General features: G+C 39.5%; 5 protein-coding genes and 1 non-coding gene across 12 annotated transcripts; 2 read left to right on the forward strand and 4 right to left on the reverse strand.

The window, feature by feature from the left end:
• Positions 1–33,608: 33,608 nt before the first annotated feature.
• Positions 33,609–45,969, reverse strand: LOC124063868 (protein-glutamine gamma-glutamyltransferase 2-like). Of its 2 annotated transcripts, none has more exons than XM_046397950.1 (15): positions 45,866–45,969; positions 45,056–45,250; positions 43,987–44,223; positions 43,782–43,900; positions 43,283–43,411; positions 42,969–43,146; positions 41,457–41,592; positions 40,961–41,064; positions 40,508–40,747; positions 40,357–40,404; positions 39,976–40,029; positions 38,302–38,511; positions 37,293–37,453; positions 36,154–36,293; positions 33,609–34,878 (listed from the first exon to the last, which is right to left on the reverse strand). In XM_046397950.1, exons 1-15 carry the CDS (start codon positions 45,900–45,902, stop codon positions 34,722–34,724), a joined length of 2,145 nt encoding a protein of 714 aa, XP_046253906.1. In that variant the 5' UTR covers positions 45,903–45,969; the 3' UTR covers positions 33,609–34,721. The 2 variants fall into 2 exon arrangements, with proteins under 2 accessions (XP_046253906.1, XP_046253905.1); XM_046397949.1 differs by having other exon boundaries at positions 38,302–38,514.
• A 5,847-nt stretch (positions 45,970–51,816) lies between these two features.
• e2f1 (E2F transcription factor 1) lies at positions 51,817–58,386 on the reverse strand. Its single transcript, XM_046397095.1, has 7 exons — positions 56,934–58,386; positions 56,502–56,601; positions 55,404–55,623; positions 54,959–55,111; positions 54,273–54,387; positions 53,897–54,179; positions 51,817–52,863 (listed from the first exon to the last, which is right to left on the reverse strand). Exons 1-7 carry the CDS (start codon positions 57,183–57,185, stop codon positions 52,622–52,624), a joined length of 1,365 nt encoding a protein of 454 aa, XP_046253051.1. The 5' UTR covers positions 57,186–58,386; the 3' UTR covers positions 51,817–52,621.
• Positions 58,387–58,506: 120 nt separating this feature from the next.
• On the forward strand, positions 58,507–70,765 carry znf341 (zinc finger protein 341). Of its 5 annotated transcripts, none has more exons than XM_046397089.1 (16): positions 58,507–58,525; positions 59,675–59,785; positions 60,949–61,139; positions 61,513–61,662; positions 62,888–63,193; positions 63,416–63,599; positions 63,735–63,828; positions 63,943–64,033; positions 64,624–64,819; positions 64,952–65,199; positions 65,722–65,930; positions 66,622–66,718; positions 66,932–67,064; positions 67,231–67,342; positions 67,532–67,602; positions 67,811–70,765. In XM_046397089.1, exons 2-16 carry the CDS (start codon positions 59,677–59,679, stop codon positions 68,398–68,400), a joined length of 2,781 nt encoding a protein of 926 aa, XP_046253045.1. In that variant the 5' UTR covers positions 58,507–58,525; positions 59,675–59,676; the 3' UTR covers positions 68,401–70,765. The 5 variants fall into 5 exon arrangements, with proteins under 5 accessions (XP_046253045.1, XP_046253042.1, XP_046253044.1 ...); XM_046397086.1 differs by lacking the exon at positions 58,507–58,525 and adding an exon at positions 58,858–58,961; XM_046397088.1 differs by lacking the exon at positions 58,507–58,525 and adding an exon at positions 58,858–58,961 and having other exon boundaries at positions 63,738–63,828.
• itchb (itchy E3 ubiquitin protein ligase b) lies at positions 69,943–92,517 on the reverse strand. 2 transcript variants are annotated; one of them, XM_046397093.1, is made up of 25 exons: positions 92,380–92,517; positions 88,861–88,952; positions 88,214–88,355; positions 86,101–86,225; positions 84,331–84,465; positions 83,953–83,998; positions 83,663–83,844; positions 83,041–83,287; positions 82,128–82,223; positions 81,020–81,194; positions 80,569–80,638; positions 79,769–79,853; positions 79,519–79,647; positions 77,812–77,884; positions 77,207–77,278; positions 76,169–76,257; positions 75,173–75,332; positions 74,905–75,038; positions 74,587–74,727; positions 74,353–74,473; positions 74,138–74,242; positions 73,130–73,226; positions 72,909–72,981; positions 72,452–72,576; positions 69,943–71,535 (listed from the first exon to the last, which is right to left on the reverse strand). In XM_046397093.1, exons 2-24 carry the CDS (start codon positions 88,928–88,930, stop codon positions 72,477–72,479), a joined length of 2,667 nt encoding a protein of 888 aa, XP_046253049.1. In that variant the 5' UTR covers positions 88,931–88,952; positions 92,380–92,517; the 3' UTR covers positions 69,943–71,535; positions 72,452–72,476. The 2 variants fall into 2 exon arrangements, with proteins under 2 accessions (XP_046253049.1, XP_046253048.1); XM_046397092.1 differs by having other exon boundaries at positions 69,943–72,576.
• Positions 92,518–92,524: 7 nt separating this feature from the next.
• Positions 92,525–117,227, forward strand: calcrl2 (calcitonin receptor-like 2). Its single transcript, XM_046397094.1, has 14 exons — positions 92,525–92,633; positions 94,218–94,360; positions 105,173–105,230; positions 105,794–105,968; positions 108,565–108,672; positions 108,864–108,976; positions 109,752–109,843; positions 110,145–110,274; positions 110,483–110,636; positions 111,685–111,745; positions 112,115–112,181; positions 112,804–113,022; positions 113,429–113,470; positions 113,687–117,227. The coding sequence occupies exons 2-14, from the start codon at positions 94,311–94,313 to the stop codon at positions 113,966–113,968; spliced, it is 1,551 nt and encodes a 516-aa protein (XP_046253050.1). The 5' UTR covers positions 92,525–92,633; positions 94,218–94,310; the 3' UTR covers positions 113,969–117,227.
• Positions 117,228–117,422: 195 nt separating this feature from the next.
• trnaq-uug lies at positions 117,423–117,494 on the reverse strand. The gene has a single exon. It is a non-coding gene; the product is annotated as a tRNA-Gln (tRNA).
• Positions 117,495–134,999: the final 17,505 nt, after the last annotated feature.

Below are 134,999 nucleotides of genomic sequence, written 5' to 3' on the forward strand. Positions count from 1 at the left end.
CAGTGTGTTGGATGGATGGCATTCCAGAGAGAATGTCATGCTTGGAAAGATCTCCTTGTGTGATTTCAAAAGGGATATACTGCTTGACTGGCAAAAGGTCAGGCAGGCTGACACAGCAGTTAGGTGACTGAAATTGGCCTGTACAGACTCCAAGCCCAGTCACCAAGATACATTTCTGCAAACAAGGGACCTGTTAAGTTTGTACATTTCATATTTATTATATCAATATTGCAACTATATGGAACATATTCCATTCAGATTGTATGAATATGAGCTGGCTGAGGTGAGACCGAGACAAGAACATTGCTAAATGGAAGACAAGGTATTTTTAATGCAATAACCAGGTATGCCAAAACAAAACATAACATGCCAAACACTAATCATATAGTTTTATGCCTTAACTTAAGCAAACCATAAGCACAGTGCTAGCACAAAATCAGTCTTGTGTTATTTCTCTGTATATTTTGCTATCCTAATTCAAATGCTGAATCTATGGCAGGGTGCACAGAGCCCACATCCAGGATACTTAAATAATTCTGGATATACCTTACACTTAAAAATAATGTGGAGAGACTGAGAGACTGTCTTTGATGTAGTTGTCATTTATTCATTTGAGACCTGGAGCCCGTTTCAGAAAGCAGGTTTAATAAACTCTAAGTTGAAATGAGGGGAAACTCTGGGTTCCAGAAAGGAAGGTAACTCGAATCCTGGACCAAGAGGTAACTCAAGCCCATTTCAAAGGTATCTAGGTAACTTATACTCAGAGTAAGTAACTTAGTCTGTGAACATAACCTGGCCAATCTGGGCCTCAAAATTCCAAAATTCTGTCCAGAGAGTGAACATAATTTAGATTCACACGACAGAAGAGGGTATTGTGTGTTTCCTCAAGCTTGGGTCCTTTACCAGAGATAAAACCACCACAATTTCCAGCGGGTTCGCCATCACCATTTTGTCAGTCTGGATCTGAAAGTCCCACAGAATCTCAGCGTGGTCATTCTCAACCACCTTGGGAGCCATCTTCCACTTTGACCTTGGGACTTCCAGCCCATACTCACTAAAGATGTTCCTGTATACTATGCTAGCCACTTGGTTATGGCGTTCTCTATACGCTGTTCCTGCCATCATCTTACACCCTGCTCTTATGTGCTGGATTGTCTCGGGGCATCTTTGCCCAGCCTCTATTGTACTGAGTGCCTGTTCTTGTGCTGCCATGATTAGTGCTTCTGTGCTGTCCTTCAATCGAGCCTTCTCTAGCCATTGGTAGGATTCCTTAATATCAGCCACTTCTTCTATCTGTCAGTGGTACATGCCATGCAGGGGCTTGTCTCTCCATGGCAGTTCATCCTTTTCCTCCTCATCATTGCCATGTTTCTGCTGCTTGAGGTATTCACTTAGCAGTTCATTGCTGGGGGCCATCTTCCTGATGCATTCCTCAATCTTTGTTGTTTCATCCTGGACAGTGGCTGTGACACTAACTAGCCCTTGGGCTCCCTCGTTCCGTTTAGTGTACAATCTCAGGGTGCTGGATTTGGGGTGGAACCCTCCATGTGTCGTGAGAGGCTTCCATGTCTTGATGTCAATGGTCTCTATCCTCTCCTTTGACCTCGTTATTATGCCAGTGGGATATCTGATGACTGGCAGAATGTGTTGACGTCCTGGACCTTGATCTTATCATTCAGCTGACTTCTTAGGACCTGCCTCACTCTGTGTAGGTATTTGACTGCAGCTGACTTCCTTGCAGACTCCTCATGGTTTCTCTTTGCCTGCAGGATCATAAGGTATTTGTAGCTGTCCTGGACATCTGTAATGTAGCCTTCTGGTAGTTCTGCCCCCTTCCCCCACCCCCACGTTCTGATCATTTTCCCTCTCTTTGTTACCAACCAACCACACTACTCATGTACGAATGACTTGATGGTGACACTTGATGGTGACTTGTGCAGTTGGCTTTGAGTTGACCTTGAGAGTTGTCTTCCGTAGTCCCATTGAGTTCTTTATGAAGGCTCTTAGTGTCCTGCTGATCTTGTACATTTCCAGCCATTGTAGTATCCATGTGTTATCCAGTTAGCTTCTCTTGCCAGTAGACGTGGATCATGACTGGGCTTGGTGCTGTCCAGCTCTTCATACCTGGGACACTTTGTCGGATGTCCGCCATTATGATGGTTACTGGGTCTTGTTTTGGGAGATTGCTGTGGTCTGCTCTTTGGTCCACAAGACACTGAGCATTGATGTTATGCAATGCCTCCTTCTCCCATATGTTCTTTCAATACTCTTCAGTCTCAGCCCTGGGTGGATCTGGTCTCATGTTCTTGCCCTGCCATTGGGAGTACATCATCTTGCTTATTCTCTTAACTTGCCCTCTGAGGTCAGGGTTCTGGACCCAATCTCAGAGTGTGGGGATGGTGATATCTTGCCCCTGACCTCCTGTGTTGTTTTGCTGCAAAAAATGTGCCTATACTTGGGATATACCTGCATTAGGTGCACGGGCTCAAGTCAGAGTCAACCTACTCAAAGTTGATCAAACTCAGATCAGCTGTTCTGAAACCAGAAACCCTCTTGTTTAGGCTATGTACAATTTTTTCTTATTTCTTCAGATGTGTCTCTATTCTACAACCATGTACAAACATGGCAACCATCACATAAACAGCTATCACTTATGGTCACCATCTATGGTTCAAGGAAAGGAGAGGAAAAATGAGAAACATGTCAAAACTGTGCTTCGCCTACACTGTATGGAACGCTTTCTGAACTGTATGTGTGCTTTTCTGGGAGATGAATGTGTTCCAGATTACATGATTATCAGACTGAAAAAGGAGGCATCCAAATTTTGACATTCCGTCTTCCTGTTGATGAAAGCACCTTAAACACAGTTAGACTACAGGACAATAATGCAGGAACAGTAATATTATATTATTCTATTATCCAACATAGTGCCACCATTACCCACCATGTAACTCGTTAATATGCACATCACCTTTCTGCTCCTGCTTGGTGGTGACACTGCGTAGCATGAAGATACAATTACCATGCAAATAAGTCATGTAAATGACACTACTGTATAACCCGCCGTCTCCGATCACTGCTGTCCAATCTCCGCTATCCATTTGGGGGTTGGGATGATGTAATAAATTATAGTAACTGTTTTAAACTCTGTCTGAACCTTCACTTAGATTAAATTCACGATGAAAGCTGTTTTTATGAAATATAGTGAACAAAATTGATCCACCTGTTGTGGCATGAGAGCATGAAGACTTTATTTGTAAATATGTTTTCATTTTCCTCCATCCCTCCCTGTTCTCTTCCCTCCTTCCTTTACCTAGTCTATTCCATTTCTCCTTCACTTACCGTTTCCCTCTCACCTCCTCACCTCTGTAAGGTCTTCTGACCTCCATGATTCCTCCTTTCATCCTTCTTTTTCCCCTTTCCTTCCTAACTCTCTTCCCACCTCTTCATTCTCCTTCCTTCTCTTGTTATGATTCTCTCTCCCTTCCTCCCTCTGTCTCTCGCAGACCTGACTGATGGTGTGTTGAGGTGAAGCAGACGGATGGTGGGTGAGGGATTGTCCCTGCCAGCCTCTGACATTGGGCTCCATTCAGGCCGGGGAAATGATCGATGTTAAATCTAATTTTAAACACCCCCAGTTTAACTCCGTCAGACAGACGGGGAGTGGAGGCCAGCGTCTGGCAGCACAGCTGGGGCAACCTGATAAGACCTACATGTCAAGTCTACCTGCAGGTGTGTTCTTGTGCATGCATGTGTTTATGTGTGTTTACCTCTCACTTGAAACAGCTTACTTGACACAGTGGCCATCTGTCCTGTACTTAGAGGGGAGTTAGAGGGCGCTACTTTATAGACAGAGTTGAGGATTTCTGCGTGCTCAATGCTAAATCCACCGTTATTACTTTTGATGGTGGCGCAGTGTCTTCCAATATATAACTAGAAGGGCACTTAGGGAGCACATGCCTCTGCCAAGGCCACTGCTGATTCTCCCATGAAACACTTTCTCAGAGTGCTCCATAACGAAGTTTCAGCTTCTACATGTGTCAGCTACGCTGGGGCCCATGATTTCAAAATCAAATAGATCAGAATTATTCAGATTTTGTAATCCCTTCTTTTGCTATTGCAGATAAAACTCATGTTGTCCTGGTTTTTCAAAGAATTTTTCAAATAAGATTATTCTGATGCCACAAGGTCAGAATTACAGGATCTGGATTTGCATCTCCCTCTGTTGGTCAAAGTAATATCGCATTCATTAACACGGACATGAAACTGTTGGGAAGTGTAAATTGGTTTACATATTGCTTATGTTCACTTATCTGAGCCAGAATAGCAGTAGAAACAGCAAGGCATAAAAGGAAATGCAGAACAATGTGTGCTCCTCTTCATGATTATATTGTATCAAACAAACTGAGTATTACAGTCACAAACTTAAAGTGAAGGCAGCTTGGAAGGGACACACGGTATGGGGGTTTAGATTACTAAATTTTGTAGTATCAAGATCACATCTCCTGCTTTTGAAATACCCAATTTTGAGATTTAATCTTGATAATTTAGTGTGGATAATTCTTAGATGATCCTAGATTGAATGTTTTGAATACTGGGCCAGAGGATTACTTGTACGTGATTGTGAATTATGATATGGAATTATCGTATTTCTACAAACAGCTATATTTTTTATCACTACTGAACTTTACCTCCATCCACTCAATGGCATTTATTCTGCCAAGGCCAAACCCCCAATCTCAAAATGTTAACCAAAGTGAAAAATGAAGAGTGCATGCTGTACCCTTCCACAAAGTGTCATGAAAAAAATCAGGCCAGTAGTTTTAAACAAACCAGAAAACAAACTGATGTCTTGTGTGGAGGTAATAAAGACTATAGATACTTTAATGGTCCTTGAAATGTGCACTTTGTCTTGACTAGGCTCATTTATCACACGTACAAGACAGGATTTGTGTTGTAGAATATTCTAAATACAAAAGCATTTGAGCACACAGTAGCAGGCTCTTCCCCATGTGGACTGAAGAGGTCAAGCAGAGGTAAAGTGCCGAATATGAGGGCTTGGATAAGTGTCACAGGCAGACAGAGTCCTGCATGCTGTTTGCCTGCTGAGTGAGTTGTCAAGGGGTTTCAAGTCTCTCTGCAGGACTGACAAGATCTTGGCCATTGCAAGCAAGTAGGCTATAGCTGAGAGTCTAGCAGGCTGAACAAATTGCCTATAGACTGAGAGGTGTGACGTTCGGGTATATAGAGAAGTGTGGAGCAGGCTTTAGAAATATAGCTCTAGAAAAAGCATTTACAGAATTAAGTCTACCCCAAGTTAGCAGGAGTTTACAAACACCTAATAAATGGTTTAGAACACACTATGTAAAATTGTATTTATCTTTGATTTTATGTCAATTCAAATTTATCTTAAAATTATAACATATCCTATGAAACATCAATATCTGGTGCATTAACAGATGATAAATCCTTGATAATACAGTATAACATAGATGTAATAATACAAAGTGGTGTTGAAACAAATCCTTGTGTTTCAAACAAATGTCTATATATGCTTACAACAATATTATTCTCTGTTATAGTTTATAATAAATTATTAATAAGGTTATAATAAACTATAACAGAGAATAATATTACAATACAAAATACACTGCTCATCCATGGTAAAAAATGGAGTTTAAAATTAAACAATAAATTTAATTTAATAAATTAAATAAATTAAATAATTATAACAACATTACTTAGAAGCGGGCTTGTGCTTGTGGATGCATGACAAGTTAGTAGTTTTAAAATGCTCACTATAGCACCACATATCAGAGGGGAAAATCCTGAAAATCATTAGATCTCACCAGTAAAAGACAGAATGATGCTGATTATGATTATTTACACAGTGAACCATGACAGCGTAAGTGTGCCACTGTGACATCTTGCTTTGTGGACATTTTGTGAACACATGGAGTTTATTAGATGCAGTGAAGCACACACCAGTGTCAGTGACCAGAGATGCATTAAAGGAATGTATCTCATCGCCTTGCTCAGTGAGTTACCCTCCAAAATGGCCATTAGTTTGGGTTTTTAATCACAGATCACAGCTAAAATCCAGTTAGCCCATGTTGTACCATGTCAGCAAGGGTTTCATAAACTGACAAAAATGAACAAAGCCTGTAATCTCTGACACTGGAGGCCAGGAGCTGGTCCAAAGACAACAGAAGGTGGTGTGGAGTAACCAGTGGTGATGAGGCATTTTCAGATGTTTATGCTAAACTGTGCAATAGTTTGCTAAAACTATTTCTCCTCTGTTATCTTTGTTAACCATTTTTTTCTTGTAGTCACCATGAAAACATGACTGGTCACACTGTTTTCTATTTGTTCTCTGTGCAGTGCTGCTGTGTTTTGTTTTGTTTGTTTTATTTTTAATTTATCCAGTTTTATCTCTTCTTTTATTAGTTTATTTATATCTTTATTTATTAATCATCAATCAAATATTCACTTGTTGTACGTCTGGTTAACACCTGACCCAGCTCTATCATGCAGAAGGTGAGACACCATGGCTGCCGATACACATAACTACTGTTTATTGTGTTTTTGCTATTTTTGCACTTAATGTTAGCACTGATTCCCACCAGACTTCAGTTTTTTTTAGACAGAGTCCAGCCGACATTAGCCGGTATATTTACTTAAGTATTGTGCTTAGGTACAGTTTGAAGTAAATGTAGTTTCCTTGACTATTTCCATTTTCTGCTACTTTGTACACTACTCTCATACAACTCATAGGCAAATATTGTTCTTTTTACTCCACTACATTGACACCTTCACTCGTTACACTGCAGATTAAGTTTAATAATAAAAAATACAATCATAATTCCATTATTATAATCCAGTGATATATATTATTTTGAAATGTGCCGTACTTTTGCTTTTTTTTGACCCAGCTTACTTTTGTTAAAGTGAAAATTCAGATGCAGGACTTTTACTTGTAACAATATTTCTGCACTGTGGTATCACTACTTTTATTTAAGTCCAATATCTGAGTTCCTCATCCACTACTGACTGTCTCTCTTTCATGAGTCAGTGTCCAATCAATCCAATCAAAACCCAGAGCTACAACATGTAGTAACAGAGTTGTGGAGTAAAGTAGGGTCTGTTTGGACCATACAAGTAAAAACAAACACCATGTATTTATACAGTGGTTTCTTAGTTTTAAATTTAGTTTTACTTTAAGGATGATTTTATGTGCTGGATTAAAAACATACAGAGTCCTTCACTTTAATCTCACAGAGCACCACTCACCACACACTAGACCATGTAATTGTTCTCTCCTGAAAAAACATTTAAACTCAAACATAGAAGTCAGAGCAGCAAGCTTTTCCTTCAGCAACAGTGACATGATTCTTGGTGCTTGTCACTGTTTCTCCTTTAAGTTTTTGTAACTCTGCCTGATGATGATTTATGGCTGGCTGGACAAGCTGATTAAATCACTGAACAGAACGCCAGGTAGCATTACCACGGCCATCACCACTCTATGGCTGTCGCATGGCAACCTCTATCTGCCTGTCTGTCGTTTGAACTGCCTGTCTCTCACACTTCCTCTCGTTTTTTCTTGCTCGCTCTCTTTCTTGCTCTGTCTCTTTTCTTTCTCTGCACGCATAGGGTGTCTAGAGAGAGAAAATGAGAGAGCCCCAGTGAATCTAATTAATCTCCATGGATACAGCACTACAGCACTGGGTTTTCAAATTGTATATGGTTATTTTGCGCAGCTCAACAGGTAATGACATGTTGGTGTCCTATAGTGGCTTTTACATGTCTGAATTAGTCTTGCTCACTGGTCTGCTGCAAATATATCCGTGCAAGCTTCAAGTCTACAGCTGCAATCACACTGAAATGTGTAATCCTGTGGAATGTGTTCCTTGATTGTGCTGCTGTGTAGGTGTTGCATGTTGAAATGGCAGTCCTTTTTTCCTTGACCTTTCTGTCTCACCATGATGCCTTCTTAACAAATACAATTCAAAGCTGCAAATGGAATTCTGACCTACAACCAAAAAATCTTGCTTGATTGATTACAAGCATAAAGATTTAAAGAACTATAAGGGACTCTACGTTCATGTCTTAAAGCTCTGAACATGCATTTACTGCGGCACATTTGTGATACACACTAAACCTTCCTCCACTGATTGAAATCTGCTCAGGTCCCAAAAGGTAGCATGTTAGCAAACAGGAGTGAAAGTAGCACATATGCAATTGTGCAAAACACAGTGCAACGCAGTATCAAAGACATTGCTGATATGTTTGTGTTTAAAGCAAAGACTATACCTGCTGTAAATGCTCTGTCATGTCAGACACCTAATATACCGGTTAACCAGCCTCCCAGCAGCCCCAGCAGTTGATGGCCTGTAAATTGTTGATCAGTGGCTTGGCACAGGCTGGGTAAATTGATTCCAGGAGAATCCTCCAGGAGCGAGGCTGCCTTTACAAAGGCCAAATATACAGCCATGCATCCGAATGAGATGGGGGGAGAGGGGGAGAGAGAGAGAGAGAGAGGGAGAGAGGGAGAGAGAAAAGGGGGACAGGGAGAGAGAGAGAAAGAGAGAGAGAGTGGGAGAGGGAGTGGGAGAAAGACATGGCGGAAAATGTCAGTGATTCACTGTGTGTCAGAAAGGAGATATGCACATGAGACACCACGGAGGGAAGAAAGTGAAAGAATAGTGGTGAAGAACAAAAGCAATTGTGTGTGTGTGTGTGTGTGTGTGACTCAGAAGCTGAGCATACCTGAGAGACAGAAGCAGAAATACATTTATAAAGAAACAAAACATGTTGCAGCCAATAGATGAAATAAATCCTCTTTTTGATCAATCATTTATAATATAATATAATATAATATAATATAATATAATATAATATAATATAATATAATAGATTTAAAACCTTTTTTCTGAGATGAGAAAATTAATATCAGTGTCTTGTCTGTGTGTTAAGTACAGAGTTGAAGTCATGACATGGTTAACCATAAACACTGGAAACAACAGAGAAACACCTGACCTGGTGCTGGGTTCAAAATACTCCAACCAACATCTCTAAAACCTTCTAATTATTGTATCTTTTTGTGTAGTCCATACAGACAGAGAGGAAAATATATAAAAACAACCATTTGCAGTTTAAAATGCAGTTATATCATGTAACTGTTTCTTTAGAAATAACAGCCACATGCAGATAAATACACATGATACACATAAACATGAAGTTTGGTCATCGAGAGTTCCAACACAAAACTGCTATTTTTAAGTTTCTGTTAATGTTTGCTCGAGTTACAGCATGTTAATGTTGTAACTTGTTAATGTTTTGACTTTGGGTATATCCTTCCTGTTTTCTCCTCCTCTCTTTGCCAAGCTTTGCTAAGCATGTCATGAAAACACAACTCAGACATGAGCTCACTATAAAGCTTCTTATCTCACTTTGGGAAAGAAAGCAAATAAGCGCTTCTCATAAAATGTTGCACTGCTGCATTTCTAACCCAGTTTAGAAAACAGTGGTGAAATGCATCATTACCCTGCGATATATAAATCTGATCAGCAGTGTTTCTGGATGCCAGTGCCAGATGAAGGGATGAATGAAAATATAAATGAGAACTGTTCTATTGTCCTCGACAAGAAGACAGACAGACAGACGGACAAAGAGACAGAGAGAGAAAGATGGTGACCTACTATATTATAAAGCACTGTGTGTAATGCTTATATATCTGTATTTCAAATATCAAATGTATTGTTTGTAATGTACTCTTGCACTTATGAAATCTTCAGGATTCAGAAGGAAAGATTCACTGCTTCACCCAAAACAATGAGGCATAAAGCTGTTTCTCTGATGTTTCCTGTTTCCACATCATGAATATGTTAGCTGGTGTGTTGCTGTGACATTATGGAGCCTGAGGAGCCAAAGCTGGCAATACAAAGCCAATCAAGGAAGTTGTGGGAGTGATGATCCTGGTGTTGACCCTCTGCTGACTGGTTCAGAAGAATTTGAGCATCTGTGGAATTATATCACATGTGTGTTGGACATGATTGCATGCATTTTGTGTCCAACACACACTATACAGACAAAAGTATGCAGACAACACCTCTTTATGGGACTGTTTTTCAGGAATTGGGTTGAACCCCTTAATTCCAGTGAAGGGAAATCTTAATGCTTCAGCATACAAAGACATTTTTGACAATGCTATGCTTTCAACTTTGTGGCAACAGTTTGGGGAAGGTCCTTTTCGATTCCAGCATGACTGCAAGGTACATAAAGACTTGGCTGGATGAGTTTGGTGCGAGCCCTGACCTCAACCCCATCAAACACCTTTGGGATGACCTAGAACAGAAATTGTGAGCCAGGCCTTTTCATCCAACATCAGTGCCTGACCTCACAAATGCTCAACTGCATGAATGGGCAAAAATTCCCATAGAAATACTATGTCTATGTATTTAGAATGTAATGTCATTAAAGGCCCTGTTGATGTTATAGTCAGATGGCTACATTGATGTAGTGTAATTGCACAAACGTAATTCCAGCATCAAATGATACAGAACAGGCGAGATCCCAGGCGAGATCCCCATTGTCAGTTTTAGATGTACTGAACAGTGACAAAAACAAATGTCAGTTTGATGTAATGTGATACATCGTGTCCAAGTCCTGCAACCAGACATGTTAACTGTCACCGTCACACATCCAGCATGCACTTAGACTGTAAACAGGCATTTTCTGACACAAACACAACTTGATTACAATCGCATTAGGGTACAAATATGAACTGGGTACTCTTGGGTTTTGATTATCTGAATCTTAAAACATAACACAACAACAACGGTAAGGTAATACTGTATTTCATTGTCGCTTTTCTGATATTTACTCTACTTGAATTTCTTGATATGAAAAATAAGCACAGAAAAGGTAGAGAAACAGATAGACAAATAGATAGATATGAAAGAAATAAATCAATGTCAGTAACACTCTGCTACAGGCCTCAGAAAAACCAATCACGACGAAACACACCAATTAAATCGTCTGGAGTTGTGGGACTTCGCTCATTACCTTGCAAAGTTTTGGAACAAAACAAAGACCAAATTCATCAAACAAAAGTTTAGAATGTTATTTCTACCCTGCCAGTGTAATTTATCACGTTTAGGGAAGCTGTCACGAGTTAAGTGGATTGCCAGTAATTGTGGCTGGCCCACCTCTAAGCAGAACCGACTAAACCAGCTCATCAGGGACAGACTTGTGAAATGGAGGGTAGCGATGTCTTTATCCCTGGGCAGAGCATCGAAGGTGGCAGTCTCTCTTTCTCTTAACTCGCCTGTCTGTTCTGTATGTTGTTTTTTCTTTCTTCTCTGGCTCCCTGCCTCAGTGCCTCACAGCTTTCTGCCCTGGTTGTACAACAGATGTTTTGCTTTGAATTGGTTTGTTTTGAAAATGCTTATCAGAGTCATTAAATGCAGATGAATTTCTCTAAATATACAAATCCAACATGGCTTAGCTGCTCATAGTGCTGCAGCATATTTCAATATTTCCTCTTCATGCTGCTATGGATATATACACTCTACGTATTGTACATTAGAGGAAAGTAATTTTACAACTAATTGCACTGCAATAAGTAAATGAGTAAATTCTCTGAATGGTTTTGCTTTTTACTTTTTGTTGGTGCTCTGTGGATATGAGGAGAAGAACTGTGATTTCTGCCATTTCTCTGAAGTCTCCCAGCTCTTTGTTGTCTGTTCGTTTATACAGACTCAGGATGTTTGCATAATTTTGAAGGAATCTAAAGCACGTTGATCTGCTCACACAGCAGGCCCTCAGACAGGCAGCTGCAGTGCTCGATTTGCCCTGAACAAGCCCTGTGACGACGACTGTGTAGTTGGCTGTATTTAAAACAGAGATACAGCGCTTTATTTAGTTCTGCTTCGGTGGCTATTAACTTCATTCTCAACACACAGTAGTCTTATGTAATATTGTATAATCATATATAATCAAACCATCTTCAAGATTTTATCTTACAGTTTAACTGATTTTCCTTTCAGCCACTTCAGCCAAATCTTATGGCTTTACCATGGGGGGAGGGAGGTAGTGTTTGTTTCCAATAGAAGTTATAAATAGCTGTTTTCCAACCTGAAAACTAATTAACTAACTAACCAATGTCTCTGACAAGTCACGTTTTGTCATCTGTCACTTTGGCTTGGCTGATGGCTGTAAATACAATATAATACCATCAGCCTTGGGAGTTATTGCTATGGAGAAGATGCTAAGCGGAGCTCCCCAATCGGAATAGTAGGACTTTGTCAGTGCAGTTGGTAATGAAATGTGGGTTGTTGTTGGATTCTATCTAAACTGACTCAGAAGACTACAGACTCTGTTTTCTTGACAATGTAAGTTTTGGCTCCTGTCCACTGTTCAGCAGTTCACCTGACTTTGAGGGCTTTGGCTGCAAAAGACCGGCAAAGTGAGTGCCTTGTTGTTTATGCATCAACAGTGTATTTCTCTGAATCTGAATGCATGTGTGCATTCATTATCAGCAGTGTACATGAATGTTAAGCTCTGTGATTGGATGTTTCCTGCAGCAAATGCACCCTGTAAGTCATCTTTACCTTAAAACAATTTTTTTCTTTAAAAAAAACACAACAAAACAGATATTTTGTAATGCACTTGTTAATCATTTGGACTGATGATTAAAATGATTAAGTTTCATTCAAGCCACAGAAGCACCTCATGTGAGTTGTTGTCTAAGAGATGAATTAAGAGGAAATTTACTTGTAGAGCCTGGTAAGGGACTATCAGCTCCTTCAATTCCAATCTTCTTAACATTAGTAATGTTTGGATATAACCTCAACCTTCCTAACATCATGTCTACGGCCCAATCACTTCCTCTGTTATGGGAAACGGATGACCAGCTGGTGAATGACAAAGAAACACAACTGAGAAAGGGATGGGTGTTCAGTGTGACCGAGTTCTGCAAAGCATGCGCGCACACACACACACACGTGCGCACATTCGCAACCCTTGTCCCCCCTCAGATCACATCAGGACATTTCAAGCCAGGGGTCCACGATGATTTCTTAGAGCCAACTGATTTTTTAGAGCGATAGATGAACCCATGCCTTATCAGATGAACAGATGTCCCTCAGAGGACTATGGGTAATTACAGAGGGGCCACAACTCCCATCATTCCTACCTCTCCCTGTTTCTCTGTGAAAAGGAGGCTGGGGAAGAGGAAAATTGTCTCCTGTTATGTCAGATAAATCAATCCACATAATTACCTCCATATGATTTGATCATATTATCTGAAAATTCCTCTCTTTTAAAAGCTGCTCAAGAGATGTAGTCTCTGATGAGCAGCTGGGGTGGTAAAGGAATCAAATTTAATAAGGATAAAAAAAACTTAGGGTGAAGGTAACAAAAGTTATTGATACATTTTTAATGGGATTTTTGGTTTTGAAAGGTGGCTCTCTTATCACTGACGTCCTTGTGTCTCCTCACCATATCCTGTATCGGGTGTGTATCAGCGGTGCAGCAGCTGCTACATCCTGTACTTTCTCAGATGCTGTAATGTTAAACAAGAACTCCATCACTGCTTCACCTTCCCATCAAGGTGGATGAACTGCCAGAAGCTTGTACGGAGAAATAAAATCAATAATGTGTGAGGCCGATGGGCGGTAACTTCATTTGTAATATAAACTGCAGGAGGTTTTTGAATTCATTGTCAACTCTTAATAATCAAAAGATGACATAATGTGAGTGCTGCAGCACCACTATGTTTTGTATTTTGACAGGTCTCTCCAACAATGTTCACAAAGCTCTGCGCGAGCTCTAAGGTTTCCATATTAAAAACACTTCTGCAAGCAGGTCAGACCTTTTTTTTTTTAAAGGAAAGCTACAAACAGCGAGCACCTGCAGCATATTTGTTCAACTTTTCTTATTTATGTCATATGAGTTAGATTAAAATATATCAACGATTGTATGCAACTCTCCTCTCCTCCCCCTCCCCTTCCCTGTTCCTGTGTGTGGGTGTGTGTATGGGTGTGATACCTACCTGAGCCAATCCGGAGCAGAGCTGGGCGATCCTGTCCTGTCCTCCAATCATCCACTTAGCTGTTCAGCATTATCTACAATCAACCTCATTCTCTGGCTACTTAAGAACCAGCTTTTCCACTCTACCTTCACCAGATTGTACCATCAGCCAAGCGGTACAATCTGTTCTTTGTCCAGATTTTTTTGAAATTGTGGACTAACCTTGTTTTTCTGTGTTTAGGTTCTCTGCCTCACCTCTGCCTGTCCTGCTCAGCTTTGTTCTGGTTTTGTTCATTGTGTTCCACTGTTTGAAAAGTGATTGCTGTTTGGATTTTCCTTGGATTTTTTTGAATTTAACTAGTTTCTCTTCATGAGTAAAGGCATTTTCTTAATTGTCGTGAGTGTCTCCTCTTTTGCAGTTGTAGTTTTTTAGTTACAATTAACACTTTTTAAGCCCACTTCCTATAAAAAGTATGAACGATGTATATATGCAAATATTTAGAAATACTGAGCCCGTAAAACAAATTTTTACTGATTTTAGAACCACAAACAACTGTCAACGCATCAATTCTCTTCCAGGTGGAAAGAGGGGGAAAAAGAACATTTTGATTCTCTGTTGCCAGTTGGAATAGTGGAGTCTGTTGATGTGTCTTTTGGAGTTAAGATGGTACCTGACTGCAGCTCTGGAAAGTGATTTAATTCCCTGATGTCAATATGCTGGCATCGAATGCTGATTTGCTTTGTTATTGTTCAGAGAACTCTTTGTTCATCAGCCATCCCGTAGCCACTTTTAAGAGAAATCTGTTTTCCTTCAGTTTGTGTGCAACTGTGGGTGTGTGCATATATTTCTTGTTGGGGTTTATGTAAGTTGTTACTAATGAATCTGTACCACTTCCAGGTCTGAGGAAAGACAAAAAATCAGCATGACCAGCTGCAGATTTCTTTCTTTGTATCCAGGATCTGGAGAGACTTTACATTGCATTGTCTATATGTAGAAAATGCAGCTTGACTCTCAGCCACATTCATATTCAGTCATATTCCAGTATTTCTGTTGTGCCATAAAAACCAAAAGAAAGAGAGGTAAAGCTCGCAAAATGATGATAATTTAGATTTCACATAAAAATCCCATCGCACTTATACCATATAAAAATTACTCTCCACTTTAAAAAAAAAAAGTAGATATGCAATCACATATATGGACCTCTCTAGATCACACTGATAAGGAGACATGGGTTAGCTTTCAGTGGACCCAATATAGTTTGATTTACCTACGGTCGTTTTAAAAGGGGAGCCCAATATTCCCTCTAATGTGAATTGAAAAGCACTGGAGGAGAAAATCATTTCATCACTCTATCTGTGATGGTGTCAGCAGAGGGAACGAGAATTGCCTTGTGTGTGTGCGTGTGTGTCCACAGAGGATAAATGATTACCTCTGTTACAATGGAGTTTTAAACTGAAGAGACTGTGTGATTCTGCTATATTGAAGGCCCAGTGTGAATCCTATCGACCACAGTGTATCACCACCCACACAGTCTGCTTTCATATAGAACGGCAAGCTATACGGTGAATGCACAGCAATTGAGTTGTATCTCCTTTTGCACAAGTTGTGTTTTTGGTGGGTTGAAATCATCACTTTCATTCAAAGCACTGTCACAAACATTACATTATCATCTGTTTTACTCTGAAAGGAAGCATAATTCACAAAGGAGATATCTCCCCAGAGATCATCGCCTCTGTTTTGTATGACTTCCCATTTGCACCAGTCCCATCAAGTTGTAACATTGAAGTGCTTCTACAAACAGCAGCTGTGATGAAATAATAAAGTTCACCTTCACTTAGAATGCCACACAACTGTAAATGCTCTAAATAACTGGGTTAGTGGACTGTTAAAAGTTGGCTGCAATTGGAGCTATCGGTTGTAACTGCTAAAACTCACATTAAAAGTCTAACTTTTCCTGTCATGTTGTCAGCAGAGCTCCAGCAAAACTTTAATTGCAGAAAATGCATAATTTTTCTGGTGTTCTGCTTGAATGAGTGGGTGTTGCAAGAGCAGTTGATGCAAAAATGAAGACACTGTAAAACCATTAGCCTGCTAAGAATCACACAAATATCTGTAAGCCTTTGCTCTAGATACAGAATGGAGGAGACCTTATGATACATATCCTCAGTCTGTATGCTCATCATCTCAGAGAAGTACCTCAGGGGGCCATCATTTCAAAAGGGCAGTGACCAAACAAGATGCAGCATGTATCTCTCCACTGATGTTACTATAGCAACCCAGTCTTCTGCAGGGTGTGTGCATGTGCATCTCTACATTTCTGCAGTAATGTGGAGAGTGCACATGTTGTGTATGGTATATATGCATTATGAGTGTGTGTGTGTGTTCACACATACTACCTGCCACCCCTAGATAACCTAGCACCTCACTTGGGCCACCCCAGTCAGTTAAGTAGTGGTTATGGGTTAGAGTATTTCCCAGTTAAATTTATCTAAGTCTATGTGATTTCCCCAGAACTGACCTAAGTAAAAGGTTGTGTGTGTGTGTGTGTGTGTGTGTGTGTGTGTGTGTGTGTGTGTGTGTGTGTGTGAGTGAGAGAGAGAGAGAGAGAGAGAGAGAGAGAGAGAGAGAGAGAGAGAGAGAGAGAATGTGTATTCCTGTAGTTATGGGGACACTAATCTGTTTACACAGTCACATTGTGAGGACTTGCCTTACTTATGGTCTGACAACAAGAATCATTAAATATTAGGGTGAATACTTGCTTTAAGGTTAGGTTAAGGTCATTTGTTGAATTGGTATGGTAAGATGGTGGTCTCCAGGAAATGAATGTAAGTCTATGTAATGACCCCAGAAGTGATGGAGGACAGAAGGAAGACCAAAGGTAATAAGAAGTGGAAAATAAGCATATGAGATGTGAAAAGTTCTTGTCGGAAGAATTATGTTGCCCATAATTTCTTCATGAACCTTTCAAAAATCATTGAACTGACTGACTGCAACCAGACAGGCTTATATAATTCTAGTAAATGCAAAATTAGAATTAGAATTAGGCAACAGGAAACTGAGGAAGCTGTTGCAGTCTGTACACAACCTTGGGAAGAGGTCTTATCAGGCAAGTGAACACACTTTATGTGTGTGTAATGTTTGAACAATTACTTGTTTTTGAGCTGGCATAATGGTAAAATGCTACTATAAAATTAATGGCTGATCAAACAGGAAATTGTTTCATGGTGAATACACCATTAATTGTTTTAATTTCTTTCTGCAGTAACAGATTCATACAAATTCAATTAATAGTTTAGACTGTTAGATTTTGGTTTCTAAGTGGACTCCAATAAGCAGACGAAGGACACAGTTCAATGGTTAAATAAGGTCTTTAGTGAGTTAAGTAATGAGCTGAGTACAAATCCAAAATTGATAATGACCACAAGAACTGAGAACAAAACCAGCAGGAACCAGGCAGCAGATGAGTGTGTTAGTCCTAGGGTGAAGTCCACAATGAAGAATCCAAAACACAAGGGCAAACTCAAAAGGGCAGAAGAATCTGAGGTCCAATCTGGAGACAGAGCTGAGCAGGAAAGTGAACCTGAACAGAGAGATAAGGGACAGTTTCTCCAAAGCAAACAGCAGGAGACATCAAAAGTGAGCCTGACAAAATACCATGAGAGTTGACATAATCTTGCAAAGGTGGAGAGGGAGCACCCGGTCTTAAATATCCACAGGCAGTGATGAGTGATTGAAGGCAGATGAGGTGCGCAGGTAAGTGACTGAATGGACACGAGAACAGCTCCACCCAGCCAGACCAAATCACATAAAAGAGAACAAACATACAAAAACACCACAAGATACTAATCCTAACATAGACAGTGATGTTTAAACAGTTTTCGGTAAACCCTATCCCCTTATATGGAATCTGTTACTTCAGAAAGACCCATCTACCTACAATGTACAACAGTACAGCTGCAAACAACCTTTCCTGATTCCTGTTTATACACAGCATGGCTGATGTTTTGGAATTTGGAAGAGGGCATGATTTGGAGATGCTCAAAACTGCCAAGACTGAAAAGGCTTTCATTGCTTTTGCCCATTAGAACAAAGATTATCAAAATAATTTGGTTCTGAGCTGTAAAATCAAATAACCGACTTCATACTAATAACCAGAAGGTCAAAGCAGCTGATGGTATATCTATTCCTGTTATGAAGGAAAACAGTTATGACACATTAAAGAAACAGAACATCATCTTCAAAATCAAACTGCACCACAGAAAGGTTAAGATATTAACAAATGGGTTTTTAGCAACCACTTTTTTTTTTTAATTGAAAATCATCATCCTCTGTCTCCGCTTGGTCTGCTCTGGGTAAATTTCCAACCCTGCTTGCCTGCCTAATATGACCTCCTCCAGCTGCGGAAATCACTGATGGTTAAAATAACGAAAATCATGCTGGCTTGCAATAATGAACTTATTAGTTTGTTGTTTTTAAAGATTAAATAAAGTAATTGCCTGCGTTTCCTTGTCACAGAAATATGTACCTAATTTCAATTTGAGTTAATCATGTGGAATACACACATACAGTGCAGCTTGAACATTTGAAAAAGTGACTGGTTGTGGGAAACAGAGACAGAGGACGTTGGATGAAAAAGACAGAGAGGGAAGAGTTGACATTTGTGTATATATGAGAATTATCTCTGCTGTAATTGCTTTCTCACTTGTGCATGTAGAGCATGTTTCTTCCTGCTGGACTTGGTTTATAAAGTCATCCATCATTGTCCTCATGTCACCAGGCAGTTTGTGGCACATATTAAATTTTAAAGTGAGCATGTGGTGAAGATAGATGCACATTATGTTCTGGTGTCTCCTCCTTTATGTGTCAGGATGGATACCCAAGCATGTGTGTGCATGTTTCTGTCTGTCTTTCTCTCTCTGTATTTTCATTATTTGCTTGCACTATAAGCTGCATTCACACTGATATGTTGGCTCTCTTCTGTCTGTGGTCATTGATGAAGGCCCAGATGATATCAAAAGAGTGAAATGTAGCTGCAAAGTTAACAGGCTAATCATGTAACTTTGCTGCTTTGATATTGCTTTTCATATCATTGCATCATTTCTAATGAAGTGACAGCAAGTTGGAAAAGTACTAGATATAATGAAATAATAATGAAAATTGAATCAAACGTCAACAGAGCGTTTGATCCAGTAAATCTTGAACTTTTCATCACTAGACTTACTTTTGTCCTGCAGCACTGGCATCAGTGTCTTATTATTATATATTTTTTTCCACTTATGTGGATGTCCAATCAGTGCTGATGATAAATGAATAAACTGAAGCAACTCAGCGCAACTCAGTTCTCCTGCTGCAAATGATGCCAGTGATGTTTGGTGCTAACTACAGGCTATGTCAGCTGGGATTCATAGTGTCCTCCTCTTGGTAGCCAGCTAGTTTGCTGCCACTCAAAAACAAAATTGAGTTCTTCACTTGTAAACTAGCTACATTTCAGACAGCGACAATGGTATCCCGAAATATGAGTGCAGATGATTTTATGGAAGAGGACGGATTTTATTATGTTTCGGCTCAGCTTTAAAACTTTTTTTTTTTGAGTATGGAATTTGGAATCTTGCAAGAGGATACAGACAAGCATGCTAATTGCTAATTGTTTTGTTGTTGGCTACAAAAACTAGTGCAAAAGCCCTCATCTGTGTGAAGATGTCAAACTCAGTGGAACTTTAATTTTGATGAAAGTGTTTTTAGCCCTTTGGCAGAAAAAAATCCAAATGTCATCAGTGTTAAACACCCGCCATTGCTGATGAAGATCTGACACAACCAAGACATGTTCATGTTACGGTATTTATGTGTATATGTACACAGCAGCCTCAGAAAGTCATTGTGAAGTCACTGACATCATAATATTGGATCCTTAGGGCTCTGTGCATTGAGGGTGGGGCCTGCCACCTGGTGGGAGGGTGGATTTGGTTTATTCCAGTGCATCCCACATATTTTCTATTAGGTTGGGATCTGGGGAGTCTGCAGGCAGTTGTTGTGGTCCTTGAGATGATTTTAACGTGTAAATGCTACATGTTACATCTCCAAGAAATCTCAAGCCATGCCCTCTGCAGCCTGCTTACATCTGCCTTGAACATGCATCACTCGCATGGAGCAGCAGAGTGGTGACTCAGCCAATACTGTGGAACATACAAAAGATTATTAATTAATATAAAAACTAATCTGAGGATTTCATGGACATTTTGTCACACATTGTGAGGTCTTTCAAAAACACATTGTTATTTCTTTGTCTTAAGCTTAGTCAAGAATGCTCCCTTGATTTCCTTCATTTTCATTCCCTAATCAGGACATTCTCCTTTTCATCAGTGCAATAATGACATAGAGACAGTGATATTGTATGGTAGCATGTGATGTATTGTCATGTATTTTGTATCATAAGGTCCCTGTTCCACTTTCTCAGCTTTATAAATAGAAGCAGCTCTTGGCAGGTACAGCAGAGCAGGCAGGGGGCTGCTGAATTCAGACTGAGGCAGAGAATGACAGAACTGGAGAGAGCTCTGCTGCACTAAGAACCATCCAATGGCAAACCTAGGATATTAAGGAAGTTCTGAGAGAAAGAACAATTAGAGTGATGCTAAATTGTTGTTTTCCAGACTGTTACTTAAGTGGATTCAACTTGACAATACCAAACTGCTAAAAACAAACAAAAAAATCACCACAACTACATAAAAAATAACTTAATATAAATATGTACAGCTTCTTTCCTTAAAAGTCAAAGTATAAAGCTGGAAAATCTGGACTGACATACAATATGGGAACATATTCATATGCACACATGTGCGATCACACAAACACACACACAAATACAGTATATGCAATCTCCCTCATCTATCCTAATACTTACGCATACCTCTATGTTTGTGTCAATGGTGGGTGAGCTGAGGTGGAAAATGATGGCATTATGTATCAGCAGCTCGGCCCACATGATAAACGTGCTGATGTTGGAACACAAAGCTGCTGTCAAAAACACTCAGTTTTCACCACTAAAGTAAAATAACTTCTTCGTGTCTCCATATGCACCTTATACATAAAAATGGATTTTCCTGCTACCAACCAAGAATCTAAAGCTAAAACAAGACTGTGTGATCAGGCAGAGAACGATATGAATTATGAATTTTAGACAAAGACTCGTCCCCATGAGCTCCAAATGTTTCAACATGAGCAAAAAACTTGCACTTATCCTGGGAATTGGCTTCATATGAGTACAGATGACAGGAAAAAGCATAGACACTGGAGGGAAATAACAGAAACAGAAAGTTTCTCTTTCAGATCAGTCAGTGGCTGAGATGAACACACACACACACACAAGTCAAACTTCCATGTAAATTTAGGACAAACTGAATTTTCAGAAAATCTGCAAAAGAAGTGAAAGTAGGTTTCCCTCAAGCCCTGTTATGAGAATATTGTGTGCATTGAGATACTTGGTAGCACTTAGGCTTCTGATGGGTTCCATCAAAATATTGCTGCACAAGAGGGTGTAACAGGATGATGTAATTAAAAGAACACCAGGCTTTAAAAGATGTAAAACTACTGACATGTTTGTTTCATATGTTCATTTTTAGAAACATTCAGTAGATATTAAAATCATATGTGTCATGATTTATTCTCTAAGCCATTGCACTTTGTCTCATTCTCCCTTTATCAGCAATGTCTGCATGCTTTGTGTTTTGCAGATAATGTTTACCGTGTTCAAGATCTTAATTTAGTAAAAACTTAATTAGCACTAAACACAAATTACAGAGTGATGGTAGGTCCCAAAACTACTTAAAAGTTTGACTTGATGATTATTAAAACTGGCTGACCACAGAGAGTAAACCCCAAATGCACCACTCTCAGTAGAACTCACAGTCTTTAATTTCTTGCAAAAGGTTGGGTAAACAGGGGCAAGATCAAAAAGGCAAGCAGGAGATAAAAAATAAAAATAAAAAAAACAAAAATACAAATGTAAAGAATTGTTGAAACCTTCTAAACCCTTCTATGTGGAGTTTGCATGTTCTCCCTGTGCCTGCGTGGGTTTTCTCCGGGTACTCCGGCTTCCTCCCACAATACCGAAAACATGCACATTAGGTTAATTGGCTACTCTACATTGCCCCATAGGTGTGAGTGTGAGAGTGTGTGGTTGTGTTTGTGCGTTGGACCTGCGATTGACTGGCGACCAGTTCAGGGCGAACTCCGCCTCTTGCCCGTAGTCAGCTGGGATAGGCTCCAGCTCCCCCGCGACCCTGACGGATAAGCGGTATAGAAAATGGATGGATGGATGACACTACAGAACATTACAAATTGGCACAAGGGAGAGACAGAGCAGGACTTAAAGTGGAGAGTAACAAGACACAGGTGAAACTAATTAGGCAGGAAAAGAGAAAAAGAGCAATGACAAAAAGTGAGATAACAGAGGAATCGACATAACAGGGAACTGACAAACATAAATCAGGAAACACCAAAATAAAAGCATGACTATGAAGCTATAACCATACAGCCACACAGCATGGTGTATCTGTGTAGGGTGCGTCAGTGTTGGCACATCTCAGTTTGAAATAGTTTGGATTTAAACATAAATCATGATGAAATGTCAGAAAATCAGACAGCCAGCATTATCATTATGGAAAGTCTTTACACATCTCCATGTTAGCTAGTCACTCTGCAGCTCTCCAACAAATCCAACGGCCTGGTTCAGGGATGCAGGGTGATATGTGAGAAGTGGCATTATGCTGAAAGAAAACTAAGGATTTCCACCCAGCATTGGAGCTAAAGATGCCATTCAAACATCAGTACTGGATTATTTTGATCAGAGTGTTTTTTATTCCCCTGATGTTCAATATAAACAAGAATTGGAGATAAACAACAAGTGCTGTCCTCTCATTTCACTGCCCCCCCCCATTATTAAAGTTTCGTCACACAAAGAGCCTTCACAACAACAACAACAGCATCAACACAGACATTTTTTGTGTTCGCAACCTTTCTTTGATTCTGCTCCCAGAAATTAAATGAAGGAAATCAAGGGAGCATTCTTGACGAAGCTTAAGACAAACATACAACAGTGAATGAATTCAATTATTTCCAAAACGACATTCCAATTACTTCCCGTGCAATTTACATAACCTTGATATAAACCTTATCTTATTTTCACTGTCTCCCTCCTTTGTTTGGAAGTGTATCGACTTTAATTCTCTTTGGTATGGTGACTTTTGGCAGAAAATTAAACTTCATATTTTCTCCTTCTTCCTCTTTGTCTCTCTTCCTGAGCCTCTCTTTTTCCACCCTCTTGCTGGTATCGAAATGCGTGCAGCGTGAAATTAAAGCCAATGCATTTTCTGACTCAAAAATAAATTTGCCCCTCTGATGAGGTTGGAGTTGGTCCAAGGCTCTGCAATGAAAACACTTTTTACACTTATTATCCTTCATGGTGGAATTATCCACTGCTGATTATTATTACTATTATTATTATTATTATTATTGTTCAGAATACATGACTCTCTCCTCTGGGAATGGGGCAGCCATGCAGGAAAGAGCTCACTGTTTTTTGTAATTTTTCTCTTCCTGTGCAAAGTCAGTATTTCGGAGGATCCTTTTTTTTTTTGTCAATTTTCCCATGGAAGGGTAAAGAATTTGATTTGATCATTTAATTTCAAAGTCTTACATGGACATCCTGGTAAATAATCAACACATAAATTAGATAAAAGGAAGGTTTAGACAAAGTTTTATCACATCATGAAAACAGGAACCATTGTGCAGTAATGCTTAGTCCTCAGAAAAAGTTCCTGTAGTTCACAGGAGAGGAGAGGTCTAATCAGGTAAAAAAGAAAAAAAAACATGGTTGGTTTTTATTTTATTTGTCTGTCTATCTGATAACCACAATGGCATTCTGGGCAATGACAAAGCTAAAGAAAAGCACTGACTGAATTAAATTATTACAAAACAAAATTCCAATTACCTTGTCTGAATTTATTTAACAGTCTCAATATTAAAGGTTGTAATGTGTGATTTATAGAATGTGTAACTGAAGCTAACTTGCAGCCACAATCTTTGCTTAGGCTTTTGAATTAATCGAAGCAAACAAATGGATTAAATAAAATCAACAGAACACATGCAGCGTGCTGTCTGTTAAAAGTTATTCTGCTTCACTTGAACTTCTCTCACATATTTTATTATATATACAGTGTGTTATATTTTATGTCCATTCACTATAGCTCATTTCTTAATGGGGAGATGCATGCAACATTTCTGCTGCTGGGGGGAATGTAATTAATATTTTCCTCAATAATGATGTATCATTTTCACCCACCCAGAACCTATGTGCTATTAATGCTCTCAAGGCAACAGTGTCAGGCAGGAATTTTTGGCCCTACCTTCTGTGTTCCATGTACAGTGTTTTCCAGGTTTTTCTAGTCTCAATAGGGAATGCATTTACAGCTATAAAATTAGACAGTGACAGCATCTGCATTCTACACAGCTGAAAACTGACGGGATTCTGACCATTTCACTTATAAAATAGACTATTTATATATCAGTGCCTGTTGTGTTAGATAACCGAGATGACAATGAACTGACAAAGAGCAGCAAGTGTGTCTGTTGTGTTAGTAAGGTTGATTTATGTATATATACCCAAGTATATCATGCCTCAAAACTACTCTTCTGTCATAATGTAAATAAAACTAGTCGTGTTCTTTGGTGTCCCTGATGAGTATGCGTATGAGTATGAATATGAGTATTGTTGACATCCATCTTCTATACCGCTTATCCGTCAGGGTCGTGGGGGAGCTGGAGCCTATCCCAGCTGACTACGAGCGAGAGGCGGGGTTCACCCTGGACTGGTCGCCAGTCAATCGCAGGGCCAACACACAAAGACAGACAACCACACACTCTCACACTCACACCTAGGGGCAGTAGCCAATTAACCTAATGTGCATGTTTTTGGTATTGTGGGAGGAAGCCGGAGTACCCGGAGAAAACCCATACAGGCACAGGGAGAACATGCAAACTCCACATAGAAGGGCCCAGACCGGGATTCGAACATGGGACCCTCTTGCTATGAGGCGACAGTGCTAACCACTGCACCACCGTGCCACCCGTATTGTTGACATTCAGACCTAAATCTTTCCACACTATGAGGAAAGTATAACACGAAATGAGCAAATGGGGGGGGGGGGGGGGGTGGGCGGGCGGTTCCTACACTTTCCAACTGTCAGAAAGCATCTTTTCTGTTGTCAGGACACAGTATACTGCATGCTGTGTAGCTAAACAAATAACATCAGTATGACTGTATAATATTAAGAGCGCGGTTTGATGCTCAGTACTTTAGAGTGACATGATTAGAAATGAGATGGCAGACTGAAATCATTCTTTTAGCACTCGTCCTTAAATGACACCAGCTCACACAGGGGAGCAACGGATGCAATTTCAGCACCATATGCAATAACTTACTGTTTGAAAGCTATGAAAGTTGGGGCTAAAGTTCCGGTATTACATTTTAGATATTGAATTTTCAGCATTGCTGCCTCAGAGGCAACCTGAGTAATCGATCAGTTTTGATAGTCTAATAGCACCGTTTTAAAGCCTCAGCTCAATGATGATATATCCTTGTTCAAACCCGGCCAACATGGAGCTGAAAGGAAATGAAAATTACTCTGTATTTTATAAAATATTGATTATTATAACATACAATTCAGTTTTCTTGCATCTAAGGGCCACTTGGCCTTTTGAAAGCTAAATAAAGGAGTATGAATTATAGCCAGTACTTTTTTATCTATTACTTTGGTCTTTATAGCCCCCAGAGGTATCGTTATTGTTCAGTTGGCAAATAAGTGTCATTGAACTTTTTTCCATCTCCACTCATTCAGAAAAATGGCCCATGGATCATCGTCCTCAGAAGCTGAGAGCCAGGACCATATTTAAAATTTGAGTTTCCTCCTTAATCTTTGATGATTATGACTCACGCAGCTCCGCTTCAGCGCTCCGGCGGTGATTATTCATTCACCAGCCCATTTCTCTCTTGGCTGAGGTTGCTCTCAGTCCAGTTATATTAATCAACCACCGCTCTTATTGACTGATTATGTCATGTCTCCAGAAGCCAAAATGGCTGACTGACTCATTAAACTATGACACATATTCTTGTTGCAAAATGGCTGACTGTGGACCAATTTTTTGAATTTTATGACCACTCAAGATTTTTGCTCGCTCTTTTTTTTCTTCAGATTTGACATTGAGCACATAAAGAGGCAGTAAGTCACCTCACAGTTATATACTCTTGTGCAAGAAGGAACATGCTACATTTTAAAGAAATATGTAAATAATGTGAATTCCCTGGATATTAAATTTTTAAAGTCAACTGAACTAGCACATGACATGGTTATGCTATGTTTGGGTGAGGGGGTTGTTCGTTTGTTTTTTGGGTGGTTGGGGGGTGGGGTGGGGTGGGGTGGAGGGGTTAAGATAGGTTTTGCAAGAACAATTTCCACTCATGTCATGTGTTGTCCTCATGATGGCATAATAAAAATGTGAATTTTCCCAGTGTGGGACTAATAAAGGCCTATCTTATCTTAAAAAACAGCTGGTGCCAATAAACTTTGAAAGCACAACAGCCAATGGGGAAACCACTACTCGGCCAGCTGGACCAATCATCTAACTTCATCACTGAGCTACTTAGTCATGGACGGAGCATCTGTTGGGCTGGGACCTGCAGGCTAGCCAGAAAGACTTTTACAGTTTTTGTTTGTTTTTGTTTTTTTCCATTCTTTTTAAAACCCATGGCAAAATCATGGCATCATCACATCCAGCTTTTTTACTTTGTAGCACATATAATACAAAACAAATTTTGTTAAATAGCTGAACATTGTGGCTTTGTGGAACAAACCTCAAACAAATCAAATGCAATTCTTTTGCATTTGGAATTACTTTTTTCGTATCAAGCCAAGGAAAAAAATATGGAATCACCTTCAAATCAGTATGACAAAGTAATTATGCAAAAAAAATCTGTGGTTAAAAGGGCGTGCTTGCACACCATAACAAGCTGTTACACTTGTCTGATTAAAAGGAAACATGGTCCTAGTAAGAGAACTATTGATGGAAACAAAGGAAAGGATTATAAAATTCCTTCAAGAGGGAATTCCAATGCGAAGCATGGCAAAAATGTTGGTTGTTCTCAGTCAGCTGTGTCAAAAAATCTGGAGCAAGTATAAACAAAACAGGGTGTCAGGATAGAAAATTAAAAGCAATATGTCTTAAAAGTAGAAAATGCACAACCAAACACATGAAAAATAAATGGGCAGAAACATGAACAGAAATGTTTCTGATAGGGCTGTCAGAAATTGGCTAAAGGAAATGGAAACCCATATGACAAACAGCATTAACACCAAAACAGAAGAAAAAAGAAAACAAGCAAATTCTAACAGTCATTGATGATCTGGGGTTGCATGTCAGGTAAATATTCTCTTCCTTTAGGCACACCTATGCCTCAAAGTAGTCCGGCTGTCATAGAATCCAGAGGAAGTGCAACAAAGTACTAATTGTTAATTTTCTTTTATAATTTTCTTTCTTTCTGTTCTTGTTGATGATTCTTGATCCTTGAGGGATTTTTTTTTCTTTGCTTGATATGAAAAAAAATTCCAATACGCAAAAGAACTGTATTTGATTTAGGGCTAGTGATTAGTGATATTAGGGATTAAATCAAATGTGAATGAAAAGTTTTGTTAAATCAAGTGATATCCCTGCATAAGAAACAACAAGCTTAATGACACACGTTGTACTTTCTAAATCTAAACACTCAGTCACTAAGTCAAGATTTTATCTTTTCCTGCAGGCATCCAGCAACAGGACGTCTATGATTGATTTCAGGGCCAGAACTATAACTATTCCACCTCACAGGATTATGGTGATACATATATCATCAACATTTTATTACATTTCACAAGATTTCATTGAACTTCCCATTTTCTGTTCACTGCATATAAAATATGAGCAAACTCAGAATGACTTATGTAAAATTAGCAATATGTTTTCATGAGCCTTGGTCCCAGAATGAGTGTGAATTTGTCATGTGGATCCCAGACTGAAAAATAAGACCTGCATTAGGGAGAAAATGTGTTATCATTGGGCTGCCAAGTGCCTGTGTAAGAACCTGCTGGGGCCAATTCATTTATATTAGGATGCCCCATAGGCAGCAATAGCAAGAGTTTGTCTGCAGGAAAATGTAGTGACCGGGGACATCCATCTGCACTGAGCTAATGAGGCAGTGCTGGGTTACTGAGTGTTGGTCATATTAGCAGACACTTGCACACTTTCTTGCTCATGCACTTATGAACATACACACTTAAACACAAGTTTTAGAAATAGGGCAATTTTACAGTAGTCTTGAAGTACAAATGAAAAGTTTTTGTAATATTGTTGTGTTTTCTGAAATATCAGTGTATTTTTTTAAAAAGTTTTCTAAAGTCTCGATTTTTGAAATGTAACTTTTTCTGAAACGTTGTGTTTGCTTAGACTTGTTTTCTGATATGTTTCTGATTTATTTGGAAGATTCTGTTATTTGAAATGTCATTTATTTTTCTCCTGAAATGTATTTTCCTGGCATGTGTTGTGTACATAGCACTGTCGCCTCATAGCAAGAGGGTTCCAGGTTCGAATCCCGGTCTGGGCCCTTCTATGTGGAGTTTGCATGTTCTCCCTGTGCCTGCGTGGGTTTTCTCCGGGTTCTCCGGCTTCCTCCCACAATACCAAAAACATGCACATTAGGTTAACTGGCTACTCTAAATTGCCCCTAGGTGTGAGTGTGAGAGTGTGTGGTTGTCTGTCTTTGTGTGTTGGCCCTGCGATTGACTGGCGACCAGTCCAGGGTGTACCCTGCCTCTTGCCCGTAGTCAGCTGGGATAGGCTCCAGCTCCCCTGCGACCCTGACGGATAAACGGTATAGAAAATGGATGGATGGATGGATGTTGTGTACATAAAATTTTGACACATGTAAGTAGACCAAACACATGAAGAGATATGCTGTTATTCATGCACAAGTGTAATAAATGGAAACATACAAAGGCACTCATACCATGTACATAGTCACACACATACACATGCAGCCACATTGTCCCTCAGCAGTAATGAAACCCACTCTGATCAATGGTCAAGTCAAGCAGCAATTCAGCCACTACAGCAAACAAAAAGCCTGGCTGACCAGTGCACCTCTGGCAATTGTGGACTGTATCACAGAGCGTTGCTAATGAGCTATTACAGCAGTGACCTTTGGGACAAACTCATTACCAGGTGACAATAGACGGCAGACAGAGGCTAGATTCATTATCATAATTATCAGCGCCGCCTTTATTGCAGCTCGCCAGGGTAGCTGGTCAAGGTGTGTTACTGTGTATGAATGAAAGCACAATACAGAAAGCATTACAAGCAGTTATAGACCATTACAATACTGTGGAAAATTATCTCCATGCCTGTACAATAGCTAGGAGTATTTTGACTAGGATTCTGTCATATTTTAATGTAACAAGGAGGCTTGTGCTTTCAAATAATATTTGGATTGGTCTATTTTGCCCTGTAGAATCTTAAATGATTCTGTGAAATTAAAACCTTTTTTACCATCATTGGTTAAAGCTCAAGCTTTAAAACTGGTTAATAGGTCCATTACACATCCTGTCTCAGTTTGTTCAAATGAGTTTGACGATGGACGGCCACTTCAGGGTTTTGCAGCTGTGCCACCTGTTTAGTGGAATCCATCAAATGCCCATCTATCAATCTGCACACTCTCAGCCTCCTCTCTTGTCAACATGCAGCAGGAGGTTTATAAACCTCTGCTTCTCTGGCTGCAAAACGGAGGGAGGAATGGATTAGCCATTGAGTACGTCAAAATAATGTAAGGTAATATCTACTTCCACAGCAATTATGTGACTTGACAGACTACTGTCTTGGAGGCAATCAATGTGGTTCTGCTCATCTCTCTATATTGCCAAGGTATAGGGTTATTATACCTGTATCCACATCTGGATCAGTATACTGTGGTGGATTAGAAAACTAAAAGGCATGTATTGCCACTGTCAACCCAAGGCTATTTCTCATGTTACTGAATAACTGAGAGGAATCAGTGAAGTGACGGATACCTTTTGGACAGCTACATCTTCAGTCTGATATTCAGAGGGGGTGACACCCAAAGTTGTGGCTCATCATTTTGTTGGCATTTAAATTGTTAAGGAAAATGAACGGAGATGTAGGAGGAAGAGAGGGAGAGGGGTAGTATAAAGGCACTGAAGGACAGAAAGAAGACAGGAAAAAAGTGATTGATTCAAAGCACAGATGTTGCCAACCTCTCTCACGGTTTAGGACATACTGGTTTGACAGGGAAACCTTTATTTGATAGAACAGCTGTAGAGTGAGACAGAAGAAAGGGAGACAGAGAAAGAGAGACAGGAACACATGCAGCCAACGGCCATGTTTTAGAATCAAACCTGAGCCGCTGCTGAAGACTCAGCCTCTCTACATGGGGTTTTACATGGGGTCTACATTTCTTCTTGCCAGTCCAGGGGGGGAATCAAACTGGCGAGCCTCCGGGCACAAGCTGCTTCTCCAATCTCTAGGCCACAGCTGCTCCCATATCAATACGTTTACTTATAACAGAATAGACTATTTCTACTCTGTTGTATTCCTACTATTACTTAAGTGAAAGATCTGTTTGAGCACAACCTTTGTTGCTTGTTAATTTGACTGTTTGCAGGAATGATATTGCATAAGAAAGGCAGGTCTGCGTGTGGTGGGCACTGACACGTATAAAGATGAAAAATGGAAGATGATGAAAAATGGAGAAGTAAAATCCAGAAGAGAGCAGGCGACGAAAGGTTGAAGAGAGGAAAGGGGGAGAAGGTGACTCATATTCCTTCATTTCATTTCATATCTGGTTTATTTCACTGTATAATTTAAAAACATTACAACAACAACAACAATAACAATAGCAGATGGCCAACTCTTTCTTCTTCACCTCTGTTTTTCTTTTCAAAGATCATTCAAAAATACAACAACACATACATACAATCAGTAATAGTCATCTTAACATGAGTCACTGAGAGTTTATATTGACTAATTATTTTGTCTAACATTTTCATAGTAATTGTCAAGGGAATGTCAGTTTCACTCCATATAGTGAAACACACGTCTGCCTTAGTGTAGTATGTGCATAAAAACTTGATATTAAATTTCTAAAGTAGTGATTAAGGAAAAACAAAGAGGAAATAAGCAAAGGAAGGTAATAGAGAAGGGGGAAGGCAAGAAGAGAGGGAGGATGAAAAGCTAAGGAAGAAGGGGTATGCAGAAGAGGAAAAAGTGATCAAGATTAAGGAGGGGAGAGGTAATGAGGAACAGCTGGATGGGAGGGATAAAAATCAGTGAAGTCAAAAAGGAGGCAGGGAAGAGGTGGGGGGAACAGAGGGAGGAAAGACAGACATGGACTGAAGACAAAGGAGGGAGGAAGGAGGGATGAAAACAGGGGGTGATTGCAACATAGGAGGAATAAACATAAAAGGGAAGGAGAGTAAGGGAGGAGAACAAAGTAAGGAGCAAGTGCGATCAACATTGAAGAGTCAAGAGGGAGAGATGGATGAAGAACAAGATGGTTGAAAAGAGCGAGGGATGAAGAGAGGGAGGCCGTGACGGGGAGCCATTAATAATTTATGATAGCCTCAGCTTTTCAAAGCAGCCCAGCAGTCCCGCTCCCTGCTTTCCCCTGACGTTTAATTTGTCTGAAAATCAGCGAGCGTGGAGTCTGATTATCGTCCCCGTCTGCCAACGCCTCTGCCTCAATCACCCTGACACCGAGGAGAGATCACAAGCTGTTCGGTACACACATGTCAGCCTGGAATCCTATAGGTGAAAACAATCCTCGTCTCTAAGCTGGGTCCGATACAGATACAAAGTGTCTCTGTGTAAAGCATCTCTGAACTTGTGAGGGCTACCTGAAATCAAATGCCCAGTTACAGACTTCAAATCTTGGATATTATTCCGTTTATAAGCAAATTATATTGACAGGGAAAAGTGCAGGACTTGCAGTAAAGTGTCTTTGTATGAGCTCACTCAGCATAGTGTTAAAGGCTGTCTGACAGGCTTGTGTCTGAGCAGGGGAATGAATGATTTGGTCTTTTACTGTAAACAAGTTTCTTTATTGAATGCTTCCATTATGCCAAAATAACTTTTCAGCCTCTGCTGATTGTTTGTCCAACAGTCAACAGTCTTGTCAACAGTCAGCAGATTTAAGTTAACTGAAGGTAACGATTCAAGCAATGGATGAGTCACCAAAATGTTAACATGAGGTAATCATCTTAACCCAAACCACAATGTGTACCTGTGCCCTGTTTTGCATCTAAACCTGATCAAACCTTAACTATTGCGCGTTGCAATCATAAAACAGATTGATTTCTCATTTCTAAACTGTGATTTGTAAAGGCTCAGACACATTGTGCTAGTAGTGCACTCTTTGAAAGCAGTGTAAAGTTAAATGCGTTTCATTGCATTTAGCCTTGTTTTCATTATCATCAGAGGTAACAACTATGATTTCTTTCAATATGTTTTCTATAAACTACCTAACAAGTCCCAAAATGCATGCAGTGTCTTCTCCTAATATATTGTTTTCATGCTTCTTTGATGAACTGACCTTTCATCATGCATTCATTCAACTCATTCAAAGACAGAAACCTATTTCCACCTAATTTCGGTTGGGATTGATCATAAATGTTTTTCTCTTCAATTCCAACCTTCACTAATTCTTTTCTACACTTTTTCAGTCATAGCTGCATTTTTAATACATTGTGCTTTTGACAAACTACAGAAGATTGTGTCTTAACTTCAGCACTGCATATAGCAGCTGGTTTTTAGTTTAAGGGTATGTGGCATGGTGCAGGGATTGTTGAAAAGCAATATTTGTGCTTAGTTTGCCACTTCATGAGTACATAAGCAAAACATTTTTTAAATTAAACCTAAAACTAAACCTCTGAAGTCCAATATAATCACAGAGACAGGCAGAACCAAATGAAAGGTAATGAAGAGAACCACAGAAGAAACATTAAAGTACATCTTTTAATATATGTTTTCTTGTCTCAAGTTAAACAGTAGTATGATTTTCAGTTAGAAAAGCTCTAACACTGAAATACAAGGGGAAACTCCCATGCTGCCACCTAGCGGTCTTATTGAATCAGTGCGCCTCATTGCCCCTGTGAAAGGGCAATCCACCAATTTCACGCATCAAAATCAATTTTGCAAATGATGTGAAGCTGTGAAACAGTTATGTAATGTCTTTTGTGACTCTGGAGCAGCTTTATAAAGTCAGAACAATTATTCAAATGGAATTACTTGAGTGAACTCTTATTGGGTTCAGAGGATGAACAATTTCAAAAGAAGGTCTGTGCTGAAAAGTGGGAGCAGGAAGTTTGAAGTCATTTACTGGACAGGAGGGGTCTAACAACGCGTGTTACTATGGGATATGTGGGATCTAGGGTTTCTGTAGCAACTCATACAAGGTGGTAAAGTCGGGATATCTCTGGCATTTGGCCTTTTAATCCATGTCTCAAACAGTACAATAAATCACTAGAGTGGCCCTTTAATTTACAGCACACAGGTTTCTCTTTCTAGACTCCAACACATGTGCCAGGTGACCATGTTGGCAGGAAGTCAAAGTCAGCTGGGCATGTTGGAGGGTGTTGGCAAGACAAGCAAGCTGCTTCTGAGAATCTTCACAGGCAAGATAAGAAAACCTGACATACGATCTGATAATATTTTGATCATAGGTCATAAGTCCAGCCTACTGGTGTAGCTACCGTCAATCAGATAAGATACATTTAGTTCTGTGTGAAAGCTCATGCAGCTTGACAAAATATTTCTAATGCAATATTTTCCTTCCAACTTCATCTCTCTGTGCCATGGAGATGTGTGCTCATATTTTCATGATAATTACAATGTAAAAATAAAAATACAAATTTAGATGTTTAGGCTTGATTCTTTTTGTCCCAGTTTTTATTGGCATGTGTGTGAAAATGTACAAAGTATTTGTACATGCTGCTTTTGGAAGGATTTTGATATCTGATTTTGAATCAGGCTTGGAGGTGTGCAAATAGCCAGCCTCTTGTAGCCACATCTACCTATGACACACTCTATGCCTGCTTGGTTCCTCTGTACCCGATAAAAGGTCAGTTTGGGCTCACAACATGCTTTTCTTAATGAAATAAAAAGGATCTTAAAGGTAAGCAGATGACAGTGTTGCACTGTATTTTTTAATTGCCATTTTTGTGAGTAATGTCTTACAGCATTACTGCCCCACTGATGCAAATATCATAATCGTGTACAATATGTTTTTGTGTATGTACAGCCTGTATTAAATGTGTCAAAAGCAAGTATAATAAAATGCAGAAATATTATATAATCATAGGTATGTCTATTAATCGAATGAGATCGCTGAATAGAGACAGCTTCAGTATACTTAACTGAGAACTTGGCCTGAGGTGTGCACAGAAAAAATGAAAATGCAGTATCATAAGAAAAAAAATGCGCACTTTTTGCATGCCTAGATGCAAAGAATTGAATCCATACTGTTGGACCTACACCACTCAAAAGGTTAAAGAAGTTATTTCTTGCAGTTGAAGCTTTTGAGAGGATAAACTCTTCAGTGTCATCCAGACACGACAGAGACTGTGTGGAAGCTCCTGGAAACAATCCTGGGGCTGTGGCTGTGTGAGAAAGAGGCCATCAGTAGTTTAGTGCCTGGTGAAGTGGCCATGATGGTCACCTCCTTCTCTATTTTGTCACCTGGCTGCAGGAGAGTCAGTCTGGAAGAGAGAGTAGAGAGACTTAATCTTTCCAGATTTCAGCTCTCACAAAGACAGACACAGAGTATCTCCAGAGCTGAAACAGTCTGGTGGGGAGAGAGTCAGAGTGTGAGGAAGGAAGCCAGCGAACATAAATGTGACATAAATAAAACTTTAGAACATTGTCTCACCTTTAACGCTTGTGCCTGAACCACATCAAATAGCTTTAGTGTTGACATTAAACTATAAAGACAGCAACTCCCATGACACCACACCACTTATGTCTTTTGTTTTGTTTCACTGAGTCAACCCTAGCGGCCAAAACTACGTCTTATGCTTTTAAATCCATATAGTAGCTGGAGAAGAACTAAACTGAGGAAATGAGAGAGGAAGATAACATTTTAACACATCAAACAAAGAAAAATGCAAATACGGTATATAAAAAGTTATATATACTGTAAAATGTAGTGATGCTACATCAAAACAAATAGAAGAGTCATTTCCCTTCACTGACCATGAGGTGATTCATGCCTGCTACAGCCAAAAAAATGCATGTCTCTAAACCTTCCTTACTAAAGAGTTGCTTTTGGTCCATTTAAATAAATCTCAAAGCTTTTTAGCACTGACCTATGCAGATTAACAGAGGCAAAACACATGAACTTTTTACCCTGATCAAAAAATTAAAAATGCAAGAGCGTGTTACAGCTTGAGGTACAGACTTGTAGAAAGCAACAAACAGCTCATGAATCTTTACTATGTTGTACTTTTTTTCTTTTTAATTCCTTTTTTTACCTTTCATGCATGGTTTTCTTTAGCTCTCATCATTCTATCCAACTATAAAGCTACTGTATCAGTTTCCTTAATTTGCTAGTTTTCAGCAGTTTTTTTTTCTGACACTATGGCATGGCAAGTGTTTGATTAGGAGAGAAGAAGAACAGGGGTCTCAGCATTACAATGTATAAGTAAATTTAACCCCTGAGGATGTGCCTTGCTCCACCCACAAAGTTACTCAGCCACATCTGAATGTTACAACATTATGCTCCCACTGCTGCAACGACATACCTGACAACATTCCTAGACCGCATTCCTCGGACACTTACACCACAAACCATTTTTTTCTTCCCAGCTTAAAGAAGGAAGATGTGTGTGACACAATCGGAATGTGGCCATGGCACTAATTGTGACTTTTTCACGACACCTCTGCTGTCATCAGGAGCCATGCATTTAACAACCACGCATATCATTTAAGAATGATGATTTATGTATCTCTTAAAGTCCAACCATAAAAAGACTCACCTGGCCTCATGTTTGCCTTGTAACAAGCCAAACCCCTTCACAGTTAGCACAGCTCCATTCAGAGTTTTGCTGAAAGTGCTGATGAGGGACACATGGGCCGTGTGCTCCTTCTTCATCTGGATGCTGTCCCCTCCTTTGATCTGTGGATTTATTTGATTTGTTTTATTTGTTCCAAAAGATGGAATAAAGATTAACCCTAAGTATTTTTCAATGGTAGCAAAAAATATACCTTGTGGTGTTCCACAAGATAGTTGCTTGGTTTACTTTAACACCTTGCCTTATGTTGTTAGAAATGCAGACATACTTATGTATGCAGATGACTAAATTTGTTATAAACTTTACCAATATTAGTAAGGATGATAGAGAATCAAGAGTATGGAATATTGTGTTGCATACTGTACTAAATAAGTGAGAATGAACAAATTAGTCCTGAACATTACCAAGCTAAGTTTATTCTTTAAACACGCAGGATTTTTTTCCTAATACCTTCCCATTGAAATTGTCTATAGATGGTTTATCAGTTGAGAGGTTGACTTACTAGTCTTTTTTAGACTTTCATTCATATTAAGCTGAATAACCTTAGTGTGAAACTATCAGACAGTACCGTTTGCTAATTACTCATTATGGTAGTGCAAATAAACGACACTGGCCTAAAGTCAGCTGAGTATGATCCAGATGTGCCATTAGCTGAGCAGTAGAGATCAGCATATGGTGCAACATATGACTCCTTTAACAGAAGGTTACAGGTGCCACGACAGACTGTATCACCTTTACTGTATAATGGTGATGTCTTAGACTGTAAAACCCGAGTGAGAGGAGAATTAAACTGAATAAATATCATCACATATGACAAATTCTGTGCATCATTGTATGGTTTAGTGAGTGAAAAAAGTTCCAAGATTTAGGTCACCAAACAATGTTGCACAGATGAAGAGGGGATTACAGCTGAATATTTTTCCGATATGAATTTATCTCTTTGCTCCTCATTAAAAAATAATAATTTCATCTTGTCTTGTACAACTGACTGCCATGATCAAAGAGAACAAAGATGACTAGGAAAAAGAAAATAAGACAACAGTACATAATTTATTTGAAAAACTTTCTGAGTGGCAGAGTAGGGATGCAGGGTGCTGCTGTACCTCTATGATGATCTGTGGTGTGCTTAGGTTGAATTCCTGTGCAGCCAGGACTCTTTCTTTGGTCCTCACATCCTTAATCACCACTGCCATGTTCACAATGTCGTCACACGCCAGGACCGACTCATACTCAGAGGGAGAGATGGTGTGGTAGAGCTTCAAAACTGCAGAGAACATAAAGGATGGAGGAAAGTTAACATGACAGAAATGTAGCGAATCAAATGTGTAATGTATAAGGTTTTGTAAAGGTTTCATTTAACAAAAAGTAATATAATTGTCACCAAGCAGAACAAAATCACAAGTTTTACTAAACAAAATATCTCCTCCTGTTGCTCTGAGTTTAGTTGTTAGTGTCAAATTCCTCAGTTTATGGGATGATTTAGCTCTCTCACAGGCCTCTTTGACATGACTGTGTGTGTGTGTGTGTGTGTGTGCGTGTGTGTGTGTGTGTGTGTGTGGAAGAGGACCTAAACTTTGCCTTCAGCAAAACACCAGAGGGCAGAGGACAGAAGCAGTTTGTTAACCCTTTGACTGTCTGCTCAAGCATTTGGTAGAGCACATTTTGAGTCATGATATCTCAATTTGAATCTCAAATTTGAATTTAAATTGAATTTAAATCAGCCTTATTTGTTCAGTCAAGGTATGCTACGCTATGCTAATAAGAAAAAATAACAAAATAATACAAATAAAACAATAATAATAATAATAATAATAAATGCATTTTTTTCTTATTATTAGTGCCCAGTAATGTAAAAAATACAAAACAAAAAATTTACATTGTTTTTTACTTGGAGTAAACATCAAAGTGTTAATGACACCAAAATTTAGCAGCATAGTTTTTACTTTCTTTTCGTTTGGCTTAGGCACCATGAAAAAACACTTATAATGGAATAGAAAAGAATGGTTTTTAGTTCATGCATTCACATTTTGGCAAGATATTCTGTTCAATTTTATTATCAAATTCTCCAATTCTGCAAGTGTTTCCTGCACTGCAGAGTTCACAGGGCCTCACCTTCACCAGCCTGTATGCGCACTTGTTTGTGTGATTTCCAAAAGATCTCCTGTGGGCTTTGGTTGTACTTCTTCAGCTGAGCATTGAGGTGTTCCACCAGGTCCCTGGGGCTATTTGACTGGTTTGTGATTGTCACACACATGATGATGCTGTCACCCAGTGTTGTCCTCCCGTCTATGTTTAGGGACACCTCCAAACCAGGTGACATATCTGCTGGAATGAGATGTGGAGAGTATGTATGTTACTTCAGATGGCAAATGACAAACCAGTGAAAAGTAAACTACTGCTACTGGTGCAAACTGTGCTTGTTTTAGTCCATGAACAAACTGGTTTTTGATCACCCCTTCCCTTCCTGTTTACCTGGTCCTGCTTGAGAAACATGTGCTGCGTGCCCCTGGAGCAATCCACTGCAATACACCATTAAATATCATAGAGACAATGCCGGAAGTTGATTTAGATGATTTTGGATATGTTAAAGAAATATATATTAGAAGTTATTTTGCTAAAAATTAGATTTAATGAGTTACTTAAAACAAGTTTATTTACACTTATGTACGATGCAATGTTTAGTTAAAAAAACACAGATACTTAATATTTGTCTATTGATTTATTTGCTTTTTTCACCAGTAGTCATTGAGTGTGACAGTAAATGGTCAGCGTTACTACGGCTCTGTCTTCATTGGCATCGGTTTACCTTGGTGTTTAGTCAGAGTTTCCCTACGCCCTGCACGAGAACACTACAAACAGCATCTGCAGTAAAATGCAGCAAAAGCCACTCAGCTACGAAGAAGTAGGCCACAACTGTTTCACCTCCTGATCTACCAGACATAGAGATGTAGAAGCATAACACAAGCATACTATTAGAAAAATACGGGTGAGATTTTGTAAAGAAAAAGCAACGGGATCGAATCACAACAACAATTAATCAAGGTGACAAATGTTTACTGTTCAGCCACAGATCTGGCATCGACAAATAAAACCAGCGCAGTGCCACTTTAAGGTTCTGCCAAGCACAACCAGTTAAATATCTCATTTGATTTCCATCTGTCTCAGTGTAAAATATTTAACATACTGCATTATACAGTAAGGCATATTTGGTAAACACAGTGATTTTGAAGAATGTAATATTTACCGAGACACATTTTTAATTCTCAGTACAAGCTACACACATTAGAAAGTCTTTGTCTTAAACAACTTGCTTTGGTGGAACATGTAAAATATTTTGAATTGAAGTGACCATCACAGTATACATGCAAAGCATCTGCTTTGATTAAGGTATGTCAGCCAGAAATCAGTGGTGATCCATGCAAAATAAATGTTTGAAATGTCAATATATTGCTGAATGTATTGAGGGTTTAATATGTGAGAAACAGTGAATTCCTGGATAAGCGAGTTATTTCAGGCACAGTCTTTGGAAAGACGAAAGTCTAAAATAAAAGTTTTTTATTTGTGCACACTAATATTACTACTAATAACACTGATATTACTACTACTAAGCATATTACTACTTTACAGCATACACATTTTAGTAGATATGGTTCCAGTGGGAACTGAACCACTGACTATGGGTGTTAGTACTTTTCACTGGCAAACACCTTGTGGCACTGTGAAAATGAAGCCAAAATAGTGACTCTGTGTGTGTATAGTGATAGCGTGAACAGAATGGACGCTTACCTGTTCCACCCCTCATTGGACTGGACTGCAAACTACAATATGTAGAACTTGACACTGCAGTGACAGGGAGAGATTATGTCATGAAAGAAACAGCAGTATCAAATGGGAAAATGGTCAACAGTTCATCAGAAATATGAAAGGACACCTCTCTACCAAAGAACAAAAAAAGTTGTGAGCTTATTTTTAACATTAAACTTTGCACACATAAAATGGAGCTGTTACATATTCCGCAATGGGTATATGGATAACTGTGGAGAAATCCATTCATTTTCAAAGCTTTTCAGGTTGAAAACAGAAAACAAAGACCAACTATGGTATGTAGTGAATGTTTGCAGGGGGAAAGGAGGTCAAAGATGTTTTGTTATGCAGTCACGGACTCACTCTGGTGGATCTGGTTGATCATCTCCTCTTTGATGGCTATCTGACCCCCTGAAAAAGGAAAAATTGATGTGAGAAATGCAGAGAACAAAGATAGACTCTTCTTATTAGACAAATTGTCTTTTTTTTAAACAAACAGAGGAGCTTGTCTTACTTTTCTTGCTCTTATAAGTCTGTGTCAGGTTCTCTGGTCTGTCTGAGCCAATGCTCTTGGTGTAGATGAGCTGTCCTACCCACTCCTTGTCCACCGTCCTCCCCACCACTTGTCCATTTCGCACAATCAGCCGAACGATGTCAGCATCAACAGAGGCATAGATGAAGGAGGAGTCATAGGGCGTACCAAGGCAACGGTGCTTGATAGCAACCACTGGGCAGGGGCCACAGCAGTATATGCCTGCAGAGAACGATGCCTTAACCGTTAGTTTCATTCACAAATAAGTCACACAATTAGGCTTCACTTTCTGTGACATTTACTCAAGAAGGAAGCCCTTTGTTTTCATCAGGAAGGTAATTTTGTGTCCAGATTCGAAGGTTTTAAATTCATAAAGTTAAAAAAAATATTGAAATCAGAATAAATGACAGCACCATGTTGGTGCAGGGGCCCCACCTGCGCTCTTCTCCTGAGGGGTCGGATCCACTACCTGCCAGCCATCAAACTCTGCACCAAGGTCTGTTCTCCTCATCCAGCACTCCACCCACACATGGAAGTTCCTGCCAAGAGGACACACAGGTTGGAATGCACACATACATAAACGCATGAGAATGCATACATCAACAAATATGGACATGCATGCACAGAAGAACAATAAACATGATCACAGGCAAACGAATTTGCAAGACAAATGCAAGTAAAAATATGATTGAAATGCTGACATCAACCTAAACAAATGTAGACCTCTTCTCTGGATTCATATGTTCATAAAGAACAATAAATAGCTTAATGTGAAAATAGAAAACAATATACTGGATTATTAAAAAAAAAAATTACCATGGTGCTTTTTGAAAAATGTCAAAGTTTAAATGTAAATATCAAATCATCCTGATAGCAAAATGAGTAAAATGCCAACGGGCATCTTTGTAGTTTGACAGCAAGAGACACCAACCAAATGCTGTCCTTTGAGATGTGGAGCTTTTCCCCTGTGCTGGAGTAATATTCTTCAATTTTCAAGCTGGCATCACTGTCATGGGCTGCGTTAAAAACTGTCACCACCCTGGAAGGAATCCCCAGCACTCTCATCACTGCAAAAAAACACAGAGACGATCTGAAACACCAGATGGACAAGTATTTTAATATCATTGAGGAATTCAGGCCAGAAATGTTAAACATGCTTCTTAAAAATACAGAAAATTCAAGTGAGGTATTGATGATGTTGATATTTTCAAAATCAGTTCACCCAAAATGTGAGAAAAAAATAAAGCCAGCAAACAAAAATCACATATTTTCTCTCTTAATCCTATTGGTATCTATATACTCCACAGCCAAAGGCCAGCAGTGTACATGAAAATCATCAGCAGACACCAATAGAAGTGAGTGCCTACCTACACATGTATGTAAACCTACACATGTTCTCCGGCTGGATCAAAATCACTGACCAACAGCTGAAGTTAAAATCAATCCACCCCCACTAATAGAATGAATCTAGTAAAAGTGGAGCTTAAGATAACAAAAGGTTTGTTGTTAATTCAGTGAAAGCCTCAACAGGGAGAACTCTTACACCAATTTTGCACTTTCTTGCAAGAGACAGCTATAAAAAAGAACGGTCAAATTTCAGCCGCAGATGCTGAGATGTCTGTTACTAAATCCCTGATCCCCAAAAATGTTGCATCTTGCACAATACAACACAAAAATGTTTTTCATGACACCCTCACATGCTGTTAAATGTCTGTGTCCTTCAAACTCCACATATCCAGCTTGTTACACAACATTTCTGTTGACATGTTAAGTTTTGAAGCTCACATAACTTTGAGGACATCATCAAAGTTATTTTAGAATTGCCCAACATGGATGAGTAATAAATTAAAGAAAAGCAAATCCAACCTCCACAACCTCTTCCGGGCTGCTTGTCACAGATTCTCTAAGGCTCTGGTGCTTTACTGTCTGAATGAACAGCACTCATCCTGAAGATATACTCTCATTTGTTTCATTTGAATTCAAATTTGGTGACTGTGAGAACCCTAGTATAAAATTTACATAGCTTTTATAATCAAACCATCCAGTGACCCCTTGTGTCCTCTATGGAATCACCTGCATTAGTTACATTCCTGCAAAACTTTTACGTGAAAGTTTTACGTCCTAGGTTTTGCTTTTCTCTCAACTGCTGGAACAAATGAATAGTGCTTATTTGAGAGGATGAGCAACTAATAACTGGAATGAAACCTATAAATAAAATAGACAAATACAGAAGTATCACTACAGTAGTTTAAACCAAACTGTGATGGGCTAGGAACATTGTAAAAAAGTGAAGCTGTGCTAACTAGATAACTGGTAGATAACTGGACTCTATAGGCCAATTAAAATTCAGCTGCTAAGCTTTGCAGATAGTTCAGTAACACTTAAATGTCAGCCATGATTTTGGCATAAATTCACGTTTTTGAGTCTAAATTATTCAAAGTACCTGTGCAGAGAACAGATGCAAAGACCCAGCACTGCCCATAGCGCACAGGGCTGTAGTTGGACGAGGCCCATTGGAGAAGGATGTCAGCGCTGCCGCTCCACTCAGTTGGGTTGACGCCATCTTGGTAGCTTCCCTGCCACTTCCCCTCCAAAATTCCCAGGTCATCTGCACAGTTCACCTTGGACAGGAGGAGAAACATTACAGACCTTTCTTTATTTCTTTCTTCTCTGTGAAAGTGCAAGGAAAATGAATTGATAAATTCCAGTCATATTATTGATAATATTAGGAAGTAATTTGTGACTGTTGTCTCTCACCATAGCACAGATCACCTTGCTGAGGTAGACAGGGTCTGCTCGTAGAATGTAGTCTTTGCGTTTGTCGCTGAGGTGCTGTGGGCTGACTTGCAGAAGCTGCAGACATGCCTCAAGTACCCCAGGCTCATACTGCACACATGGAAACACAAACACAGCTGTGCTCAATTCTTACCTACAAAGTACTGTTACAACCCCTCCCCGTCTGTCTGCACAAGACGAACTTGTCTACTTCTGCAGGAGCTGGCAGTCAGGGAGTGTTGTTAGCCTATTTTGGTAGGATTCACACCTGCATGTTCCCTCACTACTGATGCAGTTATACACTCCACACCCAATGCTCTTTTGTAAATAGTTATGTTCACTTTTTTCTAATGACATATTTAATGTGCACTTTAACTTGGCTGGTCTCCCCTCCTTGACACATGCCTTGAGTAGTTTTGTGATGTAATTCTGTGACTCTATGTGACCCATTCACAATAGTTGCATAATAAGTGTCACATACCTGACCAAAGGACCAGGGTCGCCTACTAATGTTTAGATGGGTGCCCATGTACACCAGCCCACAATCACTTTTGATGTACTCTTGTTTTTGGACATCCAGGGGCATGTACACCTGATCATCTGAGGAGCAATGGCAGTGGAACAAAATCACTTTCGAACAAGATAATGGTGAAAACTATAAAGTACATATAAGTACATGGACTCACCTTTCAACCAAGGGTTGCACAGCAGCACAAATGTTCCCAGTGCGTAGCTCCTTCTGCTGCATATGGTCTCCATGTGCATGTGGAGGTGATACAGACCCACTGAGGACAGAACAGGGGAGCAGATGTGGATGGTGACTGACTGAGGGTGCATGTCACCTGTGTAGATTCTGGCTGACCAGCTTTGGGTGTCAAACTGCTTGTCAGAGAACTGGACGGGGATCCTCTCTGACATGTCACCTGTATGATGAAAGAAAGCACTTGCGGTTTATTTAAAGTGAGACAGCGTAACTTTTGAATGAAGAAGTTGAACTGGTGAACAATAAAAACACATGATCTGGTATGATGTATGAAGTAGCTTATGATGGCCAATGTAATGTTAGCAAAATCTAACTGCTACTGCAACACTATGTTTCATTTCCTCCCTCTCCTCTAGCTAGTTCTTGTTACAGCTGTGCACAGTATTGACCTGGAGTGATGACATGGTTAGCCTAGCATAGCATAGCACAAAAGCTATGCTAAAAAAGTAAAATAGCGAGCCTTCCACATAAAGCTTATTGAGATACTAACTTAAAATCAAACACTGACATTTCTACCTTTATTTTGTGCACAGATTGAAAAATGAGATATTAATTAGAGAGAGTTAGAGGTGACAGAATGTGTTTCTGTTCACTTTGGGCAGAGCCAGTCTAGCTGCTTCCACCTGTTTCCTTGTGTTTATCTTAACCTAGGCAAACCACATCATGGCGAGCTTTGTATTTAGCACTCAAATCTGAAATGGATGTCACTCTTTTCATCTCAGTCAGAAGCATGTAAGAGTATTTCCCAAAATGTTAAACTACTTAAAGTTGGTAAAACAAGAGTTATAGTCAGCAAAAATAATATGAGCATGTACCTATGTCTAGTTTGCTAACATCAGCTGAGATTTGCCACTAAGTTACTGATTAAGGTTGTAGAAGGGGTTCAAACAAGGGTTCTTTTCATTTGCAAAAGTAAGACTGTGTAATTTTTTCGTTCAGAAGAGACACGATCTAGCTTCAAGTGTGAGCAGACTTAATCCTATCTTTGATACCTAGCCAAACCTCCAGGACAGGGATCTCAGTGCGAGGATTCCATGAGTGGCTGCCAAACAGCAGAGTGACCTTGAACGGTTTTCCTCGTCGCAACACCAGGTGCTTTTGGCTGAGCCCCCATGTATCATGGGAAATGTGGTTTTCATGAGCCTCAAAGTTGACAAACTTCAGCTGGCAGTGGCCGCTATTAGGGCCTGAAAACAGAGTATGAACACTACATTGATTTACCACAGACATGTGAGAAGAGCAGAGCAGAAACATCAGGAGTAGGGAGCTTTGGAGATGGAGGTCATAGAAGCCACTTGTCTCATTTTGCCAGCACATGCGTTGGATGAATCACAGCATTTCTGGCCCCACCACATGAAACCACATGATATTTACTCTGGGAAAAAGTACTGGACTAAGATATCACTTTGTATCACATGCTCTGCTTTGCCACCAGGCTATCTACATTGATAACCATACAGTGTCTGTGTAGTTACTAGCACCTCAGTGGCTAAAACTCAAACACTTGAATCAACAGAGCAGAAAAGTAACCATTTTAAGTCACTCAGTTTAACTCAGTCTACCTGACTTCTGTTGAAATAATACTTGGATGTGAAATGTGATCTGGGATACACTTAACTTCTGTTACAAAGTGTCTTGTCAAGCCATAAATGAAATGAGTCTTAAATGATACATAGCAATGATTTTGCAAAATCCAAAAGTAACTCAACTCAGGCCAAGTCAAAGTAACACAAAGGCATGCACACAGCTTTCTGTAGAGAAGGTAACGCTAAAGGGTAAGCATGATTTCAGAGTGAACTCACCAGAGATGTAGTGTATTGTCTGTTGCATGCAGTCCATTGTCTGACAGCAGGCGTTACAGGTGGCTGAAGGAATGACAAGCAGACTCCACCTTCTCACTGACACGGATCTCACACTCCCTCTTTCATTTATATTGTCTGCTCACAGTGGTCAAAAGTGGCAAACCCATGCCCAAAAGCAATGATTAACCTTTTTTTTTAAAATCAATGTTGACATGTGATGGCATCTAACCATACAGTGTACTGTAACATACAACACTAGTGGTCTCATTAAGTGGAAGGATTAGTTTAGTTGCATCTATGTAAAGACACTGCAAGACATTTTATGGACTTTTAACACAACAAACCCAACAAAATGATGTGACTACGATGGGAGATAATTACCAGAACAAGCATGATGACACACCTGACAAATCTAGTGCAACAGCTAAATATTATATAATAGCTATATTTTATTACTTTTGATGCTCCTAAGGGGGATACAAATTCAAATCTATAATCATTTATGAGACTGTGGTGCTGAATTACTTTGTAAGGTGTTAAGCATGTAGCATCAAGGCTGCTTCATTTGTGCGAATTAAAGGGACAAAACATGTGATTGAAATTCATGAGCACAATGAAACTGCAAATCACAATAACCCAGTAGCACAGTGAATCTGACCTGTGAGTTTTCTGGGGTCTTGGTAATATGGCCTACTCAGTGGTTCATAATCAGGCTTATGAAATAAAAGGTTGTTATGGCAGTCACTGACTTGTCGGTCATATTTTACCAACCTTGTAATATGCCGCATCAATGCAAATAGTCTTCACTGAAATCACCTTTGAGAGGGAATTGCATCAGTTTACTGGGTTTCTCTGCCAGTTTGTGTCCCCTCTGTACCGTCATTTCAGTTGTATGAGCTTTAACTCCTTATTAGTATGTGATACACAACACTGCTGCAAAGTTACTGACCTGAACATGTATCTTTTCAAGCTGTTTCTATCAGTGTGAAAATGTCTTTTGCCCTTACAGTACAGTCTTTCAGCATAGACATATCGTTGTTTACAAGCTGCTACTGTTCCGTTGAGGGATCACCTCCAGAAAGCAAAGCTTTTAAAGAGTTCATTGCAGAAAAATACTGTGTGACTGAAAAGACCAGGGTGACTTTAACATGTACAAAAGATCAAACGTTATTAGAATTCATCAGGGGTAACTGATTGTTTGAACTGAATTTCATGGCATGGCTGAAAAACAAACCAGCAGCTCACTTGGACTCCATGCATATTTCTGAAAACTACTTGATTTAAAATATTGATATGATCCACATTCCTCCACACTTTTGCTGCAGAGGAAGCAGTTCTGTCATGAATACCACATAACTTTCACTGGAAAAGGACAAGCTCATCTTGTTTCACATCATTTACTGGAAACACACTGCTGCAGGTGTGGCAAATAACTGAAAATGTGACACATTATCACATTGTATCACATTTCAGAATAATAAGTGTTGCACAATGAGATCATGACAATATCATGCAAAGTTTAGCATGAGTATCATTTTATTTTCCTTAATGCCCACAGAGGCAGTTACTATGAGTTCTTTGTTAAATAATGTTTTTTAGAACAAGAAGTCTAATTTCACTCTCCTTGTATTTCTTACCAAAGCTATTTTATAAAGTGCAGACTCAAAGTTTCAAAATGTTCTACATCAAAATAAGCTTATGTTTAAATGTGAGCTCATTATGAGTTCAAGCCTAAATACTTTAATAAAGTATCTGAATTCAAATATCAACCCAATACAAAAGATTAAAGGAAATGAGTTTTGTAATCTCGCCCACTTTCACATGCTAACAGGTGACTAATGTAAGAATCCATCCTTAGAGCAGTCAAGCGTGTAGACTTCAGAATTTATTTTTTCTTTTATCATCATTTCATTGTCATGGCTAATGACTGTAGGTGTGTGCCCACATTCACTCCTTTCTGGAGAAAGAGTTTATTCATCTCTTTTTCTGAATTAGGCGTTGGTCCTATCTCAATCATCATTTACACTATAAGACTCATCACTAAAATCACGTCAGAGAGAACCGACACCGTTGACTGTATGTATTACGAATCACTGACTTCATCTGCTTGTTCGCTGGTCTCCTCTGCTGCCTTGGACGAACGGCTCCCTCTAGCTGTATTGGTGAGATTGTACAGACTTGTACGTGACAAATACTTTTGGAGAATGAGTTACTGACCTCCTCGTGTATTTCTTCAGTTTTTTTTCAGGCAATGTTAATCTCACAGTCAGGCCTTCATTTTCCTTATTCCTAATCATAAGAGCTGTAAGATAATGTGTAATACATTTAATGAAATACAAGAAGTACGTTGCATGATTTCATTTTTTTTCATTTTGCTGATGTCAATATACGTAGCTACAGTGGTGACGAAAGCAGCAATAGGAATGAAGTGGAACATAACAATGTACCCAATGTCAGTACGACAGACGTTTGTTCCTGCAGGCTATCAGACTGAACAGCAGGCTTACACAGTCATACACGTTTCATATGCATTTGTGACTCACTGCTTTTACCTGCAGTCAGCGGCAGGGCATAAGTTAATTTACTCAAGTTAGTTACTTGACTGTTTTCTTCTCATTCCACTTTCTACTTCTACTCAAACAACATTGAAATCTTTTACTTCACATTCATTTGATAGCTTTAGTAGCTTTACAAGTGAGAATTTTTACATACAGAAGACACAAAGAGCCGATGAAGTGTTTTGCACAGTATGAAGAAATACAGCTGAAATAATTAAGTCAACTAGCAAAAAATTAACTGTCAACCATTATGATCATGTCATTTCTCCTGCAAAAATATTTCATGGTTCCACTTTCTCAAATGGAAGGATTTACTTCTTTTTCTTTTAGTGTTATTTTGAGGTTTGGACTGCACTGTAAAGGTGGGTCACTTTGGGCTCTGGGTAACCGTGATTTCTCTCTGAATGTTTTACAAGCCAAACAGTTCACTAATAGGGAAAATAGCAAGCAGATTAATCCATAATTAAAATAATCATTTGTTACAAGCCAAAACAAAATAATTTAAAAATAAGATTTTGCATTTCAGGAAGACAGGATGTGGTACAAATAGGTCAAATCAAAATAATTAACTTTTTATTTGTGTCAAATAAAATTTGATACAAAAGGGCATATCGGGGCCCATTAATAATTCACAAGTACAAATCTGTTCCCCCCCAGTATGAAGCAACAAAATGAAATTTGTAAAACAAAAAAACAGAATGACTGTAATTGACTGTTAAGATGCTGGATAAGTTTCCCTTAAAAGCAATTTGAACAGCGAATAGATCAGGGTTAGAGTCGATTCACTCTCGATCTGTTAAACCACCAAAATTTCAAAGCATTTGTCATCAGATAGCGTCACATAATGGCGCATAAAATGACATCTTTGTATAAAACACCGACGTTTGTAGCGTTGGACAGCTTGGATCAAATGTTATTTCAGAAACATACTTGTACAGAACTTTGAACTTTTAGCTGAAGGTGATTTGACTTCAACCCTGATGCAAATGACATTTCAAACTTTTTCCAAACAAAAACCACACAAAACACCTGAAAACATTGCATTCCATCACCGTGGCTACACACCAAAAGACATCCTGATATGAACACGCATTAATAATTAACAAGGCACTGAAACTGTCCTGCAGAGAACCAAAACGTCACAAATTTCACAGACGTTGACAAGAGGATCCGCACAATTTGCAAATGATGTCGGTCAGTTCAGCTGCTGATGGGAGTTATATGATGCATTCTAAGGGCTAGATGGGTTTTAAAAGAAGCCTAACATTTTAGTGGCTTGTCAGTTGAAAACTTTTCAGATGCTGCTGAAATTATGCACTGGATTTTCAGTTTTCCACAGAATGGAAGGTAAACATTTAAGAAAACAAAACAAAACAAAAATCACTGTAGCTTTTCACACATTCACATGACAGTCTGACTGTCTGTCTACACTATAATACATGTACAACCTTAGATTAGCAATGTTGCCTGCAACATTGAAGTATCTTTAATCTAAACTGATGTGACAGAGAAGGCCTTGATTAAACAAGATATGGAGAACTAAAGGTCCAGCGTGTAGGATTCAGCAACTATTGTAGTAGCTGATGAATCGTTTCTGACTTGCTGCTTTTCTTTGTCATGATAGTAAATGAATTTTGGACTGTTTGTTAGACAAAAGAAGCAACCTGAAGGATGTGAAGACATCACTTTTGGGCTCTGGGAAACTGTGATGAATCACAAGGATTGTTATTCAATCATCTCTGTGCCTGAATCCTACACACTGGACTTTTAAGTTACACATTTGATGACAGCTGTTTTGTGAATATTTTTCTGTTGAAAAATATTTTTTGCATCATTAACCAATGCAAGGTTGCACATGCACAACGGGTAAGAGGGGGAAATATATTCTCTATGGGAGGACAAAACATGGCAAAATATAAACATTACTAATGAGATGCTAATTTACAAACAAAATACTCCTTTTCACCACTAAAGGACACATTACTCAATGCTCACTTCGCTTGGATTTACCCAACAAAAGCATGGGTGTAAAGTTGCTTTCTTGCAGAAAAAAAAATTTGTACCACTTTTTCTATTAAAACCCTTTTCTTTTAAATAAATATGAAATTGAACAAAACAAAGTATATTTTCCGCACACATGCACCAGCACACATTAAAACCCAATAGTTCAGGAAAGAAAAAAAAATGTTAGCTTACATAACTCGGAACAAGAAAAAAAAACAAAAGTTTGATGCAGACATTTTAAACTTACAACACATTACATGTAGCCGGACAGTTTTTCCATCTCATACTCTGAGTACATGATGTAAAAGCGTCTTGCTGCTTATTTCAACTGAAAGTCAGTGTGGCAGAACAAATGTAGTAGTACGTGAACACGGTCATGTGACTACTGCAGAAAAACGAGCACAAATCGATCCTTTTGGGGTTGATATAAGTTATCTTACCTCCTTTCATATGGTCATTGATTTAAGGCATGAACATTAACTTTGTGAACTGATTTTTAGTGCACATAACATAATGGGATGTCCCTGTTTTGAAACCCTCTCAGGAGTCCATCACTTCCATTTAACCCTTCCTGAAGTCATCACTGTTCTACACTGATTAGACCGGTAAAAGCAAAGATGTGCTCACTCAAATCATTCACTTAGGAATGTATGCTTTGTGAGAATCTGTTGAACTGTTTGGCAGGGGTCAGGAGCTGCTGGGAGCTTCTCCACATCACAGTTAACAGCTGAGTGATTACTGGTAGCATAAATCTACACACATCTGGTGAACTTTTTTTTCCACTTGAGCCCTTGGATGAAAGAGCTGAACGAAAAAAAAAAAACAAACCCTGATGTCAGGCATCGTCTAAACCTGTAAAAACCTGCAGTCAACCTACACAAAACAACCAAAAAAAACACATCTAAAACATTACACTCTCACACATGCTTGCATCAAAAACATTGATTTAAGACTCTGCTCCAAACACCTGAGACTATGGCTAAACGCCTAGCCAACTAAAAGAGATCAACATATTCAGTACTAGCTTTTGCTTGCTGACATAAGGGCAGCAAGCTATTCTCACCTGGTTTCCAGCACACCAACAAAACATATTTGAGCTTTCAGTTATGCTTATTTTTTTTTTTCCTTCAAAACCATATTGTGTCACACTGCAGAGTCTCCACCTCTGTCCTTTAGACATGGCTTTTCTCCAGATGACCAATGTAAAAGTATCTTTCGAAGAAATAAAAGAAATTTTTAAAATGTCACGGTAACACTTTATGTCGCCATTTATTTGAAGAAAGATGAGGGTGAAGCTTCCCAAAAGCATCTCAGTTCTCGTTTGTGCTCATTTTACACAATCTGTTGGTCAGTGGGTTTGGAGGACAATTAAAAATGGACATTTAGCTATTTTGTTTTTTTTTTTTTTACAAATTTGTTAATCCACTGTGAGAGACTGTGCAACATGTGCAAATTTAGTCATTAAGCTGCAGCAATTATACCTCAAATGTTACAGACAACAACAAACCAGACTTTCGGGATTCCAGTGTTTCAGACAAAACCAATTATTGATGGAGAAGCCTTAACTGCTGTGCTTCAAATGACTTCTATTGTTGTGGAAAGAAATAGACAGAGTGTGTGAAACTGCACCATAGCTCTAAGATGCTTTTGGACAGCCTAGCACTGAATAAGCATTTCTCATAATTCTGGTTTCATAAAGAAGCTTCAGCCTAAAGCGGCAGGGTGCAAACATTTCCCTTTTTTGGAGAAAACACTTTCGACTTGAGCTACCTAAGGAAACCACTTTTATGAGCTGTATCATGTCAAGCTAATCAGTGTAAAGGAAACCAGCCCTATGAGCCCACACTCCACACACAAACACCTGCACAATCCACTTGGATCAAATATTATCGCAACAAAAAACTTGGTACAAAATATCAAAATAAGAATCATATAAATAATTTAAATAGCTATACTAAAGCTAAAATCTTGGTCTAAAATGTTTCAGTGGCCAAAGAGAAGTGCTAATCGTGTGCTGTACAATTTGTGAGATCTTGCAGTCGGGGTAGCATTTTGGGGATCGTAACCAATTATTACACAAAAGATTTTCCCACACCCCACGACAAAGACTTATGGACAAAGGCTTTGCCAAGGAATTATGATTTCCAGCCCTCCTTTGGAAACCTCAGGAAAAGTTCCTCCTCTCCCTCTTCATCTAACTGTCCTCCAAAACTTGTGAAAGGTCACCAAAGTCACAATCAAACAGTTCACTGATGCCTTCATGGTCCTCCAGACCAAAGTGGTAGTCATGACTGTGAGGCGGCGACAGATTGATGAAACCGTCCAATGGGAGAATGAGGCCCTCTCCATTCAGGAGGTCCGAGGAGGAGAGGGGTGAGAGGTCAAAATCAGGCATGTCTCCGAGGCCGGAAAACGGGTCGCCTCCCAGGAGTGATTCTGTTACATACATATACAAAATCAAATGTGAAAAATGCTGGAGCATTTTGGTTTTGCTTTGATTTTAACTATTTAAACACACACATACATCAACAACAAGTGCACCAATCATTTCAATTTTTTTGACATTTGATTATTTTCGTATAGACCTTTTCCATGGGCGCCATTTTGATGTGGAAAACGCACAAGTGTGAATAACCTGCAGCCTGCTCACACATCAGCAAAACGACATTTTTAGCCGTTGCTTTGTACTGTCTGATTTCAACACCTCCTCTATTATGACATTTTCTTTTATGACTTGAATCACTGGGTAACATAAGGAGTTGTGGGGTAATCGATGCTGAGTTTGAACAATCTGGTCATTTTCCATAGCTAGTCCCCCTTCTTTGTGGGCCAAACACAATTTAACCCATTTAACACAGTCAGTTACAGAAGCTGCCATCCCTTACTATTCTGCTTTTGGCTAAACATGGGAAAAAAACATAAATAATTATAAATAACTGTACGGTAACTGGTTTCGTGCTATTTCAAAATAAAGGTACATCTTAAAGGCGATGATATGGATGGATGTATTCACTTCACATCGATCATATTGGATTGTAGAACACTGAACCCAAATATTGATCCAGACTGAGGTATAGCTACACCCCTAACGCTGCAGGTCCAAAAATTACATTAATAAAAACGTGCAAATTTCAGCATGCAGACAGCCTCCATCTTTGTTCTGCGCCTGTACCCACCTGGGGTTGGATGTGGACACTATCTGCTATTTTTGCTGTTAGTATGAAGAAATGCTACTATTTGGCTGCATTGCTCAAATTCCTGCAGAAATGCTTGTGTAAAATGATTGCAGTTACTTCAACTCTTTCACATTTTCACTGTATTTAGATACTTGGGCTGACATGAATTCAAACAGCTGCTGTGCTCTGTGCAGAACAACTTTTGCCTTTAAAGATTTCTGGATGAGCAGCACTTAAAACTGCTGAGGAACTGCTGTACATTTTTTTTTTTGCAGATAAATGTCAGCACTCACCTGTGTCACCACCTAACACCAGAGATGAGGGCTCCTGCTGGGAGGAGGCTGTCACTGTGGATGACGTGGACGCTGGTGATGATAAACTCACTTCTGGGGCTGTTGTGGATGTTCTGGCTTGTGATTGGTCTGTGGCTAGTGTGGGAGATGGGACCAGTGAGGGGTCAGCACTGGGTTTCGTGGGACTGCTTCCTGTCACGGGGCTGCAGACACCAGAGCTGTCCTCTGGACAGAGGAAGACGTCGATTGGGCCCCGCGAGCTCTTCAGCGACACCTGGTAACCCTGGAGAGGCAGACGTGCACCGTCATGACAAAACTCTCACAATCTCAGAATAAACACATTTCAGAAAGCTGAATCACATTAAAAGGCTCGCACCTGGCTGGGTTCTGAAACTTGCATCTGAGTCTCTGGTGGAGCTCTGATCACCATTACCAGCTGGTCAGGGGAATCAAATGACTTCCTTAAGTCCTGGCAGCGCACATAGCCCAATGTGATGAACACAACAGTTAAGGAATAAAACACAGCCACAAGTGGTGTCCTACTAAGACCAACAGAATCCAGGACTGCAACATTGCTTTTATAAAACTCTGCTGCCTGTACCAGTTGGCAAATTATGTGTAATGGGAAGAAATGTGTGATTGTGTCATGGAAAACAAAAGAAAACTAGAACAATAGAAAACTGCTAGCCACTGAGTAGCTACTAATCTCCCAAGCTTCAAAGTTCCTATGTTGGTATCAAGGAGTAAATTTGTGGTGCAGATGGCAGATTTTGCATTACAGAGTCAAAAGACATCAAAACAAGTACATTAAAACAAGTATCATCATAGTATCAGACACAGGATCAAAGTACAACCTGATAAGATGAACAATGCTGATACACTTGTACCATGTGTTAGTACTGGAAGGGTCTAGTCCCATCTTCTCTACAACAACACTGAAACGCCAATATGGTCTGTTTGATCGTTTAATCTTATCTGAGGATCCATCTTTTAATGTTATTTGTTCAGGGCACATTTGCTGAGCATGACTGTTAGGAAGCAACTGTCCCATCAAAAGGATATTTCTTGTTCTGTGGGTCCTCTGTGAGCAGTCGGAGCTGTAGGTTGCATTTGGAAATGAGTTCGTCCAGCTGCTGCTCAGCCTCCGTGAGGTCACACACCTCCCTCTGCAGCTCCTTATGGCGGGAGACCAAAGCCGTATCAACTCGATTACCGCTGCAGGAGAAGATAGCGCATCAAAATAAGTGAATTAAAGTGATTTATAAACTCCAGGCAATTTTACTGCTGCAAATAAGGTGCTCGTGGTTGGTAATAAATGTTTTCAGTTGTGTCATTTACATTATTTGCGCTTATTTGCTTTAGAATTTAAATTTTTCTGTCTCATACGCCAATTTGACATTGTCAAACCGATCCTTTATATTCTTCTGTTTTGTTGCTGCAGCAGTTCGCCAGTTTCCTCACAGAAATAATGTCGAGTCTGGTAACACAAAGCTTTTCTTATACTCACAGCCACTGGATGTTGTTCTTGGACTTTTTGGAGATGAGCTGGATTCCTTCCAGGACGTTGGTAATGTCATAGATGCGTCTCTTCTGGACATCCAGGACCTGCGAGGCCCAGTTCAGATCCACCACGCCGTCAGCCGACTGGGACAGCAGGTTTAGAAAGCGCTTGGTGGTCAGGTTCAAGGAAGTGTCATACCGTGACTTCTCTGATGTGGTTCGAGGAACTGGAAGGAAAGGAAAAGGAAACACATATGGGTTTAAAAACGATGCTTTGAACCACTTAAAACCTACTGGCCCTAAGTTAATCCCTTATAAGCCCGCAGCACAAAGCGAGGAGTGCAGATACTGAGACTCAAATCATCGAGATTCAGCATGTTTAAAAAGGTTCCTGATTCCTACCTGCTTCTAATCAATTTCAGGGCAACTTTTCAATTTCACGTTTTTCCCAAAGCCACAAGAGGATTTAGGAAAACATTTGGTTTTTGTGTCACATGCAATCTGCTGAACCAATTCTAAGTATGAGACATTTCCACATTGAAAAATAAATAAACATATGAAATCTAATACAGATATATATATATATATATATGTATACAGAAATATAAATATATATATTCCCCATTAATACAAATCCTGTTTGCACTATTTATCACATTTTAAAATATATGACATGAATCTGTAGTTTGTTAAATCTTAGAACATCATCTTAGAACAAAAAACATGTGACCATTTTTAGACTGCAAGTCTTTGTTTTGAACTTGTGAACCACAACTGAAGCCCAATAGGAAGGAAAAAACAACATACATTAATTAACAATTAATGATCTCCTAGTGTCTTCCTGTTTACTTAAAAACTCTCCTCTGTCATTTGAAGAGACTGGTGGTATTTAGATATTTCTGATACAAGGCCAGCCTGCTGAGGACAATGACAGATTGGCAGGCTATTGTCTGTGCTGATAAAAGAACAGCTGTTTTTAGGACAATGGCGGTTGCAGCGAAGGTCAGAGAATGTGCAGCTGACGTGATGGCTTCTGCTGTGAATTTTGGGTTGACAATGAAAAGAAAATCAGCAGAATAAGCTGTGAGTGTGTGTGTAGGTCTACCTCTGGGAGGGGCAGGTGTGGAGGGGGGTGCCTGGCCTATGGATGGTCGAGTGGTGCTGACATATTGATGGTCACTATCCAGGTCCAACTTCCTCTTTACCTAAAGAAATACATGTTTGAATTGTCAAAAAACTAGCATAATTATATAGCAAGATGTTATTATAAGTGTGTGCTAATTAAGTATTAAGAAGAAGAAACGAAGAAACACAGCTGAAAAGAAACACCCAGCTTGATAAAAAGCAAAATACTTTAAAGCAACAGGTGGATGGACTTTTTGCATGATGTGGTGCAGACAGAAGCACATTCATGTAAACATTTCAGCACAACAGGTTCAAAGGACAACTCCCTAGCTAACCATTTCCCTTATCACCCTTTCACTTTCCCTCAACCCTGCCTCTCCCACTTCTCCCCACACCTCCCTCCTCTCCTTACCGGAGGTCTTCCCAGGGCCGGCCGTCTCTTGTCCTGGAGTCCCACATCAGCAGGGCCTTGTGGCGTGGCAAACAGCAGGATTTCCCCCGTGCTGGTGGGGGCAGTGGCCGGGTGAAGTCCCTCATTGCTGGGACTGGTGATGATCACTATCTGGTGGTCCTCGCTCAGTTCAATACTCCCAGAGTTCAGTAAAGTCTCAAAGTCAGCCAACAGATCCTCCGATGTCTGCCCTGTTATCAGAGTCTCTGACATTGCAGTGTGTCACTCAATAGCCCTTCAGTGGGCTATGGGGGGGATTTGAGGGTCACAAACTACTATGCTGCAGTGTCACAGATTCAGCACCTACTTGGATTTGCTGTGCTCTGTGAATTTAGCAAAAACTGGTGAAATCTTCTGAAATTTTGCCTGCATGTGTTTTCAATCAGTTTGAACATTTTTTCAAAAAGTTTTTCTTTCTCTATAGTCCACCTTAATGTTTATAAACAAGCTAGTACAAATACATTATAACTAACAATACTGCTTAAACATAAGTAATCACCTACTGGAAGTGAACTGCTGAAAGTAACTTTAAGCTTACAGTAAAATAGCCAGACCGGATGTTCGTTAATTTTGACAAATAAAACAATATTGAAAAATGCGTACCAACTCTGAGACCTGAACCTCAACCGCTGCTATATGTTATCAAAGAAAAAAGTTGCAAATAGGTCGTGGCAGTAATAAACTCTGGAGGTTAGCGAGCTAGCAAGAGCAAGCTAATCTTTTGTTTTCATCTCTCCTGTCACTACAGTTATCAGAAGCGAGGCCTGGCCACACTGCCCTTAACACAGCCAACGGTGCTAGCGAGCTAGCTTGGGTCCTAACAACAAAGACTGAAAGTTAACAAACAACCCGGTGCAGCTAGCAAATGATCAACTTAGCGATATAAAACAATATTATTTTTCCTTTACATCTAAGAAAGGGCGTAATTAAAAGGCTATTAAAACTTTATAGTAGCATTCCAGTAGTGAGCGATCTATACAAAATAACTACAATGCAAGAGGCTTTGCCATAACTCAAAAGCATCTTTGAGAGTATGTGTAAATAAACGACAGGCAGTTACGCAGAGCAACGTTATACAGAGACACCGCTGAATTGTAGATATAAGGGAGGTTAGCATGCTAGCTAAGTTATTAGCCGCAATTCTTCAACCCCCTCGTTTTGTTGGGGCACGCAGGAAGCACTCCGACAAAACTGGAAATGTAAGGAAATAAAGCGGCGAAATACACACGCATCCTTTAAAACGGCAGTCGCTCGTCCTTTAGCTGCTCACAGCGTACGCGGTCCATTTACAAAAGCGCCGTACAGACCCTGTTATCGGCTGTTATTGTTGTTATTGTCCCAGCTGATCAACATCTAAACAAGGATCGGACGGTTTTCGCGCGAAATCTTTTTTGCCGCGAAACCGGCACGTGCACAAATCCGACGACTACAATTGGTCGAAAAGCTACCTTTTCCGCAGGGCCGGGTGGGTGGCCACTGATTGGTGTAAACGTTAGTCTGTCATTTTTCCGAGCGCAGCTGTTCTCTAGGAGCGCAGATTCATCGATGTGACGGTGCGTTCCAGTTACATGGAAAAACTAACAACCATCATGGTAGTTTGTTAACTCACAAGAAATTACTTCATTGCTTGCTTTCATATCGCGAAAGTTGTAAATCTATTGCGCACGTCATTGCAATATTCATACTCAACGGTGTCACTACCCACCTTTAAATGTGTCACATGGAAAAATGTTTTACGACGAAAGTAGAAACTTCAACCATGATGTTTGGATGGCTTCAGACAAACAAAGAGTGTTGCCAACCGGTGCATTTTTACCAACTTTTAATTATACTATCGACTGCCACGAATTTCTTGATTTTAGTGTTTAATTTGGTCCTTCCTACGAGTTGAAGGGAAAGTAAATCAACAGGCAGGCCCTGCTAGTCGAGCGCCTATCGCACAGCAGAAGAGCTACAAGATGGCGCAAGCAATATTTGAAGTGCTTGAAGGTAGGAATAATTTGTTAATAACCACGTAGAAACAGCTGAAATAAAACCCGCACGTGTCTTTCAGACAACACCAATGAAGCTGTAACATTACAATATACTGAAAGCCCACCGTAAAATGATGCACATGCGTCTATTTTGTGATAAGAGTCAAAACATCCCACAGAGGGGCCAGTGACTGACTGTAAACAAACAAACAGATTGATTGTTTAGACATTATGGACATCTTGTGACTTCAGGTCGTTCTCGGGGTATTGAAGGTAGGCAGTAAAATGATGAAGACCCCCTCTTGCTTCCCGGACTGCATGATACAATTTTTGCAGCAGGCCGTTTTGATGAAAACATAGAGTCCAACAGTGTGTCTGTGTTAGTCGGTAGTGAATTCGGAGGGGCCGTATGCTTTCTGTGTTTTATTCTCTTGAGTAATCATTACTATTTGTCTGCATTCTTCAAAAAAAATGTATCATGACATCATTACAGAAGAAGAAGAAGAGCTGAAGTGTCTGGAGAAAAGCCGATATAAGGCTGCTGACCCAGGAACAGTGTTAAAATGTGTTTGAACAAGACGCAGGATCTCTTTCATCACCAGACCCCAGAATAGACTTAGAAACTATATTCATATTTTCTCATTTCAATTAAATCTCAATGCAGGTTTCCAGCATGTGACATGTTGCATTTTCCTCCACCCTCCTCCTCCTCCTCTTCTTCGTCTTCAGGCATGGACAACCAGACAGTGCTGGCAGTGCAGTCTCTGCTGGATGGCCAAGGTGGAGTTCCTGACCCAAACAACCAAAACGTCTCTGGAACATCCACTATTCAGTCTATGGGTATGTGTAGCAAATACAGTAAATAACAGATGACAAATTACAGTACAAGCAGAACATTAAAAACATCTCCTGTCAGAGTGGTATCCTTGCTGCCGAGCAGGACCACAGAATAAAAAGGCACCGAGCCGGTGACTCGTTGGTATTTGAAATGCTGTCTTTAACACAGTATCAGTTTAACACGAAAACAGGATGTTTAGAAGAAGGAACACGTTTACTTTGATTAGGTGAAGGTGCAAGACAGGAAATGTTATTCATTTGTTTTACTGAGGGAGACCGTAGGGGACAAGAGGCATTCGGATATCACTCTCATCAGATAAGTTGTTTAGCCAATGCGGTACGAATCCTGACAAATTTCATCCAAGGACTCGTTTAGTCAGTGAATGTCGGCTTAAACGATAACCCCACTCATTAAATATCTAGCGTTTGTTGTCTGCTCCTTTTAAATGTCTTTCTCACTTTTACTTGAATTTAGTCATTCAGCTAGTCATAAATTGGCAATCATTATGGTTACTACTTTACTGAGACTCCCTCTTAGTGCTTATTCACTAGCAGCATTTACTTTAATTCATCTAGCTGACCTTCTTGCAACTTTTGCTCATGTTTCACAAAAAAAGTGCGTGTCTCTTTTGCTACACAAGTTTAGGCTTAGTCCTTCATAACTGCCACCTTGTGGTGGTAGAAGGGTTTGTTGCTGAGGGTGACAAGTCCAAGCATGGTAAATTGGTCTCAGGTGAGTGGTGAGATTCAAGAGCGATTCTGATCTGATTCAATCTGATTCAAAGATCTCTATGGAGAGCAAGGCCCCGTCCAGAAGGGGAGGTCACAGGCAAGTATCTGGTGTCAAGGCATGCACCCATGATGCCTGGGCAGGCCAGTCTGACAGTAACAAGGGCCACTTGCCGTGTTGGCTCCCAGCCTGCAAGGACTGGTGTAGTGGGGGTCTTTTTGTCTGTTTGAATCATCAGTCAGGCAAAAGGTGAGGGTGTGCTAAATTCCTGCTGTGGAAATCAAACCATCGTTAATTCAGCTCCTCTTAACTTTCGAAAAAAGATTTGAAATAGACATTTGTTAGCATGGAGGCTATGACTGCAGCATACAGCACTTGTAGGGCTGCCGTTCTTTCTCTCCAGCGCCTCACACCTCCACGTTTGTCCCTCCTACAGACGATGAGGACGTGTTCCTTTGTGGGAAGTGTAAGAAACAGTTCAATTCTCTGCCAGCCTTTATGACACACAAGAGGGAGCAGTGCCAGTCTAGTGCGCCCTCTCTGTCCACGGTGTCTCTGGCCTCCACCGTTGCCTACACGCCCGTTCCGTCAATCAGCTCTGGACCGCAGACTCCTGCTAACAGACAGGTGAGGATAGTTAGGCTTTTTTATGTGGGTGACTGATGAACAGTTTGATCAGTGAATGATGAATCAGTTTGTCTGTAAAGGCATATTTTGTTGATATATCTGTAAACATACAGTATATAAACTGGTTATAAAGGAGAATACAAATGTACCAGCAAAATAACACATTAATTAATTTAACATTAATTTTGTCTTTTGAGACTAAGACAAATATTTATCACTCGGAATAATAATAATTGCGTGGACAGTCTTTAATAAATTAGGTAAGAATTGTACGTGTTGACATAGTCGTGCATGCTTTCTCATGTTTGAGCGTTTCTTTCTGCACAGAGATACAGCTCATATATTTGTGTATTATTTCCCACTTATAAATCAGGTGTCCACCTACATCACAGTCCCTCCCTCCCCTCTGACACACACTCTGGTCCAAGGCAACGTGCTGGTCAGTGACGACGTTCTCATGTCGGCTATCTCAGCCTTCACCTCCATCGAGCAGCCCATGGCCGCCATGCAGACGCCCATACAGGTAACACAGTGTTTTGTCAGCTGTCACTTTTCTTTGTCTATATGCTACAAAGCATCATATCTTTATGTGATGCTCACCAAAATCACTAAAAGTGTGAGATGGTTCAAGTTGACTTGGGAACTGCTGGTAGCAGTTCATTTTGAGCATACAATATACCTAAAATAATACGTATAATAATTGACTCAAGCTGCTGCCACTGACTGTCTTAGTGATGTAAACTGGCTCAAAACTTTCTTCAACTCAACATCTTAAAACCAGAACTCACACTGTTTAGCCCCCCACATCCCCAGACGTAATTCAGCCTTGGTCCTCTGTCCACCAATCAAAAACTCACTGCCAGAAACCTCGGTGTTACATTCGACTGAAACCTCAGCTTTGACCCACAGGTCAAAAAAACTGTCCAATCATTCTTCATTCAACTGCGTATGATCTCAAGACTCAAACCACTCCTCCCACAGCTTGATCTCGAAAAGGTGATCCATACCTTCATTTTCTCCAGGTTAGACTACTGCAGCTGCCTTCTGTCCGGCATCTCCCACAAGTCCCTTTATGCCTCCAACTAGTTGAGAATGCAGCAGCTACGCTTCTCACTGGTTTTAACAGACGACGCCACATCACCCCTATTCTAGCCTCCCTCCACTGGCTGCCAGTCCGTTTTAGAATTGATTTTCAGATTTTACTGATCACTTTTAAAGCCCGGGCTCCAAGTTACATAACAGAGTTGTTGACCCCCTATGAGCCTGAGATCCTCGGGTGGAGCCCTTCTGGTCGTTCCAAAGTCGAGGTTAAAGACTAAGGTGACCGGGCTTTTGCTGTCAGAGCCCCTCAGCTTTGGAACGACCTTCCAGAGGAGATAAGGCTTGCAAGGTCAGTGACTTCTTTTAAGTCACTTCTCAAAACCCACTTTTATAGACTGGCTTATGTGTGATGTCGTCTTTTTATTGTCTTTTTACTGTCCCTTTTAGCTTATTGGTTTTAAATTGTATAATTGCTGTATTTATTGTCAGTCATTTTTCTATGTCATTTTCTGTTCTTTTACCTTTTATCTTAAATTTTCAACATTGTTCACAAATTGTCTATTTATATTTTGTTTATTGCCTTCTATTTGTATACAGTTTATTGGTTTTGTTTTGAAATGATTGTTAAGCACAAAGGTGCTATATAAATAAAGTTGAAGTTAAATTGTTATTAACACATTGCTATCTGCTTGCTTTTTGTACTGCAGAGTAACTTGAGCATGCACACAGCTGGTGTATCTTATCTGCAGCACCATCACCACCATCATCATCATCATCACCAGCAGCAGCAACAACAGCAGCAGCAGCAGCAGTCCCCCCACCCACTGCCGTCTGCTCAGACACCGGCCCACCCCCTGCCAGCTGGACAGCCCGCCCAGCAGCCGCTCTCTTCACAGGTCCCTGCAAGCCACAGCAACTCTGTGGTCCAGGTGTACAGCACGCTGCCCCATATGGCTGGGGGTGGTGGTGCAGAAATCCACACCTTGGGCCTGCAGCCTTTCCATCCCGTACAAGTGAGTCAAGCTCACTGTGTGGGTGCCATCTGCAATTGAATATGTTATGCACCATTTAATTCCAGACTTCTCACTGTCAAAAATGCAAAAAATTTAGTTTTATTGAAGAAAACACCAAATGAAATGTGTTCTAAAACACTACATCGGCTGATCGAGTGCGCACAGAAGACTGAAAGGATACGCAGTCTATGACAAAGTACTAAGCCTGTGTGTCTCCCTCAGGTGCCCAGTCAGTGTGTGGAGAGCCAGTCATTCACCACCCCTCCCGTCTACAGCCCCGGGAAGCAGGGCACCAAAACAAAGATTTGCAGCATCACCGCCAACCTGACAGAGCTGGGCGACTTTGAAAAGGTCATCATTCCCAAACGGCCAAGGAGTAGTAAAAAAAGCCCTGATGGAACCACAGGTATCTGGGGAAAAGGATCAAACAGCATTGCAGTTTTTAGTTAATTAACGAAACTGCACAAGACGACATAATGACCATGCATAGTAACTGTACGATGGTGGTAGCATAAATATTCATTCACCGAATTTCACTCAGCAGAGCAGCTGAAAGGAAAAGGTCCGAAGCTGAAGTGTAATTACTGTGACAAAATCTTCTCGAAAAACTTTGACCTCCAGCAGCACATTAGAAGGTGAGTTTACCGGCCAGCGTGTTAGATTGTGCACATGTTAAACTCGAGTTTAACTCAGAAGAATCGGACTCAGTTCGCTTCCAGTCATGACTTTGAGCTATTTTCTTCCAACAGTCACACAGGAGAGAAACCGTTTCAGTGCATCGTCTGTGGCCGAGCCTTTGCCCAAAAGTCCAACGTGAAGAAACACATGCAGACTCACAAGGTAAATACTTTGTGATCCTAACTTCAGAACACTATAGACTATAGACAGTTCTCCATTTTTCGCCCTTAAAATACAATACTTCATTCAAGATTTTTTGGCACAAAGTCTATCGTTATAGCTCATGTTTCAACCGTCACCCAAGGAAGAGCCACATTAAGTAGTTTGTCCAGTCAGCGTAGCCTTCTAGTTTGCTACATCACTCACTATGGCGCTGGTCTGCTTGTAACCCCCTAATGCCAACATTTTCAGCTTATATTACAGGGCCACCAACACAATGTTTATCCACCCTTTTACTTTAGCTTTTGTATCTTTGGTTTAGAAATGCTAAACAGCAACAGACTATCAGAGAATTGCTTTTCATGCAGCTCCACACACAGCCTTACTACTCCAATAGTCTCAGTGTTGTAAATTTCAAATTGAATGAACTGTTGTCATCAAACAGCTGTTGACTGGGACAGTTGTTTGTGTGAGTATCCTGCACTGTTTGGTTTACTGCAAAACCTAATGTAAAATGTAAAGCACTTCCTTTGACTATCGCCATAAAATATAAACACATGAACACAGTAACAACAGCTGCGTTTATCTTGAAGGTGTGGCCTATGAGTGTGGCTAGCACGGTGTCAAGATTACCAATCACAGTAAAGGTGGTACCGGTGTCAACCAGTGAGGAGGATGGGGCCAATGAACAGCAGCAGCAGCAGCAGCAGCAGCAGGGTGAACCGGAGGAGGAGGGGTCACAGCAGCAGAACACTCAAACACAGGCAGAAGGCGACGCAGCTCAAACAGGTAGCATCTCGTTGATACGCCATACTGACACATCCATTCTTGCAGTGACTGTAAATTATGATCCTAAATGGAGAAGCACTAACAGATTCTGATCCAGCATCAGACTTACAGTCACTATAATGCTGATTGTAGAAACTCCAGGGGAGTTGGAGGAGAATGCGACTGTGGCTCAGGCTGATCCGAAGGGCAGTCGTCAAGTGGAAGCCATGCAGAACGGGCATCCTCAGGTGCGGATGCAGTCCAACCAGAAGCAACAGTGCCAAGCTCAGACCAAACAGATAGTTGTGATAGACAGCTCCTACCAGTGCCAGTTCTGTGCCAGCAAGTTCAAGACCTACTTCCAGCTCAAGTCCCACCTGACCCAGCACAAAGGGGAGCAGGTGAGTACAAGAGACAGGATAAGTGTGGTGTGTCAAACTGCAGGAACACAACCTTTTCATCGACAAAGGTCATATATCAAAGTGCAGTCGAAAGCAGAAACTGGTTTGAAAAGTTTACCTTTGTGGTGTGTTTTGGGTATCTAAAGATCTCAGCATAAAAAAAGATGCTGAGCAGCAGTAATTTTATTATAAAAAGCTACCAGCAGAAGAGCTCATGATGTTTCCCAGCAGTACATAACTGCATGAGACTGCAACTTTTTTCAAGCCACACAATAATAAAGAAATAACAGGTATAATTTTCACTGTCATATATTACCTTTGTCAAGCACGATTCTGGTTCTACAGATTTCTGTTCATTAATATTCATGACAGAAAGCTGTGCCTTCCAAATACATGAAAGTATATGTATTAAAAAATGATGAGCAGCAATGTATTGTACAATTAATTTGGAGTAAATGGGATAAAACACTGGATTTTATTTCTTAAATGACAGGATTACTAACCAGACTAACTTCCCTGCAGGTTTACAAGTGTGTGTTGAAGTCCTGCTCCCAGACCTTCCAGAAGCTTGATCAGTTCCTGGAGCATATCAGGACGCACCAGGAGCAGCTGACCTACCGCTGCCACCTCTGCAGCAAGGTGTTCCCCTCGCTGTTTGAACTGGGAGTCCACCAGTATTCCCACTGCTTCTGCCCCCAACAGAACACACGCAAGGAAACCACCGTCTACAGGTCAGCTCAACCCTTAACCTGTGTGTATTGATTACATATTAATGATGGAAGAGGAGAGGGAAGGCCACTGGCATATCTGAGTCGGCTGACGCGCCCGCAGTGTTTTTGACCCAACACAACAGGTAGCTGAGGCGTGTGTGAGGTGTATCAAAATATTATGCACTTCAAAAAGGCAACTGATAACACACTTGGACCTCATCAGCTTTGTTTTTGTAAATATATGCTTATTTTGAATTTGATGCCAGCAACACTTTACAAACAAGTTGGGACAGGAGCAACAAAAGAGTGGAAAAGTTGCGTACTGCTTAAAAAACTCTTGACCAAAGCTTGTTGGTTTTGGTATTGAGCCTCAGCTGATTGCTGTTGCACCATGTGACGAAGCTCTCTATCAGACCTCTTATATCAGAGGACTTAAAGAAGTCATAAGATTTGTGGACAGTAAAAATATACATGCCAGTTTTATCCTTTTAAAGATTTTGCAGATAGCCAGCATCAAAACAAACAAAGTATCCGAGCTGTCTGTAAATTAAGCAGAGCGTGATGAACTTAACATTTCTTCCTCGTCTGGGCTGTTCATATCATTTATAGAAACAAATGTTAAAAATCAGAGCATCCGGGCTGCAGTTTGTCCTCGGATCCTTTTATGTTCTTGCTTGTCTGGTATGACTGGTATGCTACCATCACTCTTCAGGTGTGTGAAATGTCAGAGCAGATACTCTACCCAGGAGGCACTGGAACAACATCTGCTTACTGCCTCACACAGCTTTCCCTGCCCACACTGTCAGAAGGTAATACACACTCTGATGTGAACAGAATATACACTTTTGGAAAAGCTGCCCTTGTGTAATGACTTGACTTTAGTTTACAGTTAGTAGTCACAAGTCTCCCATGCTTGATGTCTTGGCTTTAAAATGTGCAGTTGACCAGTTTAGGGTTGAGATATTTAAGACGTTTTAAGACCTTGGTGCAGTGTCTGATCTGCTGTCTTTCCTGGCCATCAGGTTTTCCCGTGTGAGAGGTACTTCAGACGCCACCTCCCCACTCACGGCATTGGAGGGAGGTTCAAGTGTCAGATCTGCAAGAAGGCCTTCAAGACAGAGCACTACCTCAAACTGCACACACGTATTCACTCAGGTCTGAAAGGCTGTCGTCAGCAGCTGATTTGTCAGCCTTTTGCTGTCGATGTATCTCTGGCTAAAATGTTAGCATGTGTATCAGTGATTATTGTATCATTATCATCATTAATCAATCACAATCAAAGTAAAAGTGTCAGTTTGATTTTTTTTTTTTTTTTTTTTAGGTGAAAAGCCATACAAATGCTCCCTCTGTGAGGCGACGTTCAACAGGAAGGACAAAGTGAAGAGACACATGCTCATCCATGAACCCTTCAAGAAATACAAATGTCCCTTTAGGTGAGGCTCTCCAACAGAAAAGCCTGAGTAGCTTAAGTCACTGAAAAAGTCCCTCTTATTTAGTTCTTTCTTCCCTCCTTTTTACTTTTTTTTCCTGTAGTTTTTTAGGATTCTTTCCTTATCAGATTGTTTTTTTCTTTCAAGTCATTTAATTTAATGTGAAGCTAACTTTTCTGTTTTTTTCATCAGGACACATGTTGGCTGCACCAAGGAATTCAACAGACCGGACAAACTCAAGGCCCACATTCTGTCACATTCTGGTGAGTGAATAACACCAATAATAATTTTTAGCAGTGATGAAACTTCCATTCCCACAGTGCCTGAAGATTAAACAACGGCACTAACATCAGATGCAGAAGCCACTTTCTACCTCCAGTTTAAAATACAAGAGTTATTTGTATCACTGAAACTTCAGAAAGGACTAGTGGTGTTATTATATTGATGCTTATAAAGTCCTCTCTCCTCCAGGTATCAAACCCTACAAATGTCTGTTCTGTCAGAAGGCCTTCAGCCGCAGGGCTCACATGCTCGAGCATCAGCAGTCCCACACAGATAACTACCGCTTCAGATGCTCCACCTGCAACAAAGGATTCACCAGACAGAGCTATTACAGAGATCACAAGTGTCCTGCAGCAGGGAACGGGACAGGAACTGAGGGAGGGACCGGAGAGGCAGAAGGAGAGGAGGTCGGACGAGGTCCGATGGCAGAGGGGAAGGATGGAGAGGATGACGGGAGGAGAAGCAGGTTCGCGAATAAAGGGAAAAGGACACGGACTGGTGGAGACGAGAGAGAGAAGGACGAAAGCTCAAAGGGCAGCCGAGAGCAGGTGGAAACAAATGAGGAGGAAGAGGAAGAGGAGGGGGAGGAGGAGGAGGAGGAGGAGGAGGAGGCGGCAGAGAGGAGGAGTGACGAGGGTTGTCGGGCTGCACTGACTATCAGCACTATGGAAGGGCAGGCGGAAGGAGAAGAGGAGGATGACGGGATGGAACGTGGTGGGGAAACGCTAGAGCAAATTCAAGGCACTGACCAAAACTGTTTACAACAGCCATGTTTGTAGTTTCAGGCATCATCTTTCCTAAATGTTTCCTGGACATGAACCAAACAAACTCCAATCCATTATTAAAAAACAATCAGGGAATGGGAAGTTCTTTCATTATTTGTTTTAAATTAAAACGTTTTTTTTTTATGTGTGATGAGTCTGACATTCAGTTTCTGCCCGTGTCATTTGGCGGTTCCTCTAATTTCTCAGATTACCCAGTGGGAGCACAGAGAATAGGGCTATATCCAAATGTAGCAAGACGGTAACAAATGCATCAAAGTCCAAAGTGTTGAGGGCTGCCCAGTTCTACAACCGAGTCCACAAGCGGGCTCATGCAGACATCGTCAGTCTTATCCCAGCTGCTGCTATTACCCAGATTTTCATCATAATAAAAACATAGTGAAATAACCAAAGTCTGGTTATAATTTGTATGGCCTAAATGTGTTATGTGTTATCTGGCTGTAACATTTTTTTATGGATTAACAGAAGTGAGGCCTTCCGTTGACTGAGTACAGTTTGCAATGGTGGAAAGATCTAAGTACATCTACTCGAGTCTGATATTTCAGCACAAATTTAAGGTGCTCGTACTTGAATGTTTCCTTTCCATGCCACTTTCTACTTGTATTCCTCCTCATCTGAGAGGGAAATACTGTACTTTGTACTTTACTACATTTTCTGACAGCTTTAGTTACTTTACAATTTAAGATTTTTACAAACAAAACACGTGAAGAGTTCATAAAATATGTTTTGTTAATTTAACCGGACAAACTGTTTACAAAAGTACATCTGAAATGATGATGAGACCTGATTAACATGCCTACAAAATAGTGCTCTAAACAAGTTGCAGGATGGGCACCGACCAGTAAACAAAGTGTATCTAAGAAGAGGTCATTTAGCGTGTGAAAGTGTACGGGATACGCCAGATAGTCTGAGGAATGATACTAAGATGAGATTTATAGGATTGGTCAAGAATTGAATTAAAAACAGACACTAGAGTTGTTACCAGTAAGCACTTTGTGTACACAATACTCGACAGTCTGGTGAAATCAGTTTTAATTATATAGACAAAGGGTGGATCCCTCTTCCTGAACTAACAGTTACTAGACTTTCCGTGGTATACCAGCAGTTAGATAGATTTTGGAAAAGGTATACATGTTTAGTGAAATGAAAAAGAGCTGTGTTCTGGCTGTCACGCTAATCGAATGAAGATGACAAACACATTGTTTCTGGAGTTGATTATGGAAGCAGCTAAAGAGTGAGCCATCTTGTTTACATCCCATCTCTGTTGAGATGGCGAGGCCTGTGCAGTACAGAATTAAGGATGTATAACTAAAAGATTTTGTTCACAAAGCTCAGTGAGACTTTCACTTGTTGTACGGCTTTAGGTGTTCCTGTGTAAACTGACATCAAGACAGTTAGGACGAGGCCATTACAAATCTGGATGCAGCTGTGTTGTGTTCTTGTCTGACTGAGCTATTAAGGCCTGTGGAAATGAACACATCATACTCACGTTAACAATTTAAAAATGATTCCATCAGTCATCTAAGGCACAAACACACACATTTTTAATTTAATTTATTAAGTTTCTATATAGCACATTTTTCATGTACATCAGAAATGAACCAGGAAAAAGAAAATATAGTGTTACCATAAACCTCTTATTAAAACCTTTCTTTTACAAAAGAAATTTGTTATTGACAACATTTACAACATGTTTTCATATACAGGAGAGAGGCAGTGGTTTAATTATACATGGAAAACTCTGGAGAACCGATGAGAACAACAGAAAAAAATGTGACTTATGAAACTGACATATTTGCTTCACTGCTACGTCCCCGGGATTTTAACGTGATCGATCCAGAATCGGGGTACAGAATCTGTATCGGGGGAAGGTCTGAGGCAAAAATGTAAAATAGGCAACTTTTACCAATCAACCTTTCATCACGATACATTCATCATATCACGCTGACTGTGCAGTAGTTGTTATCACAGCTGAAGTCTTAATTAGCCATCGAAACAGGCCATGTGTCACCAGCTTAAGTATAATAGCTTTTCCATGCTGGTGCAGTTTCTTCATCTAACTCCACCTGCTTGGTCTGGTTACCAGCCAACCAGCACCAGAGTCCACACTATTCATTCAAGCACGCAGCCCATAGGGTGGATAATCTCTGCTGGCATCAAGCTGCTAACAGGATACCTGATGCCTGAGGGTTGCTTTAAGAATAAGAAAGTGGAGGGAAATTTAAAAAAAAAAAAAAAAAAAAGTGCTTTGCTTGGTCAGATTAACAACACCCGAATGCACCGCTCCTCAGTAACCACATCTGTGTTTTCAGTGCGTAATTAATTAATTAAAAAAACACTCTTAAAAAAAAAAATAAAAAAATCAACCACAATTCCTGGCGTTTTTATTTCATATAGATAAATCAGATTAATCACATTCTTTAAGCGACATGTGTAATGTCAGCCAAACTAAACCAAACAGGTGTTTGCAGTTATAACAGAAAGACTGTTTCTTTACACTCAATGTTGCATTTCACAGTGGTAAAGCATTTACAGGTTTGATTATGCACACACAAAGTAAGCTGTCATTGGGATCCATAAGCAACAGCGAGAAACTTCACGCAACTTCGCATCTTGAACACATTTGAAAAAGGAAAACATTTTAACTGTCTCAGAAATAGATTTGAAGCAGTATCTCTGTGCATAAAACTGCAAAGACATCAGAGGAATTTTGAGTGTTACAAAGCGAAAATACTCAGAGGTAAAATGTTACTTTAAGTGTAAAAGGGAAGACAATAGTTTCAAATACGGCACAGCATCATTTTGACAGCTTTTTAAACTCAGACAAACTGGATTTATTTTTCTTGTGAATTTAGTGTTTGGGGAGTTAAGATTTGGTTTGACTTGGATTTGGGGCTTTTCACTTTGTGTTTGTATTCTGACACATCAAACACATCTTGGGTGCTGAATGTGCTGAACGCCACCTTATCATACTTGGTTCAAGTTCAGGATCTTTTTTTTTTTAACAAGATCAAAAATTAAAAGAAAGAATGTATAAAATGTCTTTGAAGCTGATATTGAGCTGAATGACTTCTCCCAATATACTCTCATCCAAGATGTCCAATTCCACATCACAGCGTACGAACTCCAACCCTATAAAACTAGGATCGGTTAAAGTTCCGTTGAGGTCTTCCACATTTCTCACCACTAGAAATAATGGCGGTAACAACACTTTTCACAATCACTAAGTGATTGACAGATCAAACCAACAATACAAAAATTATACCTCTTGTTGCATGCCTCTCAAATCTCTTTGAAGCACCGGGATTGTCTGTTACTGAAGCGTTAATTTAGAGCATCCCTTTTTATAAATTCACTAAGTCAGAACTATCAACTTATTATTGCAATGTATCACAGTTGACTTTAAAAAAGGACACACCTTAGATATGAGTACAGATGAAACTCAGTAAGAATTGATAATATGATGAGGAGGCGATTCTAAAAGTGGATGTAACTCAGTGAAATGCAACAAACAATCTTAGAGCAACAAAGTTTACTTTTTGGTGAAATTAGAAAAAGAATACCCTCTCAACCTTGCCTTAAAATGCAATACGTTGACATTTTCCAGATGCTTTAATGCAGAGCAACTTAGTTAACTAGTCGAAGACAACTTGTCAAGACACGCCTGTTAGAAGCTACAAGTCCGAGGCCACCCTGTTATCTGCCGTGACATGATCGCATGTGAAGAGTGAATGGCTACTGCAGTCCCACCAAGCAGATGTCATACAGGATGAGTTTTCATGATCCCATGCAGAATTTGCTGCACATTCTGAGAGACGGAAGCAGTTTCCGTGTTTTGGTTAAAAAGAATTTTTCATGTACCAATCAAGCATCGAGAGGCCTGCAGCGATCATGGAGCTCGTGGTAGACGTATATCCCAGCTCATTCAACAACATGCACACAAAAGTCTCACACATAAACCCACAGAAGCACCACACAGTTGTGTGTTAACACCTGAAACGCCCGTCCTTTTCTGAAGAGGCTCCCTGAATTGAACTCCTGCACCCACCATTTGAACTTGTCCTGGTTTCCTCTCACTCCTGTCCAAAGCCTTCGGTCTCCTCTATGGCAAACATCAGCTTCTCCTTCAGCTGCTCATAGCTCTTGTAGGGTGGCAGGTCCAGTCTGTTGAAGCTGGGCGAGTTAAAAAGAAAAAAAAACAAAAAAAAAAACACAGCGTTTAAGCTTGACACTTGCCTTATTCTCCTCTGGTGTTAATTCAAAACCTCTTTTAGATGAAGTTCTGATTTGAGCCATGAAGACCTATTTTCTGCTTATAACCATATGTGCCCACTCACAACAACTAACCCAGCAACTAAACTAACTAAAGCAGGACACAGCTTCTTGAAGTGACCCGATACAGACAGGCTTGGTCAGACCATGGCGTGGTTAGTAAAGCAACAATGTCATAAAGTCACACACTGACTTTGTGACACTGAGTTTATCTGTTGTAGGTATGAACTCACCATGTGTGACTTCTGGGAAGCCAGTTTTCTTTGCCCACTTTCTCGATACAGAACTTCTGAGGACCATTGCTTCCTGTGAAGTGAAGCACATGTCAGTAGGAGCTAAGGTGATCACAGTTTAGGTTTAGGTTGTAAAAGACTTGAAGAATGAACCAGTATTTATTCAAACTGCGTTTGGAATTAAACAACAACTTAAAAGGTTGTATTGTTGTAATTATTACCCATGAGGTCAGCAAAGCCTCCTACAGGCAGACGACAGGTACCGGTGACAAACTGCAGCAGCCTCATCCTCTTCTCATTGTCCATCTCCTTTATAAACTGCAGGACAAAGTTACACACATAACACAAATTAAAGTAATAATTCAAATGATTACATGGTTTACGTCTTGGCATATTCACACCTGTCTTTTCTGAAGAAACTGGGAGCGTTTCACCCCACAAATCTGTTCGTTTGAGCATACGTGAGAAAAGCAATCGCAGTCAGATTGGGGACAAAACGAGCAGCTTGGGATTACCAAAAAAAGGTGATCCTGACCGCCATTCGAACAGTGGAGCAGTTCATTTGTGGTGTGAAAGCAAACGAATCAACGATCAGCATTTTGTGATGGCACATATGGAATTTTCACGTCATTTCAAAAAGTGTCATTTAAATGTCATCACAAAAGTTAAACTACCAATGAATCCATGCACTGATTGTGAAATTTATTCCAGAAACGAGCTTGCAATTTATTATTATAGTACTAGCCATGTACTGTATATATTTAAGCAAATCATTTGGGAAACACAGTAACATGTATGCACATCAGTGCAGTTCTTTTCCCTGATCAATAGGTCAAAAACTGTTAATACTGCTGTAACCTCCCCAGTGTACTTTGTCAGCTCATGTCCATTAAACTGTGTTCCGAGTCATTACCATGCAAGACGCATCCTTTTCTTCCTGTCTCTACCTGTCATTTTCATAACATGCAGTCGATTTGCAGACTAATATTACTAATGTTTATAATCAGTTATTTCTTCATGCTCTACATTTGTAACTGCAGTAATTTCGAAACATTATACCACTCAAAAATCAAACCCTCAGTATAGAAATACATAAACTGATAATAATGAAACAGCAGAACATAACTGACTTAAAATATTAAGTCTCAAAACACAGCACATTAATGTGGACTTAACTCATTAAACTGTTTTTTCTGAAGCTTTTTAGGACTCTGACTGCTGCTACCAACCTGCCAGAACCAGATGATCTGTTTGCTGCTTCGGGCGTAGTGTCTGTAGATGCTGTTTCGTTGCCAGTCTGTGAGGTCGATCTCCTGCATACCACACAGCATCACCTGTAACAGGAAACAATTTGTTAATATTAAATGAATATAATCCAGATGTCAGACAGAACTCTCTATAGCACGTATCATATCGGTGATAAGAGTTTCCGGTCCCACCATACCTCAAGCTCTTTAGCATCAAAGAACTGCAGGTACTGTTGAGGGAGGACCTCGTTGAAGCCCTCAAAGAAGGCCTGAGTCTGTTCCTCCACTCCTCTGGAAAGCCTCCACTCTGCTACCAGCCTACATGGGGAGACAGATATTACACTCCAACCATGATCTACTATGCAAATTATTATGTACTCAATTAAAAAGGCTGAACAAAAATGACTAAATCAAAGCTAAACAAAACCTACCTGATGTACTCCTCCTTGTTCTCCTCAGTGACCTGGATGTCTCCTCCTCCCGGTTTCAGCTCATGAGTGGAGATTTCCCCCAGGATTTCTTTGTCAACGGAGAAGAACATCTCCAGCCCGCACTCCTCGATGTCGTTATCCCTAAAGAGTGACATGGACAATTACAGCTCAACTGTTACAACACTGTACGTCATCCATCCACGTAACATCGTACACACGACATTCTTTTAAGATCAAGTACCTAATAAGAAGTGACCTGCTGTTAAGTTAGACTAGCATCTCTCTAAAACTGTCATCCACATGGTTCTGTGTACTCACTTGATCCACATGAGGGAGCTGTAGAACTCTGGGTCTATTGACTCCAGGTCTTTTACGGCCAACGGCTTGTTCAGAATGCGCTTATAAAATGGCAGTGAAAAACCAGTATCGATGAACTTCCCATGGAAAAGTGCCTGAGGGACAGAAACATGCGCTGCTTTATTATCACTTGATTGCCACAAGTTGCTGCGTAGGAAATTTTTGTCTGTACAGCACATCTTTTTTTCATACTAGTAAATATGAATCTATGCATTTGAAAATGACTAACCATGGCAATGAAGCGTCCAATGAACCTGAAATACTTGAGGTGGTCAGGATTGATGTAGGATGCAGGGTTGATCTGGAGACAGTAGTTATCTTTGCCGGCATATTCAAACAGACAGTACATGGGGTTCAGAACCTCATGGGACAGCAGGAAGAACCACTCCCTGCAAGAGAGTACACCATGGGAATCACAAAAGGACAGTGCCAAATCTGTCTGACATTTAAAGCTCTCCTGTTATAAAGTCAACATGTTACAGTGTGAAAATAATTACCTTGTGTTCACACGAGACATCAAGCAAATTTTTAATTTTTTACGTGCAAAGTGTATTTGTGTAATTTGAAATTATTCAACATGAAAAAGTTCGATGTCACAGAGCTTTGCAGAGTGCTATGTGGGACGGACTGAGCTGAGGGGCAGAGCTGCTGCTTAGCTGCTGAGAGACAGGAAGCTCTGGAGGACAGCGCTGTTAGCAGAGCCAGGGCTTCTGAATCAATAAACAGTTTATGCTCTGCTCCAGAGCCATTTACCAGCAGGAAGAACCCGGGATTTCTTTATTTTTTTTTAACTTTTGGGATTATGGGATATGCACCTTAATTAGAAAGTTACAGGAAGTCTCTGGTGAGTGCTGAATCAGTCAGAGGCCGAACTGAGCACAAACACAGACACACACACCCTTGGTCGTTTCTCAAACTGCAGTCAAACTTTTCTTTATTCTTTATTATATTGAAGGCGAACAATAAATGACTGTTTATAACTGAGAGTCTCAGTCTTTTATTACATCATGCTAAAAAACATAATCTTTCAAAATCAAATTGAAAATCACTGACAACATGGGCAAAAAAACAAAACAAAAAAACCCAAAATATCCAGATAAATATTCACGGGGTGAATGATGGCCCAATGTAACTACAATGAACAAAATTTATGAAACACCACATTTTCTTCTTTCGCATGAGCTCTCGTTTGCAACTATTTATGTTCAGCCATTTTCTAACTTACCTGGCAACACCTCCATAGTCAAGGCCTTCCTCTCCAGGAAAGATGATCCAAAGTCTCCTTCGCAGATCTTGAGCGTTGAAGCTCATTATCTGAAACAGAGATGACGTGTTGACAGATTCATAGTGAGATTACTGTATCATGTATTACGGTGTTTCTCAACTGTTTAATCACATCGACAGAAACCCGTGGCATAACCATTTTCTACGTCTCTGCAATAAAAGCTTTGGCCTCCCTGTGTCCACCTCTCCCCATGACCAAGCACATCAGAACATCACAACAGAATACACTAGCATCATTCCCTCAGTATGACAGGCCTCTTTTGCCTAAAGTATGGTTTTGTCAATATCCACTGACTAAATCTAAGTTTCAGCCTCCACATGTAAGAGAGGTTGAAATACAAGATACACTATATGGACAGAAGTACTGGGACACCTGACCATTACACCAACAGGGACTTTAATGACATTGCAATCTAAAAAAATAGACAGCTTTGCAGCTATAACAGCTTCCACTCTTCTGGGAAGGCTTTCCACCAGATTTTGGAGTGTTTCTGTGGGAATGTTTGCCCATTCATGCAGTAGCATTTGTGAAGTCAGGCACTGATGTTGGACTAAAAGGCCTTTCTCATAATCTCCATTCTAGTTCATCCCAAAGGTGTTCGATGGAGTTGACGTGTGGGCCAGGCAAGTTCTTCAGCACCAAACTCACCCAGCCATGTCTTTATGGACAGTGGAAGCATAGCATTGTCCAGAAAGTCTCCGCATTAAGATTTTCATTCACTGGAAGTAAGGTATATAGCCCAACCCGTAAAGAACAGTCCCATAAAGAGGTGTGTCTGGATACTATTGTCTATATAGTGTATACAACACTTTGAGAAATAAAGTGTTATAAACACTGTGAGAATCAATCAACTGACTTTTAGAATGTCTTGATGTGACTTCAACTAGAGGTGCAGCACATCTTCTAAATAGCAAATAAGGTAATGGTCTGAGGTCAAAACTCATCTTTCCAAAGAAGACAAACTCTGTAAGACTTTACCTGCTGGAAAGAGTCCTCAAACAGCGTTTTTCTGGATACAGTGATCTTGATGTGTTGAGGCATTGAGAGTTGCTGGAGAAAGGGGGAAAATATGCTTTCAGCTGTCACATGACAACACGTGTACAAATACACATGTATAATATATTCATTAATATAAGATGGGAATTAACTGTCTGAGATAGAGCATTTATTGTGATGATATACACTCAACAGATTTAACTGATTTTGTTCTGTAATGATCAACTAAATTGTGCATAAATTTTATAATTTACTTGAGTTGTGCTGACAATAAATTATTTTATTCCATGTGATTTTGGGCAATCCCTCAGACATGAAAGAAATGTTGAGTAACCTTTGCTTATTGTTTAAAAATGGTGGTCACACAATACAACAAATGATTTAAAGCTACTGTGACAGACTGCAACAAAATACTGGGAGTCTGACCAAATTCCCACAACGTGTCCGATAAAAATAGAACATGAAATGACGCACAACAAACTGGACAGGGACTGCAATCTGCTAAAAACATTCAGCTCAAACCGTATCACAGTAAATAGTCTCTGCATTCATCTTGTTTGTTGTTCTGTATTTCTACTACTTTTTACCTGGCACCAGAATCTGAAGTGCTGTACTTTGGCCTTGAAGTCTCGAACGTAGGTGATCTGAGGTCCATTTTCACTGAGAAAAAAGAAAAAGACAGACTCAAGCTTAGCAAAGGTTACTTTAACATGTACTTAATCAGAATACTTTACTGATCCCTGGGGGGAATTATATATCCGCACCGATACATATGTTTTATCTGAAGCGGATATACATCTTTTATTTTGCTCCATTGTTGATAGAATTTCAATAAGTTCTATAGCACAGAAGTTCTCTTAAGGGAGTAAATTGGTTATTTGGCCAGTATCTTACTGGTCCTGTCAGTTCATACTGTGACATTCTTATCTCCTTTCACCAAACTGGTTTTTCCAGACCTGGGACCAAACCAAAGTATTTTCCTTTCAAGACATGTTATGCTCACAAATAATTATTATGCGTCAGCTGAGATGTTTCATTGCGTGAATGACAGAAAAAGACACTAGGTAACCCATTAGTCACATTAGGATAATGCGTCACAAGTTCTAAAAATAGAGTGGGGTTTAGAAAACAGCGACTCATTTAACAAAAATCTGCTGATACAGACTTAGTAGAAAGGCAAAGAATAGACTAAGAACAAGTTAAGAAGCCAAGAATAAATAAATAACATTATTTTATATATATATATATATATATATGGCATGAAAATTCTAACAGCAGCTCCAGCTCTGTGTTGTTATCACTCATTCATTTCTGGCATGCAGCAGTGCTGGATAGCTAGAATTTTAGTGACAGCAAGAAGAAGCTACGCTAGTATTTATGTGTTTACTCTTTTACTGATGTTTATTTAATCATCCCAGTTATTTAATGACACACTGCTGTAATCTAACTTTGTGTTAATGTACCCACTTCCCCACAAACCTGTTTCATCTGCGTCGAACAATTTTTAATTTCCTAATTTTTATAATGTTTTTTGGAAACAGGAAACATGTATACACATGTAAAAACATTAAAGAGCTACGAACAGGTTTTTGCTACCTCTGTTACACAGGCTAAATGCTTGCGGTCTCATTCAGATCAGGTCCTGGATGACCGACTAGCACAGGGTGTGGGAGAGTGCTAATGTTAGGTCTGTGCACTCTGGATAGTGCCAGTTTCTGGATCCCAGCTTGGGAGCCACAACACTTCCAGAGAGCAGCAGCAAGGTTCTGGTGGTGCAGTCTCCTGGCACCAAGATGTTTGGGGCACCAAACAGCAACCTCTGAATGTTTGTGCACGTGTCTTTTATTGGTCTTTAGGAAAGTATCTATTTCACTGTGATTCCCAACATGTTATGTCAGCCAGCACTTAAAACAAAACATGACAAACTTATGCATAAGTGCTGTGTAGTTCATAATGTCATTTTCAAATTTAGCATAAACAAAAAAGAATGGTCAGCATTTTTGTTGCAATGCCCGATCTGTATGCAGCTTAACGGTCTCATGTAAGATCCCCAAAAAATTACAACTCACAGGAAGTACAGTACTGGCAACACTGACTCTTCACACTGACTTCTTGCTTGCTGCTAATAATTCCAAAAGCTGTGGTGGGAAGTTGTGCTAGAAAACTGATGTTTCTGCTCATTATTGACCAATCAGATTACCTGATGCCTCTTGATGTAAATAAGCGATACTGTTATGTGTTTGTCAAGGCTCAGGATATTGCAGAAGTGGTGAACAAAATGGTGGAGGACATACAGTGAGGATTTTCCAGAGCGAGGGTCAATGTAGGTGGTCGTTCTCCTGTTGTGATCTACGAAGTAGGGAATACCATCTACAGTAAACCTCATCTCCCAGCCCTCTGGAAGTGGCTTCTCATTCAGCAACCTACAAAATGAGATTACAACAACATTCAATAAAGGGTTATGTTCAGAAGAATCTGAAAAGATACAGCAAACACATTTATGTCATATTATACATGTAATTCATGTAAATAACACAAACTAACCCTTGTGTTCGTGGGTCCTCCCACTGTGTTGTCCGTGTAGGGTGATGTACAAAATAAACTCTGCCATTCGTGTCAGTTCTCTTCTCTGAGAAGACACAGTAACATCAATTAGCATATTCAAAAAGTATGCGCTTATAAAATTCAGGGTGTCCCCTTGTCAGATTTAAGATTTACTTTAAGTTAATCATTTTTGAGACAATGGAATTTTGGAGGAATTTTTTAATTTCACCCAGGCTACCTAGAGTAGCCTCAGTCTATGTACTTATGAATTTACATGAAATACAATGCAACAGATCTGTCATATCTTACCATTTAAAGTGAGATGTTCACCACCTACTTTTGTATCTACATGTGTCTGCCTTACTCAAGGATAGAGCATTACATACTGTATCACAGTATATCAACACAGCTGTAAGAGAGGAAGCTAGCTAAGAATATAACAGCTTGAATGTTAATACTGGTGAGTAGTCCCTGAGGGAGATCAATGAACCAAAAGGTCCCAGAAGACAATAAACAACTGTGTCACAGTCTGATTAGTCCACAGATCAAGCAATAAATCCAGTAAATCTGCACAACTGAGAATGTATGAATCACTGGGATGTTAGTAGCAACAACTCTGAGTTACACTGGTGTTGGAATTCATTGTTGAAAGCTTCTTATCTTAGCTTCTTAACACACTTCTTGATTACATTCTTAAATGAAAAGTATTGTGGAGTACCTTAACACACATTAGCACAATGGAATATCATCAAAGTATCAGAAGTCTGTGTATTTAAATTGAAAAGCCTTAAAGATCTTACCCCATCCATGCGGCAGAGACCCAAGGGGATCATACTCTTTATTCTGAGTGGCTGAGACCTGGTCCTGTAGCTACACAGCAGACAAGCAGAACGATTCAAATGAATAAAAAGCATGTAAAGGTACAGTGTTTGTATTTGTGATTTGATGCACAAGTAAATGGAGTTACTATTGTTTAACAGTACATATTATGAGGGAGGGGTCAGTTGTAAAGACAAACATCAGATTGAAACAAAGTAACATCTTTAAGCCAGTTGGTTAACATTCAGCATTAATGTTGCAGACATAAACATGTTACAACAGCCAATAAATACGTACTCTGAGCTGTAAATTAACTGGGACTGATACAAGTAAATTCACCTCTTCTCTTTTGCTACAGGCAATAATAGTCACCATATACCAGATTATTCCTACATCACTGAACAGCATTACATTACAAAGAGGAAGGCTTACCCCAAATATGAACCTCTGGTTGAACTGCTGCATAGCACCCTGTAGCTGGCTGCGCTGGTGCTGCCACTGCTCGTAGTTACGCACCGTCTCCATCGTGGGGCGCTGCCACGTAGTGGTTCGCGTGATGTGATCAACAAAGTAGACCCGCCCCATCTGGTCGACGCGACGCTCCCAGCTAGAGACAAATGAAACAAGGGAAGACAAAAGGGAGAAACAGGATCATTATGCACCATTTAACCCAGTTAATCTATCACATTGATTTTAAATATCTAGTAAAATAAATGATTAACGCGGTGGGTGAACAGGACACAGGATCTAGCCACATGAGGCCCTCAATAAATTACACGAGACAAGAGAGTAAAATGCCTTAGTGATAGTCTCACAAACAGCAAAATGAGATATTGATGATTTGCCTATGAAATGGGATTAGGTATATTTCTATACAGAAACACTAACATTACACTAAGGCCCCAGTAACATCAGCAATTTGCAAAGTGAGATTTCTTTGTATGTTGCTGCAATTTTGGCAGAAGCAGAGGCACTCTGCTGGGTGGGAAGTCCACCTTGGATTATTGATCAAATGTTACTTATTGGCTCATAACTCCCTCTTGATGAGGGAGGTCCAGCTCCCGCTCAACAAAATCTGTTTGCTGTATTCAAAACAGTGGAACGAGCTCCCCACTGAGACAGTAGAAAATCATACACATCTTCTAAGACTGAAAACTCATATGTTCAGACTGCACCGTGGTCCATAAATGAAGTTCGATTGAAAATAAATAAAATACACACCATTTATTGTTCGAAATGTAGCACTTGATACAATGAAACATGTTTGATGGCGTTTGGTGGTCTGGGATGATTCCTGCTGCTGTTCAGTTGTATCCGTATAGCTGAATGCACTTATCAGGTTTGGATAAAGCCTCACCTAAATTAATGTAATGTGGAGTGATTGACATTTGGATCTTAAAACAGGGCAGGTATTCTAGTACCCATATTGTTCAACATGGTCTTATGTAATCTCCTACCAGATAAGAACCTTATAAACTGTAAAAAGAAGATTGTTATCTGTATTCAAGAACACAAAGCTCAAAAGGAAATTAGTTTTTACCCAGGGGGTAATGGTTCAGGGCGTTCCCACGTTGTTCTCTTTTCCACGTGATCGACAAAATAAACCCTGCCGTTCTGATCCACCCTCTGCTCCCACCTAGATAATAAAAATCAAAAAAAAGCAATAATATTGAGGACATTAGGCAGTGGTGCAGAGCCCCAACCATTTACATTATCCGTGGATTTAAACCAGCTTTCACCACATGAGTTATTGTACTAGAAAAGCAACAAACAGCCGCTGAAGCTCACAGTGCTGTCACAATGACAATGCTAAAACAGCAGTAATTATGGTCATGACAACAGAGCAAGGTGGTCACAACCACATTTAAAACTGTAAAATGCCATAAGTGACAAACTCACTGATAAAATCAATGTTCAGACTCCCTTTTGTTGTTTTCTACAGACAAGCAAGTAAACTCATTTCACTGTTGTCCCCACATTCACACATCTTTGTGTGCACACACTTACATCTATCTGTCTATGGCCTGATAAATGCTCATTAAATGTTGACTCCGTGCTGCATTTTTGTTGGGCTGCAATGAAGATTATCCCAGACCTTGACAAACTTGACTTTTTGCTCAAAGATGACCCAGTTTTTTTAACACACACTAAAATTCCTGTGAGTGACTGACTTTCTGAATCTGAATTTTTGTCGCACTTTCTGTTGATTAAGTTTGTGTTTTTAAAGCTTTCACTCTGTTCCTTTGAAAATTACACAAAGAAGCAAAACGTATAACCAGCTGTTTTTCCTGGGCACTACAATACTATTGCTGCTGAGGATGACAATGAAAGAAAATTATTGTCACTTGCTCATGTTAATGAGACATTAACTTTAATTGTGGCATTTGTTATAATTACTCTTTAAACAAAACTTCAAACAGCTCTTCTGCAATGAGAACAAAAAGAGGGCTGACCCAGGGGGCAACGGTCCAGGGTTGACAACAGGAACCCTGGGCGTGGCAGCAGGGGTGATACTGCTGGTTGGCTGTCTGGTTGCTGCAGCTCCAGAGCCGGAGGCTGATGTGGAGTTTCTGTCTGAGCCTGCCGATGGACTTGAGTCTGAGGCTGATGATGGTCCTGAGGCTGGTGTTCGAACCGGCGTATCAGAACCGGACTGACCATCACTGCCATCAGCTGGTGCAGAGCCATTGCTGGAAGATGCTGAGGAAAGAATCAGACATCACACAGTTAAATCATAGATCTGAAAGACACATAAAGAGGCACATAAAAGAATATTGTTTTTAATCAAACTGTGCTGACTTTAGCACTTGAGTTGGCAAAGGAACAAGAGCAGACTTAATGAAAGACCAATTTTTCTCTTCGCCGACAAATTATCGATGCCGTTCGTCAGTGCTGCAGTGTTTCTGGTTGCACAGAAAATGTCACTGAGAGTGCATGTTGAGTTAGCTTAGCCTTAGAGTTAATATTTGACATTCATTAGATTGTGACAAAGCACATGGTCAGCGTGGAAAGAACGGGAACTGAACTTTCCTCTCAGTTGAAAAGTGTCTTCACTTCACTCTGTTAACGTCTGACCTGGTGAAGAGGTGGGCCTGTGGGGGGTTGGAGGAGGAGGTCTGGAGGGCCTGGGTGGTCGGAGAGGCCTTGAGCCCCCTGATGACACTGAGGGAGACCCTGTGCTGTTGACTGATCTCCGTCCGCAAGGAGAAGACCGGTGCTCCACACCATCCACAGCTGGAGAGTTGTCTCGACTCTGCCTGTGGGGGAGGGCGGGTGGTTGAGATAAATTAAGTAGCAAAAAAGAAACTGAATCTAGAAATGTGACACTAGTGAAACTCAGCTGCAGATGGGAAGAGATACTGTACCTGATGACATGGTCTCCATTTGGCTGTGATTCTCCATTTGATGTACCTGACATAAAAACACACAACAGTGAAAATGAATCATGTTAGTGAGTATACTAAACCCTGTTGACATAAATGCAGCTGTGCTTGATCATCCCACACTGCTGAACTACAAGTGACGAAGAAATAATACTAAAGGAATGGAAACTATTTCTGAAAGTGCACTTTTTTTCCCAGCACTGTGTTTTGACTAGAAAAGGACAGAATGTTTTACAGTTGAAATGACTACAAATGGTGAATCACTGAATATGAATATTAAATTATCCATGAATAAAATTAAACTTGAAAATGATCAAAAAGGCCCGCATTTATCCAGCTTGTGTCTGCACTGTGACTCACTGTGACGGTCAGCCTCGGCCGTGGCAAACATCTCAGGGTCGACGGTCATGCCGTCCAGGCAGACAGACAGGTCTCCCACCACATCTGACTGGCCTCTGTCTGCATACAGCTGTAAAGTCTGCACCACTTCAGAGACTACAGTGAAACAACAAAAATACACAATTAATGACATGATTAATGACATCACATTCTAAAATACACAGATAGCTTTGCAGCTATAACAGCTTCCGCTCTTCTGGGAAGGCTTTCCATAAGTGTTTCTGTGGGAATTTTTTCCCATTCAGTTGCAGATTTGGAGCATTTATGACAAAAATATTGGGACATTGGGATCATTACACCAACAGGGACTTTAACAGATTCCATTCTTCTGGAAAGGCTTTCCATGGGATTTTGTAGTGTTTCTGTGTGAATTTTTGCCCTTTCATGCAGTAGAGGATTTGTGAAGTACTAATGTTGGCCGAAAAGGCCTGGCTTGTAATCTCCGTTCCAGTTCATCCCAGAGATGTTGGATGGGGTTGAGGTCAGTGCTCTGAGTGGGCCAGTCAAGTTCTTCCACACCAAACTCATCCAACCATGCCTTGCTTTGTGAACTAGGTCATAGTCATGCTGGACTAGAAAACGACCTTCCGTAGACTGTTGCCACAAAGCACAGCATTGTCCAAAAAAAGAATGCCTGAAGAATTCGGAAATAACTTCAGAGATTATGATTTTAGCTAAATACCATCTCTCTATTATATCTTCAATGCCACAGCTACTCAACCACACCAGTAGTGTTTTATTTGGCTCAGAGTAGACATACATTACAATTCAAATTACAATAAATGATTTACAAAATTGAGAGGAACAAGAGAACACCATTAAATCTGAGATAATCAGGGGCTCATTTGTAACAAACACAAAACATGTTCAAATCTAAAAGTCATTTAAATGTCAAACTTATGGGGATCAGCATGCATTATCCAGGTCTGTAATGGAACATCAATCAGCTCTTGCAATGGGATTTCTATTTTGTACAAAGAGTTCTCCACTCCTGGACAGGGTCCATGCATAACAAATGGCCAGGCAGGGTGAGTCAATGGAGTCTTTATGAGAAACAAAACAGTCCAAAAATCTACCAGGGAAAAAGAGGGTGACAAAAAACAGCAGACTCTTTCAAAAACAATAAGTGGAGTGAACTGATCTATTTTTTAATTCAAAAAAGAAAAGAGTCTGATAAACCACATTTGTAAATGCTATCTGCATTTTCAAGTTGTCAGGTTGTTGATAGCCTCAACTTGCTTCTAGATTTTGTTTGACCGATGAAACACAGTCGCATCAACCCGTACTATACCTCATCAATACCTGACAGGTCTTTACACTTCTAGCAGCTGTGATGGCAGCTACAAACAAATGAAAGAACAACAGGCTAGTTCACATTAAATGATTCATCAACAGCAAAAGGAATACCCTCAACACATTTTGGTATACTAAAACATGCACTGTTTAGCATCCAAGATATCAGTTTACAAAAACATATTTTTTCTATCCCTTAAATAAAGACGATAGAGGACAATGTAAAGTTTTACACAAAAAATGGTGAAAAACAATGTTTGAATTAGTACTGTACAGTTTCACAAAGCACTGCAGCTCTCAGAGCTACACAAGGCTTAGTACCGAATCTATGTCAATTACAACATCCTCACAGAGCAGGCTTGGGAAAGAGATAAAGAAAGTCCAAACTATGGAGTGGAATAGAAGGTAAAAAGACAGCTGTGTGTATCATACACTCACTTTTCATGTCGTTAGACTTAAGAGTGTCACTGACATCCAGCATGGCCACGCCCAGCAATACGTCTGACTTCAGGGTCTGGTGGCTCCACACGCGAAACACCAGTTTGCTGAATGGAGTCACAATCCTGTTGAGACAAACAGTTCAGCTAAAACGTGCAAGACATTGATACTATTGGATGACAAAAAGAACGATGCCTTGCTCTTGTCCAATGAGGATCTGATTACTGAAAGGCCTTCAGGGTTTAACTATCAGGACTTCACAGACATATCATCAGTTTAAAGCTCTGTGACCGTTCACTGCCTCTTTATCTTCTGCAATCCTCTTAAAAACAATTTATAAAATGAGAACAAAGGTAGCTTGATGTCATAGTTCCAACCACCTGGCATGTGTAACCAATTTTATGAGCAATTAGTTTAAATGATATTGTGAAACAAAGCAGTGCTGCTGATATCAACAAGGATAAAAAAAAAAAACAACTTCAACAGTTTTATTGATCTTTTAGGTAGATGACGCATCACTGTTTCAGGGTCCTTTTTCAAAAACCCGGTTCTCAGATAAAAAACTGACTCTAGCTGGTAGTTTACAGTCCATCAGCCTGTGTGAATAGCAAGGGTCTTGTGGCGAAACCAACCCACAGACAATAAAGTTTAGAAGCTATTCAGGGACAAGTATCTGTAACCATCACTATGCCAGTTGTTTAGCTAACACCCTCAGTGACCCCAGGAAAAAACATTTGTGGACACATGGGCACAGGTCCGATTACAACCCATAGTAAACACTTGTTACATAATACACTCTGCCCCTATGGGTCCAAGGGAAAGTGTGGGAGAGCTCTATTTTAAGAAGGTCGTTCTGCACAGCAGAAGATCCTGGTCAGGCTAAAATTAAGAGGATATCTGATATGAGAATATGTTGGACTGCAGGAAGTCATTTGGTATGAGAGCACATGTTTAAAAACAGGATTCATGTAAATGAACTGAACGCACTGTCTCACCACAATGTGACATTTTCCTTGTAAGTGCTAACGACATGGAGAAAGCAGATCTATTCTTAAAACTGTACATACCTTTATATCGAAATCAAGATTTGCGCTACAGAGACAACCCTTCCCGAAAACCAAGTCCTGGTGACTCATTCAGAATGAAAACTGCTGCAGGCAAGACATCTTGAGCAAGCTCATATGTTACACTCGCAATTTGATACAATTATAAGGGGGGGGGGGGTCTATTTTTGTATGTTTTGGAGAAACTCCACAAGGCCTGGACAGTTTTCTGAGGAAATTCTGGTGTGCAATGCCAAATGCTACAGATCTGCTTCCCCTTCAAAGCCAAACTCCACATAACAACACACATTTCATTAATCACTTCATTCAAACATTAGCAATCTCTTAAACAGCCACCACTGTTTATTACACTAGGCCATCAACAGACTTGAAAAAGTCTTGTGCTGAACTGTCCTTCACCCAGCAGCACAGGCAGTGATTACCATGTGTTGTATGCTTGTGTGTGTTTTCTTTATAAGCTTAATAACAACATTAAAACATACTATTAAAACTGCTACTACTTTTCCATAGAACCTTTAATATTTCTTGTACTTTATCATTAACAGCTAGTTACCAGAGGATAATAGTTTGAGTTACCTGAACAGTCTTTAGTTCAACAAGTACTAATACAGGATTTTAACAAAAAAAAGTACAGACAGCTCCTTTCAAACCTTTAGAGTTAAAACTTAAAACAATGTGTGCGCAAATAAAATCCATGTTAGGTTGAGATCTGAAAAAGAAGCTTTCGTAAATAACAATCAGGGTTGTTTTGAACTTAGTGGAATACCAGACTGGTGGCATTTAACACAGGAGAGTAACAGTGACTAATAATTAGGGTAAGATAACTATCAAAGCTGAGTAAATTGCCTGAGGAACATTTTCTAGGTCATGTGTGGCGAAACTGAGCATGCAGGTAACAAAACAGATCTACAAAACATGCAGGTAACAAAACAGAACATTTGTATTTTAAGTACTAGTTGACAAAGGTCTGACCAGAACAGAGTACCGTAGTTAACTTCTCATGAACATAAATGTGTCACATTAGTAATCCTGGCAAGACTTTGACTCACACAGTGAGTGCTTGCTTCCATTTGGGGCTGTGGGTGTTGTTGCATTTCTCAGTTTTCTTGGACTGGCCATCAACTGTCACTTCCACATACGGACTGGGACCAAACCAGTTTTTCTTGTTCTCTTTCAGTTTTGCTGATAGCACTGAAACAGGCAGATAGAGAGAAGGAACTCTGATTCAGACAGTCAGTTACGTTTGTACAAAAAGAAGAGAGAAAAACAACAATTCGGGAACAAGGAAATACTTTAAATAGCACACATTACTAACAGAAAAGAAGAACAGAGGAATATCACTGCAAACTTTACCAGCTGTAATTTCAACCAGTGAAAAATGTATTTAAATGGTGAAGCAGCAGCAGCGACTATTTCAAACTGTCTGGCGATGGATGATCAACACATGATTTAACACAAAAGGCATTTAAGTGTCCATGTAAGCCATGACAGTCAGCATCTACAATAACAAGACCCTGAAACTAAAGCAGCTAAATGGAATTCAGCCATCATCAATGTATTGTTATAAATGAACTATGGTGAATTATTATTAAAATATTTGTGTAAAAGACAGATTGTACTGTAAGAAAACCCCAAACAAAAAAAAAACAAAACCTAACTCGAGATTCCGTCCATTTCGAAAAGACCGAAGACTTACCAATGATTTGTAGCTGTGCTTTCATAGGATAACCATTGGAAGTGCCTGACTTGGTCACTCCACTGTCCATGACATAGGGCTGGAATGAATGCCTGCAGCACAAACAACACATCATCAGTATGGTGACAACATGCAGCATACATATTAGATCATTTACATTCAATATATTTAGATCACAATATTCAAGAAAATTACAATTCTATCTATTAAGTAAACACCTAAATATAAGGATGGAATATTGGATTTTTGTGAATATTTTCTAACTCATTTTTACCAATTGCTGATGCTGATATATGCACACATTTAAGTTCATTTTAAAGCCTTTATCAGCCAACACAGATGATGTTCCAATATTACTGTAAATCCCTAACTCAGTAATTAAGGGCCGTGTGTATTACCATCCTATCCCCAAAGCTTGCCAATGCGAACAGTAAATATGTAAACAATATCTACTGACTGCATAACAATCAACCAGTCTCTATGAGAGACTGAAAATGAAGATCTCATGTACACTTCCCATATGTACAATTGTCTTGTCGACATTTTACTGTGCACATTCGCTTTCATCCATTTCCACTTGAAGCATGAATCAGTTTTAAGCCGTACAACAAAGCAATCGTTTTCCTGTCTTTAGTCACAATACAGGAACAGTCAACTTTCCGGTCTTTATCAGGTCAAACAGGTCACCGAGCCTCCATAATACCCCATGTAGCCTTCAGCTACAAGAAATACTACTAAAATTTCACTTACAATTTTTAATGTAAGTTGTTTTAGGGAAAAATGATCTGCTAAATGAACATAGTGCAATGTAACAACACTCATCTGGAGCATAAATTTCAATAGATGGAGTGGTTGCATCTATGAATTGTCATTCCTTCACACACACACACACACACACACAAAAAAAACACCACGACGAAAAAACCATGACTGACATTTGCATTCAAACTAGCAATAGGAGAACACACTGATTGTAAACTCATAACACCAAGCCAGACAAGCTTGCCACTCTGGCAGAGTTACTTGTTAGATTGGAAGCTTCACCATCATTTTAAGCAGTAAAAGGAGACAAAGGTCAGGCCTGTAGTCTGTGAAATGCTGAGTTGTACTAATTGACATTTTGTCAACATATCACCATAGCATCTTCAGCTTTAAACTGAATCTAAAATGAAATCAAATTGCGCAAGTCCTGCTCTGTGTCTGTGAGCAAGATAAGCCTGACCACAAACAGTCACAAAAGTATCTGTACAACTGCCGACAAAAAGGTTGCTGTTCTAAAAGTAAATACTTTATTTGTCTTGTAACTTGGATTTCTAACCATTCATGCATCATTATCTACATATACCAGCTTATCATAAAGGCTGGAGCCCATACCATTTTTCCCTCTAACCGACTCATAAATTTCTAATTCAGTTAGTGATTCTCTACACATTCTCCCATAAAGGACCACAAAATACCCACTATGGTGTATTACCCAAATCATTGATCATTGTAAACAGTGAGAAAAACATACACTCGGGACTGCTTCAATTATTCACTGCTCAATACTGATGATAAAACTTAACTATCTTTGCCTCTTTTGTGATGGATTACTATTACAATTTTAAAAGCATTATTGTAAAGTGGCAGCTCTAAAGAGAAACCTTAAGGAACTGACACCAACACGTGATGTTTATGCTTTCTGTTGTGGATCACTGAAACGTTATCACAAAATCCTTTGTAGCTGTGACAGAGTATGATTTTAAGGAGCACTAAAAACAAGGTTAACTGGAAAGGTAATTTTCCCTTTAAAATAAGTAAACACCAGTTAAATAATGTTTGCTTCACAGCTAAAAAAAACAAAAAAAACAAACTAAGCTACAGCACTGACAAATGTGTCAAATAGAGAGAAAAGACAGGTAAATATTGGCATGGGAATCAGGTTCAGTGATCTTTCGTAGAATCTGGTCATCTGGTCTGCTACCTTGATGCATCACTAAATAATGCATATTCCTCGGTCTATCTCATCCAGCATACACGTGGCAGAGCAGAAGAACGCCAAGAGCTCCTGGGTAAACTTTCACTTTGGCGACTGCTTTAGTCTCTGTCAATAATTAATTGCAACTGCTGACTCTGCAGCCGCACAAGCAGACTGATGACGTCTCGTAGAGGGGGGTATTCGCTGAATGTTAAACTCTGCACTGACGAGACTTGGCATTTTTTTTACCAACTAAATAACATAATAGACAGGCCGGTAACTTGGTTGGTGATTTTTGTCAGGCATTTTAAATTGAATATGAGCCCAAAATGAACTAGTTCCTTTTCTATCGAGCTCTGAGGGTGTTCTTTTACAGGGTGTTGTGCACTTGAACCTCCCTAAAGACCCAAATTTAGCCCTAAACTTATTCTCTAAACTACTTAACTTACAAACTGTTTACAACATGACTATGCATACAAAACAATCATGCATGTCACTCAAACATAGCTTCAAGATGGCCAAGGGTATGAGGGACAAACATGTTTTATTATTGAGTAAAGCAACACTTTAAGAGTGCTGCCTATATTTGATGTTAGAGAGGTAACACACTGTCATTTTTAACTTGATTGGTTTTTATTTTGAAATACACAATATTTCAAAATTCACTGGATTACTAAAAATCCAGTGAAAATCAAACATAACTTATTTCATTCAGGTCAACATTATTTTTCAGACATTTAACTGAAAGTCCCACCTAAGAAAACAGGAAAACTTGAACAGCTGACAGTCAGTAGGTTACTAAACATTTGATACTGCTGGTAGAGAAGAGTGACACACAAGGACAAAGACCAACAACAAACAACCTTCCCAAGGTGTAGATGACTAACAACAACAACAGTCTCTTTCCTCCTTTGTTTCTGTTTCTCCCAAATAACTAAAATTTTCCAGTGACTCAAAACTTTGCAGTCAAAATTGCTGAAGTCTTTGTTGGACGCCAGACAAGGAGGAAATGCGTTCCATAATAGCTACAATGACGTCAGAAAGCATGAAACTACCACAACGCGCAACAACACCGAACTACCAGTTATTATATGGATTCTGAGGAAAAGCAACTCTTTAAGTTAATTATTTTGATTCTAACTGCGTTAACTAACGACAAGGTTTTTGTAACCATTATCCTTCTACATTCTCTTTAGGGTATGCTAAGATAAGATGTGTTGGTGGAGAGTATCAAACAATTTAATCCAACTAGGACTAAATACCGAGCTAACGCTAATTCAAGTCAGCCGTACAGTAAGGAACAGTATGTCCTGGTTAGCTAATGAAGTGCACTGACGATAAACAGTAAATTATGTATATGCGGCGGTGTCTCCGCGCGAGTTTCTCAGTGCGTGTTGAATGTCAGCTGGCCACCGGTTCTGACAACCTGCTGCCATCCGAGCCTGGCTACCTGCTAGCCGACTAGCTCGTTTTATCATCATGGTTGGCTGGAAATCCCAAAGTCCAGCGGCTCTGTCAAATAGCACCAGTGGGACATCTAGCAGTTGGCTTCTGTCGCTTACCTGGGTCCGAAGGGAGAGTGTAAAACAAAGGTGGTAACGCTGAAGTGAACTCGCAGCCCTCAGTATGCAGACTGTTTGGATTTCAGTCGGGGCTTCACTTCTCGGAAGACGAAACTTCCACCATCTTCGTATGCTCACGTCACATGACCGAAACAAGGTGGGGCGCACGCTCCTGCCCCTTTGCGCTGTGGTTGGACCAGAGTTAGAGCAGGATGGACCAATGGACGGCCAGTAAACATGCTGATGCATTTAAGGTACTTGTTGCAAGAATGTCGATGAACCTGGCATAGAAGCATTTTCAGCGTAATGTTCAATTGAACTAAATGCTGCATTAGCGGGAAGATTTGTAGTCTAAGGAAGACTGAAAATAAAAATATTGCATTAAATATTTTTTTAAATTTATGGATAGAATCAAAACTTCTTGAGCATAGCTAGCTGCCCAGATCTGTGCCGTAGAGCGTGCAAAGCTCTTGCTTTAAAAGTGCAACAATATACTAACTGATTTATAAAGGAATGAAAAGGTTTAAACTGTGTAGCCTCATGTAGTCCAGCAGCCCTTAGATAAAATGTTTTCACACATCACGTAAAGACAGCATTATTGTAAAGTGGCAGCTCTTAAATCAGGCTCCTCAAGTGACACAATTAACCCGTTTAGTAGAGACTGCCAATACATTGTACATTCTTGTTATCTTTATCCTATTTGTCGAATGTGTTATTTACTATGTTGTTACCATCCAGCAGCCACTGACTAACAGTAGATGGCATTGTTGTTCCTCACAGCAACATTACTATTGCTGCTGCATCACAATGTAAATCAGTCATTCCTCTCTTCAGTCAGGACACTGACATCTTAGTAGTAGTAGTAGTAGTAGTAGTAGTAGTAATAATAATAATAAGAAGAAGAAGAAGACATTTTATGTGATTTATAACTTAATAATATACCTTACATTATAGATTACAGAAAACAGCAGCTAAAATCAACCAATATTAGGATATCAGGATTAGGATATTTTTCTGTGGTTGCTCCACATAATGTCTTGAGCTTGTTGTTGTTATACTGTCTATATTAACTGGTTTTTGAAACAATGATGGAGCTCAATGTCAAAATATTACAACTGTTCTGTTCTGTTCTGTTCTGTTCTTACTTGAACTGCAGCCTTTTCGAGGTCAGACCAACAGAGAGGAGCAGGGTGATTAAAAGGCTTCAAAATAAAAGCTTCAAATTTGTTACCCTTGGAAAAATAATGTTGTTGATGATCATTAGTTGTTCATTTCATGCTGTATCATCTATTCATTATATCACCAATCATGTTCTCTCTTCCCTTCAGAAAACGGTTGGTCCATGTCAGTTACTAAACTGTGCATCAGATTAATGCGAAAAGCACTTGTTAAAAGTATTGGTTTTCATGGCAACTTCTTTCACAGATATTGTAAAGAAACTGATTTGGACAGTAGTCTGGATATATATTTGGAAAATGCATCTGCAGTGTGAATTTCCCTCCAGGGATAAATAAAGGAATTCTGATTCTGATTCTGATTCTGATACTTATCATGCATGAATTGAAAATATTTTTTCTATTTGTTGTGAATGTGAATGTGTGTGCTCAATAAAGAGTACAGTACATAAAAACAAAGGAAATTTTTAGGTTCTTTAACCAAAAACTAAGACAATGTAAAAATGTCCAAAAGGCAGATTGAAATTGTTTAATTAGTTATGGGATGTAACTGTAAATCAAAATCTTACCTTTAGTTTCTTTGTTTTGCAAAACAAAAATGGCAATGTGGCAGTGAGTGTTTTATTTTGAAAATAATAGCAGGAAGCTTTGTCTTTGCTACAGTCTCCAACTTGACTGCTGTAGCTGAGTGCCAGAGGTTGGTCAGTGTTGACAGGAGTGCAGCATGAGACCCTTCTCCGCTCTGAGCATGCAAGCATGTGGAAATTTGGAGGAAATGACAGTTTGACAACACGCTCAAAGAAAAGGTAAGTAACAAGTCTCTGTGTATCACTCAAAAGTCAGCCTGCCAGATATTTGGAACACTTCAGGCGTCACTTATTGCTGTGTTATGTGGTTGTTGTTTTTTGTTTTTGTTTTTTTTTTAGGCTTCACTTGAATGTGGTTGTGTGAAGTGTCCATACATCAGGATGAAGTGCACTTTCACTCTCATAAAAAAGAGCGACAGCAATGTAGCATCAAACTTAAAACTGATAGATGAACAGCTTCATAGCACAAGACAAGTTAAGTGACTGTATACATTAGGAGATGAAAGTAGAAAAACGGGACAAAGTGAAACATAACATTAAGTACTTAAAGATGTCCATAAATTCACAATTGAGCACAATGGATTTTGAGAATATCATAGGACTGTGTTTGTTATCAGAAACCGTATTAAGATCATTATAAAGTAACCACTGTCTGCAACAGACACACAACAAAATGTAACTGTTTTATTCTGTATGGGGTTGTAAAGCATATCACCGAGGATAAATGCAGGTTGAGGGAAGGTCACACCCTGAGTTGGCTTGTTGCCTGCTTCTACAGTTGCAATTCTAAGTACCATATGAATAGAAATAGAAACAGAGTTGAATAGAGTGTCGCTGTGATTATCTTTACTAACATGAAACACAAGTCCTTGGTCAACATATGGTACGCTTCTGTGAGTCAACACAGAGTTAAAAGTGAATGATGTGTGACAGTAAAGGTGGGCGATACAGCAGTGATTTAGTCACTTACTGGGAGCTGATAATGTTTTCTGTCATAAGCAGAGCCTCGAGACTCAGTCAAGCTGCGGTGCAGTAGAAATGTACTGTAACTTAAGTACCAGTGAGTGAATGGAGAGTCAAAAGATGCTAAAACATACCTCTCTTACAGACTTACACAGTTTGATAAAATAACAAAACAGTGTACATTACTCACTTGGTGCTCATTTGGTGAGCTGCTACGACAAGTGAATTTCCACCTCTGTGGGATCAATAAAGTTCATCTTATCTTATCTCATTAAGTAACTGCAGCTGGATTCCAAAGAGTGTCGTTTCCATATGGCATTCAGTCCACATCCAAAGCACTAATACAGAGCAAAGCAATGGAGGGTACACGAGGTCGTACCTTGTTATCTTGAACCTGTCCCCGAAAGCTGGATGAGTTGACATGTGCTTTGTTATGTTCTTAGAATTTGCATTTTTCCAGGGCGATTTCCATTCACTTTTACATGCACAATAACGATCACGAGTAAACACTACAGACTTGCAGGAGTTGAGCTCCCCTCATAGAAGTCACTACAGTCATACATATAGAAAACAGGCCGATATACTCTTTATATGTCTGTCACTCTCTAATGCCACCCTCATCCCTGTACTGTGCTTTGCTAAAGTTTTAGCTTTTATTTAAGCCTTTATTTCACCAGCATAGGCTATTTCCATGTTTGCTTTGTGTGTTTCTGTTTCTAATTGGCTCCATTTCAGTCAAGTGTCTCCAGGAATACCCTTTTACCCCCTACCCCCTTCCTCCTAGTGTTGCCACGTTGTAATCCTCACACCCAAGACATGTATCTCAGACCATCTCCTTACTTGACTTTTGAATGTCTTTGACTGGAACAGCCTGCTCTTGCCAGGCAGCTATCAGTGTATTAATAGGTGCTTTGGCTGCTGCTTTGGTCCCAACCCCCACCTCGCTCTCCAGTCATCGTCTCTTTCCTGACATAAACAAGCCAACAACAACCCCCTAAAGTACCTGAAAAAAACGTGCTTATTTTAGGCTCAGTGGTAGATAACTGACGTGTCAGTGTTGCATACTAATAGGTGCAGGGGTGCAGAGGTTGTGGTTAGTGTGGCAAAGATTTCCTTTGCATCAATTTTTTTTTTCATTTTCACAATAGGAAATACAACTCCTTGATGCATTCGTTTTCATGAACAAAAACATCTCCGTTTATTAAGTTTATTTTATCCTATAAGGCTCACAACCCATTTTTTACAGTTGGGAAATATATGGGGTTCTTTGTGAGAAGACCAGATAGCGAGATAAAGGCAGACAGAGTTTGTTTATTCTCTGGGGGAAACTGGGAAAGACCTCGGCGGGGTGAAATAAGAAATGAGATGAGAAAAGAATCAGGCGAGATGCTTTGGTGGTGAATGTGGTGTCAGGCTGACCACATCTGAGAGCTGTGTCAGGGTGTGCCACCTCCCACATGTATTGATAGGTCGCAGAACATGCTAAGGCTGGTATGGTTACTGTTGTACTGGTCCTGGTCTTCTTCTCTGTCAACATAGCCTACGGGCATCGTCAGTCAGCTGTCTGGTGGGACTGCATTTGGTTGGACAGAGGAGTAAAGAGCATGTGGGAGTGATCATATCATGATTTGAACATCGTGTCTAGAGAGCAATGCCTCTCTTCTCTTGTTATACACTGCCCGAGCTGTTTTTATAGCCCCAGAGACAAATAATACAAATATAAAAGGAAGAGGCTCCACATGGCACAGATCCAAGCTGTGGAGAAGCTATTTTTGGGTCCAGCTATGGGAAAATAACCAAGTCTGTAATCGTTCATACTTGGTCATTCTGTTGCAGTAAATCTTGGTCCTGCTGGTGTGCTGGCTCTCATAAGTTATTTACAGGATCAGATAGTGTTAAGAGCACATGGAAATGGTTGTCTTTAACTGTGGGGATAAGATGTGCACTCATTCACAGAATCAAACAGGTGGAGTCCCATGCAGAACCAAATGAGGGGTGTGCAAAACTCACTATATTGTTTGCAGATCAACTCAAAAATAAATAAATATTTCTTTTATGCTTAACTGAGAGACTACATTTGTTCTTTGAAGGTGTGGTGCATCCCTTCTTATGCAGTCACCCCCTGCCTGCCCGTCCATGTACCCTGTTTGACCTGTAATTGAACCTCCTTGTGGTCATTGCATAACAGGATCATTTGTGTGTTGACTGGCTTTTGGCTCTCACTGTCCTACGTGTGTGGTTAGAGTTTGTTTTTTCTGTGTTGTTGTTATATTCCAGTGTAGCTGCCCTTAAACATGCATTATTCCATATTGTGAGAATATTAACACTGCATCAATTACAAATGTATATCAAGTGAATGTTATCTTAATGAGGAACCAACAAAACACAATTACCCAACTGTTAAGGTCTTGGGTACTTTTTAATCCCTCTCAGTGAATTGTTTTAGTTTAGCAGTACATTTAATGTGAGTCTCATGGGGCGCTTCAGTCTCACTTACCAGCCGGCTGCAGATTTTAACACTAGTAAAGAAAGTCAAACATCTGGCTATGCAAGCTAAAGACCCAAGTATTTTTGTTTGGAATTGTTAGAGACCAAACCTGACTGAAGAGGAGAATGTTGCCCTGTGTCTGCTGGTTGTCCAAAAAAGCAAACGTTTCCTGAAGACCTCATGGTCTGGTTAAAATAAGAGCCTGACTGCATCAGATTCCACATGTCTGACGCTGGGAGTTGGGAGGACCGTGTCCAACAATTTTTAGATTTTCCAACACAGACAATCCCACAATCATGGCTTCTTTACACATCGGTTAAACGTGTGTGGAGGTGAGAGAGCGAGAAAAGGAGCTCTTTCTTCATCGGTCACACTGCTGCTTCCATCCCTGTTTGTGTGCTCATCTGAGATTGTCTTTGAGGACGGATTGTGTGCACAGCTGTCCTGATTTGTACAATTTATTATATCAAGACAAAAAAAGCTTTGCGTGTGTTCTTTCAATACAAGCATAACCAATTAGGCCTTTAGAGGGCATGTCGTACAACCTAGTTCATTTTTAGCGCACTGAGCCATTCACCATTCATCCATCCAATACCTCTGGACTGCTGTTCAGCCAGGAGAGGTTTTCTTTGCTGCAGGTTGTTATTGTTGTGTCCGCTGTTGTCTTCCCATCTCCTGCTGTGCTGTCACACTAACTTTATTTTTCTTGCGATGAAAGCCATGACAGATAAGGGAGGCCATATTTTACCTTGTCTTGTACAAGGCATACTGTGTAGCTTTGCTGTTGTTCATGTTTCTGTAGACAGTTCTTACAGCAGACTTTTTGACACAGGTGTAATTAATAATGTCAGTGATGGCTGAATTCTCTTTAGGTGTTCCATTTCCAGGGTTCCTCCGAGCTGACTGGGACACCTGAATGTAACACAGCCAACATTAAGGGATGTCTCTTTTACTTTGCTTATTCTTTGTCAGTAATCATATTTTTGAAATTAATAAGAAGCTATAAATCTTCAAAACCTTATTATTAAACAGTTACTCTAGACTCATTTTAAATTATAAATATTACATTTTTTGTTATTGCTAAGACAAAACAAGATGTTTGAAGATGTCACTTTTTACATTTGTGACAGACATTTTTCTCTATTTGTTGATTTGTTTTTATCCCTAATTGAATAAATTAGGAAAATAATTGATAACAGTAATTGATAGAACAGTAATTTGCCCACAGCCCTACTTTATATATTAGATTTTAGACTTAAACATTTTTAATGTCTAGAAGACTTGTGTTTTTATATTAAAAAGCTAAAGTGATGTTAGTAGTGTCCCCTCACTATGAAAGGTTTCCATATCCCTTTGTGTATGTGTAACAATGGCTTATTTTTAACATGCAGGGCTGTTTAGAAGCGGAGAGGGGTGAGAAGGGAGGAAGTTGTTGCAGGATGACGGAGGAAGATAATAGCATCCTCTTCAACCTTCATCCTTCCTTTGCCTTCCCTCACATACGGGTTTACACACACACACTCTCTTGCAGTTTGTGTCGCTGCTTCCCAGTGGTTCTCTGGATCCCCTGCTGGCATTCAAATACGTACCACACACACACACACACACACACACTTCCCTGGTCCCTGGATAGTTACAAGGGGGAGCTCTGACTGTTTGTCCTATAAGACGGTGAACTAAAGCAGCTTATTAGAGGGAACTTGAGCAAAATGTGGAATTACAAATTCAGTCCCAGTAGGTGTTAGATATAAGGTTCAGGCAAGTTTGAATGTTAAAGTCATGTAAATGCCAAAATCAGGTGAATTTATAGAATGAAACTAGCAAAATAGATTTACTCAAGGATGTTACATAAGTACAATCTTTTAGTACTTGTACATAACTTGAGTGTTTTCATTTTAGCTTCAGTACATTTCAGAGAGAAACTTCCACTTTCATTTCAGTGAAGGGTTTACATTCCACCACTGATTGTACACATTGTACAACAGTTTGTATATGTTAGCAGTTAGATGCAGCTGACAGAAAATACATTTTTGCAAATCAATCAAACCTTTTTTTTGATGAAAAATTTCATGTAATAATGCTAAAATAAGAAATTTGATGCTATGTCCTTGAAATTAATATTAGACTTTGAGAAGAATCATCAGTTGAGGATGGGAATGTGTTTTTCCTTACAGCAGTAGCCTTTTGGCATATGATTAACTGTGTGGAGGAAACAGTTTAAAATTTTCCTTATACTGCATCCCACTGAGCAGTTTCAAGGAAAATAAGCAGACCTAGCATATAAATAAATGTAAAGCTCCTTGTTTCTCATCCCTGGTCAGCTAATTGGTTGTGTATTTTTGCTCCCTCTGTCTGGTTCTTCCTGGCGTTGTGTTTCTGGTATTTTATCTTATCTCTGGAAAACGCTCCCATCTGCAGCACAACTCCCTGTGATTGAGCCTTTTAGATGTGCTTGTTTTAGTTATCTTCAAAAGAACATATTTTAATTATAAAACTATATCTTCTTTTTTGTTGTCCACAGCAGCAGAAAACTTACCACTCAGCTATTTGTGCTTGAGGCTGTTATTTTATGCTATGCATTTTTTTTTCCTTTTTCGTTAAAGCTTTTAGTCTGGGCTTTTGTTCTGTTCTCCCTTAAGCATAGGTTAAACCTGTGCTAGGCTAGAAGGCTGGAAGTGGTGAAAACACATGCATTCATTGTTTATTTGTAGTAGTAAAAGCTACATTCTAATGAATTGCTGCTGCTCACCCTGTACTTCATGTAATGACCTCTAGGGTCGGGACAAAAAGCTCCTTTAAGTTACAACAGCATCTGCAGTCCATTTCACTGGGTGCAAGGGCCTGGTGTAGCGAGATTTCCCACCATTCCGTCTGAGGACCCCTGACCCCATGGGAGCAGTATGACTCTCACAGTGAGGTTTAATGATGCAGAGTGCTAGACATTTAAAAGAAAACATTACAATATGTGGAAACAGCAAGACCAATAATCAAAGATTACATACATGCAAGTTAAAACTGACCAAACATAGATGATATGATATGTTTTGGCAGGTGCAGTGGAGTATGATGAAGTGATCTCAAATAGGTTTTTGCTGTCCTGCATTGATTCATTTCTCATGAAGAAACAGGAAATCAGTGCATCAGTAAATAACTTGACGAAGGGATAAGATACCAAACAGTGGAAAATATTTAAAGATTGGAATGACAGGAAAGCATGGAACGCTGACCAAAGAGCTAGCAAAGCCTGAGCTGAATTATTGATATTGTTTTCCAACTTCTTTTTCCACTGCCAGGAGAGGTAAGTCTATCTTAGACTGCGTCCCAGTGAGCCTCAGGATGCACATTGAGAAGTGCAGTTTGTATTTTATAAGATAAAATGTTAATATGCATAGCTTATGGACAGATAGATATACTAGAGATTTATGTTCTACATCCCAGAAAGAACACACTGTTCGAAGAAGAATCTCTGGCTTGTTAACAAATCATGTGACACATTTATTTTTAGCAGAAAATAAGCGGAAAATTAAAATTTATGGATGAAGCCTTGCCATAATATCACTGATATAATCCTATTATCTTAAGGAATCATGTGAACTTCTGGCCCAAGAGATGTATGTTTAATTTCTTCAGCTGGGGTTCATCTCCTACCGAATCCTTCTAACTACAAAAGATACCTGAGGCTCAAAGACAAGTCTTTATAGTCTTTAAACACGAGTGTATCCCTCCTTTATCCACTAAGATACTCTGATATTCCATTTTCCATAAAAGATCTTATTCATTTTGTTAGAACTTCCATATCTTTGCTTTAAACCCTTTTGACGTAGCTGTTTAGCAGCCTCACAGGACGCTGTTTAAAGCATTTTTAGGACATTTGTGTTTGTGTCAAAAACCACCTCATCATTATGTTTGCCGTGTGTTTGTTGCTAGATGTGTGATTTCCGCATACAAAAAGGCATTAGAAACATCACTTATCTTGCGTGCTTCGGTTGCCAAGAGACACTTCTGCTACCTCTACAGCTGGTTTCAGTTCCTGGCAGTAGCTTTGACAGCAGATTGTGTTGCACAGATGACTGGCATTACAGGCTCTTATGTGGGGTTTCGAAGGCTGATGCTCTTATTAATATTTTTATGATTAAAGTCACCCGTGGCTTATGACTTTCTTCTGTATTCTGATGAGTTATTATGAATTTAAGCCTCTTACACACAATTGTACACATGGTGTTGTTTCTACAGCTGTTACCACACAAGTAAAGCATCCATTCCAGTATGACAGAGACTACTCTCAGACCATCTACACATCACACTGAAGGAAGAAAGCAGGACATGCTGAAATGTCAGGAGATCAACTAACATAAGCACCAACATTTACCCACACTTGACTTGTCATTAACTGTCGGGGTACTTAATGGGACTCTGTGTTAACACGCTGATAAAGTGCTCTACAAGCTCTACAAGATCCACTTTCCCTGTTTGCAAAATACATTTTAGATTTTTCTAGCCCCAAACCTGTTCATTCCTACTGAAGATTCTTTAAACTGAGTCATGAATGAAAAAGTGTAAAAGTGCAGAAAATGGTGAATTGGTGGAGGACTATTTTTAGTCGCAAATTTAGACATTGGGACCATTACACCAACGGGGACTTGCATTCTAAATAAGACAACTTTGCAGCCCCATAGGATTTTGGAGCGTTTCTGTGGGAATTTCTGCCCATTCATGCAGTAGAGCATTTGTGAGGTCAGGCACTGATGATGGACAAAAAGACCTGGTGCATAATCTCCGTTCCAGTTGAGTTGAGTAGGTTGAGTTCAGGGCTCTGTGCAGTCAAGTTCTTTCACACCAAACTCATCCAGCCATGTCATTATGGATCTTGCTTTGCGCACAAGGACACAGTCATGCTGGAATAGAAAACGGCCTTCCCCAAACTGTTGCCACAAAGTTGGAAGCATAGCATTGTCCAAAATGTCTTGGTATGCTGAAGCATTAAGATTTCCTTTCACTGGAAGTAAGGGCCCCAGTCCTGTTTAAAGTGGGTTTAACTTTATTGACATTTAAAGCTTAAATATTACCCTGTAGACTTGCTGTCTAGAAGACATGCTTTCATTTTGCTGTGATTTTTGTGAGGTCCTCTGCACCTTCCTCACTTGCATTTGTCAGCATATTTGCTTCTTCTTTTTCACGTCTGTTGCTCTTGATCACCTCAATTAATAGTTAAAGGTGACGACCTTGGAGAAAGGGACACCAAGACGTGGACAAAGGCATTGAGAAATGCCAGAAAACAAAGACAAGTCAAACTACTTGGCTACAGTCCACCGATAGATTGTCTGCAGTGTTTGCTAGTGACAATGGCATGCAGAGAGTGCTGCCAAGGTATTATATTATGCGAGTGTGAGTGTGTTTGTGTGTCCTTGGATTTACAATGTCTGATCGGGAACAATACATTGCTGGAGGCAACTGTGTACATAACAGATAGAAAGGCATTTGTTGTTTGGTTTTTATTGAATGGAATTGTAATTATAAATGAGTGCCTGTCTGTGGGTGTTTGTGTGGGAATCGTCGTCATCATTGCCTACAGAAACTCAAAATCCATTCTTACAGAAAAGATGTCACATTGCAGTTTGAAATTGGCAGTGAGTGCTCAACATCAAACATGGGAACATATTTACACATTAAAAAGCAACTGTTGGTCTTGACTGCAATAACAGAGGTCTTGAAAGGCTTTATTAGAGAATGAACATGGTTTATGTGCTGGTATAGCCTGAGCTCTCTTGATGTATAGCTGTTTATTAGGTAAGGAAGGATAATGGAAAATGAAAGTAATAGCAATGTCTGGCCTGAAGGTATTTGAATAAATGGGATGTTGGGAACCCACTTAATTAGGCTAATTCAGTTCTGTTGACATTTCCACCATGTGCTCTTTAAGGAAGCTCTCAAAAAAGGAAAAGGAAAAACACGAAAAAATGTGTTACACAGAATGCATACACATTGGATCTGAACAGGGTCAACATACCAAAATCATTATGAGAGATAAGTTTATTTGCATTGCAATAATGCTGTCATGTCTTCCCATTCAATATGAAGCTGTAGATTGTATTTTATGTAAAAAAAAAAAAAACCAAAACTCGTACATATTTTATCTGTAATTAGTGCAACATTCTATGCCTCACCATCATCAAACATGAGTGACTGCAGACCATTACTCAAGGGTTAGCTACACATAAATATTCAACCCTGAGAAATGATGCACTGCAAATGTTTTAGTAATTACCTTTGAATCTTGGGGTGAGCCAAAAGAGCTTACTTCTGTAAAACCTTTGCATGTCGCTCCTTTTGGGTACGAGACATAAACACAAAATCACTGAATATTAAAATAAGCTTTAACTACTCACTGAAATATCATTTATTAAAATGCCCTGTTTTACTTAACTCTGTGCTATGTCTTGTTTATCTCACATGCTATGCATCTCTTGCTTTACATGAGCAAGGAGAGGTAGAAAAAAAGGAAAGGAAAAATGGTTTTTCAAACTTTTTCAAGGACTGGTTCCCGAAACCTTCACGCTTGTGACGCACAACATTCCCACATTTCTTACTCCTTCATTTTTTCATCTCTCTTCCCCGTAGTCTAAACTATCTAAATGTTTTTGTAACTCTACAAACAAGAGCTTCTTGGCTTGAATTTGAACTGTGACCACTTTCAACTGACTGCCAATCTAGACTTTAATCATTTGTACCATAATATTCTATTTAGATATCCCTCATAGTTATCTAGATAAACAGTTTGACTATCGATCCACTCAAAAATGAAGGATCTTAAATTAAGGATCTTAAAAATAACATTTATCTCATGTAAAAGATTTTAATAAATACATTTGTATTGGTTTTTAGAGACTATACCTCTCTCTCTTATGCCTCCTTGTGCTCAGTATTTTATTCACCCCTGTTTGGCTCATTCAGCTCAAGAGGAAACACTAAAGGGAACTTGCTGCCCCTAACCTTAACCCTAACCCTAAACCACCCCAATAATAATAATAAACACACATTTGTTTCTATGACCCTGAATGCACAGTGGAGGGGAATGACTGGTGGAGCATGAACTTCCTGTCCTGATAGATGAGAAAATACACAAACTGTGAATAAACATACATTAACATGCGTATTTAAGACTGTGCACTTACATAAACAATGAAATTTAAATTACAATAGGTATTTGCCAATTTCTTCATCTTATGGACTCTCAGATAGATACATTGTACCTGCCTTGGACTTTCACTTTGACTACATCAAGGTTTCCTTCACTGAGGTCACTTAATTATAGCCTTCTGTGGTCAGTTGCAGGGCTAAAAGTGTCTTTACAGTTTGGTGACAAATCTTCCCACATTGGTTGATATGTTGAATGCAAATTTTGTCATACATGTGTTATAGGATATCAAAGCAGAACTGTGATTAAATTGCTAGAGTGTCATGAAGTTGTAAAACTGTATTTACCACAGTTTGTAATGAATAACAGCTTCTCACGTGATAATGTGTGATTGGGATCTATTGTGAAAACAGTTACATTGCTCTTGTTCTTGTTTCCCTTTTAGAAACATGTGGAGGTCTCTAGCACTCTCACTGATAGTTGCACTGACATTGGGTATCGAGGTGAGTTTGATCGTGTGTGTATACAGCCCTTTAATTGTCTTTGTATGTGTACTAGCTAATTATGGTGCATGCTATTTGTACTCCTAAATTGTTTTCCGAGCTCTGAAGCTGGAAGTGACAAATGAGATGCCCCCAGATATCGAAATACCAACCCTTCAACTCCACTGAAGGAAAATTGAGTCCACAAAACTAGATGGCTGCCCTGAGCCTAGACTATATTCAAAGCTGTGGTCTTTCATGTTTTTTTAGCGCTTTTATTTTTTTGTGTCCAATGTAGTAAGTTGTATATACAATATCGTCTTACCGTACTCTCTTTATTAGCGACAATGGCTAATAAAGAGAGTTAATTAATTAATTAAAGGGAGGAGGCTACCAGCCACAGTTGTGCCAGATCTACTGTCATATGGTTAAACTTGTGAAATGGTCGCAGTTTGGTTAGGTGTAGGCACCAAAACTACTTTTGTTGACATTATTGTCTTTTATGTGACATAATGAGAATGGTTAATACAAGAGGACACATTTGCCATTCTATCATCTTTAATTTACAGTGTATTTTTACCCAGGTGTCCCAGTCTGAGGATGTGGGGTCCATGGTGGCTGTCGAGAAGGTGATGGAAGATCAACAAGGGAACTTCAGTGACATATCCACCTTAGCAGGAGAGTCCAGACGCGAGATTCTGGCCGCTCAGTTTGAGTGCTACTTGAAGATAATCCATGATCCACCACGTACAGAAGATGGTGATAAGACTGTACCAATTGTTCTTTTGTTTTTAAATGCACAGCTGTCCAGCTGAAACTTACATCCTCTTAATGGTATAAACATGTTTTGCTTCTGACGGGTGACCAACAGATGTTAATTACATTTTGCAGTTTTAATAAAATCACTCCCTCTGAATCACTTATTGTGTATTACAAGTAAAACAATTAATCACAGGATATCTTTTTAAACCAATTTATTTTCTTTGTGCTTAGACATCTTTGGCTTTGCTGGACTCCTCTTTTAGCACTACTGTCATGCTGCAATGCGCAATGAAGATAGGAATAAAACTATGACTTTCAGTTATTTATGCTGAGAAAACCACAAGAAGCATTCTTTAGAAAAAATATTTTCATTTTAATAAAAGCTTTTTCAGAATCAATAAGACAATACTTTTTACAATAATTAATCTCACTTTAGGTTTATGTGGTTTGAGGTTTATGTCAACCTCAAACCACTATATGCAGAATTTTTCTGCTTTAGGAATGGTAGTGTGGATCTGTTGGTTGATCTGGTCACCTATTTGGCTCAGACTGAAATGTCTACTAACTATTGGATGGATTGGATGGTCAGAAGATGAATCCTTCTGACCTTGGTAATCCTTTGATTTAACCTTTAGAGTGACCATGAAGCTACCATTTTTGTATCTTTAATTTTTTTTATTTGAATACTTGGTTTGGTTTATGAGCAAATGCAGTACTTGTTACTGTAAATGTACTATGTTTCACATTCTGACATTTGTCATTGTTGATAAACAGGTGCAGTGTAGACTATGTGGTGTTTTCAGCCTATTCACGTCAGGGTCTCTGGGTCAGATGTGTGTTGAATTGGGACAATTAGTGGCCAGCATTGACTGTCTTTGTCTATTTGGATATGACTGTCGCAAGTCAACAAAGTAAGACAATTTCAAATCCTATACACTGAGCCAATACATGTTCTGAAAATAAGAAGCTGCTCATGTGGAATTGAGTAGTTCAGTCTCCTGTGTCCTACTGGCTGAAAGAAATGGCTTATTTTGACATGGTGAAAATTGATGCTGATGAAGCTTGCAAAGCTCAAATTAATCTCTCACTATTAGGTTCGTAATGTCTGTAGATGTGTAAGAAGATGAATTAGCTCAATTTTATCTGACCGACTCATAACTTCTTGCTCATTTATTTAAAGTTGCCTCTTTGGCACAGTTTTCCTCTGCTCAGCATGAATTACACTTTTAACAAACAAATTTATATTGACATGTGAATATAAGCACATTAACAGGTCAGGACATAAATGTCTACGCCTTCCTGAATAATGCAGAACTCCTTTTTTATAACATGCAAATATGAACATGTGCCTCACTGGCTGTCCTACCCACTAATAGTTTCCAGAGAGAGAGAAAGGAAGTGAATCTGAAAGAAAGGAAACCTGCCCTTTGTCTCTTTCCCAGTGCCTGTTACTCCCACTCAGTACTTCAGTGTCTTTGAAATGTTGTTTTGCGCTCCCGTCCCCAACATGCCACTGTGCAACCTGGTACTGCCAGGCTTCCGTCTATTGTTGACAAGCCATGTGTGGGCCAGCTGCGGTTAGACACGTAGTTTATAGAAGTCTAACACACCCTTTATGATTAATAGATCATTTCTATGATTCATCCAGCCAGGGACTTAATTAAAAATTTAAAAACTTCTCTACTTTTATGAATCTCTGTGGACATGTGAGCCACTTACAGCACAGTCCCATTACAGAGCTGTTATAATGTATGTGTTGAGTGAGAATACGTTTGAGTAATCCTCGGTTTTGGCTAGGTTGTAAATTTAAACCAAGCTTATTATTTGTTTGTCTGATTCCAGTAAAACACATGAGTGTTTACTGAGACAAACTTAATTGGTCTGGGTTTGATGCTCAGAAGAAGAGAATGAACCAGTGATTTCTCTGTATTTCACCATTTCACTTCAGACAACATTGCACACCTTACAATTCCTCTTTATATGTCAAATACTGCCCAAATATTATTTACATTTACTACTAATTTAAAGTATGTGTAAATATACAATATAGTATAGTATGTCTTGTTGTTACTTTTGTTGTTCTCCCACATCCTGTGGATGAACCATCTTTTCTCGGAGGAATATTCAGCCACACAAATGATGCCTTTTATGCTTTACTTGATTTTAATACAAGGAGAACTGGAGAGGTTAACATGAGCGATGACACTGGACAGAAAAACGGCATTACCTACAGAAACTTCAAATTCAATGTAAAATACAGCTGGACGGAGCATACTACTTATGGAATTAGCACTTAGCACCAGGGATTGAGACCCTGTTAAGAAGGTCTCTAAGAAGCATGATGGGATTAGATGCTTGTTTCTTCATATGTTACTTTGAAATTAGAAGTGGATGAAGGTTACACGCTGCTCTTTTTCATCTCTTTACTTCTGTGACTGATCAATCTTATATCTTAAAGCTGCATATGTACAAGCACTATTACACTTAGTCTCATAAACCGTGTCATGTGTTTTTGAGATAGAAGACACACTCACATCCATAATGTCTAGTATCTGCAAGTTTTTCAGTGTTTTGTCCTTACTGCCCTCTGTAGGATCATACTGTAACCGTACATGGGATGGCTGGCTGTGCTGGGGGGATTCACCTCCAGGGACTGTCATACAGATGTGTCCTGAATACTTTTATGACTTTGACCCTGCTGGTGAGACTGCTTGTTTAGTTATTTGGCTATTCAAATAATTGCAACAAATAAATAAACAGATACACCAACACAGAGAGATGCAAATTATGTTCAGCATCTACAGCATAAGCTTTTCATTGTCTCTTTGGTACCTGAAGTCACCTAAGTCAAACTGTAAAATATGTTTGTGTAAATGAAAATGTCTTCAACAGAGAAGGTTACCAAAGTATGTAATCCTGATGGCCAGTGGTTCCACCACCCAGAGAGCAACAGAGTCTGGACTAACTACACCCAATGTCAGACCTACACCAAAGACAAACTCAAGGTAAAACACAACGCAGTGAAACTACTGTGTGTGAGAGGATTTCAGTGCATTTTTGGAACACATTTAGTTTGTCATTTGTTGGATCAGATAAATATTAGTCTCTTTCAAGTTTGCTGGTGTATAGTGACCATGGGGCTTAAATAAAATGCAGTTAAGTGTAGCTTCGTTTGCTTAATGTCCTGAGACTAATGACTAATTCTCACAGCATTGGTTGACCTGCTAACAAACAGCTATAGTGTGAAACTACAGACACTGTGACAGGATGAAATGCAACAGTGCACCTTCTTTTTTGGCATGAAGTGGAATCTGAAGCGACTACAGGAAACAGCACCAGAGAGGTTTATGACAGATGCTGATACCTTATAGTCAGGAGTTACTTGTCCTTGGACAGCTGAGCATAACAACATGAAGTGGCTCGTGTGGTCAGAGCACTGTAAACTGTAAACTCCATGCTTAGCCAGAGTCACAGTTAGAGTGAGTGGAATCAGATTTCGCTTGAACCTCCAAACCATCAAAACTGATATGGGGTGAAAAGTTGGCCTGTAGTTGGGTGGTGTCAGAGCATCTTTGTGAAACGAGGTGTAAATTGTCTCAGTCATTGTTCCATGAATCTCATTTAATTGCCATGACGTTTGGCTAGCAGTATGAATATTTTCTTCAAAGCATCTAAATTTGTGGCCATTCAGGAAACACTTTCTCAACAGATGTTTCCTTTCTTCTGTGCATAGAGTGTATTCATATTCATCATGAATAAAGTACTTCTGTGTTCCTGCAGTTTGCCATCAGTCTCTACTACCTGGGCATGGTGGGTCATGGGCTGTCTATTGTATCTCTGATCATCTGTCTGATCATCTTCTCCTACTTCAAGTGAGTCATGAGTTTATATGAGTATATGTCTCCTGCTTTGTATGACCTATTTCAGTGATTACTCAGAAACTGATACAAGCTGCTTTTATGTAAACTTATATATGATGCTTATACCATAGTCACAACATTCACAACATAAAATGAATGATCTGCTATACTCTACAACTGACCAATAATGCAATCTGACCAAAGTCTTGCTATGGCAATTTTAATCAAAAAAATCTTTTTTCTAAGCCTTTAAAAAGCTAAAGAAACCTAAACTAGTATCTTTCCCTTCATTCTCTCCTTGTCTCTCTTTCAGGAGTCTCAGCTGCCAGAGAATCTCCCTCCACAAAAACATGTTTCTCTCCTTCATCTTGAACTCTGTTGTTACTATAATGTGGCTCTCGCTCAGTGCGGCCAGTAGCCAAGCCCAAAATACCAGCAACCCCGTGAGCCACTGAATTTATCTGTATTTCATCTCATTACACTAATAAAATAAGTTCACTTGCCTAATTTCCCCACGTTACAAATACCCCACATATAACATAATGGTGTGCTCATTAGGTATTGTCTCAAACTGTGGATGGCTCTCTGTTTTTTAATTCTATAGGATAAAATCACCTTTGTAGTGAAGTCTTAGTGTTTACCGTTTTTCAGGTGAGCTGTAAGATCCTGGCTGTGCTGACTCAGTACACATCTACTTCCAACTACTTCTGGATGCTGTGTGAAGGCATTTACCTCCACACGCTCATCATAGTGGCCGTCTTTGTCGGGGAACAGCAGCTCTTCTGGTACTACGTCCTGGGATGGGGTGAGTCAGGAGGATTTGGCATACACTGCTATTTCCAAAACTATTTCCTTTTGTGCTTCAGTGTGAGCTCATGTCTACATTAAACAACCTTTTTTTTCTATAGTAACACTTTGCAAATAGCCCAGAAGATTCACACAATGTCTACAGAGACAACATTAAAGTATCGTAGTGAATTTTAATCATGGACTTGCAATACCCTGTAATACTTTATGAGTACCACTGCAGGTGAAGAGTTACTGCATTACTGCATTATCCCCAACAGATCATTTCAAAGTATACCTGAATACATGAAAGCATCCACAATTTTTGACTATAATTTAGTCTTGAATACTTTTGTTGCACTGAGAGCTTCAATGTCCAGTGGTAATTCAGTGCAAAAATGTACCCTTGAAGCCTGGATGTACCTCTGCTTAGATAAGTGTACTTTTCATTTCTGCTCTCATGCAGGCACTCAGCTCTTGTGCATTGACTACAGATTCTCTCCAAGCCTCGCATCATTTTATATCTGTACAATAAAGCCTGCCTAAAATGGCCATGGCACCAATTGTTTTTTTATTTTCTCTTGGGTTATTATGTGGATTAAACAAGCGACCTTTAACATGTTAATTTTTGAGTCTTAGAGGTGCTGACCATTGGATTTTGTTACCTTTCTACAGAGCCAGGGTAACCAAATTCTCCATTTCCAGTCTCTATGCTAAGCTAAGCTAAGCTAATATAACTACCTCCTCATTCCAGCTTTATATTGAGGAGCTTTAGAGTTTCTGGTTTTCAGATTTTATTAACCTTTGGACAGTACCAGGCTAGCTGTAATCATTATGCTAAGCTTAGTTAGCCATCTCCTGATATTGAACAACAAGATACTTATTGATCTTCCCATGTAACTCTCTCCATACCATATTTCATACCAGGCTATTCCATTAAAGGTCATTGATAGTACTATACCACTATGTGAGATTAAGAATTTTACTCCTCACATGATTTTAACATTGTTATGCAACTGAGCGGTTCAGGATGTCAGTCTTATATTTCTGCCTGTTTCTGTCTTAAGGTTTTCCCATCGTTCCCGCCATCACATATGCTGTGGCTCGTGAGCTCTTCTTTAACGACAAGTAAGGTGTAGTCGGTTTACTGTTCTTTTATAACAGCTGTGAAATCCAAGACCATAAGAGACCAAGAATGTTGCAACATGCAGTCTTCTAACATAATGACTGGCCGAGATTTCTCTCTCTCACTTTCTCCTTCCTGTGACCTTACCCTGTTTGACCACTTTCACGCTGAGAGCAGCTGAAAGATATTGATTTGCCTCATCAAGTGGTGTTTGTCTGAGCCCTTGGCCTGCTGATTCAGGTGCTAATGATGAAAGATTTAGGTTTTCATTAAGCCCTCTGGCTTTTTTATGTCACTGTGCTGTGTATGTGAAACTTTATCGGAAAAGTCCCTGCAATTTCACTTATTCTCGCTCTCTGTTTTTGTATCAGGTGTTGGATCAGCTCAAATACAAACCTGGTCTATATCATTCATGGACCCATTCAAGCTGCACTGCTTGTGAGTAATTAATAACGGTATATTTTATATTTACGATGTATAAGATTTAATCTTGCTCCTTTGAAAACAACCTTAAAAATACCTTTTTAAATGCTTATTGAGCAGCCTGGAGTTATTTTGTGTCAAACTTATAATGTAAATGAACACTGTGGTTTATGTGAATACACACTCAGATCAGACACACACTACAGTGAAATTATAGCACAGATGAAATGATTCAACAAACTAGTGCCAGGGGACTTACAGCAAAAACGCATCAAAATGACATTGTGCTTTCTCCATTTAAATGCCAGGCAGAGTAACAGAAAAAGAAGTGACCAACCTCCATGTACTTGTTATTTGAAGATGTAGTTATAGTGCCACCATCAGGCCAATCATTATAATTCCTTGGATGATATGCAAAGACGTACCTCTCTTTCAAATCAATCAGAATCAGAAACAGAATCAGAATTCCTTTATTTATCCCCGAGGGGAAATTCTTTAGAAAGTAAGAAGAGTAGCGTAATATATTAAAAAACAACAGAAAACAGTAAAGAAAGTCGTATCGACATATGCGCACTGATGAAATCCAGTGTATCTGCAGCCTTAGTATATTTATATCTCTGTCTCTCTTCGTATACAGGTGAACTTCTTCTTTCTCCTGAACATTGTCCGGGTCCTGATCACCAAGCTGAAAGACACCCACTGCGCTGAGAGCACAGCCTACATGAAGGCAGTGAGAGCCACCCTCATCCTCGTACCTCTGCTGGGAGTCCAGTACATCATTTTCCCCTGTAGGCCAGAGGGACGCATCAGCCGGGCCATCTATGAATTTTTTATGATTATCTTCAGCCACTTCCAGGTACAGTCAACTATAACCTGGAAATTATGGTTTGAACAAAATGCGGATGCTAGTACCTGCAATTTCGTTGTGCCTAAAAAGTACAATGACAATAAAAGCTTTCTGTTCTGTTCTACTACTTGCCACAAAGACTCTCTTGAACCCTCTTGAATTTAAATAAATAAGTGCTATTTGGTCTCTTATTTTTGAATTTGGACATTCACGTGCTCCATAAATTAATATTAGTAAAATTGCCTTCTTGTGGGGGCCATTTTCAAAATCGCAGCAACTACAGAAAAAGAAAGCCATGCTGCTTTTGGTGTGATGAGTGATGGTAGTGATTATTTTACATTCATTATTTACAGGATCGTTTTAATTACATCTGTGAGTGTATTTATGTATAATCTAACATCCCATTACTTTGCAGGGACTCCTGGTGGCAATTATATTCTGTTTCTGCAATGCTGAGGTATGTGAAAAACTATAATCTTTCATATTTCGAAGAGACTATAAATTGTTAAAAATGAACAGAGATTTCAGGTAGAACAGTTGCTATGACCCAGATCATGTAAAGTGTTGTGTCATATACATTATACTGTATCTAAATCTAAATCTAAAATGGCATTTATTTAGAAAACTAATATTGAGAATTTTATTTAAGTTGACTATGGTTGTTGACTTCCAGGCGCAGACAGCGCTGCGGAGGAAATGGGCTCAGTGGAAGTCTGGCTGGGGAGATACACCTGTCACCAGCAACCACTTTAACTACCACAGCTCTTCCATCACCGAAACCAGCCGTGCCACCATCAGCTTGGAGCAGCCTGCTGCTGCGTCTTTTGAGCAAAAGGAAAACGGTCAGTTCTTGTCCAAGGTGCATCAGAGCAGCAACGGGCAGCAGAAAAAAAGCACGATGTACAGCAATGGGGAGGTGGACACATTCAAGAAGATGGAGACCACCAACATCTGATTGGAGAAGACAGAAATGGTGGAGATTGTGGTGCCACACACACACACACATACACATACTAGACACAAAGACTAGTATAGATTGAAGGTGAATTTTCAAAATAAAGTGATTGGGCAGAGTATTTTCAGTAAAATATCTAAAAAGCACTTACAAAACATGTAACATTCACACATTTTTGACTCATTTTTGAAAAAATCATTGATATCACGTTGCCATTCTCTTATCCTAGTATAGTAAAGTTTTTTGTGCACGTATTCTGTTGCAATGAAGACCACTTCCGCCTGTTGCGGTATTTGTTCTGGTTTTTATACTGTATTTCCTGTTAGAATGGGGGAAATGTGCAAATCCCAAGCCTGACATTTTTACATCTCCATTGCAGAGCTGTGTTTGTGTGCTCTGTTGCTTTCTGAAGCCTCTGAATGCTTTACTTGTGCACCACTCTGACCAATGAATGTCATAGCCCACTGATGTGATTTCATTTCATCACCGACCTGCAGAAAGCCAGCATCACCAATTAAGCTGTTTTTCGGACAATAAAAATGTGTTATTAGGATGAAATAACAAATGGACACAATCATGGTTTAGATTTCAGGATAACATGGTTGAAAAATAGGAGATGTATAAGGTGGCCAGAGGGCTTTTAGTTTTGAACATGCCCTACTTAATCTTGGTGAGCACTTTGGACCAATCCACCCTACAAGCAAAACGCTGTGTTGGTCGATAAAAACTGAGTGACATCTGTTGTACCATAGCCTATAAAAATGTAGGTCAATAATATTATTGAGAAATTTATTTTTTCTGTTAAAACAGGGTGCAACAGAGACACTAAGCTGAAAACCAAACTGTAGAAGCTGCACTCTGGCTTAATTCCTGTCTACACACTTCTACTCCCTCAGCCACAGAAAGTCTGCCAACATATTAGCTACACTTTTGCTAAAGAAAGTTAAAGCTAGCTGGGGAAGTAGCCACAGCTTGCTTTAACTAAAGCTAAAACCTAGCCTACATTTGCTGTTTTTCCCACCCATCACCTGTAATTGTAAAATGTCTATTTTTATGACATCCACTAATTCAGTTTCTTAAAGTAGCAGAGTAGCGTTAGAGCTCAGCTTTTTGGAATTCGTTGTTTGGTGAGATTCGGTTACTTTGAAATTACAAGTTTAAATGAGTGAAAGTGTATAAATTAAGAAAATATTAGCAGTAGGTGAACATACAAGCACACACACCAAACAGGTGTCTATGAACTATGGATTGTAAATAATTTAAATAAATATTTTTCTTAAACAAACTTAAAATGGGCACAGAGTCTAAGAACATGGCACAAAATTTGTTGGTAGACATTTTCTCCTGCATTTTATCAACTAGATATTGGCCAGCCAGTGTTCGATAGTCTCGATACTGACTCTCGATACTGAGGAAACACTTTACAGCTGTAGTCTGTTAAATTGGACACTATGTGTGCTTACACAAACTATCAATTTTTTTTTTCTTTTAGAAAACGATTTGATTATTTTTATGGGTAATAAAGAGATCCGCTTTGAACACAGAATGTATCATCTTGAAAGGGCTTCAGGTGGTTCATATACACAGCTCATGTAGCTCTACAAGAGAAAAAACTGTGGAAATCTGTATATAAGTATAACGTGTTTTCAAAGATTAGCAAAGATCACGTCCTGGCTCCACAACAGCTAATCATGTATCTGGGGAGTTTCTAACAACTTTTGAATCAGACTAGAGCTGATTTACTTCCTGGAACTAAATTTCATGCTAAACATTATGGGTAACAGCTCTCCTAATTGAAACTAGGAGCGGAGCTTTAATTACAGGATAATTTCTGCTGTAGAGATAATGGAGGTGTGCAGTGGCGCAATAATTTCACCCGTACTGAATCTCAGTCATTCTCTTCACTCACTCCATGAAAAACACAGCATTGGAGGGATTTTGGCCAGCAAATAGCACACATAAAAACACATGAAAACAACATGGTGTCTGCAATAGTTTATGGAAGGAGTGTATAGGATGTGTGCACATGTGTTTTTAAAAATGAGTCCCTCCAACTATTTACTTTCTGTTACTGTATAACAAATTTTATTGTAATATAATGGAGAATCTAATGAAAACAATCACAGATTATACAGAGCTGCATATTCTATTTGAAATGTTTCTGTGCCAAATACAGCAAATAGAACCACACAGTGCACAAATGTACAAATCATTAAGAATAAATGTTTTTTTCTGTCACTTATTAACTCTGCTTCAGTCAGTATGAGAAGGAGACAATTTCAAAGATTTATCATGTCTTTGTTACTATAGTTCTTATTGTTTTGTAATATACTATAATATCATTGTTTCGGCTGTTAGTTAATATAGACCGTTTCACTATTTCTAATGCTTTGTATCATTGCTACAAATTTTTTCAAATGCCCAAATACAATTCACTGCCACTTTAAGGAGTTATAATTTAAAGTTTTTTTTTCATTGCACATCTACCGTGTTGTATGTTAACTGACAGGCTAAAGTTTCGGCACCTTTTTTAGTTTCCACCGGATTATTTAGCAAGTCTTATGTTTGAAAATGATCTAGTAGCAAATGTATTTGGTGTTCCTCCAGGGTGAATTCACGCACAACATATTGGGAATACAAATACTGCATTGTGGATACAGCAGGGTATACTGATGCAATGGGGAATAGTACACAATTGTGCCAAGAATAAAAAGAATACAGGTGAGTGTGAGTGGGCGCTGTTAAAGAGCAGTGCTTCTCGACTCATACTGCACAGGATTTCTTCCCTGTTCATTTTTACCAATGCTGCTTGTCAGCAAAACAGCCGTCGCGGATATATTTGTAAAGAAATTTGAGAAACATTCCAATAAAATATCAAAAAAATGTTCAATTCAAACATATAACTGTAAATATATTTTTAACACTGCCTACATGTAGAAATAAACTTTTGTGACCATAAACCTGTGGTATTCAGTGTAAGAATGCAATTCTAAGTGAAGTTATTTAATCATTAATAGAGATTTTTTTTTTTTTTTTATGTTATGATATTGCTTTTTGTTATGGATCTGAGTATTATAAATAGGGTATGGGTCCAGATCAAATCCTTTGCTAGAGATCACTTGGGGACATCTGTCAAGCTTGTCTTCCCACAATATTATCATATAATATAGAAAGATACATAGATAGAAAAAGTGTATCTATCTATTTATCTATCTAAAGAATTTCCCTTCGGGGATAAATAAAGGAATTTTGATTCTGATTCTGATCTATCTATATTTTTGACTATACTGGCATCATTTAGGGAATTCCATATGAGCAACAAATGCGGTAAGCAGCAGGGGACAAAGAGGGCTGCATCTACGCGGTGATACTTTTGGATGAAATTTGGATGGCGTTTGGAAATACAAGTGGTATTCAACAGTTTCTGCTGCACGCATCTCCGCGTAAAAGGATGAGGTCCCACCGAGATTTGAACTCGGATCGCTGGATTCAAAGTCCAGAGTGCTAACCATTACACCATGGGACCAGATAGTACCGCCATGATGACTCGTCGTCTTATGAAGCATGCGCAAATATAGCGTAATGGCAATGCTGATTTTATATATGTAGATAAGTGCGCACGTACACCTGTACATATCTGTAAACCTGGCTAAGATTATTAATTGACCTGGAGCACCACGACACAACCGTAAAGGTGACAGTGGAATTAACTAGCTGATATTGTCTAATCCGAGGTCACTTAAATGCTTAACAATTGTCCGAAAACCCTTGTATCTAACGCGACCTCCAAAATAACTCAAAAATACCGAACAGTAAAAAATAATGTCGAGGTTATACAGATTAAAACATCCATTAGCTTTGACTGTGAGTGCCGCAAAATGTAAATGGATACCGCGACATAACGACAAGATATTAACTCTCTTTATTTCTGTTTCGGCAGTAAACTCCGGGAAGGTTTGAAGCAGTATCTGCTCACATTATTCAGTTCATCTACTGTAGTTGATACATTTGTCCCCTCAGTCTACTCTCTGTCTTTCTGCTCATAATATCACGAGGTGCTAACAAGCACATTATTTGGGTTGAGAAAGTTGCCAGGACACGTTGGGCCATTTACAGGTTGTAAAAGGGTGGTATCTATTTTGACCCTTCTGTATCTTTGGTTATAGCCACAGCGCCACCACTGAGGTTAACGTTCAAAGGAGCAGGCAGAACTTCAGCTGAGGTGTCTTAATATAGGTGTGTGTATGATATGTATTAATACAAGAATGTACTAATCATTCTAATAATTGCTGTTATCATTATAATATGGCATCTAAATGCTGTAAACTGTGTTCTGTCGTGAAACGTCAGTAGTGTCGTGAAACGGGTAGTTATTGCTGAGTTGTAGTAACTAAAAGTGCCACGTAGGGGCAGCAGAGGATCTCTCTCTCTCTCTCTCTCTCTCTCTCTCTCTCTCTCTCTCTCTCTCTCTCTATCTATCTACCTATCTCTCTAGATAAATAAGTAAAACTATATGTTCTTTTGGGTTTTAAAATGAGGAATTTCCAGCCTCATTAACTTACCTGTCACAGGTTACAAGATCATCATATGCTCATCATATGATTGAAGTTTCATCTAATCTAATCTAAAATTTAAATTACCACAGTAACTGATTTTCTGCATTACAATCAAAGGAGCCTCGAGCCTGAGCTCAGCCTCTCTATGGGAGTAAGCCTGGCTCATACAACTCCATCCACCCATAGCTCAGTAGAGAGGTGCTCTGAGGATACATAAACCAAATGTCCCATAGCTTAGTCTATACTAACAGCTTAACGCACACACGTACACCCCGTCATCGTAATCCCTAACACGTGAGCAGCCTATTCCCACTTGACCTGCTGCTCCTTTAGCCCCATTAAAGACCAGTACACACACATGCACATGCTCACTGATGATTAGACAGATACACACACAGACACACATTTTAGCAGCTAAGAAGAACTGGTGGTAAATCAATGTGGTGCTGGACTTTGGATGCAGAAATATGACTGAAATCAATGGGATACAAGGCTGTCTGACTACAGAATGTCATTGCTGGTTCAACCCATACTCGAATAGAAACAGGTCAAGCACACAGAAAAACAAGAATATTTTATGATTACCTGTTTTCAGTCTCCCGACTATCTGATTTATAATTTCCTGTCATGTCATAATCCTAAATAATACAAGAATAGATGGGTTTCTGTTTTTTCCTCCCCCCTGTAATCTCAGCTGCTCTGCTAAATCCTGTTTTAGAGATAATCCCAACTTTTGCCTAATTGGAGTTGGTCAACAACCAGACCCTAGCAAGTTGAAATGGATTGTGTAGTACCTACCACAGACATGGAGACGCAGAGAAGCATAAGTTATCGAATGACTTCTGATTCCATTTTATATTCAGCCAATCCAGCTGGTTCTCTGTTCACATTCTTTTCCCTGCAATACACCGTATAGTTACTGTTTGTGTACACAGCATTTAGAGTCATTTGTCTTTGTTTTGTTCACACTTGTTTTGTATATAGTATTCTGTTTATTAAAAGTCTTCCATCTACACTTATCCCTTGCTTGATTAACTGGTAAGGCATTTCTATATTGTCTCTGGATCACTGGTGCAGAGGGATTCTAGAACCTGACCAGGGATCAGTCAAAACAAATAAGTGGGATGTGGGTCATTGGGAGTCACTAGATTTACGTTTGGTCCAGTTTTGGATTCTGCCAACTTTTAAATCAGTCAACAGCACGTGTTTCAGAGAAAAAGTTCTAGGTGAGGGTGTTTATCTACTGACATGTATAAATCTGACCATCATATTAATGTCTAATTAAATGTTATCACATTTCTGTGATATTATATACACGGAAATTTCATTCTATATATGAACATTTGCAGTGTTTGGAAAATAAAAACAGCAGCAGAATAAAAATAAACAAATAAAGGAGATTAAGTTTAATTTATATGGAATAAATTCTAATATGAATGCAAACTGGAATTGCAATACAAATATGCAATAATTGAATATCACATATCTTAAGAATCTTTAACTTTTATTTCCTTGGTTTAAGTAATCATAAGTAGCATTATGGGGATATGTTTGGCAGCTGGTACAAGAAAGTTATTAAGTGTGTGCTTAAAAAAGAAATCTGTATTGTGTTCAGCCTGACCACTTTTTCTCAAGACAATGAAATGAAAAGACAGGCAACAATAGAAATGGGATTTTAAGATGACAGCCATAAGTGGTTTTATTAAGGCTTGATAAATGTATTATGTGAATCATTTCAGAACATTTTTCTCCTAACACATTAGGATTCCTCAAGCCGCATTGGCCTAAAAAAACTTTTATTTGTTATACTCACTTGTAGTCGACTGATGATCTGTGTTCCAGTAAACCAAAAAGCTTCAGCCCCAGTGGGAATAAACCGACTTAGATCTCATAATAAATCAAAATTACAAACAACATGAGCTATCACTTTATCTGTTCTGTCTTTTTTTAGTTTTTTTGTGTTTGGCTTCAGGTGTGTTATATTAATTTGAATAGTTAATTAATAGTTAATAGATAAAATAGGTTAAATCTGGTGTTTTCATTTGTAATTTTCACAATCTTAGCCTAGTAGACCTTTGTTAGCATGCTAGCATTCACTGATAAGTATATTGGTTTTGTGGATTTAAATTTAAATTTACATTTTGTCCTCATAGTGGTGCAAGTTTGAAAATTAGAAGATCACTAAAGCTGATAGGAGTCATCCTTAATGACCATGGCTAACTGAACCAAACATCCACCCAATAGTCAAGATATTTCAGTCTGGACCAATGCAATGGCGCTGCCAACCAACCATCTGACCAACCAACCTGTTGAGCCTTGCTGTAAGGGAATCTAAAAAGCACCTTCACACTGTTAATATGACTTCAAGTGATTTATCTGTGTCATCTCTAGTGTTCTTCCTAGATAATATATATGCGGTGGTTAGTCATTTAGGTAAATGTGCCTGTTATATACTAGTGACAGGGGAGCACTGTCAGTATGTCAGGGGCCAGAAATACATGATTTTTTTCAAGATGATTTCCTTTTAAAGAATGAAAAGACCTTACAAGAAATGTTTCTTAGTTCTGCAAGGCAGAAACTGTGCAAATATTACAGTTTCCTTCCAGTTAACAAGAAAACAGCAGCTTTACCTTCTATTTAATATTAAGGGCTACAACTGACACAAGCATCACGCTGTGATTTGCCCGGTTTGTTTTCAATTGGGTGGTTTCTGAATTGACCACTGAGAATGTTTGTTATTGGTTGAAAGATTTATTTTGGAAATGAAAATGAACCAAGAGTGTATTGGAAACTTTGGCTTTAGCTTGTTTTATTTACCCCTTTTCTCATTTTACAGTGTTCCCAAAACTTGCATCAGTATGAATGACGCTTTTTGGAAAATGTGTTTCCTTACAGATGTTGTTGTCAGTAGTGTGCAGACTGTCTAAGGGCCAGGGCCAAAAAAAAAAAAAAAACAAAAAAAAAAGGTTAATGGGTTGTAAACCCACCCTTTCATCATGTGACTTGTAAGGGTCACATGGTTCCTGGGGGGCACGAGGTCTCCTGGCGAGGGATCTCAAGGCTGCACTGTAGGTGGTCAGCTCTGACAGCCACCAACACTGAAACAACTATCAGTGCATTGCCACGAAATTTTGTCCAGACATTTTCCACTCCCCAGAGGATGAAGCTTACTGACTTTTGTAGGTCCTCTGACTTTTCTTCTAGTGCCATCATTAGGCTCACATTTTGAGGTCACAGTAACAGTTCAGTAGTTTGGAGCTAATTAGCAGATGTCAGTATGCTAACATGCTAAAGTAGGATTGTGCATATTAGCACTGTAAGCATGTTAGCCACTTTAGTTAAGTAAAGCATCACAGCTCTACAGACTTATGGATTATTTTAAAATTCCATTTTGGTCTCTTAACAATATCAAAAAGTGATTCTCTTACTGTAGATATTGATTTCATCTTTCATCTTTCTCTTTTGTCTAAGTAAAAAGCTCATAGACAAAGTCTGTCAGGAAAACCCATTAACCCAAGGTGGTTTTCAAAAGACCAGCTAATCTTACCACACTGAAGATTACATAAAACCTTATGGGCCTTCCACCACAACGGGGTTCTGCTATGAGGCAACAAGCCTAAAGAATCATTTCCCAGCTCTGTGGTGAACCCGCGTTGTTAAGATCAACTCATGTTATTGGTGTCTCTTCCTGCTGTGTCTCTTCTTGGCTGTACATAGTGGCCTGGCTGTGACTGTGACCTCACATGCTCTGATTGGATCCTGCAACCTGACTTCAACCTGGCAGGAAGGCAGAGACAGTTTATGCAACACACATGGCCTCAGATTAGCACCTTTAGAGTACTCCCCCCTTCTTAGGCTCGCCCTTGTAATGTCTCTTGATCTCATTTTGACACCTCTCTCACTCTAGTTGTCTCACGTCTTCATGTGTCTAATGATATTTTCTTCACACTGACATGCAGCCAGCTGGTCATGCACAGTTTCTTATTTCCTCTCATTTACCTGATTTATTAGTGATGAAAAACCCCATCTATGTTTCTTCATATGCTGTATATGAGCAACCTACAACCCCTTCCTTTGTTTTTCCTCACTTCCCCCTGGGCACTGGCTGGCCTTTTCCTTCACTGTCTCCAGATCTTCTCCTCTCCTCCTCCTCCTCCTCATTCTTGGTTCCTTCCATCATCTCATCCTCCTGCCTCCTCTTCCTCCTCACTGGATGACATGCAACGTTTCCTTGCTGCAGCTCTGTCACATGTGATCTAGTCACTCTGTGTCCTCGCTTCACGCCTGCCTGGCCGTGGTGAGAGTTGTGGTGGAAGTCACTGCACACTTCTTAACTAAAGAACAAATAATTATCAGATCCTTACTTGAGATATCGAGTTAGTCTTGGTTATTCTTTAGCCAGTTTTACTAAAATCATTACGTTACACTTATCTTATTTATCAAACATTTTGTGGGTTTTTTCAATTGCTACATTGTTGCTCAAGTATTTATCTTGGCTTAGTCCGGCAGCCACTGCCAAACAGTCAAAAATGTCACAGACAACTGGGAAGAAAACAGCCAGAATAGAAACTAAAAGGCATGTTTAACTGTTATTTTGAGATAATGGCATATTTATTGAAATAAGGGTATAAAAGTAAATTTTTTGTTCAAGGATACCAAGTTTTTAGCAGTTCTTTTTGCTGTCAGATGAAAGTATTATTTTATCATTGTTGTTTTTTTTTTTACATACATTGTTGAATCATCTGAATTTCATACTGCTGGAATTCTGCTCCAGGGACCACACAGACATCTTAAGTCATTATCTCATAAAAACTTAATATTGGAAACACAACAGTTCACAAGACTCCTCAACAAATACTTCTTTCATAACCTTCTAATTTGTCCAAGGACTGTCTGCGCCCAACTGCTTGCTGTCTTGCCACTATCCTGCATCTCCGCTGCCTCATCTTTTTATTTCCTGTGCTGTTATCAGTGCACCGAACAAAGGGTTGCAGTGGTACTTTGAAAGGATTAATATTGGGCTTCCCTAGCATTTTGTGTGCGTGTGTGTGTGTGTGTGTGTGTGTGTGTGTGTGTGTGTGTATATCATGACCAGGGTCCACTATCCCACTAAAAATGAACTTTTCTGAATTAAAGTGCAATAATCCTGTGAATGATTTTTGTGATGATGAAATTAATTTTAGCTTTTTCTTTAATTTTATAACTTAAAGAGGTAAGCATACCTGCAGTTGCACATGAGAACTTTGATTAAAAAAAAAAAAAAAAAAATAGCAAATGCATCAGCTTGTTTTTAGATTTTTCCAGCAGTGCGCGAACCTTCAACTTTAAACGCGGCTTTCTTGCAAAGCAGATTTCATTTCACTTCCAGCATATTTTTACACAGACTTTATGTTACTGTAACCTTCCTTATCAAAAAGTTCAAATCATCGTGAACGTAAACATTTTTGTTTTTACACACACACCTTCTGGTTCTCAAGGCTTTCTTTCAGTTGGATTTTTCTTGTCTGTTCTAAGATGGAACCACATTCCTTAAAGGTTGCTCATTGGGTTCATTGGTTGAAATTTTTTTTCATGCATCATACATTTTGGGCTGAGAGCTGCAAGCATGGCATTAAAATGATACATTATTACGGCTTTTTGAGACTTTTAGACCTCCATGAATCCACCGCATTGACTTGACGTGCAATTCAGACTGCGATCACAATGCTAAAAAAAGTACATAATAACAGCAGAAGCACGAGTGGAGAACACAAGAAAAGATGGCAAATTGACAGTTGCACGGCAACATCTGGCTAACATTCGCCACCACTGTTCATACCCAATCAAGAATGACTGAAGCCACCTAAGTATTTTATTGCTTATAAATTTAATTTTGAAAGTCTAAGAAATAATGGAGTATTTAAAAAAAAAACAACAAAAAAAACATTGGGCTGTTTGCTTGCTTTACATGATGAGGACGCTTTATGTTCAGCTTCTTCTACTTGCAGCAATACTGCTGCCAGTAATGATGAGTTGATAAGTTGATTTCTGACACAACTATCAGTGACACATAATCTGGTTTATTTGGGGTTTTTGGATTAATGGGTTTTGTTGGGTTTTGATGGGTCTCTCTAAAAATGAAATTAAAGAGTTTGGTCTAGACCTGCTCTGGCTGTAAGTGTCATGAGACAACTGTTGTGAGGGGAGAGATGACATACCACAAATGTCCCTGACCTCGATGCAGTGTATATACGATCAGCGTCTCTTGACATCCCAACAGCATGATTTTGCGAGTGAGGAATGGAGATTTCTGGTTAAGGATCTGACAAGCGAATGACATCTTCAGAGCAAAAAACATTTCCTTTTTACATTGCTACATTAACATTAACAAAATTTTTCCCTCATGTTTGTGTTTACTGATTAATTTAGTTTTATTTATGCTACTTTACAGCATCTTCACTGAACCCATCACTTTATAAGGTGTCATTTAATACACTGTATCAATGTAGTGACATGAGCTTTTGAAGGTACAAGAGAATAAGTATAACCATGTGTTGCTACACCGTAAAATGGGCAAAAGCTTACAATCTAAGCCATATGTAATGTTTTATGTTTCATGTAAATAGTAACCACATCTAACATTACTGAATAATTGCATTAGTGTAACACACATGCTATACACAAACAATTTAACTGTATTTTTAAAAGGATAAATAACCAACACAAGGTAAAGTTTATATATACTAACTGTTTTAAATTTGGTCTTGAATTAGTCAGAGTTACTAACTGCACCAGACCCAGAAAGGGCCTGTGACTTATTTTGGGTTCTGAACTGTATTTTAAGAAGACACACAGTTCTTGAACACAGACAGCTGCTGAACACATGGCCTGTTACTCCATCCGGAGAATATATATGTGTGTAAATGCCTGGAGCTCCACTCTTTCACAGTCTTTTCATTTTGATTCTTAAACTGAGACATTTATGTGGCGCTCATTTCTTAAGTGCTCAGTTTTCCCAGCATTAAATTAGGTGCTAATATCCCAGGAAACAAAAGTTATGAAAAAAAAAATTGCTCACTCTTAAAGAGTAATGACCCACAGGCCAGGAACATACTTGAATCCATCTGTGCTTTTTAAAAATGTTTCAATAGGGCTTTTGTCATTCTCATACTCCATTAAAAGTTCATATTCTGCAGAGAAAATTTTTACAAATGCCAGAGTATGCAATTGTTTATAAGGTACATTCTTTAGGCTGGATCACAGACTAACACACTTTTAACTGAATATAAGAAAACACAAAAATCTTTTTTTTTTTTTCAGACTTTTATCCGACTGCATCATTATACATCCTCACACTCCAAGAGCCACTTACCAATGGGAGGCTCAGTCCAAAAAGAGCACTATTCAAACACCACTCAACACAAACACTGCTCATTCATTCCTGCGGAGCAGAAAGAGCTCTAAATCTGTCTGAAGCTGCGTTTTTGCTCCCAGACTCCCTCCAGGTGGGACACCTCTGATAAAACCCACAGACTGCATACTGTACTGAGGAGAACTCCCACAGACAGGCTTATACTGTAAGCAAAGACCACGTGTGTGGGTGTGTGTGTGTTTGAAGATTGAATAGCCACTGTCAGACAAATAAAAGTGAGACATAAGGGAAAGCATCGAGGGCAAGAAAATCCATGTAGTGGCACCTTAAATGTTTCAGTTCAATGAAGAAATGGAGCATTCTACAGAAAAAACTTAAAATATTACTGAATAAACTTTAACCCTCAGACCAACATATGAATATGCAGGTCATGATGATGTTGTAAGACACATTAGATTAAATAATAAGTGCAGGATGTGCTGCGAAGCCAAAAGGACAGCACAGGGCAGCTGAGATCATCAGAGGCAGATATCGCAGAGGTGAGGTGTGCTTGTGAAGAGATCCTAACAGACGAAGCCTTCATGACCTTTTGGTTTGGGAAGCCAATCAGTGTTGCCCCTCTCTACCTTGTAACTACATCGTCATGCACTAAAACCTGCTGAGGGGGAGTTGAGTTGTATTTTTCAGTTGAGGACTTTCAAGTTAATTCAAAATACAAATCTGACTACAAGCCCTAACCTAGATTCATATGTAAGCAAACAAACATGGGAGTGAGATCAATGGTCTCATCCAAGTGAAAAAGCGTATTTCCCAAACTGCAAACTATTGCTTTAACCTCTGGTTGTCACAGTAATAAAGTTTTGTATCGAATTCATTCACATCTACTTGACTGTCTTATTAGTCACAATCATTTTTAAAACAAGTTAGACAGTTTGCTCCATGACTCAATTATACAAGACCACAGCCTCAAACCTCACCAGATGAAACAAAAGTTTATTCCTGGCCAGCTGTATAGTAGTTTGAATAGTATAAATAATCAACATCTTGAGGGCGACATAAAGATATTTTGTCTTTGCCAAAGTTGGATGGACAAAATTGTGATTGACATGCTGGATGAACAGCATGACAGTTCCTCATGGGAATCCTCTTGTCTGATTGGCTTAGAAAGCTTTGAACTCTAATCTATTCCAGGATAGGTCAGGCCAGGTGGTTTGCTAACAGAAGAACAGTGTTAATGATCTCATTTTAGCACTTTACGGCTTGTGTGACCACACACTGGGCTTCATGTTCTTGATTTGTAAGAGGTCCATGTACAAGACTGTGGTGAGCTCCTGAGCAATGTCGGAATTTTGACCAAGATGAAAGGTTTTCTATATTTATGCCCCCAAATTACAAGAAGTCAGTGTTTCCTGCTGAGGTGGAAAAGCCTCATGTAGACCATCATGAGACATTAATTTTCCACTGAAACCCACACTAATGAGGTCTCTTTGGGGTTGGCAGCAAGACAGGATGGGTGACCACTTGCAACCATTCAAAGGAATGGAAACTCTGAGATACTAGTTTACTAACTAATAACTAACGAGATCTTAAATCTAGTTAGCGTTTGTGATAATACACTTGTTATGTAAGGACGTACATGTCTATCAGGGGTTTGGAACACAAACTTGATAAAGTAGGTAACTAGAGTACGTGCTCAAATAATGTCGTATATACAAGCGTAAGTACACAGTCACTGTTGACAAGTGCATACAGTACATCAACATTACATTGAGTGCATAAGTAAATAACTACATAAAGAGTATGCGCATATTGAGGTGGTGGGTACATAGGGAAGTGTAAATACTAAACCACATAAGTACACAGAAACCAATTTAATGAGATGCAACTTGTGAACAGTATAGATGGAATACTTATATTTGAAAAGTTCAGTTTAGGTTAATTCTGTGCGTGCTTATCCCGAGGCTTCTTGGTGGTGTCATTGTCTCCTCCCCCTCTCAGGCCTCCTCCGCACACTGGCGTGCAACAAATACAGCAAGCAGGGACACTCTTAGTCAAACATTTACCCAAGGCAGGTTGGGGAGCTAACAGCACTGGCTAGGGGTCCCTCAGCAGCCCTGTCTCTGTTCTAACTCCCCAGTCAAAACGTCCAACCACACATTTAAAATGTAAGCTAAATTAGTCTGCATTAAACATTTACATGCGAGAGCTTGTATTTTTATTTCACCTCTTCATTGCTCTTACCTGAACATGACAATTTAAAGATCACCTTTATTTACTTTGTCCACCAGCTGACCAAGATTTATCTGTCCCGCCCACTGTCATGCACGCACACACACCCCCACACACACACATACATACAAACAAACAACTCCCTTTCCCCCATCTCACATGAAAGATTTAACCTGGGCATGTCAGGGAGCTTATTGCTTTGCCTGGAGAGCGACAACAATACTGCTTTTACCTCACAACTTTTTAAAATTCTGCGTTTAAAAAATTAAAAGCAAGTCAGCTTGCATTGCATAACAGTTGGGTGGTTTTATAGCAGCGCAGCAGCAGCAGCAACACTTCAGCAGTGTAAATATGAAGCCAGGATGCAAAGGGTAAAGTGTTGAACAGTGTTTTCTGAAAAGGGAACGTCAAGGACATGGCATCACTGAGCATCATGTTTCCGTGTGTGTGTGCGTGATATGTTTGTGTCATGTTATGTACTTCATTTTGTCTCATGTCTGCACCTGTGTGGAGTATGTCTATGTCGGTGTGTGTATCTCTTTGTCTCCCAGTGTTGCAGGCTTGAGTCAAGAGGGGCTGGCACACCACTGTGTAATTTTCTATGTATAACTCTGGCTCTGAGGCATCACGGGCAGGGTTGTCAGTTTTTCCTCCTTTTTTCCTTAGAAAATGCCATTGAAACACACACAAAGCAGACATGTGCAGATTCTTGCAAGTTGTAAGAATCTGTGTGAGCCCACTGCAACATTGTGAATCCTGATTTTGGGGATAGATCAGCAGACCTGAATTAGTTGAGGTTCTACAGATTTACACCTCTTGTCAGAAGGAGATCAAAGCATCAAACACAACTTGGACTTTACAGGGGTATGACCCAAAAGGAAAGCGGAAATAACCAATGCCCAGCCACACACAGTCAGCTTTGTGCCCATAACCAAATATATGCAAACCTTCACTCAGGCATCCATCCATCCAAGCGTACTTATAGACGTGTGTCCTTTTGCAGTCAAAGAGAGGCTGAAGGCAAGACAAGACGACTTCAGAAGTCATAAAAACAAATCACGAGGTAATAAGTGGACGCATCCTGCAATTATATATTTATGGATTCTTGATTAATCTATGGACTGTTTTTTAATTATTTGATTAAGCATGTAGACACACAAACATAAAATACCAATTACAATTTAGTTTTGATTGTTGTGAACAATTACAACTAACAATGCATTAAAAACCTGAGCTTACTGTGTCTAATATTGGGTCAACATAGACATATTTTAGGTAGGGTAAATAAGAGAAATATTTAAAAACAAAAACACTAATTCTGGGACAAAACTTATCATAACAATAGTTCTAGTTTAGTGGCTTTAACGGCAAGCAAAACAGCCTCAAAGCACTGAGTCACATGTAAAGTCACTTGTCCACAACATGAGAGACACAATTTATTTGTTGACATGGCTGTGAAATCTCAACTCAACAATTCCACTCAACTCACTTCAGTTCAACTCATTTAAGTGTTTTGCCTATGCTCTAATTATCACATAATATAAACAGATGTTAGTAAGCAATTTATGGCTTGTTATTGCACTGAATGTGTACGTATATACACACATTCAGTATCATAACATCATCTCATCGTCTTTGCTTTCTTTTCCTTGCATATGATCTTGCAGTCACATGCTCTGTCCTCTCACATGTGATCTGCGTCACATATGCCTGCTAATGAATGGACTAATGTTCATGTTTATGCTCAAAACACAATTATACACGACAAACAAGGAAAATGCATAAACTGGGACATCCATATGGTGGTGCTGAAACTGTTTCTTGTTGACTTGAGGTATGAAATGAAAACGTGAAATTAAGAAGGCAAGTTGAGGAAAAAAAAAACAAGCAAAGAAAAGTTAACATGAGAGGAGAAAAATGTCTAATGTGACAACTGGGAAAGAAAATTGAAAAACCGAGAAAAGCTAACATAAAGTACAGAGAAATACAATGAAAATGAAACCACACAGTCTGCAGAAATGCCAAGCAACCTAAGAATAAAATAAAATATAATAAAATAAAATGGCCAACAATGGCAGATGGTCTAGTAGAAGGGAGAATGTTGCCATCCTCTTCTGTCCTAAAACCTGCTGCCAGTTTCCAGCCGTATGGAACAAGTGTGGGATGTGTGGTGTACTTTATAAAAACGAAAACCTTAGCGGTAGGAAACTGCCAGTATGGGTCGAAAATATATGATTTCATAGTTCACCGAAAATGAATCAAAAACGGACAAAAATGCCATGAAAAATCTAAAATGGAGTAAAGAAATGCACTGAGGAAAAAAAAAGAAGTTGAGCTCTGCTTGTTCTGTGTTCTAAAAAGGAAATCCTCATCTTTTATACATGAAGTTTATACTATAGCAGAAGCTGTTGAACCTGTTCTGGCTGAGGAACCTCATGAGAAAGCGATGTCGTCTGTGGACCTGCATTTTTAACTAACACCAACACTCCCGTCATGTGAGGATCCGTTCTGGGTTGTGATGCAGAATCAATCGAGTGACGAGGGATATTTTCAGGTGATGATGTGCACTCAGTGAAAGGGAAAACTGAGACGTGTTAGTGTAGAACAACACGACGATTAGACTGGAATTTGTGCAGTGTTTCCAAACACAGACAGATTCATTTGAAGCTGTGATTTCCTCTTCGCCGCTCGTGACGAATCCCACTAGGGCAGAGGTCATGAAGGAGCAGAGGGAGAGGGAGGGGGCTGGCAGGAATGAAAAAAAAAAAAAAAACAAAAAAAAACAAGCAGAGAAGGAAGGGAGTCCCATTGTATGCATTTTTTTTTCATCTTCAATCAAATGACAGAAATTGGGCAAAGAAGAATATTTTGATTCAGGATCAGGTGGACACACATTGCACAGCTGGAGGCTATTTGAATATTGATTAAAGTATTATCATTTTTTTGACATCGTTTTGACCTTATTGACGCTACATCCAGCAGTTCTCCAGGTTTTTAATTTCTTTGGAGAAGGAACTACCTTTGCTGTGTGGAGTGACCTGAGTGAGAAAGACAGAAAGCCATGTGGGTCAGCAAGACATGAGGCAAGAAAGGGAGACAAAAGCAGAGGGGGTTTGGTGTTGAGCAACAGCCTGACATTGATCAGGGCGGTCGAATGTTGTCAGCCTATTGTCTCCTCTGTCTGCAGTGTGCAGCCTCTCTTTTCTCTTAGCTTCTGTGTGTACTCACAACCTTTTCTTTTCTATTTGTCTACATATTTCAGACACAGAATCAATTAAAAATCAAAGCAGTGGGGGTTCACAAGAGAGACAAATGTCAGAAATCTGTGTTGTCTTGTTGTGGCAGCTCAGACTGAACTTAAATTTAGTCATGAAACTATCATCACAGAAGATTTTCTAACTGTATTGAGAATACTGACAATGGTCTTAAGTGTCTGGTTGTGTCATCATGAGAGTTTCACTGAAATGAATATTGAAAGCTGGCATAGATATTTTCTTCTTATTAAAGCAGCTAAAATTCCGTATTTGGTGCTCTTGTTTAACTTGCTGACATGATCTAAGAAACAAGTAAAACATCATGCATGCTCAGATTCATTTAAATCTGACAAAAGCAGGGATAGAATTACTAGAAATTCTGGAATGAAGCAAAGAGTGTGCATTCTTGCATTTCTTCTTCTGACAAAAAACTTTTAAAAAAGCCCTTTTTTTGTTTTCAGTACTAGGGACATGGGTGGAAACTATTTTTGCTGACGCTTGCTATACATAGGTGGTATATTATGATAGAGCTGATTTATGACTGTATTGTGCAGTGGACCACATTCAGTCTGGCTGGAAGTGTCAGTGCTCTCCCCAGCCTGGTCACTTCACATTAAGGGCTTCCTGTAGGCCTAAAATGAGTGGAAATAATCCATCAAATACATTTGCCTCTCAGCAAACTGGATGTAACACAACATATATTGGTATTTATCATGGATGGGCAGCAAAAGAAATGTGGGATTTACTTGAATGCAAAAGCAAAGATGTTTAATTGCTCAGAGGGTGCACAAACAAAACATGAAACACAGTGTGTACACAGGTGACACACCCCTTCCAAGGGAAATATCAGTGTAGATGTCCTCAGAAACAAGAAGGACAAAGGAATGACAATAGCAGAATGACTTTGACATGGCATTTAATACACTGAAAAAAAAAAAACAACAGAAAATCAAGGAGAAAAATCCCTAAAAGGTTACCAAGTACAGAATAAAAACATAATGTAGGAAAGGGCAGTATATCAATTATATGATGAAAAATAGAAAAACCTGAATATTTTACATGGAAATATTTACAAAACAAGATCAGGAACTAAAGAAACTAAAAGTTAAAATAAAATTGTGATGAAGTGAACTGGAACTGATGATTCATTCAACATCAGTGCTTGACCTCACAAATGCTCCACTGCATGAATGGGCAAAAATTCCCACAGTAAAACTCAAAATGTTGTGGAAAGCCTTCCCTTAGGAGTGGAAGCTGTTACAGCTGCAAAGGGGAGGACCAAATCCATATTAATCTCTATGTATTTTGAATGCAATGTCATTCAAGTCCCTGCTGGTATAAAGACCAGGTGTCCCAGTACTTTTGTCCATATAGTGCATTTCATATTCTCTGTTGTCCAGAAGTTCACATTTTTGGTTGAATGTTTATGTTCCAAAGTAGACTGCAGAGTCAGGGGGATATTGGTGGTCAAAGGGTTTGGTTTTATTGTACCGTTAGCCTTTGAATTTTAGAACTTCCTTTATGTGGCTTGTAAGGATTCAGTCAGAGCAGGGCCCAAAAGGAGTGCAGATTGCTGAAGGTGGTTTGTTTTGAACAGGTGACTTCTGCTGTGCATGAGCTAAATACTCTTTTAGGTTCAAGTACAACGTGAGACTGATGGAAGGACAGACTGCTGTCGGGTTCCTCCGTTTCTGTGAAGTGCCCTTCTTTTATGCTGTCTGTGTTCCATAAGCTACCTAATATATCTAGATTCCTGAAACATGTCCAACATATTTTCTACCGCTTTGATGTAGTCCCTCATGCGGCAACAAACCTAAGACAAAACAACTGAGCAAGTCGGAGAAAGTGTACAAAGAATTTGAGATGATAAGGCGTGGACTTGAACAGTATGTTCTACTCATTTTTATTACAGAGCTGAATAAATAAACGTGATTAAATTATAGAGAAAATTCGCAATATCGAGAACAGTTTTTGCTCTCCATTTTCTGAGGTCACATCCATATTGTTTTTCAAACAGTTAAAGTGATAACATCATGCAATTCACAATTTGTGATTTTATTCATTTCCATATTAAAAATGTACATGCAATTGACTCATAATCTCACAGCATCAAATCTTTTACTCATAGAGGACTAGATCAGCAGAAAACAGGGGTACAGGATACAGGATTTGCTGACTTTCAGACCCCATGTTCCAGGTTTCCTCAAATATCAACATCCCTCATGTCTGACAGGAAAGAATGCAGCTAATTTGTTGTGAATATGGGTCGAGTTTATTGATGTTGGAAACTGATGATGACATTGTTGAGGAGTTGGAGGATGAGACAGAACTGAGGAAAGGCCTCTTTGTCACTGAGACAACTCCCTCCCTGGACTGTGTAGCCACAGCTGCCAAAATATCCTTGAGAAACCTGTAGCACACAAGGCTGACGCTGCTACCAATCTTATCGCTTCGCCCTGCAAAGTTGATCAAAGAGTGTTTTTGCTAACTGCTGCAGCATTCCTTTAGGTTTGTGCAATTGCGCTGCTCTTTGTGCATTTTGACTGCAGCTGAAAAGTCAGTGTGAGGACTGCATTCATCCAAGTAAAGGTCCAGTCATGTGTGAGAGCCAGTGGGCCAGGGCTCGGCCTGCCTGCGACTATTTGCTTTTCCAGCTGTTTCCGAGACTCACCCTGTGAGCAGGAGAGAAAGTGGTGCGTATGTGCATGTGTGTGTTGGCTTGGGGAGTGGGGGCGTTGAATAGAGACGGAGAGATCCTGAGTTCCAAGAAGGAAGATATGAGGAAGAGAGAGCTACAAAGACAGAGTGTGTGTGTACGTGTGTGTGTGTGTTTGTGTTTGTACAATTGAAGTGACAGTGAACCCTGTTCCTGTTACACTGTAGTGTGTTACAGCACAGTGGAGACACCCCCACACATACAGTATATGCTCTCTCTCTCTCTCTCTCTCTCTCTGTCTCTGTGGCTCATACACACACACACAGATGAAGATCCTGTGTGCGCATGCCCCAACACAAGCACACCCATATGCCTGGCTGCCCCTCATATAGGCTGATCTGCCTCTCAGACACAAAGCCACCAGGAATGGCCTAGATTCCAGCACATGCACACACAGGCAGGCTGCAAGGAAAAAATATAATACATACGTAAACATATGGAGTTTCTTTTTGTACACATAGTCAACACTGCTTTCTGCTATATTATCCTTACACAGTATGATATAGCGTAATATAGCGTGGTATGGTATAATGCTGTATGCATAATGTGTAGTACAGTACAGTATATACAATAGCATGGCATAGCATGGTATAATATTCTGTGATTTGAAATAGTACTGTACAGTACAGTACTGTACAGCAGTATAAAAAAATATTTTATAATATAGTATTCTATGGCATTGTGTAACATGGTAAAACACAACACAAACTATAATACTGGTTAACAGCATAATGTCTAGTACCGTAAATCACAAATTAGAAAGCCAAGAGTTGGACTCACACTTGACGTACATGACGTAGTTGTTTTTAACACGTAATAACAACATGTCATGTATCACATGAAAAATGAGAAGCCTTTTGTCATCTGTCAGAAAGGGGTTATTGGTGCCTGTCTCATTTGTATCTTTGCCTAAAACATACTGCAA

This window comes from Scatophagus argus, chromosome 8 (genome assembly GCF_020382885.2).
Source record: "Scatophagus argus isolate fScaArg1 chromosome 8, fScaArg1.pri, whole genome shotgun sequence".
Classification (NCBI taxonomy): Eukaryota; Metazoa; Chordata; class Actinopteri; family Scatophagidae; genus Scatophagus; species Scatophagus argus.

Bases quoted from the DNA above. Each gene is read 5' to 3' on its own strand.
- LOC124063868 (XM_046397949.1), bottom strand. From the start codon at position 45,902: ATGGACTGCATGCAACAGACAATACACTACATCTCTG. The intron at 41,593-42,968 runs GTACTTTGAATA...GTTTTTTTGCAG, and splicing joins TGCATCTGTTCTCTGCACAG to TGATGAGAGTGCTGGGGATT. The intron at 38,515-39,975 runs GTAAGCGTCCAT...ATCTCATTCCAG, and splicing joins TCCAATGAGGGGTGGAACAG to CAGATATGTCACCTGGTTTG.
- e2f1 (XM_046397095.1), bottom strand. From the start codon at position 57,185: ATGTCAGAGACTCTGATAACAGGGCAGACATCGGAGGATCTGTTGGCT. The intron at 56,602-56,933 runs GTAAGGAGAGGA...GTATTTCTTTAG, and splicing joins CGGCCCTGGGAAGACCTCCG to GTAAAGAGGAAGTTGGACCT. The intron at 55,112-55,403 runs GTGAGTATAAGA...CTTCTCCTGCAG, and splicing joins AAGAACAACATCCAGTGGCT to CGGTAATCGAGTTGATACGG.
- znf341 (XM_046397086.1), top strand. From the start codon at position 58,931: ATGGCGCAAGCAATATTTGAAGTGCTTGAAG. The intron at 58,962-59,674 runs GTAGGAATAATT...CTTCGTCTTCAG, and splicing joins AATATTTGAAGTGCTTGAAG to GCATGGACAACCAGACAGTG. The intron at 65,200-65,721 runs GTGAGTACAAGA...ACTTCCCTGCAG, and splicing joins CCCAGCACAAAGGGGAGCAG to GTTTACAAGTGTGTGTTGAA.
- itchb (XM_046397093.1), bottom strand. From the start codon at position 88,930: ATGGACAGTGGAGTGACCAAGTCAGGCACTTCCAATGGTTATCCTATG. The intron at 82,224-83,040 runs GTCAGCCCTCTT...TTTATTATCTAG, and splicing joins CCTGGACCGTTGCCCCCTGG to GTGGGAGCAGAGGGTGGATC. The intron at 79,854-80,568 runs GTAAGATCTTTA...GTGTCTTCTCAG, and splicing joins GTCTCTGCCGCATGGATGGG to AGAAGAGAACTGACACGAAT.
- calcrl2 (XM_046397094.1), top strand. From the start codon at position 94,311: ATGTGGAAATTTGGAGGAAATGACAGTTTGACAACACGCTCAAAGAAA. The intron at 105,231-105,793 runs GTGAGTTTGATC...ATTTTTACCCAG, and splicing joins CACTGACATTGGGTATCGAG to GTGTCCCAGTCTGAGGATGT. The intron at 113,471-113,686 runs GTATGTGAAAAA...GTTGACTTCCAG, and splicing joins TCTGTTTCTGCAATGCTGAG to GCGCAGACAGCGCTGCGGAG.